The sequence below is a fragment of the Xenopus tropicalis genome, chromosome 1, assembly GCF_000004195.4.
Source record: "Xenopus tropicalis strain Nigerian chromosome 1, UCB_Xtro_10.0, whole genome shotgun sequence".
In the NCBI taxonomy this organism is placed as follows: Eukaryota; Metazoa; Chordata; class Amphibia; order Anura; family Pipidae; genus Xenopus; species Xenopus tropicalis.
Window position 1 is genome coordinate 196,501,184 of NC_030677.2, and position 144,179 is coordinate 196,645,362.

Sequence of the window (144,179 nt, forward strand, 5' to 3'; positions counted from 1 at the left end):
AAATACATTACTAGGTATAATAATTATAGAAAAGTACAGTAAATGATTTTTTGCAATAAAATATGGACTTTGCAGTGCTACTTATTCAAGTTTGTGTTTCCCCTAGAGTGACGCAGCCGCCAGTTTGCAGGGAAATGGTCATTTTTAATACAGTAATTTTACGAAAGTATTGGCATGTATGGCTAACATGGTGTGCGTTCATTTGCGCGACTATTTATATGCGGCTACAAGTGATGAAATGTTTCGCCAGGCATGGTTTCACAGCGAATTATTGGGCATGCGGCGAATTTTTCCGCAGCAAATTTTTTCATGCGTTTCGCAAAACAATCCGCCAATGGCAAAACGCATAAAAAAATTCGCCACGCGAAAATTCCCCACACGTCCAAAAATTGACACAGGCTTCAAAAAATAATAGTCGCAGATAACAATTTTTTTGCCCGCACAACATTTTTGCCGTTTCGTGGATCTTTCGAAAGATTTGCTAATTTTTCACTAAAGAAACCAGAACACATTTGCTCATCACTAGTGGCTACTATTTATAAGCATCTACTATTTATATGCTACCATTTATATGCTACCATTTATATGCTACTATTTATATACTACTATTTATATGCTACTATTTATATGTGGCTAATATTTATATACACTATTTATATGCGGCGACATTTTTTTATACACTATTTCTAAGCTACTTTTTATATCCGGCGACTAAACGAGAGCATTATTTAGCGCATGTACCGGCAAATACCGCATTGAAATAGTCATCGCGAGTTAAATAACGCATGCAATATCGTAAAATAGCGCAGGTATGCTTATAGTGAATCATGCGAAAAGTCGCGAAAATTAAGATGCGATAAAATTTTTACCGCTCGCTATAAATAGCCCATTTTGCTGAATAGTAAAACTTGCGTTAATTAGTACGTAGCGTATTTTCTGCCGAGTGTGATAACTCTAGCACTTCTTTTTTTTTCTTACTTATATTTTTATTGGTTTTTGGGGGGGTTTTTTGCAAATAAACATTTATACAGCACCTCTCTAGCACTCTCTGCTCTCCCAGGGCAAAATGTCGCCAGTTTTATGCTGCCGATTGTTGCGTGCGTAATGTCGCGACAATTAGCGCATGCGGTAAATAGTGTGCATGCGAAAAATACCACGCACGCTATTTATCGCGACAAAAATATCGCATGAAATACCGCACATAAAATAGCGCAAGTATGCTTATAGTGAATCATGCAAAAAGTTGTGAAAATTAAGACGCGATAAAATTTTTACCACACGCTATAAATAGCGCGCATTTTATCTCACTTTAGTCAATCGGCCCCAATATGTTATCCTGACTAAAAACAGTTAACATAGTTTTCAACTCCTTTAACCTAAACTCAATATCAAGCCTGAGACTAACTATGCTAAAAGCTGCAACATGCCAATTCCATAACTCCTCACCTAGGGCAGGTGGGGGGGATGCTGCTTGGCCCCTTGCTGTTCCCAAAGGCAAAAGGATCCTGCACTTCCTTTGTACATTATTTAAAGCCTAAGCCCTTCCCCTTCCTATTCTCCTTCCCACAACTACAAATTCATAATGGCCATCTCACTATCCAACCTCTTGGCCATATATGTCCCCCAGTCATGCTCCTTATGCTGTGCCAGTCCCAGGCTTGCTACACAGGCCACAGTTCTGGCAAAATCTCTGTCTGCTTAGCCTACAATTCAGCCAATTCATTACACTTCCATCAGTGGTACAAGAAACCGAATCACTGTTCTTTGGGCCCAGTTGTGTATGGCTCATAAGTATTCCCCTGGCTGCCCCAGCCCTTTGATAACCTCCAACATTCATGATTTGGGGAGTTGTTCAAGGAGATGACTGAAAGCCCTACTGGGGAGGTGGAGATGACTTGAGCCCTACTGGGGAGGTGGAGATGACTGAAAGCCCTACTGGGGAGGTGGAGATGACTGAAAGCCCTACTGGGAAGGTAGCCCTACTGGGGAGGTGGAGATGACTGAAAGCCCTACTGGGGAGGTGGAGATGACTGAAAGCCCTACTGGGGAGGTGGAGATGACTGAAAGCCCTACTGGGGAGGTAGCCCTACTGGGGAGGTGGAGATGACTGAAAGCCCTACTGGGGAGGTGGAAGGTCTACTTCTCTACATTCATCTCTCAAGCATAACTGTCATTTAGAAAAGGAATGTGATGTTATAAACAAACTAGTAAGGGCATAAGAAAGTTAACCATTGGGGTAAAGTTTAACTTGTCTTCTTATGATGGTTTTTATTTACAGAAATGCAGTTCTCACATTTACCCACCTTCATTACAAGAAACTGAGGGTAAATCATGCTTGCACGTGAAAGCAGCCAACCTTGTGTGCACCTAATGAGCTTGTGGGGCCTTAGCCCTCAAGCGAGCAGGGACAGTTTGCTTGTATGAACTTGTGTGACCTTAGACCTCAAGTGAGTAGGGGCAGTTTGCTTGTATGAGCTTGTGGAACCTTAGAACTCAAGCCAGTAGGGGCAGTTTGCGTTTATGAGCTTGTGGGACCTTAGACCTCAAGCCAATAGGGCAGTTTGCTTGTATGAGCTGGTGGAACCTTAGAACTCAAGCCAGTAGGGCAGTTTGCTTGTATGAGCTGGTGGGACCTTAGACCTCAACTCAGTAGGGGCAGTTTGCTTGTATGAGCTGGTGGGACCTTAGAACTCAAGCCAGTAGGGCAGTTTGCTTGTATGAGCTCGTGGGACCTTAGACCTCAACTCAGTAGGGGCAGTTTGCTTGTATGAGCTGGTGGGACCTTAGAACTCAAGCCAGTAGGGCAGTTTTCTTGTATGAGCTCGTGGGACCTTAGAACTCAAGCCAGTAGGGCAGTTTGCTTGTATGAGCTCGTGGGACCTTAGACCTCAAGTCAGTAGGGGCAGTTTGCTTGTACGAGCTTATGGGGCCTTAGACCCCAAGTCAGTAGGGGCAGTTTGCTTGTACGAGCTTATGGGGCCTTAGACCCCAAGTCAGTAGGGGCAGTTTGCTTATATGAGCTTATGAGACCTTATAGATAAAGCCAGTAGGGGTAATTTGCTTTTGTGAGCTTGTGGGACCTTAGACCTCAAGCCAGTATGGTTTAGATTTAGATGCTGTGTATAGGTGTTCTATATGTAATAGTGGTCAACTGCCCAGTAGAACAGTCAGAACACTTTTGCCTCTTTAAATGCAAGCCTATGGCTGTGAGTGGTCTGTGCCCCTGCCTGCCCTCACATCCGATGTTATATGTGAGCAATCAGACCGTCCGCACCAGGTTTAAAGAGGATTTATCTTCTAGTCACATTATTGTTATATTCATGCAGAGTCAGGTCTTTGCATGGCCGCCATGGCAGATCATCAATAATCAAAAAAAGCGCCTTGGGTCCTATGTTGTTATGCCAGAGGATACAATTAGATTTCCGAGCAGTGGGACCTGAAACTTTACCCAGTAGAAAAAAAATAAAACAAGAATTTGTGAATTGATATAAATTCCTCATTTGCCTGAATGGTGAAATTTCCATGGAACCCAGAGTGACAGTGAGGCAAAAGTGATTAGAGATGATTGGCATTTAATTGCCTGCAGAGACTGTTTGGCACTGAGTTGCTCGCTGGAGATATTGTTATATTTCTGCTTAATCACCAGAGCTTCATTATATTGCGCGCAGTCTAACGGAGGCTGTTATCCAAATTCCTTTTCCTGTGTTCCTTTTAAGCCTCAGATTCTTCAACGAGACATGTTTTTTTAAGGATCCCTGCCAACGAGCCACTTCGAGGAGGAATACAAATGAATTCTGGGGACACATTCACCAAGCGATGACATACTGTTTCACTGCACTCAATTGATAAAAAAAAAAAAGTGAAATGGATTGTGAGTAATTACAGGCCGCGCTGGTTTATTGCTTCCTGGAAAGGCACCCGCAGGGCTTTTGCTTATGTCACCCTTGGTGGGGTTTTTTTGGAAGAAATCTGATTTGAATGAGAGGGCTGAAACCAATAAATCAATGGGCTGTTACATTTTTTATAAGAAATGTTCTTAAATAATTAAACTGAGGTTAAATGAGAAATGTTTTATTGAAGGTGCCGTACCTGTCAGTCTTGTAGGGAGATGAGTGCCCCCGTCAGGGAGGCTGAGGATGGATGCAACCAAGGCGTGCACCAAGGATCATTTATAACCGCGAGTGCATATTTGAAGGCATTATACTGTACTATGGGTTTTTTACCCAGAATTCTACTTTTTCTCATAATTCCAGCATGGTTGCAACTTTCAAAGTCGGGGTTAAGCCATAATGAATCAGCACACAGTCATATTGGTGCAAGTCCACTGCGCCTATAGGACTTGGAGATGCCAGCACCTTTGCAGCGGTGGTAGATTTAGGGATCCCCTGGGTCTATAGGTGCTTTTATAGAATCCCAGGTGAAACACTTTCTTTGACGTTATTGACTATTAGTGATTTCGCGAAAAATTCGCGAAATGCAGAAAATGTTGTGCGGCAAAAAAAATTGTCGCCCGCAACTATTCTTTTGTCGCCCGTGGCTATTCTTTTGTTGCCCACAGCTATTATTTCGTCACGCGGCTATTATTTCGACGCACGGCTATTCTTTTGTCGCCTGCGGCTATTCTTTTGTCGCACGGCTATTCTTTTGTTGCACGGCTATTCTTTTGCCGCCCGCAGCTATTATTTCATCGCACGGCTATTATTTTGTCACCCGCGGCTATTATTTTGTCGCATGGCTATTCTTTTGTCACACGGCTATTCTTTTGTCGCCTGCGGCTATTATTTCGCCGCGCGGTTATTCTTTTGACGCCCGCGACTATTCTTTTTTGAGGCCGGCGACAATTTTTGGACGTGCGGCAAATTTTTTCATCCGTTTCGCAAAACAATCCGCCAATGGCGAAACGCTGAAATTCACTGCAAATCCATGCCTGGCGAAACATTTTGCCCATCAGTATTGACTATATATTTTCGAAGCAGCTTATAATTATGGCTCTTTGTATAGTACAAGCACTATTAATCTGATATTTTAATGTGTACCCTGCACAGACTGCACACTTATAGTGCCTACACTTACCTTCTCCTACAGCCCTATTCATTTTTATCCTAAATACAGTCCATTTGTTTGTAATAGGTGGTAATCTTCTCTGAAAATAGGTGGTAACCGTCTCTCAATAATGAGACAGCAGGTAGCTTTTTGGACAGTCCAAGGGGCACATTTACTAACCCACGAACGGGCCGAATGCGTCCGATTGCGTTTTTTTCGTAATGATCGGTATTTTGCGATTTTTTTCGGAAATTATCGCGACTTTTTCGTTACCAATACGATTTGCAAGTCTAAGGCCATTCATTGGCCAGCTGGCCATGATTAGAGCTGTCACTTCTCCCTCTGAAAAGAAAAAAGAAAATGTTTTGGTTGAAACATCAGCTAGACTATGTAAATCATCAAAGTTATTTTTCAATAGCATCTTTCAAAAGGTCTACTTTGGTTAGTAACCCTTCAGAGTTGTGGTCAGGATAAGCTTATAACCCTTGCTGGAGAGCAGCTGGCAAGCTCTCATCTTTCATTCACTTTTATATGTGTGCCTGGCTATCCAATATCCCTTTAGCAGTCCTATAGGTCAGATAGGGTCAGCCAATCAGGGCTGACTCTGCCCAATTTAAACCCAGCTCCCACCTCACCTTCTTTGCCTAAGCCTATTTTGCATAGTTCATTCTCCCTTTTCTCATACTCCTGTTCCTGCTCTTCTCCTAGTTCTGTTCCTTTTCTATTCCTGTCTAGTCCTTAGTCCGGTCCTGTTCCTGCTCAGTCCGTTTCACCCGCTCCTTCCCAAACCTGTCTACCTTGTTCCTGATCGTCAGCCTTTCCTTTACCGTACCTTGGTCACAATAATTAGTCTTGACCTGATGGACTCTCCACCCATCCCTCACACTTGCATTCGGAGAGCAGATGCAGCAATTCTAGGCAAATGTTTTGCCAATTTCAGTAGTAATCTCCACATCTTTCATAAACCACAAATACAGAACACATTCTCTATCTTGCTCTGGGCATAGCGTACTGGCCAGCAAGTGCCTCTATGCAATATAAGAGCACCTTGCTCTACCTAATGCTGTCCATACACATAGGTCCAGCCCTTGACCGCCAGTAGGTATATCATATTTCTACTAAACGCAGTTACAGTTATAGTTTCATTAATGCGTGCACCAGAAGGCTCTGTATCTGGGAAACCCAAATAAATGAAGGTGGCAATGGCTTACATTCCCTAAACTAGGATCACTAGAATGTTTGGGGTAGTAGACACTACTACTCTCAAGGCTGCCAAATGAATACCTCCCTTTTACATTATGCCATCAAGCTACTTGACATTCATTGGCAGATATTTATTTTCAACTTTTGCCATGGCACATTGACGATGAATGTCACTTGCAGGTTGATAATCATTCTGTGCAGCTTTTTACATCTGCTTGAAGGGTAAGCATGGATTATCATAGATTTCCTTTTTCAGATGTCAAGGTTACATGGCCTAGCCAAGGGCTCATTACTACAATTTTTACAGGGCTTTATGACAGAAATCAGATTTTACACTATTATTATACTTTAAGATGAGCTGAGTAGGTTTTAAATCATCACTATCAATTGATTTGCTTGTTTCCTGCAGGCACTGATTGCTGAGGTTTATGGGAAAGCAGGTACCACTTTATCTCCTGCTTAGACCTAAAGTTTGTTAGTTATTCATAGTAAAAAGGTTAATTTGCTTATTGCTGCACTATTCAGGCCCCCAGTTTGACAGTCCTGATCTAGAGGACCTAGAGATATCCTAATACAGGTATGGGATCCCTTATCCGGAAACCCATTATCCAGAAAGCTCCGAATTACAGAAAGCCTGTCTCCCATAGACTCCATTTTAATCAAATAATTCAGATTTTTAAAACAGATTTGCTTTTTCTCTGTAATAATAAAACAGTGCCTGTACTTGATCCCAACTAAGATATAATTACCCCTTATTGGGGGCAGAACAGCCCTATTGGGTTTATTTCATGGTTAAATGATTCCCTTTTCTCTGTAATAATAAAACAGTACCTGTACTTGATCCCAACTAAGATATAATTACCCGTTATTGGGGGCAGAACAGCCCTATTGGGTTTATTTCATGGTTAAATGATTCCATTTTCTCTGTAATAATAAAACAGTACCTGTACTTGATCCCAACTAAGATATAATTACCCCTTATTGGGGGCAGAACAGCCCTATTGGGTTTATTTCATGGTTAAATGATTCCCTTTTCTCTGTAATAATAAAACAGTACCTTGTAATTGATCCCAACTAAGATATAAATAATCCTTATTGGATGCAAAACAATCCTATTGGGTTTTAAATAATGTTTTATTGATTTTTTAGCAGACTTAAGGTATGGAGATCCAAATTACAGAAAGACCCCTTATCCAGAACACCCTTGGTCCCAAGCATTCTGGATAACGGGTCCCATACCTGTATATGACTACCAGAATTATATGGGGCAACCAGACCCACATATTGAGTGAAAAGGAAGCCAGGGATGTAATAGGTTAACAAACTAAGTATGAACCTCAGATTACTGGCTTGTACCTGTGTTTGTTGATATGTTTCAGAATTTTACACTACAGGTATGGGATCTGTTATCCAGGAGCTCGGGACCTGGGGTTTTGCAGATAAGGGGTCTTTCCGTAATTTGGATCTCCATACCTTAAGTCAGCTAAAAATCATAAACATTAAATAAACCCAATAGGACTGTTTCACCTACAATAAGGATTAATTATATCTTAGTTGGGATCAAGTACAGGTACTGTTTTATTATTACAGAGAAAAGGGAATCATTTAACCATGAAATAAACCCAATAGGACTGTTCTGCCCCCAATAAGGATTAATTATATCTTAGTTGGGATCAAGTACAGGTACTGTTTTATTATTACAGAGAAAAAGGAAATCATTTTTAAAAATTAGAATTATTTGCTTATAATGGGGTCTATGGGAGATGGCCTTTCCGTAATTCGGAAGATTCTGGATAATGGGTTTCCGGATAAGGGATCCCATACCTGTATAAAGATTTTATATATTATTTTTACCAACTATATTCTGTTCTAGATCTATTGACTGCAGTGCCATGATATTCTCTTCTTTACTTACTAAACTTGATGAACTTGTGAACACTGCACTATCACAGTGTATACAAAACAGAAATTTCCCCTATGGATAGATAGAAGGTGGGATATCCATGGATCTGTAGTCCCTTCTATAGCCCCTATAGTAAAAAAAACTATGTTCCTATACTTGTGTATGCCGTGAATACACAGTTCATTCAGTATCATCTGGAATGTACTTATTGATTTATAAGCCGTGAAACAATAGGCACTGAAGAAATGTATATAAACATGAAATATTTACTAGGGGGAATGTATCTGACTCTGTGGTTAATACATTAAATTCTATATGGATATTAAACTCTCTCTGTATAATTTATAATGAAATATATGTTCTTTGAATAACATTTCGCTGGTCGGCAGGAGTATAACTCACGCGGGAAGTGCTGAAATGGGAATATATTTCATTTGACAAGACAATAGTCCCGGAGAAAACCATTAAACTGGTATGGCATGAATATTTATTGCTAACAATTATTATTTTCGCCCAACATTTAAGCTAAAAATAAACAGAGCATTTTCATCATAAAAAATGGTAGAGAAAAATTGGTCTTTTTTTGAAATTTTTATTATTGCTTTGTTATTACAATAACTTGGGAGTAACACGTGGATATTTAGCAGTTTTAGAACCTCAGCACTCGCTCCAAGGTTAGAGAAGAACCTACAGCCCAAGTGCATTCATATTCTAATGCATGTTCCTAATGCACTGGGAGACCAACATTCATCCAAATGACAGCACTCTAATGTCTTGTAACACTTTAATCGCCTTTATCGGGGCACAAAGGAGCAATTATTTGAGCATGGAAGACTCATTATCAAGCCTGAGGAGCACTACTTATTAAAATACATACTCTGGTGGAAGCTTGAAGGCATCTTGTATAACCAGGTTGGCTTTCTGTCCAGGTTCCAGTTCTCTATGGGGAAGTCCAACATGGCAACTTTCTAACTGTATATAAATGTTGAGCCAAGTCGTGCTAAAACTCATTACTTGACCTTCAACGAAGCAAGGCACAAGATATTTCAAATTTCATAGGGTAAAATAGTGAAACATTAGGTGAATAGAAAGTTGATTTGCTAGCTGGTAATAGAATTACACTCCCCACAAGTCCTTGGTAGTTGAAGAAAGGGTTTGATTGAATGCTGCACTGAAAGATCCATTGGTTTATTGAGCAGCAACATGAACTTCCCACCAGAATTGCTAACATATGGCCAAGTCTACTTTCCCAGTGGTTTAGCTGGACCAACGAAACATCTCTAGTTCTTTCCATATCTGACTTCTTACTCAAGATCACCTCACTCAACAGTAGAAATTAGATCTCCGCAAGGCCAGACTTACACCCCTGGTAGAACTAAAATAGACCTACAACATGAGATTACTATCCAACCTTTAAAGGGGTGGTACACCTTTAAAGGAACAGTTCAGTGTAAAAATGAAACTGGGTAAAACAGACAGACAAAATAAAACATGTTTTCAATATAGTTAGTTAGGCAAAAATAAAGGCTGGAGTGGGGAGATGTCTAACATAATGGCCAGAACACTACTTCCTGCTTTCAGCTCTCTAACCTCTTAGTTAGTCAGTGACTTTATAGGGGGCCACATGGGACATAACTGTTCAGTTAGTTTGTGAGCACGCTGGTCAGATTCAAATGCAAACTAACTGAAAAGTTATGTCCCATGTGGCCCCCCATAAAGTCACTGACTAACTCGGAGTTTAGAGAGCTGAAAGCAGGAAGTAGTGTTCTGCTCACTCCAGCCTTTATAGATTACATTTTTGCCTAACTAACTATATGAAAACCAAAAAACGATTGCCCCGCGAGCCTACAATTTCGTAGTTGTCACTTTTTATTACTTCTCTTTCTATTCAGACCCACTCCTATTTATATTACAGTTTCTAATTTGAACCACCGTCTGGTTCCTAGGCAAATTTTCACCCTAGCAACCACGTAGGTTCTAAAAAGTTCAACTAATTTAAAGTTCAACAACCCCTTTCAATATTGTTCTTTTCTAGAATACATTATGGCACGTACTACAATCCAAATCTTCTGGGCCCTTTTGTGGCTGGGTTTGCTGGGTCCTTTTGGGTCATGCCCAGCATTCTTTACTTTGCTCTTCTCTATCTCCAGACATGAACATTTGTGTTACCCCCTCAAAATGTTACAATGTCAGCTTTCTGTATTTAACATGGAATCCATAGTCTGCCTCAGTTCCCCTTTGTTATGCTCCAGATACGCGTAATATGCAGACACAAAGATGCTTATCTACTTGAGCATTAACTGAAGGTTTTTTTTATTAGAATTCCGATCTCATTCGTGCCACCGTAGTTCATTCCGAGAGCACTGCGAGGGACTTATTCAAAGACCAAACCTTATTATTAGTCCAATTAGAGAGTTTAAATGCTTAGCAAAAGAATGGTTCTGACTACAGCAAATGCCAGCAGACAATTATACGACTCCGAGCATATTAAATGTACCGATAGCGCTGCGAGAACACACTTCTACATTTAGCTGGAGGCTCTCGAAAAGTAATTCTGTTGTGATGAAAGTCCTTAAATGCAATGAAGCATTAATTATCATAAATAGCATTAAGATTCATTAACTGTAGTGTGCTACGGAGTGGCCTGTACCATAACTCTCAGCAGGGGGAGTGGGACTGCACAGGGAAATATTAGATGATAAATGAAGCAGTCCAGTTTATTAAGTTCAAGTGCAGTCTAGACAGGCTTTCTCATTCAGAGAATAAGCTAAAGAAAGCCCTAGACCTATGGGTATTAATCAGAACTCCTGGTATTCCCTTTCTAAATCTGGAGCTGCTTGAAGTCTTTCCAGGATATAAATCCCTCCTGGACTTACTTTGTTCATAAGGTCTTGTTTACAAACTCAGAGCTGTGTAAAAAGGGCCGAATTCAGACACAAATTGCTACGGTTTTTCCATCCACAATGCAGCATTCATTTCCAGCATTGCAGCCTTATTGGGGGGCACTAATGCTGATTTGTGCAAAACAGAAGCAAATTAGCTCCCACTTTGGTAAATCAACAAATTGTGGCGGCCATTTTTCTTACTGTTTGTAAATGGTGTCACTTCCAGCACGTGCTATAGGGTCTGGACTGGGATTCAAAATAGGCCCTGGCATTGAAAGTATACAGAGGCCCAAACAGCCCCCCACCAGCCCAATAAATAGTGACTGTCTGTGGCATCTTACAGCAGCCCCTCTGGCATTTGCCAAAACCCATAGATTGCCAGTCTGGGCCTGGGTCCTGGCATTCCAAGTACACAGAGGCCCAAACAGCCCCCCCAGCCCAATAAATAGTGACTGTCTGTGGCACCTTACAGCAGCCCCTCTGGCATTTGCCTGAACCCACAGATTGCCAGTCCGAGCCTGCGTGCCTTTAGCACACCCACTGGAATTAGGCTAGGTTTTGTAAAGGGGTTGTTCACCTTTAAATTAAGTTTTAGTATGACATAGACATTGACATTCTGAAACAATTTGCAACTGGTTTTCATGTTTTTTTATTATTATTATTATTGTAGGGTCTTGTTTACCTTAGCAACCAGGCAGTGGTTTGAATGAGAGAATATGAAATAGGAATATGAATAGGAGAAGGCCTGAATAGAAAGATAGGGTAACAATAATAACAATGTAAGCTCACACAGCAGTAGTTTTTTGGCTGCCGGGGTCAGTGACCGAATTTGGAAGCTGGGAAGATGTAGAAGATGAAGGCAAATAATTAAAAAAAAAACTATAAAAAATGACGACCAGTTCAAAAGTTTCTATGAATAGGATATTTTATAACATAATAGAAGTTACCTTAAAGGTGAACCACTGCTTTAGTTTCAGGGTTTCCTTTCATCAGCAGGTTGAAAAGGATCACTGAGTAGGCAATATGGGGCGCACTCTTGTGTCCCTTAGTGCTCTGCACTTCCTCCACTGGTCTTTTGTAACTGACCCCCACGGGGTCGCATTTTCAGATAACGGGTACGTAGTGCCCTTCACACTTTGCACCCTTTCCAGCTTCAGCACCTGTGGGTAAAGATCCTTGCACTTCACAATTGAACTGTGCTCCCTATTCTGTCACCAACACGATTTATGCAGAAGATACCCTTCCTGAGGCCTTTTCTCGCATGGACGGCATAACTTTGCTGAGATATGCTGATGGCAGAGAGTTTACTCAATAAAACACTGCTTAATAATCAGGTGGTTCTTTAATCCAGGAATATTGCACAATACAAAGATTCTGGGGTTCAGAATGTCCAAAACAATCAACAGGTTCTATAGGTAAGAACTGGTAATTTTGCAGCTCTATCCAAACTGACTGAAACTGGATCTGAAACTAAGGAACAGCATGGGAGGGAACAAGCTAGTGGGCTGGACTAACAAACATTAAACAGCAGGGGAGTAAGGAATATACCAAAACACATATAATAACTGGCTGTAGTGACAGCACACTCCCCGTCTGGTATCTGTAGATACCACTATATAATTATAATTGCATATTATGCAACAACAAAATAATGTCCATATTAAAGATGACTTGTCCTTGGGACCTGAAAGACAAAATGAGAAAAGACACAAAATAAACATTAAACTTAATCTCTTCAAAAATCCTTTCAAGTGTCCATATCAGCTTGGCTTCTGTCATTGAAGTCATCGGAGATGTTCTTTCCAACACAAAACCACTCTTGGCTGTCCACAGGAGTCAGATGCCTTGAGGTAGGCAACTGCAGCTACGGCTTCGTTGGAAGCATCACAGAAGATGTGAATTTCTCTTTCTTTTATAAGGCTAGGGGAGCAAGAAAGATAGTTGCGTGGAATCTGAAGCTGCTTTAATGCCTTTAAGGAAAGCTTCCATTTTTCCCACTTGGGTTGTAAGTCCGCAGGCAGTGTAACATCCCAATCCACGCGATCTTCTGTAAGTTGTCTAAGTATAAGCTTCCCTTGAACAGTGATTGGCGCCACAAAGCCCAATGGGTCATACAGACTGTTTACGGTTGATAGCACTCCTCGTCTTGTGAATGGCCTTTCCTCTGTAGAGACCTGAAATGTGAAGGTGTCTTGATTTACATCCCAATGGAGACCAAGGCTTCTTTGGGTGGGCAGTAGGTCCTTAGTTAAGTCTAGATCCTTCAAATCTGATGCGTGATCCTTGGGATCGAAGGCTTTCATCAATTCACTATTATTGGATACAATCTTGTGCAGTCTTAAGTTGGCACTAGATAAAAGGTGCTGGGTTCTTTTCAACAAGTTGATAGCTTCCTTTGGTGTTGACAAAGACTTGAGGCAGTCATCGACATAAAAGTCTCTCTCTATGAACTGTCGAACATCATGACCAAATTCTGCCTCACCCTCCTTGGCTGTCCTTCTCAGGCCATAGGTAGCCACTGCAGGAGATGGGCTGTTTCCGAAGACGTGAACTCTCATTCGATATTCAATCACATCCTCATCAAGATCATTGTTGCGATGCCAAAGAAACCGAAGGTAGTTCCTGTGGTCTTCTCGGACGAGGAAGCAGTGGAACATCTGCTGAACATCAGCCATAAATGCAACACGTTCCTTCCTGAACCGAACTAACACTCCTATGAGACTGTTAGTCAGATATGGGCCTGTAAGCAGTATATTGTTTAGAGAAACGCCTTTAAACTGTGCGCTTGAATCAAAGACAACTCTGATCTGACCCGGTTTGCGTGGGTGATAGACTCCAAATGATGGGAGATACCAACGCTCCTCTCCTGTCTTCAAAGGGGGAGCTGGTTCTGCATGGTTGTTGTCTAGGATCTTCTTCATGAATGCGACAAAGTGTTCTCTCATAATAGGTTTGTTACCTAATGTCCTTTTGAGTGAATCAAACCTAGACTTGGCTTGAGCACTGTTGTTTGGAAGGACGACTCTTGGACTGCGGAAAGGCAGAGGGGCGGTCCAACTATTGGAATCATCCTTAACAAACTCCTTGTCCATAATTTTGATGAATTCTTTGTCTTCTATGGAAGGAGCTATTTTATTGTCATTGCAGGTAGTATGAAAGATTGCACCACCGAAGTTAGGAGATAGGGACTTGTAACAAATGTCCTCTTCTGATCCACATATGATCTGTAGGCTCGTGTTGGGTTTAGGCCTTATCTGATAATGACATGAGCACGATTTCCCAAAGAGCTCACCTCTGTCCTCCATCAGGTCTGTTTTGCAGGTATTCACTTTATAGGGTTTTCTAACCCTGTCTAAGCAAACTTCACCAATTAGAACCCAGCCCAACTCAAGCTTCTGGGCATAAGGGGCATCACTTGGTCCACTGGTTTGGTCTTGCACCTTGTGAACTCTTGGTATATCTCTCCCCAAGAGAATTAGAATTTCAGCACTCTCATCTAAGGGAGGTATCTTGTCTGCTATGCCCTTAAGATGTGGTTGATGACGTGCGGCATTTGGAGTGGGGATCTCTTCCCTGTTGTTTGGCAGTTGAGCACATTCAATAAGCACGGGGAGAGGTTTGTAGTCATCATTGTCAATAGGTGCTATCTGAAATCCACAAGCTGTTCTCCCTGATACACTCATTTGACCAGCACATGTACGTAAGGTGTAGGGATGAGCTTCACTTTGGATGTTGAAGCGCTTGAAGAACTTGGGACTTGCTAGTGACTTGTTGCTCTGGTCATCTAAGATAACGTACATTTTTACGGCCTTTTCTGGATGCCCAACGGGAGCGACCTTGACCAGACATATCTTAGCGCAAGATCTTCCGCACAATTCCTTGCCACAGACTTCAGTACACTTGGTGGACACAGGATTAGTCTGTTCCTCTGCACTCTCCCCGCCGTAATTCAGTGAGGGATTGTGGGAGTCACCATTGGAAGGAGCCTGCCTTGAGGGCCTTGAATGGTTGGCTGTCACATGTTTGTCACTGTTACATTCAGAACACTTAATGACGGCTTTACAGTTCTTGGCAAAATGCTTGCTGGACGCACAACACCTATAGCAAATGTTATGATCTTTCAAGAATGTCTTTCGCTCTTCAAAGGGCTTTTCTCTGAACACACGACACTTTCTTAGTGGATGTGGTTTGTTGTGGATAGGGCAGGATAGATTAGGATCAAGATCAGTAGGTTTCCCTTTCCTTAGTTCTGGAGTGGCTATTGGCTTACTGGAGGAAAACCCGGTCTTCCTGACAGAGACGGTTTTCCTGAGATCCTTGTGTCGTCTTGCTATATCCCACGTAGCAGGTTCTGCAGTAGAATGGCTTCGATCTGGAGGTAGGAAACTTGGGTCATTTTTGACTCTAGCCATTTTCCTGATGAATCCACAGAAAAAGGAAAAGGGAGGAAAGAGAACCTGATGAAGTGACTTGTACTCTGCACCTACCATATTCCATTTATCTTTAAGATATTGAGGCAGTTTTTCTGTGATCGGATACAATCCGTAAGCAGTGTCCAGGCAGCAGAGACCTGGAAGATGTGGGTCTAATTTTGCTGTTTCCAATTCAAGGAGAAAGTCACTTAGCTCTTGGAGCTTGCGGTTATCTTTGCTGGAAAAGCTTGGAAAGTTGTAGAATTTATTGAGCAACGTACGTTCGATGACTTCGGGACTGCCATAGTCTCGCTCTAGTCTTTCCCACACCTGAATAAGTCCCCTGGCTGGTGCCTCAATGTTAACAGACTTGAGCAATCGAGCTTGCTCTGATGATTTCGGACCAAGCCATTTGATTAACAAATCAAGTTCTCCCATAGGTTCGATGTCCAGGTTCTTTATTGCTGCCCTGAACGTGGCTCTCCAACTTCTATAGTGCTCTGGACGATCGTCGAATTCTGTGAGTCCAGTGTTGAGGAGCTTGCGTCGAATCATGTATTTGGCGAATTCTGACATATCAGTTCTTTCTGTTTTTATATCGGCTGTTACTTCTGGTACTTCAACCTTAGGAGCTGTAGCAAGCACACACAACTGGTGCGGAGGGGGAAAAGGTGTTGCAGATGGGTTTAGACCAGACAAAGATTTTGGTTTTGGAGAAGATGAAGGCTGCCTCGTGGAGAATCCAGGGGTAAGTTTTGTTTCCCCTTCATCTCTAAGGGTGTGTCCTGTAGCATAAGCTGGTTCACTAGATTCCTTGGTTTGGCAGGTGTGCGGGTTTGTTAATTCAGCTGTTTGAGCTTCTCTAGAGCAAAACACAGGATTTTCAGTTCGGTGCACTGGAGAACTGTATGCAGCGTCTTCAATTGTAGGGAAAGTCGTTTTTCTGACTTCTTGGTCTAAGACAAACTGTAAAGTTCTCATTACTGGGTCTGCTGGGGTTGTCAGACAAGGACGATACACTTCCGGCTCTTCTTCTTCAAAGGCTTTCTCTAGAACATTTAGTTTTGCGATGGCTGCTGCTTCCTCTCTTTCCTTCTGGAGGACTTCTAGCTGTGCCTTGAGCGCTGCTTCCCTTTTGATGCATTGAGCTTGGACCTTGGCTGCCTCAGCTTCTGCTCTGGCCCTTATTATCTGGCTGCTTAGCGACGATTTCTGTGAAACGGAATGCAGTGATCTAGATAGTCCTTTAGACCTTCTAGAGGAAGTGGAGGCCTTGGATGCATTATCCTGTAACTGTGCAATTCTGGTCTCCATCCTGGATGTTGCTTGCAGGAAAGTAATTTGTCTCTGTTGGTCAATGATAGTAAAAGCATTCAGCTCTTGTAATGCTTCTTCCATACGAGCATTGGACAAGAAGGAAGAATATTTCTCTGCAAGTCTTTTATAGTTATAATAAGCAGTCTTTAGTCTTATTAGTGCATCAGTAAGTTGCAGTCTAGTATTGCCTGCCTCATCAGCAATGGTTATGCAGTGATCTGTTTTATTCCATAAGTCAGACAGACCATCATTAATTTCATCCTTTTGTGCCTCATACGTTTCTATGCGTTTAACAGATGGTTTAATTCTGTGTTTAGTGGTCTGTTCTGGTTCTAGTATGTCAGCTGCTTCAGCAGTAACAGGTATAGGTTCCTCTCTTTCTGATGAGGGATCCATTTCTGACAAATTACTCAGTTTATTAGCAAGATGCTATGCAGCAGTTCAATGCAGGCTATAGTCCTGGCAGCTAAACAGTTAAGTTGATTGCAGAGTCAGATATTGGTAAACACACTCTATGCTCTATGTGTGATGCTGGATCTCAGACAGTGCTGTTCTTAATGTTGGTACAGTTCAACACACACTTGAAAAATCCTGGGATACACCAGATTGCAGACAGTAATGATCTTCACTATGCACCCAGATATCACAGTAATACACTTTGCTAGCAGATCAACTAATTGCTCACATTGCACACACAAGGCTGCTGGAGATAATAAACTTGATAGCAGATACACACTGCGCAATCCTGTAAATGCTGATTCTTCACTACACAATACAGTTCTCTGGAAGGTTCTGCTGTACTTACAGTTTGTAGTGTAGCAGGCACATGGCTTGAGGGATGTTTTAGTTACCTCAGAGTAGATTGTAGATGAGCTCACAAGTTTCTCCAGAGATTATAATCCGACTGCAGAGATTGGATTATGGATCTTGCTGGATGATACACAGTTCTTACTATTCTGTCACCAACACGATTTATGCAGAAGATACCCTTCCTGAGGCCTTTTCTCGCATGGACGGCATAACTTTGCTGAGATATGCTGATGGCAGAGAGTTTACTCAATAAAACACTGCTTAATAATCAGGTGGTTCTTTAATCCAGGAATATTGCACAATACAAAGATTCTGGGGTTCAGAATGTCCAAAACAATCAACAGGTTCTATAGGTAAGAACTGGTAATTTTGCAGCTCTATCCAAACTGACTGAAACTGGATCTGAAACTAAGGAACAGCATGGGAGGGAACAAGCTAGTGGGCTGGACTAACAAACATTAAACAGCAGGGGAGTAAGGAATATACCAAAACACATATAATAACTGGCTGTAGTGACAGCACACTCCCCCTTTGTGTATATCACTGCCTGTGTTTGGGGTGGCGTGTAGGTTCCCCCTCCCCAAAACCTACCTGTCCCCTAACTAGCACATCATTCAGATGCAAATGCCAGAGGGGCTGTAAGGTGCCACAGACAGTCACTATTTATTGGGCTGGGGGGGGGCTGTTTGTGCCTCTGGGTACTGGGAATGCCAGGGGGGCTGTAAGGTGCCACAGACAGTCACTATTTATTAGTCTGGGTGGCGCTGTTTGTGCCTCTGGGTACTGGGAATGCCAGGGGGGCTGTAAGGTGCCACAGACAGTCACTATTTATTAGGCTGGGGGGGGGCTGTTTGTGCCTCTGGGTACTGGGAATGCCAGGGGGGCTATAAGGTGCCACAGACAGTCACTATTTATTAGGCTGGGGGGGGCTGTTTGTGTCTCTTGGTACTGGGAATGCCAGGGGGGCTATAAGGTGCCACAGACAGTCACTATTTATTGGGCTGGGGGGCTGTTTGTGCCTCTGGGTACTGGGAATGCCAGAGGGGCTGCTGTAAGGTGCCACAGACAGTCACTATTTATTGGGCTACTGGGGGGCTGTTTGGGCTGTACTTGAAATGCCAGGGCCTATTTTGACTCCCAGACAAGGCCTGTGTTAAATGAGCACTAAGGGACAGAATTTTCCACTCTTTTATGTACTTTTTACTTGTGTCAAGGACATTAGTAAATAAATATTTTCCAGCTCGCTGGGGTGTATTACGTAGTACATTGCTCCATCTTGATGCTCTGTCTCTGCAGTGGGGCAGCACAGACCTCACAATTCCAGTAACCAGCTCCATGAGGGTCAGAGTTTGCCACATTGGTCTATAATAGATTGGCATATAATACATTCAGGTAACACAATTGGAGGATTTAAGGTGAATAAAGTACCCCCTGTTGTAAATTATCAGGATATTAAGTCACTGAGGGGTTCTGTGCCCATATAAAGGCACAAGGCTGCAGGCTGAGTTATACAGGGAACTCTGAGTATCACTCATGTATTATAAGGGAAAATGTACCCCCTACTGTAAATGATAAGGATATTAGAAGTCACTGAGGGGTTCTGTGCCCATATAAAGGCACAAGGCTGCAGGCTGAGTTATACAGGGAACTCTGAGTATCACTTATGTATTATAAGGGATAATGTACCCCCTACTGTAAATGATAAGGATATTAGGAGTCACTGAGGGGTTCTGTGCCCATATAAAGGCACAAGGCTGCAGGCTGAGTTATACAGGGAACTCTGAGTATCACTCATGTATTATAAGGGATAATGTACCCCCTACTGTAAATGATAAGGATATTAGAAGTCACTGAGGTGTTCTGTGCCCATATAAAGGCACAAGGCTGCAGGCTGAGTTATACAGGGAACTCTGAGTATCCCTTATGTATTATAAGGGATAATGTACCCCCTACTGTAAATGATAAGGATATTAGCAGTCACTGCAGGGTTCTGTGACCATATAAAGGCACTAGGCCAAAAAGAGGGACCATTGTATTTTTTATATTTTTTCTGGAAAATAGGAGAATACCAACTATGAGTTCTCGGTGTGTGTGACGCCCCTATAATCTAGCGCTGGTTGTGTCAGTGTAACCTTGTCTAGACAGAAGCTGAACTCCCAGTATCCATGAGAGCTAAAGTCAGGGAGGTTGGTTAAGTGATGGCAATGAGTGCTTTCCTGCAGACAAGCTCTTCTGTACCTCTACCTGTCTATTCTCAGCACTGCACAATAAAGAGCCGGCCTCATAAATAAAACATGGTGATATTCCAGCGACACCAAGGTGAGCAAAGGCCAACTAGCAGCCGCGCTCCCCTCTCTCCCTCACATATTCTTTTAAGGAAAATTAAATTCACTAGTCGTTTAAAGGACTAGTAACAGCATAAATGTAAAAGATTCATTTGGATTGATACACTACAGGTATGGAACCCATTATCCAGAAAGTTCCGAATTACAAGAAAACCATCTCTCATAGACTCCATTATAGACAAATGATTCTAATTTTTACAAATAGTTTCCTTTTTCTCTGTAATAATAAAACAGTACCTGTACTTGATCCCAACTAAGATATAATTACCCCTTATTGGGGGCAGAACAGCCCTATTGGGTTTATTTAATGGTTAAATGATTCCCTTTTCTCTGTAATAATAAAACAGTACCTGTACTTGATCCCAACTAAGATATAATTACCCCTTATTGGGGGCAGAACAGCCCTATTGGGTTTATTTCATGGTTAAATGATTCCCTTTTCTCTGTAATAATAAAACAGTACCTGTACTTGATCCCAACTAAGATATAATTACCCCTTATTGGGGGCAGAACAGCCATATTGGGTTTATTTAATGGTTAAATGATTCCCTTTTCTCTGTAATAATAAAACAGTTGATCCCAACTAAGATATAATTACCCCTTATTGGGGGCAGAACAGTCCTATTGGGTTTATTTAATGGTTAAATGATTCCCTTTTCTCTGTAATAATAAAACAGTACCTGTACTTGATCCCAACTAAGATATAATTACCCCTTATTGGGGGCAGAACAGTCTTATTGGGTTTATTTCATGGTTAAATGATTCCCTTTTCTCTGTAATAATAAAACAGTACCTGTACTTGATCCCAACTAAGATATAATTACCCCTTATTGGGGGCAGAACAGCCCTATTGGGTTTATTTAATGGTTAAATGATTCCCTTTTCTCTGTAATAATAAAACAGTACCTGTACTTGATCCCAACTTAGACATATTTATTCTTAATGGTTTTTCGGTAGACTCAAGGTTTGGAGATCCAAATTACAGAAAGATCCCTTATCCAGAAAACCCCAGGTCCCGAGCATTCTGTATAACAGGTCCTATACCTGTATTAATTTCCAGCCTATGTACGTACAGATATTTTCTTTGAAGCTCTGCTGCAGCCACGTTGCCTCTGTTGACTAAACAAAGCCCCACCCAGTCTGTTCCGCTCACTGGATATAATGCATACTGTACATAATGCATATTTATGGCCTACCCTCAAATGCTCTGCCAAACAGAACTACAGGTTATTTAAAGGAACAGTAACACTAAAAAATAAAAATGTTTTCAAATAATTAAAATATAATGTACTGTTGCCCTGCACTGGTAAAAGTTGTGTGTTTGCTTCAGAAAGACTACTGTAGTTAATAGAAATAGCTGTTGTGTAGCCATGGGGGCAGCCATTTTAATTGAAAAAAGGAGAAAAGGCACAGGTTACATAAAAAGATAACAGAATAACTGTGTAGAATACAATGGGAATCTATGCTACGTATCTGTTATCTGCTTAGTAACCTGTGCCTTTTCTCCTTTTTTCAATTTAAATGGCTGCCCCCATGGCTACACAGCAGGGTATTTATATAAATTGTAGTAGTGTTTATGAAACAAACACACAACTTTTACCAGTGCAGGGCAATAGTACATAATATATTAATTATTTTTTTACACTTTCATTTTTTGGTGTTACTGTTCCTTTAACATAACAATTCAAGATATAGGGCAGAGTAACTAAAAATACTTCTTTAACTTGTTGTGGGCATTAAAAATAGACCTGCACGTGTACCAGATGGGGGCACCATCAATTACACCTAAGAGGACAGGACACTTTGAGGACCTGGGCTTGATTTTGTCCCCTAATATCCTTCTCATGGTTAGTGATACACAAGGGAGCAGAGCTGCCTTAGGGATGGTGAAAACAGGGGGCCCACATACAGTGGGGCCCCAGAGAGCAGTGGGTGTAAGTGGGGGGGACTAGCATGTATAGAAACAAGAGCAAAATGGTAACTGTAATACTTTCAGTAAGTGTCAAGCTTGTGACCGGTAGTGTAATGTGACTCTTCTGGGCCTGCCAACAAAAAATTTTTTGGGGGCCCCTACCAAACCCATAATGACCTACATCCACAGTATCCTCAACCACTCTCCCCCCCACCAAAATTTGCACTGTGCACTGGCTCGTTGCCCATGGCTTGAGATAGCCAAGCAGTAAGAAGGGTGTTAATTGGACCATAGGGAAGACCCTGCCCCTTAACCAGGGCCCCTCTTTCCACCAGGTCATGGGGTCTGCTGTATGGTAGTTACGCCATTGCCTGTGTTCCTTCCATTGCTGTTGAAGTTCAACTCCCAGAAACCTCTGACAAAGTGACAAATTATGTGGCAAATTAACAACTGTGACTATATTGTGGCTTATGTGGATACAAGAGGCTGACAGACTTCACACCCAGACCTACTGGTGGTCCAGAAAGCAGAAAGGACCGGCCCAAGGCACAACTCCAATACACAGGGCTACCGAATACCTGAATAGTTGGACAGTGTTTGAGTTCAGGGTTCCCAGCATGGGCAACTTGAAGAAAAAAATGGTAAGGAAATTGCTAAGCACAGGGGATGCCCTGGTTTTACCCTACACAATAACCAGTTACCCTCATTCTCACATAAGGATGAAACCTCCCCATTAGGTTCTTATAGACTGTACCCAAACACATATCTATAGAGGTAGAAACATTGACCTCTGGGACATTGCTGGGTTCAAAGTGCACAACCAATAATGTGCACTGGAGGCTAACGTATATATCAACACATAGGGGTATATTTATCATGCTGTGTAAAAGTAAAACATTACCGGTGATGTTGCTCATAGCAGCCAATCAGATGCTTTGCTTTGGTTTTCTAACTGTTGAAATCTAATTGCTGATTGGTTGCCCTGGGCAACATCACCGGTAATGCTTCATTCCACTTTTTACACAACATGATAAATATACCCCTAAAGGGCAGATTAAGTCCCAATTTAGATCTTAATACATTAAAACTCACCCACGTTCAGCTCATTCCTAGGGGTTTTTAGAAGCGTATTTATAAACTTTCACCCATTGATAAATAGGTTTCTAAAAATCCCATAGGAATAAGTAAAACTTGGGTGAGTTCTTATGTATTAAGCGCTAAACTCATACTTTGATAATTCTGCCCCCAGGGGCGATTCTGGACATATCGCCGCCTCCTGGATGCCGCCCCCCCCCCGCTCCCCAGCGCTTACCTTCTGAGCGCAGGAGCGGGTCCGGGGGCGGTGAGATCGCTCTCTGCACTAGAAGAGCCGAATTTCCGGTTTAAAAACCGTAAATTCGGCTCTTAAAGTTCAATAAATAACTCCAAAGTGCCCTCTTCTTAAAGTTGCCAGGAGCGGCTTTTTGCCACCCCTGGTAACTGGGGCGCTTCTGCCGCCTGAGGCGAGTTTCTCAACTCGCCTAATGGCAGAAGCGCCCCTTTCTGCCCCTAATTGCAAAATGGCTGCTACTGGCAACTGCCCCGGCGCACTTTATCTCCTTTGTAAATCAAGTCCATTTCTGTACAGAGCTACAGCCTATGCCAGCGATATATAAATAAAGGCTAATTCTACACTGCAACAAGTGAGGATGATAAATACCCAGTGCTGTTACAATCACCGAATAAACAGTTAGGGTGAAGACACGCGGAGCTACTAGCAGCAGCTACTTGTCACGGCTACAGAAATTGACAATGTTGATCATTTACTGATAACTGTCTCTACGTGTGTTTTAGCAGAGGCAATTCTCAGTATTGTCTATGGCAGGGGATTTTCTGAAGTCTAGTATTCATGAAAAAGTAGCTGCTACTAGTAGCTCCGTGTGTCTTCACCCTTAAACTGGCCATACATACACCGATACTATCGTACAAAACCTCGTTTCGTATGATATTCGGTGCCTGTATGTCGACTCGGCGAGGCGACCGATATTGCAGGAGGCTGCTGATATCAGTCGACTTGCCGATCGGGCGAGTTGGAAGATTTTGACCGGGCACCATAGAAGGCGCCTGAACAAAATCTGCCGTCAGGGCTGAATCGGCAGAAGGAGGTAGAAATCCTATTGTTTCTACCTCCATATCTGATGATTCAGCCCTGAATGTCAGTGGAGGGTTGGAACGATCTTTTGTGTGACCGATGGCTTTAGGGTGAAGACATACAGAGCTACTAGTAGCAGCTACTTGTCACAGCTACTAAACACCAGAGAATCCCCTGCCATAGACAATACTGAGAATTGCCTCTGCTAAAACACACGTAGACCCAAATATCAGTAAATGATCAGCATTGTCAGTTTCTGTAGCTGTGACAAGTAGCTGCTACTAGTAGCTCCGTGTGTCTTCGCCCTTAGGGGCAGATTTAGCAAAATGTGAGTCTGCATCTTAATACATAAAAACTCACTCATGTTCTAGTTATTCCTATGGGATATTTAGATGCCTATCTATCAAATGGAGAATTCTAACATTCACCCACTGATAAATACTCTTCTAAAGATCCCACAGGAATGACTAGAACATGGGGAGTTTGTATTAATCTGCAGACTCACATTTAGATAACGAGTTGGACATGGGGGACACTGGGATTTAATGCCCCCTTTCATTCTTCAGGACAGCCCTGCCAGTTGTACAGCAGCATTTCAGCAATACCCCCCCCCCCTCCCATAGGTGCCACAAGGGGCAAGTAAAATGCTTATGTTTCCCTCCCCTTACAGAGCAGCCAGCACCCTTTCGTTTCCAGGTAGAAATGGACGGACGGAGGAATGTGCTTCCTGTGATGCCGACGGTGCGGCTCTGAGGCAGGGCAGTGCGACCAATTGCCAGTCGCTGCTGCCTTGGTGGGGGCAAAGGAATGGTTAAAGCGAGTCGGGGTGGGGGAGTAGCCGAGGCATCAGGCACATCCAGCACATTCCTGGGCGCACTGAGCTGCCAGCAGCATCTGATTAGCGGCACACACAGTATCGGCGGGGCGGCGGGCAGGGGCTGAGCTAAGGCGGCCGGAGGAGGAGGAGGAACAGCGGCAGCAGGGGAGGAAGGAGCAGCAGCAGCGACAGCGACTGACAGCCGCACATCCCAGCAGCCAGGGGCGATTAGCAGCACTGTGAGTAATGAGCCTCTTCTTCCCTCACTGGGGCACAGCTGCCTGAGTACTGCGCTACCGGGGGCAAATCTCTCACACACAGGGGCAAATGTCTCACACACACAGGGGCAAATCTCTCACACACAGGGGCAAATCTCTCACACACAGGGGCAAATGTCTCACACACACAGGGGCAAATCTCTCACACACAGGGGCAAATCTCTCACACACAGGGGCAAATCTCTCACACACAGGGGCAAATCTCTCACACACACAGGGGCAAATCTCTCACACACACAGGGGCAAATCTCTCACACACAGGGGCAAATCTCTCACACACAGGGGCAAATCTCTCACACACACAGGGGCAAATCTCTCACACACACAGGGGCAAATCTCTCACACACACAGGGGCAAATCTCTCACACACAGGGGCAGATCTCTCACACACAGGGGCAGATCTCTCACACACAGGGGCAAATCTCTCACACACACAGGGGCAAATCTCTCACACACACAGGGGCAGATCTCTCACACACACAGGGGCAAATCTCTCACACACACAGGGGCAAATCTCTCACACACACAGGGGCAAATCTCTTACACACAGGGGCAAGGAGCTGGCATGGAAAGGGTCTGGGGCAATGAGAAATGAGTGCAAGGGGGATTTAAAAAGAATTAGAGAGCTAGGGATACAGAGAGAGGCAGACAGGGAGAGACAGTGGCTAAGGTGTGGGTTGCACTACTCCCAAGGGGGTTACACTCATTCCAATGAATTAAAGGGGCCGCATATAATGTGTTTGTGCTTGGGGGGGGGACTCATATAAAAAGGTGAAGGGGTTAAAAGCTTTTGGGAGTCAGTGATTGGGATCTGACACTTGTGGACAGTCACAGGTTGCCTGCCCCAGAGGTAGGGACATTATAACTGAGACATTATGAGGGACATTATAACTGCTACCTCCTGGCAAGTCAGCAAAGTGGCTGTAACTCTATGGGCCCCATTGGCTCCTGGGTTCCTGTACAGCAATATTTGACCCAGAGTCACAAGTGGGTGTCATAGGGGCACTTACAGACAGCTGTGGCTGAGCGTTGTAGTCCAACCGTGGCTAAAGGGCCAGGGGTCAGACGTCCCTAAGGCAAAGTGTGAGTAAGAAACAGAAGGTGCAACTGTAGATGAGCAAGGGAGCCAGCCATTCATTCCCCTTCATTCAACCACTATTCTCCTCACCCAGGCACCTCTCTCTTCCTATCCCTCTCTCTTCCTATCCCTCTCTCTCTCTTCCTATCCCTCTCTCTTCCTATCCCTCTCTCTCTCTCTTCCTATCCCTCTCTCTCTCTCTTCCTATGCCTCTCTCTCTCTCTCTTCCTATCCCTCTCTCTCTCTCTCTTCCTATGCCTCTCTCTCTCTCTCTTCCTATCCCTCTCTCTTCCTATCCCTCTCTCTTCCTATCCCTCTCTCTTCTCTTCTTATCCCTCTCTCTTCTCTTCTTATCCCTCTCTCTTCCTATCCCTCTCTCTTCCTATCCCTCTCTCTTCCTATCCCTCTCTCTTCCTATCCCTCTCTCTTCTCTTCTTATCCCTCTCTCTTCTTATCCCTCTCTCTTCCTATCCCTCTCTCTTCCTATCCCTCTCTCTTCCTATCCCTCTCTCTTCTCTTCTTATCCCTCTCTCTTCTTATCCCTCTCTCTTCCTATCCCTCTCTCTTCCTATCCCTCTCTCTTCCTATCCCTCTCTCTTCTCTTCTTATCCCTCTCTCTTCTTATCCCTCTCTCTTCCTATCCCTCTCTCTTCCTATCCCTCTCTCTTCCTATCCCTCTCTCTTCTCTTCTTATCCCTCTCTCTTCTTATCCCTCTCTCTTCCTATCCCTCTCTCTTCCTATCCCTCTCTCTTCCTATCCCTCTCTCTTCCTATCCATCTCTCTTCTCTTCTTATCCCTCTCTCTTCTTATCCCTCTCTCTTCCTATCCCTCTCTCTTCCTATCCCCCTCTCTTCCTATCCCTCTCTCTTCCTATTCCCCTCTTTCTCTTTGTCTCTGCCAGTGCCTCTGTCTCTTTCTCCGTCGCTGTGCTGCAGTTGTTTGGTTACCATGACTCACTGGAAGGTTTAACATTGCTTCCAAAATAATCCCTTCTCCCATGATTTCCCACAAAGCTCCCTTTCCCTTCTCTCCTGTACTAATCCAGTCCCCCCCTGCATTCCTCTATAGCTCCGATCTAAAAATAAGGGGCCAGAGAGGAAGCAGTTATATAAGCTGTGGAGTCCGGCCGCAGCCCATACCATGCAGAACGGGGGGCACCCTGCACAGATCTGCCCTGTCTGGGCTGCTGCAAGTCATTTCCCCTTTGTTTGAATAGGGAAAGGAAATCCCTTAGTCTCACTCTGCACACAGAGGCATTTACTGGGAGGGGGGATAATATTCATTTTTAAAACCTTTTAGGCAGCGCATTCAGCTTATATAGTATGTTCTGATTCTATTACTAAATAGACATTGGATCCACACCCCCTTAGGCTATATTTGCCTTTTAATTGCCCAGTTTATTGGATAAACTCCTAATTAAAGGGAAAATGTACTCTGCTTCTTTCTTGCAAAAGGCTATGCATTTATTGTGCACATTGAATGCCCATTCTCTGCGTATTTGCCTTTGTACATACTGTATGAGAGCAGATGCCATACTGCTTTTCTAATAGTTATGCATGACCTGCTTGTGGCCACTAGGGGCGCTGTTGCTATTGATGCCTAGAGTGTAGCCATATAGCAAAACTTATTTAGCAATGCAATTATTTTTAGGAGAACCCATATACACAGTAAGCTACAGAGCTTTATTTAGGGACTCAAATAGAGGTGTCCCAGGGCCCTACATATAGTAGGGTAGGGTGTAGTAGATACAGTAGGGCAAGATGGAGGCATAGAGTAAGAGGTTGAAACTTTATATCAAAGGCAAGCTATTCCTGTATACTGTACTGTCTATAAATAGCAATATGGCAGCTCCTAACTGTACCCAATGAGCACAATAAGCTGTATTATTATCTCAGTATATTGCTTGGGAAAATACATGAAATGAAAGTTCCGGATTTATATATGAATTTATATGAGATTGTCACTGTAAAGTGCAGGTAAGTGAATGCCATTACAGAGGTTTGGTACAATGTATTTCGCTCAGTCGATCCAGAGTGAAGCAAATGTCACCAAGTGAAAGGGCAAATGGAGAGAGTTGGAGGAGGGATATGGATCAGAATGTGTCTTTTTCCCTGTGAATATTATGGGCTCAGCGTAGCTGCGTGGAATCCGAATGTAAATATCATTATCTCCCCTTACAAATGGGAAACAGACCTGGTCGCTTTGTTATTGCAGCTGAATACTGGGGGCAGGCTCTGTGTATAAATGGAGGCTTCTGTGGCAGGGGATTCCTGATCAGACTTTCTGGGTTTTGTGGCTGTTGTTCTGTCATATTGTTCTGATTGCATATTGGACTGGACTTGGTACTGTCCGTACATGCTATACTTAATTCACACATTCTTTTTGGTCACCTGCTGGTAAAATCTCTCCCCGAGTCCCATTGGGTTCCTGGCCCTTTGGCTTACGTCTGGCCCAGCTCTTGTTGGCACTGCACAGTGTTCCAGCCCAAAGGCTAGCACAAAGGTTTGGGGGTTATGCGGGTAGGCCGCAGGCGATTGTTGACCGTGGAGCAGAAGCCAGGTGACCCCACTTTTAAGGATGGTGGTTGTGATTTTGCAGTATGAGTGAAAGCTCTTCTACCTAGTGCTTGGGAAGAGTGTCCAGAATGTTGTTTGAAAGCCTGAGGTGAATACTTTCCCTTTAATAAACACCTTTTCTGCTTTATAGCCTGCCCCCCCCCTGCCCAGCAAGTGTATCTCCCTTACAGTTACAGTTACTACCTCACCCCATTAACACCGGCCACTAATTGAATCCACATCCTGCATGGCTAATTAGCAATTCATTTAGAAGTACTCTGCAGACTGAACTGATGTATGTGCAGCCATGCAGCCTGTATTGCTAACTAGCCATGGAGGTGGCAACCCTATCCCTACATGATAGTATGCAGCAGGCAGGGTCACTAGGGTCGGCAGATGAGGCACATGCCTAGGGCGGTTGGGGGGCACTAGGCACGTACCTCTGTTTCCTACCATTAGTCCATGCCCTTGTCCCCCGCTGCCAGCTTGTCTATTATTTTTCCAACCGCCCGAGTACCTTTTGGCTCACTCCTCTTTAACGTTAAGGCTGCGATCAGGGTACAAAGGACAATCCGGACAGGTAAGCGGGCCTGGATCCGTATGGCCCATGAAAGCCAGAGCCCACTGGGTTTTTTCCTGGTGTCCCGTGGGCCCAGTTCAGCCCTGGCCAAATTTTGATTTCCACTCCATCTTCAGAATGTATGTACAGTTATATATGTACAGAGATGAACACCAAAGACCGCTAGTAAAACCTTGAATATGTGTCACGCTAAAAACAGAGCTCTATTATATAAATTGTGCTCCATACAGGCCAAAGCATGCGAGAAATTACACATAAAACAACATCTTCACCAGTTCATGCCTAATGAAAAGCCGTATTTATGTGAGTAACATAAAGCTGCACGTTGTGCCCTTCGGGAAACCCAAGGTTTTTAGCTTAATGGGAAACCTCCAATCTGTGTTTTATATCATGATAAGGATTGAAAAGGCCTGAAATAATGGGTTTCTGTTCCATAGCCAAGCCAAAGGGCTGAAACCCAATAAATATCATTGTGAGTAGAGTTGGTGCCGCCACCGTGCCAGCACAGGATTCTTTTATATGCATAGCCCTGTGATACAGCTGCCTGGGGGCCCCCTGCTTAAGGGCATAACTTCAATGGAAGCAGACCCTGTGGCTGCTGAGGGGGAGAAAATATTGGTAGCCCAGAGGGGCACTGACTGATTATTTTGGTTTATATTTAGGGAAAAAAGCTGGAGTTTAGGGGGGGGGGGGCTATAATTATTTTGAAGTGGAGCACTGGCAACTTCTAGTTATGCCACTGCTGGTAATTCTAAAAAGGGGGTCAGTTGATTTATTTCTCATAATAATTTGATGTAGACACCACAGGTAGTGCTTGCCCCCAATAAATAAATGCAGACAGAGATTTAAAGAGCCAAAGTATATGAAGTACAGGGGTAAAAGGGACCATTTAATATTACCTTAGTACTTTCCATTGTGTCCTGCCAGTGCTTCCTAACTGACTGAAGGGAAATTAGGGGGCTGGATGGGGCCACCTATGTGCCTAACCCCAGCCGTCCCTCATGAATACAGCGCTGACACCCACATGGCGCACATGTTTATTTGGCACTGAGGCCTGTATATGGCACAACTGTATGTATAGTATATGGTGTAACTAAGTGCAGAGTACTGCAAAGGGTCTGTATCACCGCAAACTTTTAGTCTGATTTGGGGCATTTTTATATTCTTTTGTTTAGGTTTTTTATTACATAAGGCTGCTGTCAGGATGAGGATGAATTATGTCATTTGCCATTAGATCCCTTTAAATACTGTGTAAAGAACCTGTATAATAAGATGGATTAAGAAAGGGCACAATTCCATACCCAAAAGTTGCCTGATGCCAAAAAAAGGCTTTTTTGTATTTATGATGGATGAACACACTTTTTTGAGCAATGAACTGTTTGAGTGCCACTTATTTGTGTTATATACATATATCATATATATACTGTATATAAATGCCAGCAGACAAAAGCCAACGCACTACTTTCTGTCCCCTCTATGTGTGTGCCCTGGGAGGCTGAGGAAATCTTCCTTTATATCTAGTGCTTTGTAGGGACGCTCTTTTCACATTGCCCCTGTGTGAGCTACAAGCAGCTGCTTCTTGTCTTTCTAGTCATAGACAGGGTGGGGGTAAAAAACAAACAAAAGACCCTATAAAAATAATCATGTCTAAATTAGCTTTATGCCAGGGGTTGTCTTTTAAACTTTAAAAAGACAACCAAAATGTGTTGCTGTGCTTAACTGTCAGGACAGTCTGGCCTGGGCAATAGGTAGCTTTGGTTTGGTTTGATGTACTCAAAAAATTTGTATGGCCAAATGGGCTTGATGCAGTGTAGGACTGGAGACCGAAGGGCCCATTGGAAGGCCTGATTTCTAGGGCCCTGATGCCATCAACGACCCCCTCACTACCAATGCACCCCATCCCACCTATGCAACCCCCTCCTGCCGCACATATACCTACTACACAGACCCGGAGTGCCAGGGCCTCTGGGATTTCTCCTGGTGTCCCGGTAGTCCAGTCCAATGTTGGGCCCAATGAATGCCTCATATGGAAAGCAGGTGCATACCCATAAATTGCGGATTATATCTATGAACTGTTGACCAATAAAATGTTTCTGCCTGCCCAGTCAAAAGCTGTATCTGTCTTAATCAAAAATTTTATTTTATAGGGGCATATTTATCAAAATGTGAGATTATCGCTCACCACAAAAAATTCACCCACTTTCTATTCATTCCCAGGCGATTTTTATAGGCATGTTTATCAACGGGGGAAAGTTAGAGTTCGCCGTTTGGTAAACATGCTTCTAAAAATGCCATAGGGATTAACAGAAAGTGTGGTGAGCTCTAATCTCACATTTTGATAAAAGTGTTAACAAACTAGTTGCTTTTTCTTGTATTTTATCAAATAATAATGTTACAGATGTAAGAAGGTTGTACATTTCTCACATTAGCAGCGTGTATTTACAGACCATAACATAAATATAGGTGACCCCTATGAAATTTCACCTTGACTCTCCTGGGGGGTCTCGGCCCACCGGCTGACAGATAAGCGCTGATGTAAGGCTTTGAGTGCTAGTTAGCAGCAGGCTAATGCTTGACTCATCAATGAACGGTATCAACTGTTCTGAACAGACCTCGGCCCATCTGTGCATGTTTCCTTCAGTTTTTACTACTGCAGAGAACACCGGCTCTGCCTCCGTTATTGGCCGATTCTGTAAATTCTGGGAAAATAAATGAGATGTACGTGAATCTGATGATTTACATAGATAAACAGAATGTGTGTGTTCAGCTGCAGCAGTGAGCTGGGGGCCATTTGTGCCTGTTCTGCATGTAGCTGGGGGGTCTCGGCACCTCTCCCCTCTGTAGGGTGCCAGCTCTTTGGTTTGCGGAGAGCTGACCCATTCCTGGCGCTGCCGTATTACAGTATGCTTGTGAAGTGGAATCCACAAGGGATTGTGTGTGTGGTGATTTTCCCATGAGGCTGCATTTTATTTAGGGAGGTAAAGCACAGAGTGGTACTGATATATTTTATGGAAGATAAGAAGGGTTCTGAAAATAAATAAACTCTCCTTTCCCTCCCTCGTATCCCCGCAATATCTTTGTGTGCCAGCTCCCAGCATGGCACGATGGGTTGGATAGGGTTGCCAAGCCATGTATTGGACATATTTGTACAGCTTATTATGCCTAAAGTAACAGTAACTATTCCCTGAGAAACCAGGCCCTAAAGGGACGTTTACTGGCTGGGGGAACTTCTACTATTGAAAAGGTGGCAACCCTACTTGGGCATCCTTTAGTTTGAAGGTTATCAGACACACAAGTTGGTGGTTCCCTGTACTTACCTCCTGCTTAAGGCAGGCACAAGCTGTCAGGAACAAGGGCTGCTACAAATCACCAAGGGCCACTGGTCCTTCAGGGTTTGGCGAGGCCCAAGGAGGAGGCTGAGCTTGGACACAGGGATAACTTTATTAAAGCAGTATGCCTGAGTTGGCATACTGAGAGACTGGGTGTATCAAGGGCATGGTGATAATTTTATGTGTCTTATTTCATTGGAGCCCCATTGTACATATTGGCAGGGCCCTCCTCCTAAGGACCCAAGATAACCAATGGGTAAATAATTGTTGGCTCCTGTGGGGGAGATGGCTACTATGGGGGACATGATTCCTGGTAGCGGCCCTGGCTCCATGTATAATATGTGCAGGATGAATAGAAGTTCCAGTTCCATGTATACCATCTTTGCCCCGCCTGGCTGGCTGCTTTAGGAACTCATTGCCATTACCGTCCCGTGAATTAATATTCTCGTTGTAGTGTTAGAAAGCATACATTTATCAATGTGCTCATGGAAAATAGGGCAAACTGTTTTTTTTTTTTACTTGTTTTTCTTTTTTATATGAAGATTTATAAATCTTTTTGCCACTTCTCTCGGTGGGTGACAGCGCTTCCTGTAACTGCTTACACAGCTGCAAACTGTCTGTATACCTCAGTACTAAATGCCAGCCGCAGGAGGGCCCTGCTCCAACTGCCAAACCATCACCACCCTGGCACCTAATCACCTTTTTAGGTGTCTGAACCATTTGAAACATACAAATAGTTCTTGCAGTAAGCGCAGCCATTACTCTTGGTGTTGAGCCATAAGAGTAGTATAGAGTTAATACAGGCCTTGTGGTCTATAGAGGAATTGTGCTGCCAGCACGACCTGGAACACATACTGTTCCTTTAAAAGCATTTTGCATAAAACTGGTTCAGATGCAAATAGCATCTTGGCGCTTCCATCAGCAGAGAGGGAACTGGAATAAGCTTATTTCCATGAGCTGACAACCATGACACTGCGTCGCTGTGTAGCGAAACCACTTTAAAGCCGAAACATTCTATTGTTGCAGTTCACTTGCTGAGTCTTTTTTAGGGTCAGCTCATTCCGAGATCCCTATCCCTCACAAACAAATAGCAAATTAGAAAAGCAAGTTGTGTTCATTTATATGTTGATTTTTCTTTGCAAAACTGTGAAATTAAAGTGGAAGTTCATTTTTTAAATTCACATATACAGATTCACTGTTATCCAGAATGCTCGGGACCTGGGGTTTTCCGGATAAGGGTTCTTTGTGTAATTCGGATCTCCGCTAAAAAATTCATTTAAACAATAATTCAATCCAATTGTTTTGGTTCCAATAAGGGGTAATTATATCTTAGTTGGGATCAAGTACAGGTACTGTTTTATTATTACAGAGAAAAGGGAATCATTTAACCATTAAATAAACCCAATAGGGCTGTTCTGCCCCCAATAAGGGGTAATTATATCTTAGTTGGGATCAAGTACAGGTACTGTTTTATTATTACAGAGAAAAGGGAATCATTTAACCATGAAATAAACCCAATAGGGCTGTTCTGCCCCAATAAGGGGTAATTATATCTTAGTTGGAATCAAGTACAGGTACTGTTTTATTATTACAGAGAAAAGGGAATCATTTAACCATTAAATAAACCCAATAGGGCTGTTCTGCCCCAATAAGGGGTAATTATATCTTAGTTGGAATCAAGTACAGGTACTGTTTTATTATTACAGAGAAAAGGGAATCATTTAACCATTAAATAAACCCAATAGGGCTGTTCTGCCCCCAATAAGGGGTAATTATATCTTAGTTGGAATCAAGTACAGGTACTGTTTTATTATTACAGAGAAAAGGGAATCATTTAACCATTGGGTTTATTTCATGGTTAAATGATTCCCTTTTCTCTGTAATAATAAAACAGTACCTGTACTTGATCCCAACTAAGATATAATTACCCCTTATTGGGGCAGAACAGCCCTATTGGGTTTATTTAATGGTTAAATGATTCCCTTTTCTCTGTAATAATAAAACAGTACCTGTACTTGATCCCAACTAAGATATAATTACCCCTTATTGGGGGCAGAACAGTCCTATTGGGTTTAATTAATGTTTTATTGTTTTTTTTTAGTAGACTTAAGGTATGGAGATCCAAATTACGGAAATACCCCTTATCCGGAATACCCTTGGTTCCGAGCATTCTGGATAATGGGTCCTATACCTGTATCATGAACAGAACAGTCAGCAGCAAATCCTGGGAAAGCCCATAAGAAGCCCTCAAAGATGGAATATGTAGGCGGCCAACAACGCTGCCGCCCCATCGTCCCAGTCACATATCCGGAGACTGTAAGAACTCTGAAAACTTGTGAGAATGAACGTGGAGAACATGTAACACATTTCCATCTGGCAGCACAACTAGCAGTTAAAAAGGCAAAAAAAATCTATTAAAAATGGTGCTGCTGAATGCTAAATTATAGAGAGAAATGGCATTAATATGCTCTCTTGACTGATAAATAGGAACAATCAATGAGGGGAATGAACATCCTGCCCCAATTGTAGGTGTAATTGTAGCTCGTGTGTGAGCAGGCATTGCTTAAACACAGTCAAACCACATTCCGAAATATTTAGCAACTCATAACAAAGACTTTCCTATTCAGCCCCTGGCACAGGTGCCCCCCTGGGAGGCAATAATGAGCACTGCCATGCAAGCTTTATTTCACCTTATCTTTAGTATGTTATAGAATGTCCCAGTCTTAGCAACTTTTCAGCTGTGCTCCATTTTTTATTGTTTCAGAATTATTTTCCATCCTTTTCTGCCTCTGTCCAGCTTGCTATATGGTTGCTGGGGGGGTCATTGACCCAAACAACCAAAAAAAAACTATTGCTCTTTGAGGATACAATTGTATTATTATTATTACTTATCTTTCTGTTCAGGCCCTCTCCTATTCATCTTCCATTCTCTCATTCAAGCCAATGCCTGGTTGCTAGGGTAAATTGGACCCTAGCAACCTGATAGCTGCTGAGCAAAATGCAAAAAAAGTAATTTAAAAACCAAAACCACCAGAAATAAAAAAGGAAGACAAACTGCAAATAGTCTGAGAATATCCCTGTTTGCATCCTACTAAAAGTATCGGACCCCTTATCCAAAAACCCATTACCCAGAAAGTTCCGAATTACGGAAAGGCTATTTCCCATAGACTCCATTTTAATCAAATAATTCATATTTTTAAAAATGATTTCTTTTTCTCTGTAATAATAAAACAGTACCTGTACTTGATCCCAACTAAGATATAATTACCCCTTATTGGGGGCAGAACAGCCCTATTGGGTTTATTTCATGGTTAAATGATTCCCTTTTCTCTGTAATAATAAAACAGTACCTGTACTTGATCCCAACTAAGATATAATTACCCCTTATTGGGGGCAGAACAGCCCTATTGGGTTTATTTCATGGTTAAATGATTCCCTTTTCTCTGTAATAATAAAACATTACCTGTACTTGATCCCAACTAAGATATAATTACCCCTTATTGGGGGCAGAACAGCCCTATTGGGTTTATTTCATGGTTAAATGATTCCCTTTTCTCTGTAATAATAAAACAGTACCTGTACTTGATCCCAACTAAGATATAATTACCCCTTATTGGGGGCAGAACAGCCCTATTGGGTTTATTTAATGGTTAAATGATTTATAGCAGACTTAAGTCATGGAGATCCAAATTACGGAAAAATCCCTTATCCGGAAAACCCCAAGCATTCTGGATAACGGGTCCCATACCTGTATATGCAAAATGTATAACAAGATGAGAGCCCTCTTTACCACTTGTATCAGTTATTGGTTGCTTTGTATGTAATTCTGTATGCTTGGTGTATAAACCCATTTATTGTACAGCGCTGTGGCATATGTCGGCGCTTTCTATTGGCTGTTGCTCTATTTGGATATTGTAATGCACAGTTTTGCATTATATTGGTACTGTCCACTTGAAAGCTGTGGGTGCAGTCAAAGTACCGCCAGCACCGTGGCTGAACATTAAAGGGTTAATCACCTGATCTTTTTTATTATAGTTAATTTTGGAACGGAATTTGCGCAAGTACACGCATTATATATATGTTTGTTTTCTGTTTAAATCTTTTGGTTGTATGATATACAGTTTAATTTCCCAAGTCGGTTGCGGGGCATATAAATACACTGAGCCCCTGCCACCGGAGAACAGACCTACATGTGACGCCTCAGTGAAGGGAATAAAGATGTTTAATGAGACAAGTGAAGGGCTCTGTCGGATTTAACTCTTTTTAATTGAAATGAACGTGTCAGTAGTTGGATATTTGTTTTTACTGTACCAAAAGGAATGTGACAGTTCTCCAGTTCCTCGTTAAAATCGGTTTGGTTTTAGAAAGAGTACAAAATGGTTCATCCCGCTTTCTCATTTGCAAAAATAACACATTTACTTCTAGCTCAATGGTATCAGCTCTACCCACAGCTACTGGCATCAAGCACTCTTTCCTAACCTTGGGCTTGGGGGACCCGGATAAAGTGTGGGTTTAGTACTGTACTTTATTGTTGGGATAAGTTTTACTATGTTAGAGGGGATCATGGAGACTCTACCTGAACACCATGGGCTGATTCATAGGTAAATAATCTCCAAGCTGAACCAATCTTTCCACAACTGTCCCAAGTTGCTGACCCAAAACTGACTTACTATACGGGGGGGGGGGTATGGCCTGGTGTACTGAGCCCATGGCCAAACATATAGCAGTAAACAGGCATTCCAAAAAGTCCCATGATAGCAGACCATGAAAGTAAAAAGCAAATATATAGCAACGTATCTTTATTTAGTTTACATGTCCTTAGATAGCTGTTTTAAAGACATGTAAACTAAATTAGGATACTTTGCTATATAATTGGTTTAATCTGCTTTCCTTGGCTGTTGGTTTGGGGCTTTGCACACAAACCCAACATTTCTACTGTAGAATGTGCCATACACAGTGGCCCAAACCCCACATAGGAATGACCACCAGGGGGACACACAGGGGCCACTGGACTAGTGTTTAAGTATAGATTAGGAGGGAGCAGACTGGCAACGAGAAGGGAAGGATGCTTGCACGTAGAAAAAAGTTTATTAAGCCAACATAAAGTGAACAACAACCTTTGTATAGAACAGGCAGTGTAATAAAAGTAAGCAACTTACTGGCTCAGAAGGAATGGTTCAAGAACAGGCAAAAATACAAAGTAATCGGCAAGAAATTGGGTCCAGAATCAGGATCAAAGACCAAGGAACAGAGTGAGGGTCAGGGTGCCCAGCAAAGAGGGACAAAAGTCAGGGTGACCAGCAGGTACAGAGACCTAGGAACTGGCAATGGGAGGAGCCAGGTCAGGGTTTAAATAAGGGCTCTCTGCTGGGAGCTCACTAGGGATTGGCTACACCTGCCAATTAATGCAGAACAGCTGAGTGTACTTACCAGCACTAGGGAGAGCCCTAGGAACCTTAGAACAGGGTAAGCCTATACCTCCAACCTGCCTTAATAGGGTAGAGGTAAGGTGACTAGCTGCAATATACTAAGTCCCTGGTTCAAACCCAGCAAAGGAATGGACTGAGAGAAGATATTTTACTGTCTACTATCCAAAATTCTCAGCAGCTACTTCTTATTCTTAATATACAAAAATATAGACAGCAGTGGCGTATTGAGTTATATTCAGTTGCCATCAAAGGGAATTGTGGTCAGTTGCTCACCATGATTAGTTTCTATCAAACGGTCCAATACAGTGGTGTAACTAGAGTAGTACGGACCCTAGTGCACAATTTGCACCAGAGTCCCAACCTTGCTCCCTGTCTTCCCATTCCAGTAAAGTAGGGGCTACAGGTCTCTCTCTCTCAGTGCACTGGGTCCACCCATGGGCTTCAAACAGCTCCATTAATAGGTACGCCACTGGTTTTATGAGCAATAGCACTAAAATAATAAAACTATGGATAAATCTAAAGGGCTAATAATAATGAAGTCACAAGAGCAGGCACAGGTTGGTTGCGCATAATGACATCATTCATTAAAAGTATTTGTATTTGCGTACAATCACGCTTCTTGTATAGTTGCGACATTGGCACCCAAGTGGACAATGGACACATGGGTCTCTTTAATGTAGTGGTAATTCCAGGGTCCCTACAGCAGGTTGCATTAAAAGACGCCACAGAATTGCACCCAAAGAATCATTCTCAAATGGCATTTTCAGCATCAGAAGTGATTCAATCCCATCTCTGAAAATGTTGCCTGCACCTTGCGCCTGATTTTATAACACACACACAATTGCATTACTTTTGTTGCATCTGGTGCAACTTCCTTTGCAGCCTCAGTTACACTGAAATTATGGGGAAAACTGCATTGTGGAAAACATCATGGCATTTTGCATCTGAAATTCCAGTTTGCACACTGCATATGCAGTTGTAATATACCCTCTATGTCTGTAAATGATAGAATCCCCGCTAGATAGGTTTTAGTTTCCCTCAAAAAATAGACCAGCAATTCTGAGAGTGTCGAGTTTGATTAACCACAGCAGTGCATTCTCATGGGAGATTATTATGCACCCCCTTTCCAGAACCTTCCGAATGTAACACCAGGTTTGTTTCCAAGTATCCTGTGTGCCAAGAACAAAGACTGATTTTATGGTCAGTGCAGTTAACACACCCAGTGAAGGTTATAAACACAAGCTTGTATTTTGGAAGCAGCTCGGAAAAGAAGAATTTGTGCGTCAAAAATACTTGGGCACAACATTTCCTCAGGAATTTGCTGCAAAAAGAACTTTATGTGCCAAATTGCTTAGGAAGAAGGTTGTTAAGTAAAAATGCCCCCCTGATACTTATCTGAGTATTAATTGCAGATAGCTGGCTCTTTAAGACCTTATGGACCATCTTTATTTAAGGGCAATGAAAACCCAAGACACATTTGTCCCTTTACGTTGCCATAGGAGAAGATAATCCTTTCTAGAAGATGGCTGCAAGTCAGTAATTGAGCCAGGTACCAGATTGGCTTCCTACCCAGTAATGCATGTATTGTAGGAAACCAGCTGTTTTATTATATTGGTAGTAACAGTTAGAAAGGGTGGAAGGTGTTTAGAGGTTATCCTTGTTGTTATGGTGCCTCCTTAAGTATCTACCTGGAGGAAGAGTCTGGGAAGATCTGTAATGAGATCCAAACAATGAGAAGATAATAAAAGAACCAGCTCTAACAAATGAAAATAATGCCAGGCATTAGCCTGTTCCTTGCATACCAGCCAGCGTTTCAGATAATTAGGTGATGTTTTTGTATGTGTTTTTGATCCATGATGACCATAAAACCATTTTCACTGTCCAAAACTACTTGATATTTATCCTTTATATGCAAAATGAGAGAGGAAATTAGAAGTAATTTGTAAGTTCCATGACCTCTGTAATGGTATGCAGTCAGCAGTAATGCCTTTATATGGTTCCTAAAACTTCTTGGTAACTTCTAATAACTAGTCTAATAGTTATACTAGACATAGTGCTGGATCCAGAATAATTTAGGCACAAGTCCCTGCTTAGCTGATATTACAGTCTAAGTTGGGGTTGGGGATGGGGTTGAAATTAGTGGTCTAGTTGATATGGGAATCAAAATGGAATCTCTTCTTGCCTATTATAAAAATTGAACAGACTCAAACTTTCGACTGCCTTCCAAAGACTTTCTTCTTTGGGCACTGATTGACACAGATAAATGTAGCACCAGTTGTGTTCTACAGGGCTACCATTCTCTAAAATGTCATGTCAAATGGGATAATCTTGTAGACTTGTCTTTAAACCGAGGGCAAATAACCTTCCATCCAGATTCAGTCTCCTTAAATGTGTAGAGTGGAGGTTCCCATACTGGGGTGCTGACTTCAGGTGGCTTTAAGCTTTGGATGAAGACCAACCTCAGCGGCAATTAGAGTAGGGTTTGTGGTCAATCCATTTAGATGTTATGAGTATTCTTGGATCCGTAGGTGACCTATAATAGCATGACTATTACTGTAGTTTTTTTTCAATGTGTTTGTAACCTTATGATGGGGAAAGAGGGTTTTCAAACATCTGGTGGAATCAAAAGAGAACATGATCATTAAAAAAGTCTTCTCCTTAGTACGTTTGTATGATCTTGTAGTGATACAATTTACACAGCACTATGTAACAAATGTTTAAAGCTCACTCTCACAAATTTTATATTGTTACCGCATTCCAGTGTGTCTGCTATGTGACAGGCACATATAACATCAAACAAGCTTTATTTGTTGTAATGTTGATTGGTATTTTTGGCAAAAAACCCCCAGTGAGACTGAAGGTATGCTTTTTCCTGAAATATTCAAAAAATGCAAACATTCCTTTCAGAAAGAGGGTATTTCATGAAATCAATGGCATAATTACTTCTCCCAGTCATGGGTTTGCACTATGAAATGTGTTTCATGGATCCTGTACTTGATGTATAGGGAAAGTCCCACATGGATGTGTATGAATGTCCCTTTGTACAAGTGAATCCAACATCTAAATGCTCTATGCATTGGTTGACCTATTGCAGAAAAAGGCAGAATATGCTACAACTTTGGGGTTATTCGCTCAAATTCTTTATTTTGGCTTTAGAAAATAGATTCTGCATTGCTGCTGTGAGTGAAAAGGCCAGTGTTTGCTCTCTGCCAGCCAACACTAGCTCTTTTTTTAAATATAAGAGCAAGGGAAGGTCATGGGTACTATAGGGCTTTATGGGTTGTAATTAAGGTTGTGTCCCTTTACACTTCCTGAAAGAGATGACGTGGTAATACCACGCGTTCTACCACAAAATATTCAGCATTTTTATTTTGCTTGCCCTGTTGGCAGTCAGTATAAGTGAACAAGGTATCATTGCGGTCATGTAAGTGGAAATAACATCTGCATTGTCTGTTTGGCAGAGTTTAACATTATATGTAATGGTAGAATATCTGTTGAGAAGAAGAAGGTACAATAAAATGTACATGGCTTTGTATTGTAAAGCTTCTGCCTGTTGAATTTGGTTTAATGGGAATTAAAGTCTATGGCTCTATTATATTTCCTTAAAAGAAGCTTCTTTCCAAAGCACATGTATTATTCCGTCCTACTGTATATTATCCTTTCTCTTCTCCTCATCAAATCAACATAGTTAGCAGTCCTGCTTTCTAGTGTCTACAGCAGGAGCCAATCAGAAAGGAGTGCACTTGGCGCCTAAGGGTGACATCACTGCTGGGTGCCTTGTTCACAACTGGAGGGAGAGCATGGCCGCCAACCGTGCCGATTTCAGGTGAAATGGAGGCGGAGTTATCATATGAGGGAACAAGGTTTTATCTACTAAACATTAACAAATATAATACAGTTCTATGTGAAAATGTTCTGCACCCACAAGTTATAGGAAATATAAACCATATTCTGTATTATTTTTAACTGTAGCCTTTTAGAGACCCAGTGACCATTGGCTCATCTGAATACAATAAACAGTGTAGGCGAGCTTGTTATCTATACACACACCACACATATTAGGCTACTTCAGTGGTTCAGCCTGGTCCCTGAGCTGTCAACCAACCCCATGTCATGAGGGAGATAATGATCCACTCCAGGCTTTTTTTGAGACCTTATTTCATGTTATCATTTAGTGTGAAAAGGAATTCAGGCATATTCCAGAACCAGATCATTATCTCCCTCATAACATGGGATTGGCTGACAGCTCTGTGGTCCTACCCAATTCTTGTCTTCAAGCAATATTCATTTACGTCTCATCATCTCGGTGATGCACAAATAAAAATAGGTCTTGAGTTTCAGGTTTTTTTTATTTAAAAAAAAAAAAAAGATTAAAAAAATGTCTTTTAAAACATGATTAAGAATGAGTAATACATTTTTTGGATGCTAAGCTTAAACCCCAGCGAGTTGGGCAGGCTGGACCCAAGCCATTCTTACATTCTGTAGGCATATAGTCATGGAAAAAACGTATTGCAGAAGAAAAAATATTTAAAATAAATACTCAAAGCTTGACAATCCTAAGTCATACATATATGGGGTTAAATAAAGTATGGGGTAAATAATAATAATATAAGAAGCCAAGTTTGGCTGTACCAGCAATGTCAGACACATTATCGTTATAGTTAATGACAGATCGGGATCAAGTATTTTTTTGCTCAGGTGAAATATCTGTCTTAAAGCTGAAACTAACCTGCAATTGGCTTCTGATCAGCCTAGGAACCCAGTGCTTCATAATAATGGGAAATTGATCCAGTTCTTGTCTTCCTTCCCAGAATTCCTACTGTTTCCCCTGCTCAAGGCTGCTGCTATGAGATAGACCCGTCTAATTCTAGTAAGTTAGGTTGAGAAAAGACATTTGTCCATCAAGTTCAACCATAATGCCTATACATAACCTGCCTAACTACTAGTTGATCCAGAGGAAGGCAAAAACCCCATCTGAAGCCTCTCTAATTTGCCGCAGAGGGGAAAAAATTCCTTCCTGACTCCAAGATGGCAATCAGACCAGTCCCTGGATCAACTTGTACTGAGAGCTATCTCCCCTACCCCTGTATTCCCTCACTTGTACTGAGAGCTATCTCCCCTACCCCTGTATTCCCTCACTTGTACTGAGAGCTATCTCCCCTACCCCTGTATTCCCTCACTTGTACTGAGAGCTATCTCTCCTACCCCTGTATTCCCTCACTTGTACTGAGAGCTATCTCCCCTACCCCTGTATTCCCTCACTTGTACTGAGAGCTATCTCCCCATACCCCTGTATTCCCTCACTTGTACTGAGAGCTATCTCCCATACCCCTGTATTCCCTCACTTGTACTGAGAGCTATCCCCCCTACCCCTGTATTCCCTCACTTGTACTGAGAGCTATCTCCCCTACCCCTGTATTCCCTCACTTGTACTGAGAGCTATCCCCCCTACCCCTGTATTCCCTCACTTGTACTGAGAGCTATCTCCCATACCCCTGTATTCCCTCACTTGTACTGAGAGCTATCTCCCCTACCCCTGTATTCCCTCACTTGTACTGAGAGCTATCTCCCCTACCCCTGTATTCCCTCACTTGTACTAACAGCCATCTCCCATACCCCTGTATTCTCTCACTTGTACTGAGAGCTATCTCCCCTACCCCTGTATTCCCTCACTTGTACTGAGAGCTATCTCCCCTACCCCTGTATTCCCTCACTTGTACTGAGAGCTATCTCCCATAACCCTGTATTCCCTCACTTGTACTGAGAGCTATCTCCCCTACCCCTGTATTCCCTCACTTGCTAAGAATCCATCCAGCCCCTTCTTAAAGTTATATAATGTATCAGCCAGTACGACTGATTCTGGGAGAGAATTCCACAACTTCACAGCTCTCACAGTAACAAACCCTTTCTGAATATTTCAACGGAACCTCCTTTCTTCCAATTGGAATGGGGGCCCTCGTGTCCGTTGGAAGGACCTACTGGTAAATAAAGCATTAGAGTGGTTATTATATGATTACAATGTAATTAATATTTTATTACAATATGCTTAATTAGATGTAAACACCAGTTTACAAAAATGCTCGGCGAGCAAGCCTTTGGGTTAATGTATGTGTATTTGTGCCCATTTAGGCATTGCAGTATAAATAATAAATGGAATGTAAGATCAGCAGAGAAGTTGCCGGTGTGACTCCTGTATTTCAGCATTGTGTTTTTAAGAGCTGATGTGCCGTGTTCCATTTATATGCCCATCTTTCCTCGCTGTCTGCCAAGTTTATCATCTTTATTTGGAGCACTTAGTTGAATCAGACACTTGGAAAAAAAATATCTACTGCGCAGCTTAAAGAAATAAATATCCCAAGGGCGGCTACAAGTGGTGCCATTGTTTTACTGTTTGCTCAAAGGGGAAATATTTGTATAGAGTTTGTTTTATTACTCTATAAATAGTCAGTAAAGCATATTTACACAGGGTGTTCTATAGACAGAGCTTTATTTATATGGAAAATGTTGCAAGGATATTAAAATCCACTGAGACGTTTCATATCCATAAAAAGGCTCGAGGCCACATTTAGTTATTCATGTCCGGGATTGGTGAGTGCCACTCACCGGCAACAGTGTTTCCTCCTACTGTAAATGATAAGGATATTAGAAGTCACTGAGGGATTCTGTGCCCATATAAAGGCACAAGGCTACAGGCTGAGTTATACAGGGAACTCTGAGTATCACTCATGTATTATAAGGGATAATGTACCCCCTACTGTAAATGATAAGGATATTAGAAGTCACTGAGGGAATCTGTGACCATATAAAGGCACAAGGCTGCAGGCTGAGTTATACAGGGAACTCTGAGTATCACTCATGTATTATAAGGGATAATGTACCCCCTACTGTAAATGATAAGGATATTAGAAGTCACTGAGGGAATCTGTGACCATATAAAGGCACAAGGCTGCAGGCTGAGTTATACAGGGAACTCTGAGTATCACTCATGTATTATAAGGGATAATGTACCCCCTACTGTAAATGATAAGGATATTAGAAATCACTGAGGCAAGTGGCAATAATGGTATATAGGCAATGCAGATAGATAGATAGATAGATAGATGATAGATGCTCACAGTGAACTCCACTGACTTACCAAGTTTTTTGGACCAGATATAAAATGAAAGGGAACTGCTGCTTCATCAATGAGAAAGGCGCGGTTTCTTCTACATTCAACTTGTGTTTCCTGAACTTTCAGATCTCCATTTCCCTTCCATTTCCTATGAAATGTCATAGCCTGAGTTGACTTGCTCACTGTATCAGTGTTGGGATCACGCACTAGCGTGGGGCGTCAGGCAGCATGTACGTCAATGCTTTGTATTAAAAAAAGAATGAAATGTGGCTGTATGGGCAGCATTTTGGCCAGGTTCAGCCTTCAACAAAATGTCAGCATTATCTTTTCCATTATTATTATCCAATATTTATATAGCGCCAACACATTGGCCAGCTGACGGCTGCAAATTATACATCAGTCCCTGGCCTAGTGGAACTTACAATCTAAGGTCCCACAGTCACACGCTATGGTCGATAAAATCTTGGCATGTCTTTACTGGCCTAGAAACAGGACTAGTTTCAAGTTTACTGTCATATACAAATAACAATGAAGCATCATTACTGTAATGAAATTTTTTTGACCAGTGTTCCTCCCAACTTTACTAATGCTACTGATAAGCCGATTGTGTTGGGCCATTTGGGCTACCATCTGGCATGCCAGTCCAACCCAGCTGTACTGCCAGCATTGCACTAAACCTGAAACAGAATTGTGAGAAACTTGATTTTTAGCTCCAAACCTAGGTTGATAAACGTTACTGTGTTGGTCGTAAACCCTACTTGTGCCAAATCGGAGCCCCAGAGGTCTAAGCTTTAATTGTAGGGCCATACCTACAGAGCCACAGCAGTGATAAACTTTAATTGCAGTGCCAACTCTGATCCACAGTGGCACGGTGAAACCCAGAGGCAATACTACTTGGCCTGGCACCCTGCCTGCATCCCCCCATGCTTGCTTATCTTTCTCCCCCCTGCTCAGGGCACACTCCACTGTCATTGCAAACCACCCCCACCACTCGGCCGGCATGGAACCTTCCCTACCGCTTCTTGCTCATCACTGCCACTTTCAACATGTTCCAATCCCCAACTGTCACTCCACAGTCCCCCTATATGCCCCCGAGACACATTCCTCTACTGGCTACCCCTAGTTTTGGCCCGGGCAGAACCTGAGTTACCAGGTTGATACACCTTACACACCAAACGGGAAGCATATTTACCAATAAAGTTCTAAATTTCACAAGGGCAGTTGCCAATAGCAACCATTCAGTGCTTTGCTGTGAACAGTCAAGTTAGAAAAAAAAAGCAAAGATCTAATTGATTGCTATGGGTAAATAAATTGCAATTTAGCACTTACGTTAATAAACGACCTGCGTTTGTAATGTTTGGGAGCCTTACATTTACTTGTATTGAGCCAACTGTAACATAAGAAACAGTAAGGGGAAAATGAGCTCACTTGTTTTTCTGGCTTCTTTAGACATTGTTTTTTTATTATACAGTTTTGGAAGCTGTGCCATCTTTTGTTTCTTGAATATTAGGTCTAATTGGATTGAAACTGGGTAAGAAAATGCAATTTTCCCAGTATTCACACTCGCAGCAGCACTTATTAGTTGTATTATTACAGTTTATCAAGCCCCAGCATATTTTATAAAGAAATTAAAATATTAATAATTGAAATAAATGACAAAAACATATCATAAGCATTTGGGGCACTTACAAGCTCAGCATCCCTGCTGATTGGTTGATATGTGTTATTATACCTGCAACAACCTTTCTTTGCTTGCTAATTGTAGGGGTCATTCCATTGCAAGAATATTAGGGTGCTTTGTACACCTGACTTATTGCAGTGGTTAGGCCAGATACCTTGCAGCTCTAGTGTCCTGGGTTTGATTCCAGCCAGAGCACTATCTGCCAGAATGTTCTCCCCTTGTCTGTGTTGGTTTCCTCCAGGCATTCCCCTTTATTCCACGCTCCAAAAACACATAGTTGGCTCCTGATAAATTGACCCTACTGTGTGTGAATGGGATAGTAAGCTTCAGTAGGGCAGCAGTGGCATAACTAGATTTACACCCATGGTACAACGTACATACAAAGTGGGAAACTGTTAGCAGTAATTCATTGTGTTGTTAGATGTACATACAATAGACAGTGTGGATGAATAGACAAGGCTTCTGGCATATTGCAATGCAAGTGTTTTAGCTCTCTATAAGGCAATCAAAAGTGGCTTTGTTAGAGTATTGCGCATTGGTGGCAGCGTGGGTGCGCACAACATCCAATTCATTGGCATTTTAGATGCTTCTTTCCTCTTTGTTTATGGGATGGTGGAACCATAGTTTATAAAACTTGTGGGAATCAGATCAAGTCTTTGATAATATGTTATGTAGAAAATCACAACAATCTATTAAAAGCATCCTGTGGTCAGCAGTGTCAATCGCTCAGGGCTTCTATGTAAGTGATCAAAAGGAAATTCATTCTGTTTTGGCGTAATAGAACTGCCTTTTTATAAAAGAAAAAATGTTCAATTGAGTCAAATATAGGGGTTATTTATAAAGGCTATGGCATGTACAGTGGCCCAAACCCCACATAGGAATGACCACTAGGGGGCCAAAAGGGTCACAGGGGCCACTGGATTAGTGTTTAAGTATCGGTTAGGAGGGAGCAGACTGGCAAGGAGACGGGGAGGATGCACACAAAACAGTTAATTAAGCCAACATAAAGTGAACAACAACCTTTGTATAGAACAGGCAGGATAATAAAAGTAAACAACTTACAGGCTCAGAAGGAATGGTTCAAGAATAGGCAAAAATACAAGCAGAAACATAGTAACCAGCAAGGAATAGGGTCTGGAATCAGGATCAAAAACCAGTGTACAGGGCCAGGGTGCCCACCCAGCAAACAGGGACAATGGTCAGGGTACCCAGCAATCACGAACAAAGGTCAGGGTACCCAGCAATTAGGAATAACCATCAGAGTGCCCAGCAGGTACAGAGACCTAGGAACTGGCAATGGGAGGAGCCAGGTCAGGGTTTAAATAAGGGCTCTCTGCTGGGAGCTCACTAGGGATTGGCTACACCTGCCAATTAATGCAGAACAGAGTGTACTTACCAGCACTAGGGATAGCAGGGATAGCCATAGCAACCTCAGAACAGGGTAAGCCTATACCTCCGACCAGCCTTAGTAGGGAAGCGCTAAAGCAACCGGATGCAATATACTAGGTACCTGGTTCAAACTCAGCAAAGGAATGGACTGAGGGATATGTTACATTCTAGTTATGAAGTGGTAATTATCACTCAGTAAAACTTAAGGGTGTTTGGCTGCTCATAGCATTCAGACCAGTTCTGATAACTTAAGTATCAGGTTTGATAAATGGGTTAACTGGTCAAATCTTCACTGACAGTCCTATTTGACTGTTTGGAAACCTTCAGTATGTTAGCGACACTCCATGACTCTTTACCATAGCGATCACTTTGCTATACATTGACAAAATGAAAAACGTTGATGGAATTTTTAAATTCTTTCACTTTCTTTATTGAAAGGAATCATTTTCACCTGCATAAAAAAACCTTCCATTGTCATTTTGGTCATAAAAAAGGTTGAGATGACCAATCGAATTTGGGAAGAATATAATTTTTATAAATCATTGCTGCCCCGGGATTACATTTTTGTTGACTTTATTTGTCCATCTCAGTAAAGTTACTTGAAACTCCTGTGACTTGAATGAATCCTGAAGTTGGTATGTGCCAACACAATGGGTGCCCTTTTCTGCCTTCTTATCACCTGCTTTGCCACATTTCAGGTACAAAAAACTAGAAAAAAAACCTGGAGGCATTAGGGGTGATTTATCATGTATGGGGCAGGGTGCAAAGTCCATAAACCAGACCCAAGCCACCGTGATTATCGCACTTTATTCCCTGCTGCATGGGTGAGCGCCCAAAGGCAAATGTTTTTGTGCTTCATAATAGAGAACAAGTAACCACATTTCACCCATAAATACAACACTGTCTGCGTTTGGCAGCTTTTATTCATGAGGGGCAGGTGGAAGCGACACGTAGGCGTTACCTCTCCCTCCCCCTAACTTGCTCATTCGCATTCAGATTCCTAATTGGAACAAGATGTATAGTGCAGAACAAACTCGAACTGCTTGGAGAATGATTGCTCTAACACTTGCATCTGAGTCACTAAATGACCTCTATGGAGACTTGCATACGTTTTCAGAATTTAGGGCAGATTCAATTTGATGAGAAAAGCTTGTCTAACTGTTTATCACATAAAAACTCTATGGGAAAAACTTGGAACGGAATTAGGAGAAAAGTTTTTTCTCCTCAAATTGAATCTGGACACAAAGGACCCATAAGTTTTTACCTGATAAACCATAAAATAATGATTTCTTATGGAAATGAATCTGGCCCTTTGTGCCCATTTTAGCCCAGCATCTTTTCTTCTCTTGAAGTCACCTCCTGTGTGTTTTTTTGTGGCACACATTACATTATCTTATGGTTTGTCATGCTGTAACTACTACATATTAATATAGTTATTAAACTGCCATCCTTAAGAAGGGGCTAAAGGCTCCATTACAATAGGAAGCAGAAGGGCAAAGTGCTGAAATGGACACCAAATTGGCTAAGGAGCATACCATTACACCCACCAGCCTGCTCTCATCAATCACACTTAGGGGCACTAGATAACCCTGGAATTACCGGCAGCCTGGACCTGGTGGTAGTTTCATGGTTCCTTTAGCAGCTTGTATTTATTCCCATAGCTGACTAAAGGTAGCCATACACGGTAAGATCAGCTCGCTTGGCGAGCGGATATTCTGCTGATATCCCCACCAATGGGGGGGGCCTCATCAACGAGCCAATGCAGTCCCAGATCTGACTAAAAATCAAACCTGCGAGATTAATATCTCATCGGTAGTGCCCATACACAGGCTGATAAGCTGCCAGATTGGTCTAAGGGGCCGATATCGGCAGCTAGAATCGGCCTGTGTGTGGCCAACTTTACTCCAAGGGAACTGGGCACTAATGCTATTGTGTACAGTCCAAAGTTCGCTGCTATCGATGCAGTGGGTCAGGCCCTATCCAGTCACAAATGCAGATAGATGTGTACCCTTTCGCTCGGTGTGCAGAGTAGAAGTTAACTTGGATCTCTATTGGTGCATTTTGTTAAACTACTTAACAAGCAGCCATCATTTTGGAAAAAAATGCTGTGTTGTGCTGTGTTTTGCAATGTGCACATTGCACCGCATTCATCCATGAGCTGTTTTTGTGAAGTCTGGGAATGAAACCTATTCATCTTCAGTGGTTTTTCATTAAACAGCTGTTATTTCTGTACAAACTAACATATTAACTAACTCGCCTCTAACCTTTACCCACGTAAAAACCTTTGCTCAGTCAGAGATGTGTCTGTCGCCGAGGGTCTGCATATACTGAGAGGCTTCCACCAAGGTAAGGCATCGATCTTGTTCCTGAAATAGGAGGAAATGTTATATATTAGACCTTATGGCAATTTTATCACATGACGTGTTGGTGTAAACAGCAATTAATCAGCTGATGGTTGCAATGGATTTAATATCAGCTTTAGGCTGGTGGCACATGAAGTGCTTGCTATACATAAAGTGCTCACAGGCCTCACAGTACTAAAACTCCCATTACCCAGCAGGGGCAGGATCACATTTATAGTTCAGTGCAGGGCTGTGCAACGTTTTTCATGTAGCAGGACGACAGTTTGTCGTATGACATGTTAGAGGGCTGGTATATATTAAAATAATGACGTCACACAAAGCGGTTGATGAAACCTTTAGTAATAACCGATGTATGCCTACAGAAATGTAATGTTTAATGTGTAATTAATAGATTTTTCTTGCTTTCTTTTTACCCCCTGTACCCTTTACTAAACTGTTACAAATGCACAGAAATATACAATATACAAAAAGAAGTCTGTGGAGCCCTCAAGCAGATAAGGTCTGTCTGTAAAGGTTCTCATTCAGCCAGGTCATGGTATATCTGTAGTAATAAGTCAAATCAACTGGACTTGCTGTGTCTTCTTGAAGACATTTCACCAGTCATCTGAGGAAGCCAGTCGCATAACTAGCGAAACATCCAGCCAGTCCAGTTGATAGGTCTCCATTTGGGCAGCCCTTATCTAGTGCAATGATTAGTACTTAGGCACACCTTTTAGAGCATACAATTTTGCTAACAGGCAGCGCCTTACTGAGCGGCACCCAATGAGGTGATGAGTGAAGGGAGGGGGAGGAATAAGAAAACTCAAGCGCCGCTCCCTCAGCCGGCTGCTGCTCATAGTTACAGAAGTAGGGTAGGCAGAAGAGGTACTTACCTAGCAACCCCTGACCACTGTGCATTAGGCTTGTTCCTATAGTTCCAGCCCTGCTAACAGGTTTATAGCATTAGCAAAGGAAAGCTACGGACCCCAAACTATGGGCTGTACTTGTCATAATCAATGAAAAACCCAGTCTTGGAAGTTGTAGTAAGGTTGCAAACATAACCTTGCTTTCAGGAACAACTGTACAACTTCTTCAAAGATGTTTCAACTAACAAGAAGGTTGATTATTAATTATGACAATGTTGTACAGACAAGTCTCAGCGATGGCAGTGTGATGTTGTGTTGGCTAATTCACATAGTGGATTTCAGAAGGGCTTGAATAATATCTTGGACGCATAATATTTAAGGTCCTTAGTGTATTTTAGTGTGTGTGTGTGTGTATATAAATATATCCATGCACTGGCAGATCATTGAGAAGGATTGAACTTCATGGACTTGTTAAACTTTGAGTCTTTTTTTTCAACTCAAAGTAACTGTGTAACTATGTCTGACACCACAAATATGCCTTAGAGAGCAAAATACATCCTCTAGGAATCCCCGACCTTTCTTACTCATCAACCACAGGTTGGTGAGCCACACAAGCATGAAACAAGTTCTTTGAGGAAGCCAAATAAGGGCTCTGATTGGCTTCTATGTGATCCCATGTGGACTGCCAGAGAAGGAGGCTCTGTTTGGAGTAAAACTGTGTCTCTGGGCTTTCAGAACTTGCCTCCAAGCCAGAAATGGGCACCTAGTTTGAGGCCACTGGGAGCAACATCCAAGGGGTTGGGGAGAAACATGTTGTCCCTGAGCCACTGGTTGGGGATCACTGCTGTAGTGGGAAAGCTAGACTTTACAATGTAAGACATTTGTGTGTTTTTATGGATCCGTTGTACAAAGAAAAATATATATACTGTACTGTAACCATTCTGTATCAGATAGTTTGACCAGGCTAATATGCAGGGCTTGTTTGCAGACTTGCTGGGGCTTGACTGGAGTTGTAGTTCAGGATAATTGCCAGTAGTTCTACCAAGCATTACAGTCCCATTGTTTTTGCAATGACCTCTATGGAGAAAGCATTTTTGCAGGAAGATAATTATTACATCAGCGCTGATGTTTCACTTGGGGGAGGCCTGCTTGTTAAATACGATGTTTGCGCAGAGTCTCAGTGATATACGATTGGGAGCCACTGTTGTAAATGACTCTGGGGGATGATAGAACTGTGTGTTCATAACAGAAATGCTTTCTTGTCCTCTGTTTCTAAAATAAGTGTAGGGAAATCACTGACTATCCTTAACACATTCTAGACAGATGGCACGTGAAGTCATTTTGCCGGACTATAGTACCCTACATTGCATGACGTGCAGATCATTTAATCAGTACTAAAAACAAGCTGTTTGAACATAGTTTTATCCTGTTATATTGAGGCAATTGATCTCGTTGTAGCACAGACCAGAGAATAAAGCTGGCCATACACTATAAGATTTGTTTGTCCAGGCAGATCTTTCCATTAATATGCCCACCTAGGTTGGGGAGAGTAATTGCACAATTTTATTATATTTAATATTTGTATTTTTTTTTTTTTTTTTGTCTATGTAAAGTTGGGAGGAACACGGGTAAAAAAAATTTCATTAGAGTAATGATGCTTCATTGTTATTTGTATATGACAATAAACTTGAAACTCAAGGCTGATGCCACACGTGGCGTTTTTACGCTGCGTATTTTCTTATTCTCGGTGGCTGAATAACGCCCGATATCATCATCCATAGAAATAACTTGAAAAGACTCGAAGCAAACCACACAATGCGGAAATACGCTAGAAAACGCCTTACCACGGATTCTTCAAGCGTTTGCCGAAATACGCCAGTATTTGCACAGCAAGCTATTCCTATGTATACACAAAGGCAGCTGCCAGACCTAGCGGAAATACGCAGCGTTTTTTACTATTTCGCACTATTAGCACCATGAAAACGGGATTTGCTATGTCACCAGTACTAGGCTGAAAAACGCCATAGTCAGGGACTGTGTGGCTTGTGCGGCGTTTTGAGGCTGAGAAAATATGCAGTGTAAAAACGCCACGTGTGGCATCAGACTAATGTGATTGTTTGGCCCTTGGGTCAAATGCCAATCTGACAGGGTAATCAAACCTGCCCAGTCGATATCTGGCCAATTTTAGGACCTATATTGGTTGGGTAGGCCTGTCGGGGTTCCCGTACGTGAATTGGTGTTGAGGACCCAAATATGTTTAAATCTGCCTGGGTATGGCAACCTTAGTCCTGGAAGCGTAAATTCTACCGCTCCGATTAATTCCCTGATAGCTGGTACTGTTGGATTTATGATCTATGGAAGCCAAGCTGTTAAACTACATTGGTAATTGTAATGCTGCACATCCAGGAATATCATGATATCATGTGACATAATATGACACAACACAGTTTTATGGCATGTTATTTTTATTGATTTTCCCTAGAGGTAACACTTTGCACAAAGGAACCCAATTCTGCGGCGCTGTATGAATAGGGAGAAGCTTTTGTGTGTATTGCAATTTAATAGAATGTAGGGAGGTGGCTCTGTCCCCAGAACTGTATGTATGAAGCATAAAAACCTAGAGCTGGGCGGTATGACCAAAAATTTATATCACGGTATTTTTCAAAATTATATCGGTATCACGGTATTTGACGGTATATAAATAAAAAATAAATAATAAATATTGGCCATTCTGTCTTGTAAGACCAATATTTGGGTTTTCCTTAAACTTAGCACAAACCTGTATCTCTGCAGATACAGGTATAGGATCTATTATCTGAAATGCTTAGGACAAGATTTTTTTGGATAAGGAATCTCGCTAGGCCATGGCAATACAAGGCAACACAATAATGAGTATAAACATGGACTCCAAACATACCAGTTATGTTTAACACAGTTGGCCTGTGCCTCTGTCTCCCAGAACTCTGACAGAATGAGTAGAATCTCTAGACTCTGAGTCTCTCCTTTATTTCTCATCGTTACATTTGCCTGTGCAAGATGAGATAGAACCATTGATAGGATTAAGTTACTGTCAGGCCTGTAGAGTACAAGGGCTGGTGTGCAGTGGTGTGAGAATAAATAGGTAGTTGACCTTTAAGTTAACTATAGAATGTCCTATTCTCAGCTGCTTTTCAATTGGCCTCGTTTTTATTGTTTTTGAATGATTTGTTTTCCACTTCTGACACTTCCCAGGTTTCCACTAGGGGTCCCTGACCCTGGCAGCCAATAACTATTGCTCTGTGAGGCAACAACTGTATTGTTACCGTTACACTGTATTACTTATCATTCTATTTGGGGCCTCTCTTTTTGTCTTCCAGTCTCTCATTCAAACCACTGTCTGGTTGCTAGTATACATTGAACCACAGCAACCAGATAACTGGTGAGCTACTTAGTAAAAACCTAAACAACTCATAAGCCTTAACAAAATAAAGCCAAATTGCATATTGTTTTAGAATATCACCGTATGCATACACTTTGGGTGTGTTGGGTGCTTTGTTACTGGAAGAGCTATTTATTAAACAATAACTGACCCAAAAAGACTCGTATCAGTGACTTTAAATGACTGCCCACTTGGCTATCAGTGAAGGCTACAATGCACCCAAGGAGATTTTTACTGGGCAGTGAGGAAGGTCTCAGTATATGCCATTGCCAATGTTTGTGTGTCTCCACTATGCTAGGGTTTAGGGTTGTCTCTACAATTTATCTAGTACAGGTATGGGATCCCTTATCTGGAAACCCGTTATCTAGAAAGCTCCAAATTACGGAAAGCCTGTCTCCCATAGACTCCATCAAATAATTCAGAATTTTAAAACTGATTTCCTTTTTCTCTGTAATAATAAAACAGTACCTGTACTTGATCCCAACTAAGATATAATTACCCCTTATTGGGGGCAGAACAGCCCTATTGGGTTTATTTCATGGTTAAATGATTCCCTTTTCTCTGTAATAATAAAACAGTACCTGTACTTGATCCCAACTAAGATATAATTACCCCTTATTGGGGGCAGAACAGCCCTATTGGGTTTATTTCATGGTTAAATGATTCCCTTTTCTCTGTAATAATAAAACAGTACCTGTACTTGATCCCAACTAAGATATAATTACCCCTTATTGGGGGCAGAACAGTCCTATTGGGTTTATTTAATGGTTAAATGATTCCCTTTTCTCTGTAATAATAAAACAGTACCTGTACTTGATCCCAACTAAGATATAATTACCCCTTATTGGGGGCAGAACAGCCCTATTGGGTTTATTTCATGGTTAAATGATTCCCTTTTCTCTGTAATAATAAAACAGTACCTGTACTTGATCCCAACTAAGATATAATTACCCCTTATTGGGGGCAGAACAGCCCTATTGGGTTTATTTAATGGTTAAATGATTCCCTTTTCTCTGTAATAATAAAACAGTACCTGTACTTGATCCCAACTAAGATATACATAATCATTATTGGATACAAAAAAATCCTGTTTTGTTGATTTTTTAGTAGACTTAAGGTATGGAGATCCAAATTATGGAAAGACCCCTTATCCAGAATACCCTTGGTCCCAAGCATTCTGGATAATGGGTCCTATACCTGTAAGCAGATTCTATGGAAATTTGATGCATGTACCACACGTGTATTGTACTCTGGGAATTGTTTGTACACAATCTGCCCAACGTGAACACATAACATATAGATGAGCCAGTTTGTTGTGCCTGGCAGTGTTCCCTGTTAGCGGTTCTTTAGCCGTTCCCCAACTTGTGATACGTGGCAGTGAGCTCCTACATGACACTATCGATTGCCTAACTAATTTTCTAGGGAATCTGGAGCCACAACAACAATGAACGCGTATGCGTGTGCTTCTGAATGTTGCAAAATGCTTCTTGCATCATATTGGCAGCCGAGCTATACTTTCAGCCGGCGGTTCCTGTAAGCTCAATTACAGGGTAGGGAACATGTGGGGTTTTTTCCAGGCACAATGGATAATAATTACTGGAATTTATTAAAACTATTTTTTATTACGTGGCAAGAAAAGAAGCAACACAGAATGCTGCATGTTTCTGCCCCAAAATAATAAATGCTTAAAAGACATTTGGAGCGTCTTTGACTCTTAGCGCTGACACCGAGGTCTTTTAATTTGCTGTTAGTGATGTAGCAAATTGACCATAAATGTCATTTCCCAGCATAGAGCTACATAAAAATCACTTCACAAGCGCGTTTCAGGCACAATCCATATTTACTAGAATGCAGTAAGTGTTTTGCTCTGATTTATCAGTTCGGTAGGACCTGCTTGGAATATTAAAAAATGTGTCTAAAAGTCAGTGGTGGATCCGTGGCCTCTTGGGCCTGGAGCGAAGAAATAATGATGGGCCTATAAGGTGTCTTCTAAACAAAATGTTAGGTGCCGTTATTAATGTTAATAATACATTTTTACAGTATATGGAAAAGACATAATTGTCCTCTCCACTCATGCATTTGTATCTGATGTATAAAGAGAAAATGGCCGTTCATTTAGGTGCTGTAAAGCTGTCAGTGTAACAGTGATACAAAATCCGAATGACAGGGAAAAGATAGCAAAGGTAGCTGGGACTTCGGCCTTAGGGAGAATAGATTGCCGGGCTACCAAGGTGAATGCGAGGGGAGGGCTTTGAAGGACAGGAAAAGAATGATGAACTGAATTCAGAATTGGATAGGAAGCTAGCAGAGAGCCTGGGAGCAGAGAGAGGGGACTCGCAAGGATTCTAGCAGGACTATTTTGGTTAGACTGAATAATAGATAGTGTTAGGACATGAGAGGTAGAGCATATTGCAGGAGATAAACGGCACCTAAAGTAAGCAACAACTGAATTGTTCAGCTTTTGTACATCAGTCATAGAGTTTATGGAAATTGTTCCCTGTCACAGGAAATATATTGCCCTACGATCCTGTCCTTGTAAGTCCTTGGGGGGGGAGACTGGCCTCTAGTGAAAGCTGGCTAACCTATATTACTGCTGCCAACTGGGTCTCATGTTACCTGTTGAATGGTCTTGTTGGCCACTGGGTTCCAAAATTAATGTCTGAAGTGACACCCGTGTTACCATGTGTATGTGAGATGAATAAGTCTATATATATTTCATAACGACTAAGGGAAAACAAATGTCACTGAGTAAGAGATGAGATCACTCTTTGGTTACATGGTTCTGAGTATCATTTCCTTCTTGTTTTCTAGGTGTGAACATGACATTTTGCTGAGCAGTATTTGGTGTTCCCCTGCCATCTGTAAAGCTTGACTCTTATTTAATGATCGTGACATTGTGAGGCAGGCCTCCAGTCATGTCTACTGATGTAGAAACCAGCACCAGCACTGCCACCGAAGTACCACCACCACCAGCAGCAAAGCCACCGTCCAAGAAGGAAAAGAAAAAAGGTACCAGAAATGAAGAACATGCATTTATAAAGTTCAGACATATTCCATAATGCTGTATAATAATAGGGTTATATAGATTACATACAAATATTGACCAATACAAGAGATAAAAGAGCTCACTGTCTTGTGATATGAAACAGAAGGCATGGAATTGGCACCATCAGGAGTCAGCAAAGTAATACATTGGGCATTCAGCATTGCACTTAGCAGGTGGCTGTGACATATAGTCTATAACACTCAGATGTAAAAAGTGTTGGGGAGCCACACATGCATGAAAAAGGGGGTGCCAAATAAGAGCGGTGATTGGCTATTTGGTAGCCCCATGTGGCCTGCAGGAGGCTCTGCTTGGAGTAAAACTGTGTCTCTGGGCTTCCAAAACTTGTCTCCAAGCCAGAAATGTAAAAATGGCACCTACTTTGAGGCCACTGGAAGCAACATCAAATGGGGTGGTGAGCAACATGGTTGGGGATCACTGGTCTAAGGAGTCTATACTCTATAATGAAGAAATGCTAGGCTAGATGGGCATAAGCATCTCTAATAAAATGAGATTTAAGAGACTGTTTAAAGGCAGAGGGGTTGGAAGAAATTTAGATGGAATGTTGGAGAGAATTTCAGAGAAGTGGAGTATAGGTATTCTTGAAGTGAGGAGTAGGTCTATAGAAGAGTGTAGTAAGTGGTTTGGTGAGTTGTTGGAGATAATTTCAGAGATTTAGGTTGGAAAAGAGTTGTTTGTAATATACTATAGACTGGCAGAGTAGCATGGCAGAGGAAGAGCAGTTGCTGAGACGTTTGAGCCTGGCAGTGTATATTATGGACTAGAGTGATGGCAGTCTCTGGAGGAGAAGTCCAGTTCATAGACACTTAAGGGTATATTTATCATACTGTGTAAAAACTGTACAACATTACTGGCGATGTTGCTCATAGCAGCCAATCAGATGCTTTGTTTTTGCTGATGAAATCTAATTGTTGATTGGTTGCCCTGGGCAACATCACCGGTAATGCTTCACTCCACATTTTACACAGCATGATAAATATACCCCTTAGGGGCTTGCTTATTTTAATGTGGAACCCAACATCTCTGGTGATGTTGCCAATAGCAACCAATCAGCAATTAGATTTTAACGGTCACTTAGGGCTCTGGCACATGGGGAGACTAGTCGCCCGCGACAAATCTCCCTTGTTGCGGGTGATTAATCTCCTTGAAATGCCATCCCATCAGCGAGTATGTAAATCGCCGGTGGGATGGCATACGCGGCGAAGTTTCCTCTCAAGGCATTTTCGGGGAAATTGTGGCACTGCGTATGCCATCCCACCGGCGATTTACATTCTCTCCAGTTGGATGGCATTTTAGGGAGATTAGATGGCGACTAGTCTCCCGGTGTCCCAGAGCCCTTACAAGTTAGAAAACAAAAGCAAAGATTTGATTGGTTGCTATGGGCATGAGATGTTATTATACATGCTATAATAGATAAGATATGCCCCTTAAAGTCGAACCAGAGTTTTGATGGCATCTTGGAAGACAGATGATCGCATTTTGGAAATATTTTGTAGTAAATTATTTAAGCCTTTGATTGACATAGAAAATTGATTCCCATCATATCTTTATATTGCAGATGGGATTGGGTTGGGAAAGGACATGAAAAAACCAACCTTTTTTCTTCTTGTATCTCCGGGAATGTTTCACTAACTAATTAAACATGATGAATGGTGCCCAGCCTTTCTTTATAACTGGGATCCCCTACCCCCCCGTATTTCATATATTCTGAGTGGAGATAATGACTTTCTATAAAGCCATTTCCATGATAGGTGTTCTTTAAATGAAGCCATGAAATATTTCCAGCCAGCAACCTTTCTCTTTATGTTATTTATTGGCGCTTGTGTATTAAATCGTCGCGGCGTCAAAACAATCCGGAGATTTGAATATCCAGCCTCTGTGCGTTCTTCCTCGGTCGTCTGCCGTGAAAATGAGTTATTGAAATATGTGCACAATAGAAAAGCTGTAAATTCAGCAAAGTGTAATCATCTCACATTTCATGCTTGATAAGGACTTATGTGCCTGAAACACGGATTCCCGGGATTATCATTGGCTGATACAGTGCACGTATCTCTATGACTTGTCATGTTATTTCTATTCCCTACTCTGGTTCTTGCATACTCCTGAGTTTGTCATTCTCTGATGAGCTCTGAGCACGGGGGCTAATTTGTATTTGGGGTACGTCCCGATGTTGTCTGGAAAGCGTGCGCTGTAATCAGATTTCCTTTGTCAGAAAAGGAATCACAATAACTTGGTTTTGTCTCTTTGTCATAACAAAGGCAAACATTGTTCTAATCCCGGCTGCGTGCGTTTAGAGAGAGAAAGATGTTTTGGCATTCCAAACAGCTGCTGCTAAGATTGTTTTCATTCTTAAAGGCATATAATCTGTACCCAGTACTGCACTCTTTAAATGAGAAGGAAAGGTAATGCTGCACTGAGTCCTCTATCAAGAGAAACACAAGATTTATTGTCTCCTTTTTTGTAAACATGTTGTTCAGGTGTCTGACTTCCTCTCTCAGAAACATCCTTAATTCTCTGGGCCAGAGTCTGTGTAGTTCTCTCCTCTCTCCGCTCTCCTGCTCCCCCTTCCTTTAAGAATGCTAAGAACCCCCTCCCCCCCTAAGGAATGTGTGATCTGAGCTACAAACCCTAAAGCTGCAGCAGGAAGCTACTTAAAATAGCAGCTGCTGAAAAACCCAGTATCCTAGTTTTATAAATCTTAAGGGCTTGATTTGCTAGTAAATTAGAGAACAATCGTAGTGTACTAGAACAGAGAGTCACACCTCCTTTATAGCTGTAACCATAGTCCATTTACTCATAAAATAAAATAGAAAAACAAACCTTGCCCATAGCCTTCTATGAGATTCCACATCCCAGACCTGTTGTTGGTTTAGCTGGCTAATGAATCCTGAATGCTTGGGCAGTGCTAAATATAGATATTGATATTAATCGAAAGGATAAACCAGTTAGGGGGATTCCTACAAATTCCCAGCCAAATGAATTTTGAGTTAATTTGAAAAATGGACCCCTTAATAATAGTTACATATGGACACAATGACCATGACAATATACTGTATATCAGGGGTCCCTAACCTTTCTTACTCGTGAGCCACAGTCAAATGTAAAAAGACTTGGAGAGCAACACAAGCACCATAAAAGTTCATGGAGGTGCCAAATAAGGGCTGTGATTGGCTATTAGGGGCCTCTATGCACCCTATCAGCTCACAGGGGGCTTTATTTGGTAGGAAATCTTGTTTTTATTCAACCAAAACTTTGGTTTGGGGGCACTGAGAGCAACATCCAAGGGGTTGGTGAGTAACATGTTGCCCCGAGCCACTGGTTGGGGAACACTGCTGTATATCATCCAAATCACTGAGCTCTCATTGGTTTGTTTTAATGTTAAGTAATTCATATTTGTGATTTGGGTGATTTCTTAAAATTACTGTCTGATTTACAGTCTTATTTATAACATATGAAGAACCAAATAATACAAGTCTTTTCATTTCTCGGGACCAGAACTAGGGGGAGGCAGAAGAGGCACATGTTCTGGATCTGTGCGGCATCTGTTCTGGATCAGACGCGAGTCAGAGGGGTTAGACTAGGGATGGCCAGACTTTCTTCGGTCGCGATCAACCGGACCTATGCGGAATGCGAAAGTGCGGCGAGAATGCGTACGTACATGACTCAGCGTACATACGCATTCACGGAGCACTTCCACATCCCCGGCTTGACCGCGGTCCACCAGAAATCCACGGGTGATCGACTGGTGGACCACGATCGACGTATTGGCCACCCTTGGGTTAGACCAAGTCAAACCAAAGAGATGAGTGGCTGGTGGGGGGCAGGTATAGGTGTCAGACAGGGGCTTGCCCTAAGTGTCCTCAACCTTATGCCCAGCGATGCTGTTTGTGCTCCTTCTTTGTCTATGGACGATCTTGAGCTTTATTCAGCTTATGCAGGCAATATGGCATCTTTTACCCTTTAGTCCTATTTCACATAAAATAATTGCTCCCTTACACGTATGACTTTGGATTCATGAGAAATAAAAAACAGGGCAAAGGAGATATGATATCTTTTTACCTTTTCAAGCTTGTTCTGTTCAGAACTTTGATTTATTCTGCATTTTTTTTCCAGGACCAGAAAAAACAGATGAATTCCTTTTGGCCAGATTCAAGGGAGATGGGGTGAGATACAAAGCCAAACTAATTGGCATTGATGATGTCCCCGAAGCCAGAGGAGACAAAATGAGCCAAGACTCCATGATGAAGCTTAAGGTAAACTCTCTAGTAAATAACGGACCTCTGGTACCGCTCACTGTGCATGTTCTGTTCATTGCCGAGTAAAATTCTCTTTTGTAATTAACTTTCATCAAGACTTTTCTAGTCAGTGTGCAGTCTCTTTGATTAAATGTCTTCTACAAAGTGTCTAGCCCTTCAGGTGGAGCACTTTTCCCTGTATCTCTCAGAGAAATGAACATACTTTGGAAATAATTTAGTATACAGCTCCGGCCCCAATTGCACATTTACCAGCTGGAACTCTGTGAGTAGGTGATAATGACAAGAGAAATACGTGTTCCCGCAGATCCACCGCTAAAAACTTTAACTACAGTTTCACTTAAGCCTCTTTATGAATCTACAGAAAACGAAAAGTGGCAATACGTCGTACAAGTCCGTATGTGCCTAACTGCAAGTTTGACTCCTGCTCCGTTGTGCCGAAAACTTTTCGCTATATAAATCCCAATGTTTACACGTTTTCTCTGCCAAAATGAAATAGTCGCAGTTAAAAGTTTTTGTATTTTATTTTTAAACACCGTCAGATGTTCCGAAACTGCAGATTATGCAGAAATATTCATTCCATATATAAGTAAAAAAAATATCTTTCTTGGGCAGATCTGTTACTTAAAACGCACAAAACGACATTCTTTCCACAGCTTGTGATACTGCGTGTTTCTTTCCAAATGCGATTTGCATTTCATCTTTTTTTTTTTTAGGGGATGGCTGTGGCGGCTCGTTCTCAGGGACAACATAAACAGAGAATTTGGGTCAACATTTCACTTTCTGGAATAAAAATCATAGATGAGAAAACCGGAGTAAGTATTCCGATGTAATGTAATGCATAATATATCAGTTTTATGCAGAGCCTGAATAGCCTAAAAAGAAAATGTTTTATGCTTTTTCTGTCCTTAGGTAAAATAGCATCCTTAATAGTCCTAATAAGATGCTTTAGTGATCTGCCATATTAATTGCATATGGATGCGGTGGGTGTTCGGCAGTGCTGGCTTCAGCACATTTATTTTTGGGCACAGAGGAAGCAGATGAATTTTCTTAGAGAACTGTAACTCCGCTTGAAGATAAAGAAACCATTAATTATTCATTTGGCTTTATCTTCCATTTATTTAGCATGTAAGGCATAATTGTATATATAATGTATGGATATATTATCTTGCTTGCACAGAAAAATTATTTTCTGCATTTATACCAAGGGTAAATGGAAGGTGCAGATCTCTTGGGCGCCAGTAACATGGCCATGATAGCGGCTCAAATAGATTATACAGTTTTGGGTCATGTTTGTAGGGTTTCAGATATATGTTGGCTTTTTGCAGTCATTTCACTTGTTTGACTCAAGCTTATCTGAGCTTATCTGATCTGCATGTTTGGGCAGATCTTTGATTTGGCCACTGCCTCGGACAAAGACTTAAGGTGCCCATACACGGGCTAATTCTAGCTGCCGATATCGGTCCCTCAGACGGGCAGCTAATTGGCCCGTGTTTGGGCACTGCCTGAAATCGGGCTGATCTTGATCAGGCAGGTTAAAAAATCTAGTCGGATTGGGGACCGCATCGGCTTGTTGATGCGGTCCCCGGACCGACTTTGCCTTTTCCCGCCGTAATAATTTGATCGAATTAGCCTGGATTCTCCCGATATCGCCCACCCATAGTAGCACTTTGGCGGAATCGTACCGATATAATCTGAAACATAGTTTTGTACGATATCGCGTGTGGGCTCTAAATTATCGTCTCAATCATTTTCGTACCATGGCTATTGGTTGTTTAGTCAATTGGACTGGTTAGAAAATTTTGGTCAAATAATGATAAAATCGGCGCATGTTTTGTGTATCTGACAATATCCTCGGGGGACCTACAATGGAAATCACTTTGGTACGATTGGTGTCTGCCAACTGTTTCATGTTCACAACATCCTCCCATTTGTCATATTAGGGCTTTATCCTATAATTTCAGTCTGAATGTTAGTTTTAGATCGTTGCATTTAAACGTATGATTGATATTTGAACATATGTAAGAATTGGACTAAAATCTTAATGTGTACGGCCACCTTTAGCCATATTCTCTGCTGGAATTCTTTCAGCCAGCCACAATTTGGCCACTAGACTAACAGGTCAACTTGGAACTGCGGCAGTCCATGGGGATTTGCCAAAAATTGTGGGCTTGGCTTATTAAAAAGGCGCCATGACATCAGTACACGTGCATAGCAGCCCTTATGACATCACTGATAGCTGTGTATGCGCACAGGAACTTCCATAGTGCTGTTCCAAAGACAGGGCAATGGCATATATTGATGGGAGGCCAGGGGAGGAGGTCTAAAACTGGGTAACTAGTTGACAGCTATGCCCAGTGCCACATGTCACCAAGACAGGGAGGTTCTGAGGTTTCTCGGCCAGCAGAGAAATAAACCAGTGGAAAGTATGCCCCATGTTCCATCAGCCTTAGGAAAAAAGTGATTGCAATTATCTTGCTTTATTAGTTTTCACAGTCACATGTTGCAGAGATTTGTGTAAATTGCTGTAAAGCAATTGCACTTTTTCAAAATCAACAAATCTCAACAGGTTTTAGGTGTCAACTCACAAAAAAACCCTCTATTTCAAATATTAATAAATCAACTCCTAAGAGGAAGAATGATCCGTTTTCCCACTGCATTTTTATTCTTAAGAACTAGTTTATGTAAGCAGAAACCTGGGCACAGTCACACACAGGCGAAAAACACATTGTTCCATTCATTTTCAGTGAGGCTGTAAATCTATAATGTTTTTATAAACTGAGAAAAAAGTTGCTTGAGACACAAGGGTGGATTTCTCGTCCAGGCACCCAGAGGCTGCATCCTCCACCGCCCACCCCTGCCCCCTTAGGATTGTGTGCAATCCCTTCATCTTACACTGGGAGCACACTCGGATCTCCTGTGTGCATAGAACACAGTGCTACAGATGTGACCAAACTTCAGGTGTGGCTGGGCAACATGCCGCCCCTTCATCTGTGCTGCCCTAGGCATGGGCTTTTGTGGCCTTGCCACAGATCTGGGCCTGTTGAGACTATGCTCATTGACTTCTACAGAAATTTGGCAGCTTTAAGGTTTTCTCTTTGATAAATATCGACTATTCTAGGGTTCAAAAAAATCATCTGCATTCCTGAATTGAGAAAAAGACTCAAGCTTGTTGAATTTGGTTAAATCTACTCAACAAATTTGACATTTGAACGCAAGATCTGAAAGTGTATACTGTATGCTAAATTGATAAAATACATTTTATTACAAAAAAAGAAAAATGTCCCATGCTGCCAACTGATGGCTTATTGCTATGGCACTTTGGCCTTGGCTCCATCTGTAGTTGAACTTATTTTGAGAAACACTTTTTCAGTATGTGTATTCTAATGGGGTACCTTGATTTGGCCAGCCCCCCCTGCAAAAAGATCTTTGGTAAGGCCAATCCCCCACCTCTTCCAGCCACCCGCTTGCTGGATAGCCAGGATTGGACAGGGCCCTTGTGGGCCACTCCGGGCCAGAACTGATCCCTGCTGGGCACTCTGGGGCCACAGGTCCCCCGCTCCTGGCGCGCCAAAGTATGCGGCAAGGGCCCCGGGGGGACTATGGTGGGGGGGGTGCGGGGCCCCTGCGGTGGCAGCCCTGGTGGGCCCTGCACCCCCCAGTCTGACCCTGTTGATAGCTGCCCACTGCAAATAAGCAAGCAGATAGCAACGTTTAATTTTCATTGGGGATTGGGAAGGGTAAAATACTATACAGCAGTCTGGGGCCCCTCTGGCCCCTTTCCCACAACCATGGGGTCTGCTGTATGGTATTTACACCACTGGTGTATTCCTACCTGGGGCTTGCAAGTTTCCCTAGATGTAATAAATGAATTGTAGATGTTTCTATGGGTGTAATTTTGTTAAATAATTGTTGTTCCCAAGGCACAATCCAGATTCTTTCTAAGTAGGGTCAATGCAGTACATGGAGTTTGTGCCACTGAAAAATTCCATTACATAAAAAAAAAGGGAGAGTGAATGTTTCAGTTCACAAAACAGCTGGATACAAATAACGTAGCACTTGGCAAGCGTCTTCTCTGGCCGCCTGGAACGTGGCGTTCCAGTAAAGGAAACATAGCTCCGTGTTGTGACTGGACACTTTTGCCGTGAAAAGTTTACAAATTTTTTATGATTCACATCTGTTTAAATATTGTGTTAAGCAACGGAGTGAATTCGTGGGAGGTTCTCATTTGCAGGAGTGCAAAACAGTCTGTTTCTTCAGCTTTGTCTTGAGGGTAACAAGAAAACCGATTCATTGCCCTTATATCGCTACAGTGCGCAAGTTCTTCTGAATAGGAAATGTGAAATTGTTGTATCCACGTCTGTGCAATGTGTGTTGTTCTAATTTATATCGTTTAAGTTGATTGTACTTGAATACTACGGGTGTCTTTCAGCCCACCTGTACCCTTTTCAGGTCAGTACCCTGAGTACTTTCAACATGCTCTTCTAAACTTTTTTGGACTTTTGGAAAGACCGTAATGGTTTGGGCCTAGGCCCAAGCCATTGTGGTCTTTCCAAAAATCCAAACCTGGTGTTAGATTTCACAGATTTAGGGCACAGGCAGAGTTTTGGGCACAGGTTCTGCCCAATGGAGACATTCAGTTCTGTAGGGTCAGAACATACAGCTCACTGCCACCTTAGTGGCTCCAACCAGGTCCTCCTAAGACTTGAGAACCCTTCAGTTGCCATCCCCTTAGACCAGTGCACCACAGACTGGTCAGTTTTTCCGAGCTCATCATAATACAAAATCAGTTGAGTGGGGGACCTGAGCTTGTTTCCCTGCTACTAGATGCGCCCAGCCCCATTGCTCTTTTTACTCCCACCTAAGTGGTGACATCCCCTGACGCTTAGTATGGAGCTTTAAGTACTTTGGTCCTTTTCGCTATCAGTAGAAAGCTCCCTGGGCTTCACATAGCTGTTGTCATGGGGCTGGGATCACAGATAATTGGGACCTGAGGTGGCCCAGTTCAGCACAGCCCACGGGCCGGTGGTTGTGGACCCCTGCCTTACACAATCCAGGATTAAATTAATTAAACTGTCTATCTCTTAAATTACTGGACATTTTGTGTTTCATCAGATTTGGTTCTGCCTGTGGGTGGCCAAATCAGGCCCAGTCTGTATAGGAATGATCAATCGGACCTACAGTGACCTGTAAACAAGGGCTGCATCAACGCCCCAGTGCGCTCCTTGTCTGACAGGATTATCGAACCTGGCCGATTGATAGCTGCCTGATTTGCAGACAGATATTGGTCTGACCGGACCATTGGTGGGTCCAAATACACTGGACAATGAGTTGCCAACTGAAGAGACCAAGTCGTCAGGTTCTGTAAAAATATTTACAGACAATCAGCACTCGATAGATCCCCTTTAATGCTGAAAATATAATTTTTTTATTGATCACTTTTTGTTCAGCAGCTCTCCAGTTTGGAGTTTCAGCAGCTCTTTGGTTGATGGGGTCCAAATACCTTAGCAACCAGGGAGTAATTTAAATGAGAGACTGATATATGGATAGGAGAAAACTGTAGCCTCACAGAGGCTGCTGGGGTCAGTGACCCCCATTTTAAAGCTGGAAAGAGTCAGAAGAAGAAGGCAAATAATTCAAAAACGATCAGAATTGGCCATTCTATAACATACTGAAAGTTAGCTTATCTGTTTCTATTACTCAAGAGGAGTCCAAATCTTTATGAGCTGCTTTTTTTGCAGTTGAAGCTGACCCTGGATTACCATTCTCACATCAAATAAATATACTTTTATGATGCTAAACTGAAATCCAAACAGTCGGACACACTGAGTCTGCCGAGACCTCCTGCGCCTGTGAGGAATTCCACATATGTTACTCTCACTGCGGCACGGCCTATGGAGCTGGGGATGAAAGCGCCCTCCTTCCATTGCAAGTGATTTGCCTGTGCCCTGTGTCGGACTCTGGCGATGAAAAGATCTGTAGAAAGGTTATTGTACTGACCCTCCCTGGGGCCTGGAAGGAATTTTCCTTTTTGTTTTTTCTCAGCGGAGGCAACTTAGAAAGTGTTTTTAATTAGAATTTTGTTTTGCTTTCTTATGGATAGGGGATTTGGGAATGTGTTGGGCTTGATGGACTGGCAACTTTATTTTGTCATTATAAGAAGAGATCTCTTTGCCCCCAGAAGCCCAAAAGACAAAGTAAAACCCAAGGCGGTGGAAGATGGAGCATTTCTGTAGGTGTATTTGTGTTATTTATTCTCCAAGGCTGCCGTTATGGAACGGATTTCAAAACAGAGGAAACAATTGAATTCTGTTTCTGTTCATTTTTTGTGTCTATCTTTGAAGCATCCAAATTTCATTCAATATCATGGACCTATGTCCTATGTCCTGTCCTTTGTAAGTAAGGGATAATAACAATGAAAATAAAGTAGAATCGGTTTTAACATTGATATAAAAAATTACAGTCAAATGGTATCATTTTGGGGATTTTTAATTTGGATGGCTAAGACATAGCTGGAAAATTTTTATTATTTTATCCTCTCAACATTGTAGAATTTAGGTGACTTTTTCAGAGTAATACTTTCATATTTTATATTTTCAGCTGCAGGCTGTAAAGAGCCAGAATAGTATGGCTGCTAATTGTATGTATGTATGTATGTATTTATTTATAAAGCGCTACTTATGTACGCAGCGCTGTACAGTAGAATACATTAATACAAACAGGGGGTTATTAAGATAATAATAGATAAATACAAAGTATAACAATAAATACAAATAAATACAAGATACAGTTGCAATAAGTTAAGAGTCAAAGACACAAGAGGATGGAGGTCCCTGCCCCATAGAGCTTACAATCTAGATGACTTACAATCTAATCTTGGTATGAATTTAGTGGGTACACCCTCATTGCACCCCCACCTAATGGTTTACAATTATTAAGCTATCAGCACAACTTTCTTTTTTTCTAAAACATAGAAAATAAATAATGACAAAGAATAGACAATAGGTAAATATGAATTTCTCCTTTAGGGTGAAGACACACAGAGCTACTAGTAGCAGCTACTTGTCGTGGCTACTAAAACAGACAATGCTGATCATTTACTGATAACTGTCTCTACGTGTGTTTTAGCAGAGGCAATTCTCAGTATTGTCTATGGCAGGGGATTTTCTGGCGTTTAGTAGCTGTGACAAGTAGCTGCACCGTGTGTGTCTTCACCCTTAAGAGACTTGTAGATGCAAAAGCACCAATTTCATTATGCGGGGAAAGTTTTACCAACAGGGCAGCACCATCAGAAATAGATGGCTTGTGTCCTCTGAAATACAATGAAAGGACAATGAATACAAAAGCTTCTTTGAACAGCAATATCAGACAGGTCAGCAAGGATCAGAAGGCCCTTACACCGGCAGTCATCATTTTTCAGTGACACACACAGGAATTGCAGTGTTTTGAGTATCTCCAAACAATCCAGGTATTTATTGTGCCATTTAAATGTCAGCATTTAAGAAAATGATAAAATATAAAGATAGCAATGGGAATTAGATCCCACAAATTAAACATTTTTACTTGTGCTTAAAAACAATTCATCTTAAAAATATATGCCCTTTGGTGGAGGGTGATTTTTGTGTTTAGGGAGGCTAATTAAAGACATGGTCTACACAAATTCCTTCATAGTATCCCAGTTCATGTATTATACCCCAAAACACACATCAAAATAAATTCCATGTTAATAGCCTAGAACACATGGCAGGATAGCAACAATGTTAACTCTATATAAAATAACCCAGAACATATAGCACAAAACTTCCATGTTTGATACTCCAGAACACATGGAAGGATAAATACAGTTGCAATTCTATATAAAATACCCAGGAACAGATGGCAGGATATATACAGAACCAATTCCATGTATATGGGTGAAGACACACTGAGCTACTTAGTAGCAGCTATCATGGCTACTAAATGCCAAAAAAACCCTGCCATAGACAATACTGAGAATTGTCTGCTAAAACACATGTAGAGACAGTTATCAGTAAATGATCACCATTGTCTATTTTAGTAGACGTGACAAGTAGCTGCTACTAGTAGCTCTGTGTGTCTTCACCCTTATACATCTAGGAACACATGGCAGGATAAATACCGTTCCAATTCTATATAAAATACCCAGAACACATGGCAGGATAGCAACAATATCAACTCTATATAAAATAACCCAGAATATATAACACAATACTTCCATGTTTAATACCCCAGAACACATGGGAGGATAAATACAGTTCCAATTCTATATAAAATATCCAGGAACACATGTCAGGATAAATACCGTTCCAATTCTATATAAAATACCCCAGAACACATGTCAGGATAAATACCGTTCCAATTCTATATAAAATACCCAGGAATACATTGCAGGATAAATACCGTTCCAATTCTATATAAAATACCCAGGAATACATTGCAGGATATATACCGTTCCAATTCTATATAAAATACCCAGGAACACATGGCAGGATATATACAGAGCCAGTTCCATGTATAATACATCTAGGAACACATGGCAGGTTAAATAAAGTGTGAGTTCCAGGGATAATATTGTGTTGGTTTCCCCAAGCCTTTATTAAAACCCACCTATGTGACTATATTGGCATTCTAATTGAAATTCTCTCATTCTTTATGACTTGTATATTCTGTATTTCTATATTCTATAAAGCACAGCAAGACTGAAAGCTGTTGGATTTCCATTGTTTACATTGGTTGGTATTGCCAAACAAGGCCTTAAGGCATGGATGTCCTACCTAAAGGAAGAATGTGATCTTCCAGTGGGTCTTGAGCTGGTAACCAGTGAATCTGAAGAGCTATGTAAATGTCCACACTGCTCCATTACAGTACCCAGAGTTGTGTAGGGGGGTTGGCAGGCACCAATTCGTACCCCTTCAGATACGCTTCTGACACTGAGCCTGCATGGCTGATGCCAATTTAGGCCTGGCTTCTTTTATTCTTCTATAGGTTTATGGTTCCATGGTAGACTTTACATCAATGATTTCTCAGTGTTTTGTCTGCAGACGTCTAGACAGAAAAACTGGGTGAATGGTGCAACCTAAAATGTGTAGGCCCCGGTGGTTCTAGATACCGTATGCCATTGCTCTTGTACTACGGCACAAAGCATTTACAAATACGTGTTGTTGTTTTTTTAAGTTATAAAATGCTGATTATTTTTTGTTGGAAACAATTACACACGCACTGTTAAGCCTGATTATATTTTAAAAAAATGAATTGTGTTTGCAGTTTTATTAAATGAAATGTCTTGTCCTAGGTAATAGAGCATGAACATCCTGTTAATAAAATTTCATTCATTGCTCGAGACGTGACGGATAACCGCGCATTCGGATACGTTTGTGGAGCGGAAGGGCAGCACCAGTTTTTCGCAATAAAAACGGCCCAGCAGGTATGTCATGGGAGCCCTCGGCTGACTCAAGTTCTGTAAAGCTTTATTGACAGTATTTGAATACTTCATTGATTGGCCTACCCTTATCCCAGAATCATTATTACCAATCAATGCTCCCTGTCTTTAAAAATCTAAAATGTGGTAGAAATTCACTGAGCAGGTAGGTTCTAGGTGGCTGCAGGTTACTATTACAAAAGTCATGCCACAAGGGGGCACTGCAGTACCTACCTGCTCCAGTTATTAAAGAAAAGGGTCTACTCTAGGCTGAGTTTCATGGGGGTTTTTGCCTTACAAGGGAGGTGGTGGGACATTAAACGAGCTTGGGGGTTGTCACCGCTGACAATTAAGAAGCCTCATTTGATAGCTCACCTTATGATGGTCGGATAACTTGAGCTTGAGAATAAGGTGGCTACCTTTTCTGGAAAAAAATACCGGCCTTGCTAAATTTTTTATAATTTTTTTCAATTAGTAACATTGCCATCAAGCCTCATTTTCACCATCCAACCCTACTTGAGAATGAACTAAGCAGACCAATAAATAATGGTGTCTCCTTTCCCACAGGCTGAACCTTTGGTTGTCGATCTAAAAGATCTTTTCCAAGTTATCTATAACATAAAGAAAAGAGAGGATGAAGACAAGAAGAGGGTGAGTTTGGATTCACCTTTCTGCCTCAATCTAATTTATTGGCGCTTACCTGTAGCTAGCAGGTCTATACAAAGAAGCTTCCAGCCCAAGCAACCTGCAGAACAGGAATGTGTTTCCAGGCAGGAATGCTTGTGTTGGATTTGCCCAGCCAACCTTTGGTTTCTAAAATGAAAGCCTAGTTTAAATGGGAAATTGCCTGGATCCTGTCTTCATGGGTTACTCTTACACTTACAAATGACAGTACTGTGGAACTATGGCATGGAACAGTGTGTAGAATATATTCTTCTGCACACTATTAAATAACCCAATTGAAGCTGAGAGGAACACTGTCATCAGAAATAATGTCCCATAGAGAACTATGGGAAATGTCCTAGCTAATGTACATGAATCACAGCGTTTTCCCCATATCCTCTACAAAAAGGGCATATTAAATAATCAATGGTACGGCATTTAATATTGTGCTAAGAGAGATGATTATAATAACATTAGGGCTCATTCATTAATTACCAGCAAAGCTCAAAAAGGGGGTGCAATCCACCACGGCTTTTGCCCATTGTGCCCTGTCCTGCACAATGGAAAATTAGCACAGGTCAAAACCATCTTGTGAATACAGTGCTGCCTGCATTGTTAGTGCTGTATTCATAACACAAGTGTTTTTTTAAGGTGTGTTAAGGGGTGCAGTTTTGCTGCTTGTGCACTTGCATCCAGGGTGACAGCAAATTACACCGGTTAAGGGGGTAGAAATAGGAGCATGGCTTTGCATCCATTTAGCACTTGCATTCCTAAATAGAGATGTAGCGAACTGTTTGCCGGCGAACAAATTCACACGAACATCGGGTGTTCGGAAGTTCGCAAACTTTTCGCGTATGTTCGCAATTTGGGTTCGCATGGCGTTTTTCCGCTGCGTTTTTTCTCGGCCTAAAAACGCAGCACAAGACACAAATGGCGTTTTTCAGCAAATCCCGTTTCCATGGTGCTAATAGTGTGAAATAGCAAAAAACGCTGCGTATTTCCGCTAGGTCTGCCAGCTGCCTTTGCGGTTTTACACAACGCTGTGTCAACAAAGTATTTTTCAGAGACATTTTTGCCCTTGATCCCCCTCCTGCATGCCACTGTCCAGGTCGTGGCACCCTTTAAACAACGGCAAAATCAGTTTTCTGGGCAGAAATGGCTTTTCTAGGTTTTAAAGTTCCCCTTCCCATTGAAGTCTATGGGGTTCGCAAAGTTCGCGAATATTCACACTTTTTGGCGTAAGTTCGCAAACGCGTTCGCAAACTTTTTTTTTGAGGTTCGCTACATCCCTATTCCTAAATAAACCCCTTATTACTTTACTATTTTAGGGGGGGGGGGCACTTGAATTAGTGTTTCTTTGCATGCAAGCCTTTTCCTTTCTCCCAATACCATTACCCCCTGTTCACTATGAGTTCAACGTAGAGTTGCCACTTGTCTAGTTTTGAACCAGGCAGTCCATGCTTTGCATGCCAGATAGACCCGGAATTAAACCAATACCTATCTGCCACGTCAAAGCCCTACCACTGGCATCACCAGACCACCGCCCCCAGCCCTCAATATCCAGACCCAAAGAGGAAAAAAGGCCTCAAGTTCTTCTTGTCTATTGTTTAAAAATGATTTTATTTTTTATTTCTTGAGCTAAACAGGGGAAACAGGAAAACTGATACCTGTACACATTTGGTCCTGATAAGCCCCCCTGCATAATTGGCTGGTTTAGCTAAAAAATAAAAATACAAAAAAAAAATTGGTTTTCTTTGATTAGTTTGAAACAAGGCCGTTTCATTGAACGTGGGGGTGTATTGCCCCTTTATTATAATACACACTGAATTGTTTTATCGCAAGACAGGTTTTTAATAATTGTAATAATTCAGCACAATAGAAAATGTTTATTTTCCCCCAGCAGCAATTATAGAATTGTGCAGGATTATGAAGGAAATGGTGGCTTAGCATAAGTGACACAGCAAACTTGCAAATCCTTCTGTGCTGCAACGGGAACAGCAAGAGCACTAAGTGTTCCCAGTTGTCTAGATCTTTACCCATATGTCTGACATTTTTATATTAGATATAGAGAAGAGTAGTGAGTCTGAATACAATATAATATTCCTTATTCTAAAAATTCCTGGCTGGGTATCCATAGCAGTGCGTTTAAAGCAAATTCTCTGATTGCCCCCTAGTGGACACATTAATACTTGCCATGTGGAATTTGAACTATGGGCGTAATGTAATAAATGGTCCTTGTCTGTAACTTGGCTGGTAACCCATAGCAACCATTTAGCAGGTAGTACTTACTGGCCAGCTGTTTGAAAACAAACATGCTAGATGTAAATGTAAGATTCTCTATTATATTTACTGTCTCAAAGTAAATCTTTTTATTGTTTAACATGTGCCATTGAGCACCAGTGGAAACCAATTCTATTTAAGCATTTATTAAACAGTACTTGTATGTAGTTATGTATGTATAACTTTATTTATAAAGCGCCACAAGGGTACGCAGCGCTGTACAATCTTACAGAATACAAAATTACACACAGGGAGGACAAGTGATATAATAAATAAATACATATATATATATATCTATAAGTGCCATGTGGTATGAGACACAGTAGGAAGGAGGTCCCTGCCCCATAGAGCTTACATTCTGAGTACTTGATTTTGTATATGCATATTTGGATCTGTTTGCAGCTCGTTGGCTACTACAAAGTGTACACCAGGTCTAGTAACCAATAGCAATCAATTTTGGGTTGCCTCCTTACTCTGGGCAAGGGGCTGATGGTGACGTAACAGGGGGAGGGCAGTCACTTCTCATGGGGATGTTGTGGGTCAGTGACATCATGGGGAAGGTTATATAGTGTCCATCTGTGATTGGCTAATCACTGCGTCAAATCTCAGAGAGTTTTGATGGGGCTGTCAATCAACCTCAGGTCCACTATTACACAGGTTTTATATATTTTAATATATGTTCAGTGCTAAAGTATTTATAAACATATTTTCCATTAAGGTGCTTGATGGAATATGTCATTCACCTCCATTCATTTTATCAGCAATATTAATTTTTATTTTCCTTTTTATGTAGAGCGATGAAAGCAGTCAGCCTTTAGAGGTAAGATTATTATTATCCTTTATTCATACAGTGCCGCCCACAGTGCTTTGTGGGAGGAGTTAATTACACACACAAATAAACATTAGGGTCACAGGAGCCAATAAATCAGTTTGTTTTAGACTGTGTGATTGCTATAGAACTATCTGATCAACAATATTTGTATTTATCAAACTAATAAATCGAATAAATCTCAATCGTCACAGACTTGTTAACCTAGTGCTGGGCGGTATGACCAAAAATTTATATCACAGTATTTTTTTTATTATATCGGTATCACGGTATTTGACGGTATTTTTTTTTCCCCATGCATGATTAGGTGACCACCCCAAACACCCCCAACCCCAAACACCCCCCCATCCGCACCCCCCACCCCAAACACCCCCCCATCCCCTTCACATAAATATAACTTACTGGCCAGGCAGCTGCAGGCACCCCCGACAGCTCACAGAGCCTCCTGGCAATTTTTCTTACTATTTCCGGGTTGCGTGCGTGACGTCAGCGCGCACGTAACGTCAGCGCGCACAACCCGGAAATAGTAAGAAAAATTGCCAGGAGGCGCCCACACCGGTATGCCGGTAAGTTTAAAATTTTTATCATTTTTTTTTTTAAAAAACGGTGTTCAGTATATACCGGTATAGACTGTCTCCTGGGGGAATATTACGGTGAGCGCAGCTTCTATGGGCTTGTTAATGTGACGCCATTGTGTCTGCGCAGAATGTGTGACATCACGGAATGATCTCAGCAGGGAGTACTACTACTTGTGAAAATTTAAAAGCTATAGGGATACTAGGGGTGGCCGAGATTTTCAGGAGATTGCCGGTTAATCAGGGACACTTGACAGCTTCATGAGAGTAATTCAGATTAACCATCTAGGAATGCCTTTCCATGCTTCAATATGACCAATATTGATTAAAGTTTCAAAAAAATAATGTTTTCTCCACTGGAGAACATAGCTCACACTCCAGACGGGGTAAACAGTGGTGTTTTTTGAAGAATATCTCCCAATTTTGCACGGTGCCTTCCACATTGGGAACCCATTCTTGTTATGGGCAGCCATGCTGGGGCACTTGCATGTATCCACAGCATGAGGTGAGTACCCAATATACCTATGCCTGATGCCCAAGTTCCATGTCAGACGCGTGCAAATATTGTGTGAGCCAGGACAGCTGCTCATACACGTGCCCCAGCATGGCTGCTTACACTGGGAATGGGCTCCCAAAGTGGAAGGCACAGCAGACAATGTGGGGATATTATCCAGAAAGTATTTCCCCCATCCAAACGGTGGGCTCTGTTAGCTGCACCTCCAGTGGGGAAAACCATATTTTGGTGATAGGTGCCCTTTAATATCAATATTGATGAAACGCTGGGGGTGGGAGACGTATTTTATAGTGGTGAATGTGACGCTTTTTGCAGAAAAAATTGCGAAAACATGGGTACCCCGCGGCTTTTTTGACATCCTTTTTTGACGCAAATCGCGCATTTTTAGGGGTGAAATTTTGCTGAAGTTTCGTGAAACAATTCGCCAATGCCAAAATGCAGAATTTTGCTGTGAATCCATGCCTGGCGAAAAAACCCACTCACTAATATTTCAGTCGGGTTCCAACTGCGCTGCTGCTGCTAAATCACTGCTGCTTTATGATGCCTCTCAGTGTGTGCCATTCCAATCAATAGCACCTGCTTAACATACAGCCCTGCGCTGCACTTAATTGGCTGGCACTACCTGTAGGCAGTAGCCTACGAAATCTTTTCATTCATTTCCTAATTCTATATATAAATTAGCTGTGCATTCCCTTCCGTCTTTGCTAACCTTATTTATAGCAGGAACCTACAGCCTGGAAATGTTCTGCATTGTGCGCAGCAGGCAATTTGTACAGTTTACCCAAACGAGCCGTTAACGAATATTTTCTGCTCTGCAGAATGGCAGCGACGCCCTGCTCAACATTAACGAGGAAGTTGACAAACTAAAACTGGTAAGTGATCTAATTGTTTCCTGCTGATGAGTTTCGCCGTTTGCCCCGGCAGCCAATAAAAGGCGCAGGCTGAGCAATGAATGATCACTGCATGATCACTGAAGCGGCACCGGGACTAGAAATTAGAGCAAGAGGCGAGAAACGTGTAGCAATTATTTACGCCGCGCTGAAAGAGATGGGAGAATAATTGTAACATCCATCCTGACAAATGCCGCGGAATCGGTACAGTCCCTGTCAGAATGAAAGAGAATTTTAAACAGAAGCAGCCATTGGATCCAATAGAACTGGGACAGCTGAGATTTTAAACAAGCAGGTTCTCATTTAGAAAGCTGCCTTGTGGTGGTGGGCACAAAAGCACATGTAATTTGTATCTATAAAACAGGGTATAGGAAGTATTTATGTCCTGCTGATTAACGCTTAGCATTATAGGAAAACTATTCCCCCAAACACTGTAGGTCTCTATAAAAATATATTTCATAAACAACCCTGCTTTATCTAAATAAAGCAATTTCATAATAATAACTTTTTTAGTAGTATGTGCCATTGGGTAATCCTAAATACCCACACATACATGTAAGTAATTTGGAGCTTTGTGGATAACGGGTTTCCAGATAATGGATCCCATACCTGTGCATTGATATACAGGTAGAAGGGACTTGCATGATGCGGTAGAGGAAGATTGTACATAACATAACATGCATTACTTAGGTTATTAGGTTATTAGCAGAGCTATTACACATTCCTACAGTTTAGGAATAGGACTGCTTGTATCTGCAATGAACTAATATTAACTTACACTCCTTCTGTTCTTGGTCATGTTTTCCTTTAACTCTCCTCTCCCTTAATCTTTACTAAATCCGAATCTTTCCTTCCCTTGCTAGACCAAAAACAAAGCTTGTTAAGGCTGCAAATATGTGTCGGTAAGTCTAATAGTAGTGTAGTGCAATGGTGACTTAAATCTGAACCTATGGGCGCTCATAAGCCAGACTGATATCATTTCTGATAATATACATGCGGGTATGTGCAAGCTTCACGCTATCACTTGTCCATATTGATATTTAACTGAGAAACACTTAATGATGTCCCATTGCAAGTATGGAGTAGAGCTATGACAAAAGACATGGTCCTAAGTTCACATTATCATTAGTTACAAAGGATGGGGAGGGGGGGTTATAGGCCCTGCCTATATTATATGTGCAAAATATTATATAGTGATGATTAAATTATGGTGCCCCAGTGCTTATTGTACTACAACAATCATTTAAATGGTATAACTTGCCTTCCTAGAAGCCCAGAGCAAATCATTTTAGAATGCCAGCCCCTTACCTTTCCTGGCCTACTACTGGGAGCCAGCATAGTACAGTACCGTATATGCACAATAGGCCCCCATTGATTGCTCAAGCCCTGCACCCCATTATTCACTATAGCCCTTACACTTACAAAGGCTTGACCTCTCCCAGCCAGCGAATGTAGATTGACAGTTAATGCTTTGTATGGTTCATGTCACTATTGCACTAAGCACCCTAGTGACGCAAGGCTTAGGATGCCTTTCCAATATTGTGTTCCATCATTTTTAGTTATTTTTAGTAATGTTCCAAATTCGTTGTGATGGCTGCTCCATAAAGCCTGCAATTAGACTGCTTGCTGTCAGGAACCTTCTCATATTTGGCTGTAGCAGAACCTGCTTGAGCTTAAGTGTCTCTTTTACTTCATTACTGTGGATCATGCTTCTCACAGGGATCACCTAGACATTCTTTGGCTTTTTTATAAGCAAAAATTTCCATTCATTTATCCATCATACCCTTACCTTTCTGACCTAGCTCGGGGAGTTCTTAACCTTTTATTAAGTGTAAGAGTCAGCTTCACAAAGCCAAAGGAATTAGTTAGGAATTAATGATGCACCCTATTTAATGACTATTGGATAAGTACATTTCATTTTATCAAAGAGGGTAATGGAGACCCACCATAAACAGTGTGGAGTCCCAGTTTTGGGTCTTGACCAGTCAATTAACAATAACTGCCCTAGCTAATGTGATGGCAAACACTTGAAGCCCCATGGGGTGATCATGCAGCAGTTTAATGATATAATTGCTGAACACGAGACCCATATTGGAGATTAGATTTGATGGATTGAGGAAGACTCTGCCGCAGGGGCTTTACTCACTATGGAAGGCATAACTCATGCCGGTGGTATATGGGGGATTCCCTCAGTGCCACAGAAGTGTTGCCCCATTATCTTTCTGTAACTTTAAGACACTCCTTTGTGTCTTTGTGCCTTCAGCCTGCCAATGTGCCCCTTCCCTAGCCCTACAAAGGGGTGGCAGACCCTGGGTTTGGGATCCACTGGGTTAGCCAATGACCAAGCAACCCATAGCCTGGACACCAAAAAGATTACTTTATACATTTACGTAAAAATATATAATTCATAAATATAGTTTAAACAGAACTTTTGGTGTATAAAAACACCATAATATTTTATACAGGAATATGAGAATTCATTTGAATGTTTGGTTGCTAAAGCAGAGCGACTAGGGATGAGTGAATGTTTTTTCATGGTAAAACGTATGTTATTGCCAGTAGTACGAACTTTAGTGAATCTGTGCTGGAATTTCGCCCTTAGTTTTTTTTCCCTGAAATAAAACATTTTGTGTTGTGCTGGAAAGGAACACAAGAAAAAAACACCAATGGCGGCGTTAGAATTTTCACTAGAGAAAACACCACCAGCATTATAAGGATTTCTCCATGCATTGTTTCTTGCCCAATTGTTGAACCAAATACATGATGGGTTTTTTTAAGTAAAGCCAAAAAATCTCTTTGTGATGCTTTCCATGTTTCTGATCTTTATTTAAGAAGGTTTTCTTACTAAATATTCATAACTATTACTATTCATAACTATTACTAAAATGACTATTTTTGGCATTGTAGTTTCTTCATGCATGTTTTTTTCAAAGAATGATCAAATATAGCCCAAGATCACTTTTTATATTTCTTGATCAATGTGTTGCTCTGGTTTCTTTGTTTCTCTCTCAACTTTTACCTCTACTTTGTCTTACTCTTGCTCTCTTCCAGATTTGGAATGTGTAAATGGGATAAACAATGGGATATACTAATATAATATAATGGGATATACAATGAGATATATTAATATAATGGGATATACAATGGGATATACTAATATAATGGGATATACTAATATAATGGGATATACTAATATAATATAATGGGATATACAATGAGATATATTAATATAATGGGATATTTAATGGGATATACTAATATAATGGGATATACAATGGGATATACTAATACAGTGATGCCCAACCAATGGCTCAGGGGCAACATGTTGCTCACCAACCCCTTGGGTGTTGCTCTCAGTGCCCCCAAACCAGGGAGTTATTTTTGAATTCCTGACTTGGGGGCAAGTTTTGGTTGAATAAAAACAAGATTTCCTACCAAATAAAGCCCCCTGTAAGCTGATAGTGTGCATAGAGGCCCCTAATAGCCAATCACAGCCCTTATTTGGCTCCTCCATGAACTTTTATGATGCTTGTGTTGCTCCCCAAGTCTTTTTACATTTGACTGTGGCTCCCGAGTAAGAAAGGTTGGGGATCCCTGTACTAATATAATGGGATATACAATGGAATATACTAATATAATGGGATGTTATTTAAACAAGGTGTTGTGGGAATGGGATTCAGAGTGAGAAATATTTCGAGTAGCGCCACTGGTACTAGTTAATCTACTAATGGTGATAGCCATTTTTAATTACAGTGTATTCTTTGTCATAGGTTAGAGGGGATGGTAACCAGTCAAAATTTTATCAGAGTTCCCCTATATTGGCCCCTATACCCAACCACAGAGAAGAAATCCTCCCAGAATCACTCCAATCTGGAAAATGCAGATTTGTGCTGCGCTGTTGGCGGCCGCCAAGACAAATTGCTCGTCTTTCTGTCCTCTTCTCTCTGACAGAGATCATCAGGCACACTTCAAGGGAATATGATATTCTGCTGGTCATTGATCACTGCCAGAGAGCAGAGGATAATAAGAAAAGCAAGCTGCCGTAGGGAACACCAACCATGTAACTCTGCATTTTCAGTATCAGTGTGGGTAACAGAACCAGGGTTTCTTTGCTGGTGTAGAGAGGGCAGGGGGTGGCCATTACATACCATGTTACTTCTTAATAATACACAGTCCCTCCTAGGGATAATTAATTAATTGAATATTGTAATAAAATGGGCAAAGTTTGCTACAGGTTTATTAACAAATAGCAGCCAATCAGCAGGTCCCAGTAACTGGTCAGCTGTTCAAGAGCAAATACTTGTTTGGTGTCTATGGGTTACTAGATCTCACGTGGGTTACAAGCAGGAATAATGTTTAGCGCCAGTAAATATTTGTGCCTGTGATCAATGGCTTTGTAGTAATAAGCTCATATATCTTACTCAATGGCTAGTAACCCCCGGCAAGCAATCAGCAGCGAGAATTTCTGGCCCACTGCAGTTTTGACAAATGAAATCAGACATCTGATTGGTTGCTATGGGTTACTGGAATTGCACACACTTATATGTCACTAATTAAAGTGTTATCATTTCACTTATGGGTTTTAGCTCCCTCTCATACATTATCCTCTCCGGTGATGGGCAGGTTTGGTGTGATGGTGCTTATACAAGAGCAATGGAATCATAATGTTTAAGGAATCTATATATATATATATATATATGAGGATAGACCAGAGTATAAATTGTTTGTTTACACTATTAGATATATACGCATTTTGATCAGAGCAGCTTGAGTTCAAGGACAAGGAAAGCCACGTTATTGTGTGCAATTAGCACTGAAGTCATGGGAAAAATGGGAAAAAGCCCATATTTCTCACTTACATGGAGAAGTGTAAATCTTTTTGGGGGGACAACCAAATGCCAAGACAGATAAACTTGCTTGGCTTCATGTGTCCAATCCAATAGGGTCAAATGCTATATAGGCTTAACATTCCGTGTCATAGTCATTCTGAAAGGAATAACCCAACTCATTAAGGGGAGTACTGGTACTTACCAGTGATGTTGCCCATAGCAACCAATCAACAATTAGATTTAAGTTGGCCATACACGAGACCAATTCGGCAGCTTAACGGTGCATGTATGGGCACTACCGACGGGTCTGCCCGACCGATACCTGGCCTGAAATTGGGCAGATATCGATCAGGCAGGTTAAAAAAATTAGTCGGATCAGGGACCGCATCGGCTCGTTGATGCGGTCCCCGAACCGACTGCGCCTATTACCAGCGCTCTAATTCGTTTGTTTGGCCCCAGGGCCAAACGACTGAATTAGCCTAAATTCACACGATATCGCCCACCCATAGGTGGGGATATCAGGAGAAGATCCGCTCACTTGGCGAGGTCACATTAAGTGGATCTTAACGTGTATGGCCACCAATACAAGTGAGCAACAGCAAAGATCTGATTGGTTGCTATAGGCAACATCACCAGTGATGTTTGTCTCCACTGGTAATAAATACACCCCTATGTGTTTGCCATTCACGTCATGCATGTGTTAGGTATGTTGTACTGCTAAATGCATCTTGCTAAAATATTCCTTCTCTTTAAGGGTGTTGACCAGATGAATTTATTTGGTGATATGTCCACGCCCCCTGACCTCCACAGTCCCACAGTAAGTCATTTCTCTAACGAATCGAAATATCAGATTTATATAGTAGGATATATGCATCTATACATGGTGTCTTGCTGTTGGGATCTGCGCTGCCCTGGGATCTCCATGAATCATGAAAAGCAGTTAATGCATAAATCAATGGAAGCCTGTCCAGCAGATCCTTTTAAATTGTTTTATGAAGGAGAATCACAGTTTGGGGCAATATTAAACTGTATTACGTATTCTGTATGCGGCAGGGTTTGTTTGTAAGTGATCCATCACACCTTTGCTTGTGGTCTGTGCTGCATAGGGAATAAAATATTATGGTGAGTAGGAATTTGTATTTAATGGGAAATGGGATTGAAGACAACTTTGTTCCGAACCCGTATTCATACTTTATCACTTGCTGACATCATTATCTGTGACCTGCGCTGATATCATACACATCAATGATTGGACGGAATGAGGCAGCTAGGATCTTGACACTTAACAGCAATTAATAGTATTGTGGCTAAAATCAATCCTTGCCCTGTTTTACACATAACTCCCAGGCTTCAGTTGTTGACATGTAGTCCAAAGACATCTGGGGGTCTGCCAGTTACCCACCCCTACCCTACAACACTGGCATAGCAAAGCAAGAGTCACGTGGCACCGCCTGACAACACTATTAACCAGGGGCAGTGTGACTGATATTTCCCATTTTGTGCTAATTCCCTGAACCAGAAAATTATCCAGAGACAACAGTATAACATCCCAGTCATATTCTAAGGGCTAATGTACATTAGTGGCTTTATATAAACAAAGAAATACATGGGGCAAGGTTTAAAGCACAAATAATTCACCATGTTTTTGCCCTTTGCCCCAGGTGTAGCAGGTAAATGCATGGGCCCTAGGGGGCACAGATTTGACCCGTGATTGCTAGGTACTGGGTGCTTGGTTTATGTTTGTTGGACACTGAGATTGTTTGGGCTGGGCAATACATACCCAGCTACTGATTAACTCCCACGTGATTATTGGGAAGATCAGATTGTTTTGTTTCACAAGCAGTTTTGAAGGTTTCCCCTTCCAGAATTGCACAAAGTCATTCCCAGTTACCGGAGGGATTGTGCAAAGGACGATGATAACATTTGACTCTGTTTTGTAATTGTCCATCTGCCCTAAATATATCACAATGCAGAATCTATTAATATCAGTAAGCTTCCCTGTGAGACTGTAGTGGGTGCCTAAGCAACTTACTGCTCATAGTGCCCACTGCCCGCCCATGCCTCCATAGATGGCACCAGAGCTAGGTAAGTGGGGCTGGCAAAACTTTATCTTTATCTTGCACAGTTGTACACATGTGATCTTTGAGATTAAACTACAGGTTCAACGTTTGCTCCAGGTCTTGAACCCAATCAAATCTTTTCTTTTAAACAGCAGACCCGTGTGATTGGCTGCTGTGGATTTCCAAGCTGAACCAGACATTTGCTTTTGCTATTACCTTAATCCCATAAGAATTTTAATCTTCTCAAACATTTCTGAGCGGATTAAAGGAGAACAAATGCCTTTTAAAATTTCCTACAGAGGATTCCCTCCTGAAAACCACCCCAGTGGACCCCCAATACTGGCCCATTTGCCATAGCAGTTAGTAAAATACAGAGTACCACAGTGGGGTTGGTGGGCGCATATTGGGCACTTTACCAGTGGTCTTTCGCTAGGAGCATTCCGACTGCAGCAAATCTAAACTTGCCTTCAAATATACAAACGTATATACAGGTCCTTTTCAAAAAATTAGCATATTGTGATAAAGTTCATTATTTTCTGTAATGTACTGATAAACATTAGACTTTCATATATTTTAGATTCATTACACACAACTGAAGTAGTTCAAGCCTTTTCTTGTTTTAATATTGATGATTGTGGCATACAGCTCATGAAAACCCAAAATTCCTATCTCAAAAAATTAGCATATTTCATCCGCCCAATAAAAGAAAAGTGTTTTTAATACAAAAAAAGTCAACCTTCAAATAATTATGTTCAGTTATGCACTCAATACTTGGTCGGGAATCCTTTTGCAGAAATGACTGCTTCAATGTGGCGTGGCATGGAGGCAATCAGCCTGTGGCACTGCTCAGGTGTTATGGAGGCCCAGGATGCTTCAATAGCGGCCTTAAGCTCATCCAGAGTGTTGGGTCTTGTGTCTCTCAACTTTCTCTTCACAATATCCCACAGATTCTCTATGGGGTTCAGGTCAGGAGAGTTGGCAGGCCAATTGAGCACAGTAATACCATGGTCAGTAAACCATTTACCAGTGGTTTTGGCACTGTGAGCAGGTGCCAGGTCGTGCTGAAAAATGAAATCTTCATCTCCATAAAGCTTTTCAGCAGATGGAAGCATGAAGTGCTCCAAAATCTCCTGATAGCTAGCTGCATTGACCCTGCCCTTGATAAAACACAGTGGACCAACACCAGCAGCTGACATGGCACCCCAGACCATCACTGACTGTGGGTACTTGACACTGAACTTCAGGCATTTTGGCATTTCCCTCTCCCCAGTCTTCCTCCAGACTCTGGCACCTTGATTTCCGAATGACATACTTTGGACCACTGAGCAACAGTCCAGTGCTGCTTCTCTGTAGCCCAGGTCAGGCGCTTCTGCCGCTGTTTCTGGTTCAAAAGTGGCTTGACCTGGGGAATGCAGCACCTGTAGCCCATTTCCTGCACGCGCCTGTACACGGTGGCTCTGGATGTTTCTACTCCAGACTCAGTCCACTGCTTCCGCAGGTCCCCCAAGGTCAGGAATCGGTCCTTCTCCACAATCTTCCTCAGGGCCCAGTCACCTCTTCTCGTTGTGCAGCGTTTTCTGCCACACTTTTTCCTTCCCACAGACTTCCCACTGAGGTGCCTTGATACAGCACTCTGGGAACAGCCTATTTGTTCAGAAATTTCTTTTTGTGTCTTACCTTCTTGCTTGAGGGTGTCAATGATGGCCTTCTGGACAGCAGTCAGGTCGGCAGTCTTACCCATGATTGCGGTTTTGAGTAATGAACCAGGCTGGGAGTTTTTAAAAGCCTCAGGAATCTTTTGCAGGTTTTTAGAGTTAATTTGTTGATTCAGATGATTAGGTTAATAGCTCGTTTAGAGAACCTTTTCATGATATGCTAATTTTTTGAGATAGGAATTTTGGGTTTTCATGAGCTGTATGCCACAATCATCAATATTAAAACAAGAAAAGGCTTGAACTACTTCAGTTGTGTGTAATGAATCTAAAATATATGAAAGTCTAATGTTTATCAGTACATTACAGAAAATAATGAACTTTATCTCAATATGCTAATTTTTTGAAAAGGACCTGTATACTAGGAAAAGGGCATCAAGCAGAAGATTTTCTGTGCCAGTTCTACTATTCCAGTTCCATGACAAACAGGGCAGCACAGGTGGACTACGTTGCTGCAGTTCAGGTGGGAAGCCTCTGGAGGTGGTTTAGGCTTCTTTTGTCCTCCTTTATTTAAATCAAACACAGAACTACTCCAATCAATTCAACCATGTTTGCTTTCCATATCTTTCTCAAATCATATCAGTATTCAGCTTGTTAAATGTAAAAAGTCACATAGGCAGCCCCTAAATGTAGTTAAACAACAACTGGCCTGATGAGGATTCTGGGAGTTGTAGTTCATCCGCATCTGGGGGCGCAGCCAGTGTTTTGCCTTGCACATTCTTACCAGACAACAGCTCTAATCACTAATGATGTGTCTTATTTCTTTCTATACAAATAGGAAAGTAATGAAATCCTGTTAGTGGATCTAAACACTGAAATCGACACCAATCAAAATTGTGTAAAAGGAAATCCCTTCCTATCCAATGGCTTCATCAGTGCATGTTCTCCTCTTCCTCATCCACAACCACAGTCACCTTTCTCACCTGAGAAACCATTTTCTGCCAATCTCAGCTTCTTTCCTACTCCCAATCCAGATCCTTTTTGTGACGATCCTTTCACTGCCACAGATCAATCACCCTATTCTTCTCCACTTGATTCTTCGAAATTCATAAATCACCTCAAAGAAAACTTAAGCAGCTTAGAGAATGGTTCAGAAAAGAATGGCGTTCTGACAAATGATATTGAGTTTGGCCAGAAGTTTGACCAAATTTCTAACCATTCTGGTAAACAGGACGCAAAGTCAGATCATTGGCCTTTTAAGCCTAACCAGTCCCTCCCTAGAGCAAGGACTCACAATGGTGGACTGGAGCACAGACTCAATGGCCCCTTGATCAGCCCCCCACCAAATCCATTTGCTGAAGGCACAGCTAAGGGAGTCGATCTGCAAAATGGAATAAGAAGGAACTCAGACACCAATGTCAGTCACAAGCCAGACCCTGTTAATTCCCTTCCGTGTGATCCTATAGCAATAATCCCACCACCACAAAGTACCAAGCCTGGAAGAGGCAGGAGAAGTGCGAAGGTGATTTTTTTTTTTCTTCCTTCAGATCATGAATAGTCAAATTAAATGTTAACATTTTTTTGACAATGCCATAAAGCAGAAATGGTTTTGCCAGCATCTTCATATATTATGTATCCAGTTTCCAATTAACATTTTTTAATTCTATTATTTCATGCTGCCTTGTTAATCGTAATAGTGGTAAGTAGCGTTATTTGTCATCTTGTTTGTACTTTAAACCCTTCATTTGGTTTATAGTCATTAAGTCCCTGTACAGCCCTGCCCTAACGCATCTCCCATACAGTAGCCCAGTCATCCCCAACCAGTGGTTCGCGAGAAACATGTTGCTCCCCAACCCCTTGGATGTTGCTCCCAGTGGCCTCAGAGCAGGTGCTTATTTTTGAATTTCTGACTTGGAGGTAATATTTGGTTGCATAAAACCCAGTGTAAAGCCAAACAGAGCCTTCTATAGGCTGCCAGCCCACATAGGGGGCAACCAAATAGCCAATTATAGAGCTTATTTGCACCCCCAGGAACTTTTTTCATGCTTATGTTGCTCTCCAACACTTTTTCCATTTGAATGTGGCTCACGGGTATAAAAGGTTGGGGATCCCTGCAGTAGCCTTTTCCCTAATACATGTCAGCCAGATGTAGAACTATGCAGTGGGGTAGCTGTCCACCATATTTACCAGCTTCGATTCAATGTTCCAGGCTCCACCAATAAGGAGTATGCAACTGTAAGCCAACCCGGACCTAGATTCTAGAGGTCTGACCAGCAATGACTGCCTGTAATAACATAAATAGCCTACAACACATCAGAATTATCCTTTTTAATCTCATTATAACTATGTAAGACAGACAATTGTAATTAGATTTGAATGCCTCATGAGGCAATCACCATAAATGAAAGTAGTCCAAGTGGCAGAGATGCATGGGAGGTAATAATGATGGATGTAGGCGGCAGCTTGGGAGACAATGTCAGAACTGCCAAGACTGAAACTGCAAACTAAATCAAGAACACATTTTATATTCAACTGTTAACAGTGGATTAATCTATATAGGCAACATCCGATGATTTGTTTGGGTCAGACATCTTTCCATCAAATTCAGAGCCAGCGCCAGCTGTAGGTCCTACTGCTCAGCCAGCCCCAGCGCCAACAAACCCATTGGATCTGTTTAACACCTCAGGTCACTCATCTGCCACTGGAAGCCTTGGTAAGTAAATAAAACCATGAATATGATACTGTTCCGCTTATACAACAAATCTAGGTAGCTGTCACTCATCAAACAAGCAACGCATTTATCCAAAAAATGCCAAAAGATTAATTGGTTGAAGGAGTATTATGTAACAAGTTGTTGAATGTTGCTTGCCAATCAGTGCAGTTCTAGTACAGCACCTTGCTATTAGCCTGTCTATATCACAATGTTCAACTGAATGCTAAGCAAGCCCTGCTAGGAACCTTCACAATAAGCCATGAGTTCCAGGCTGGCTGATGTTTTTTGTTTTTCAGGAGCCCTGACAGTAAATTCATCTCATGCACAACAATGGAATACCCAGTCCTTAGTTTTTAATCAACCTTCTGCAACACTTCACACACCTGTGCTAGGTGTACAGCCTGGTTTTAGTCAGCCAAATGTTCTTGGATCAGCATCAATGACATCATGGAATCAACCACCAGGTTTAATAGCTTCCCCACCAATGCAGAATCCCTCGCTGTGGAATCAGCCTGTATCAATCCAGCCAAATGTTTGGCCCCAACAAGGAGGCTTAAATAACCCTTTCCAGGTCAATATGTTTGCACCAAGACCACCTGTATTACCATCAGCACTAACATCATCAGGTCCTGCTCTCACAAGTCCTCCTCAGCCACCACCCAGGCCAGCACCTCAAAAGGAGTCACCTAAGAAAGAAAGTGATGCCTTCACTGCTCTAGATCCTCTTGGTGAGAAAGAGAAGAAGAGCGTTAAAGACATGTTTAAAGACTATCAGTTGACAAAGCCGCCCGCCGTTCCTGCAAGGCGAGGAGAACATCAGCAAAACAGCAATTCCAGCTCTACTGGAGCTTTTAACAACTATTTTACTAACAAAGTAGGAATTCCCCAAGATAGTGCTGATCATGATGATTTTGACATCAATCAACTTTCATCTAGGATTAATGGTAAGGCCATCTTGAACAGTTAGGAATAAGCATTCCCATGATAGAGAAGGACGTTTTAAGGTGAAGAGACACAGAGCTACTAGTAGCAGCTACTTGTCGTGGCTACTAAAATAGACAATGATGATCATTTACTGATAATTGTCTCTATGTGTGTTTTAGCAGAGGCAATTCTCGGTATTTTCTATGGTAGGGTGTTTTCTGGTGTTAGTAGCCGTGACAAGTTGCTGCTACCATGTGTCTTCAGCGAAATAGTATCTTAAGGACACCAGGTTGCCTAACATTATCATATAAAGGGCCAGATTCAATTCAGTGAGAGAAAGGTTTATCATGTGAGAACTCATTAATGACATTAAATTCAAGGAGAAAAAACTTTTCTCTTAAGTTCAGTTTTGTTTTTTTTCTCATAGACTTCAGTTTTCACATGTTAAACTTTGAGATAAGTTTTTCCGAATTGAATCGCGTCTCAAATTGAATCTTGTCTATGAGTTTTTACGTGATAGGCCTTTGACTCACTGAACTGAATCTGGCCCATAGTATAAAAAACAGTAGTAGGGCCAAAAAAATACCTGTACATTGCTAGAAAGAAACATTTTTAAGTACCACTAAGCCAAGTTTCTTTATATGATGTAAATATATGTACAAATATATAAGAAATATGTTATTCGTATGTGACTTCATATACTTCCTCCTCTTGAAAATGCAACACTTGTCTTTGTCAGGACATTCGGTCACAGATGTCACAACTCATATTTCAATCTTTTAAACAACACAGGCACTTGTTCTATTCACCTGGAAACTTTGACCATCACTAAATGGCGGCTCAAGGGAAAAGATCTAAAGGGCAATATTTACTGATATATATATTCCAGTTTGGTGAGATTCTTTAATAGGTTACTTAACATAATATAAACTGTCTGTTGAGCCGCCATTTAGTGATGGGCTGTGTGCTCCCTTAGAGATCAGCTGACAGGAAGTAATGCAGCGCTAACTGTAACAGGAAGTAGTGTGGGAGTAAAAGGCAGAACTCTGTGCATTAATTGGCTGCTGTGACCCAACATGTAGTTGATTTGTGTGTACAGTGAATTGTATGATCCCAGGGGGCGGCCCTTCATTTTTTATTTAGAATTACCCAGTGGTAAAAAAGTACACTTTTATGAAAATGGTTTATTTAGATGAAGCAGAGTTTTACAAATGAGCTGTTTATGCAATATATGTTTATAGAGGCCTACATATACTGTAGTTTAGCAGTATAGTTTTCCTTTAATGCGTTGGAAGATTTATTTAAGGAGATAATATAAAGGCAACATATTTTTATAAATATTCCTATTTCATTTTTGAATGAATGCCAAATGACTTTCATATTCACTGAAACTGTACAGTTTGGCAAGATTGCCAGTAAATGTTACACTGTAAAGATATGGTACTAGGGGGCCAATTATTACAAATGTCTATGGGGCACATTTACTAATCCACGAATCCGAATCATGAATGGGAAAAAATCGTATTGGAAACAAAAATTTCGTAAGATCGCAAATATCACTAAAAAGGCTTACAAAAAAATCGTATTAGTCACGATAATATCGTATTGGCGATCCGAAAGTCACTAAATTTTCGCACCGAACAATTGTAAACAGCGGTAAAACCTTTCCGATTTTTTCGTGCAAACGTCCGAAAAAGTTGTGCGCCGTCCGAAAAAGTCGTGCGCCGGACGAAAAAGTCGTGCGCCGGATGAAAAAGTCATGCGCCGGACAAAAAAGTCGTGCGCCATACGAAAAAGTCATGCGGACGCCCGAAAAAAACGGCGTAAATACGCTCGTGCATTCGTGCTTTTGTAAATGTGCCCCTATGTGTTACTTTATATTTATAATATAAAATATATATATATAATATTATACCGCTCGGTCCGCACTCCCAATAAATGAACTAAAAGAATACAGGAGTGCGCATCATCAATTGGAATGTATATATATAATATAAAATATAATATATATATTATATTATTGTATTTGATGATTTTGTTTCCCGTTACAGACCCACCAAAGCCTGCCCCACGAATACAAACACTGCCAATGTCAAAGCCCGCTGAGGGGTTATTTGAAAATCCCTTTGGTTCAGATTCTTTCACTTCATTACAGAACTCTGTAAGTAGTTTGTTTGCATGCCACATTTACAATACAATGGCAAAAACATCTCAATATTATGTATATATAATTATTTTACCAAAAATGGAAGAAATATCTGTTGAATGGATTTGCTATGTAACAGGGTACTTACTCTGTAGCCCATTATAATGATAGCCGTCTGTTCTGGCTTCCAGCCTCCCTTTAGTTCCAGTGTGAGCAGAGCAGTAAGTGCCGGAGTCAGCAGACGTGTGTACATGAATCTTCTCTATTACACTATACAGAATACAGACAGAGACGCTTCTGGGCCACTATGTTAAATCAAAGGTTCAGCTTCACTGATTTGCAATGTCCCAGTGTCCCAGGCTGCGTTGTGCTAATTGCCTTGTGCTCGTCACAGTAATGTGATCCTGTTGATGATAAGAATTAAGCGCAGGGTATTAGAATTTACAAGCATAATATTGCTTTTTATATGCCTTTAGACCTGGTGGAATCAATAACTCAGATGCATCATTTGCTCTTTACAGAAAGCCACAGCACATCAGTTGACATCTTCTGATCCATTCGGGGATCCATTTGGGAATCCATTTGCTTAAGAAAGTTTCTGCTACATTTGTAAGTTAATGTCTGGAGTTTCTGTGATTATCCAGGGCATTGCTGTCCAACATCTGTGGTACCAAGGGGCACAATTCTTCTGGCCTACGTAGCAGAGGACCAATAATGCACCCACTTCAAACCACACCCATGTTATCACAATAGCTTTTAGGCCATATTCATATTAATGGTAGTAGCACAGCAAAACTCCAAATGGTTGGTAATCACTGCAGGTATATCCCCCATCACAGGCAGCATAGAGCAGGCAGAGTATGGCACACACAGGCAGAATAGGGAAGGCAGAGTATGGCACACACAGGCAGCATAGGGCAGACAGAGTATGGCACACACAGGCAGCATAGGGCAGGCAGAGTATGGCACACACAGGAAGCATAGGGAAGGCAGAGTATGGCACACACAGGCAGAATAGGGAAGGCAGAGTATGGCACACACAGGCAGCATAGGGCAGACAGAGTATGGCACACACAGGCAGCATAGGGCAGGCAGAGTATGGCACACACAGGAAGCATAGGGAAGGCAGAGTATGGCACACACAGGCAGAATAGGGAAGGCAGAGTATGGCACACACAGGCAGCATAGGGCAGACAGAGTATGGCACACACAGGCAGCATAGGGCAGGCAGAGTATGGCACACACAGGAAGCATAGGGAAGGCAGAGTATGGCACACACAGGCAGAATAGGGAAGGCAGAGTATGGCACACACAGGCAGAATAGGGAAGGCAGAGTATGGCACACACAGGCAGCATAGGGAAGGCAGAGTATGGCGCATAGGGCAGACAGAGTATGGCACACACAGGCAGCATAGGGCAGGCAGAGTATGGCACACACAGGCAGCATAGGGAAGGCAGAGTATGGCACACACAGGCAGCATAGGGCAGACAGAGAATGGCACACACAGGCAGCATAGATCAGGCAGAGTATGGCACACACAGGCAGCATAGGGCAGGCAGAGTATGGCACACACAGGCAGCATAGGGCAGACAGAGAATGGCACACACAGGCAGCATAGGGCAGGCAGAATTTGGAACACACAGGCAGCACAATCTGTCTGAACTGGTGGTTAGCATAATCTTTTTTTGTAATCTTTTAATGTTTTTCACTATTATTATTATTATCATTAAATAATAAAATATTCTCTCTATTACAGCCATGGACAAAACAACAAGCAAAAAATATACAGAAGATACTTGCCAGCCTCAATGAGACATCTCATCCTTTTCCAGTTTATTCATTGCCAAAAAACTTCCAAATAATTCCCACCGGATTCCACCTAATTAGGGACAGTTGTGGTTTATTAATTCCAAGGCTCCATGTCTGAAAAATTCAAGACAGCCCTTTCTGTTTTTAGTTTTTGTTCACATACATGAAATTACCATTTTATTCAATAACCACATTCACATTTCCACTTGCTGTGCGGAAAAAGTTCATGGCATTTTAGTGAGTAGCCAAGACATGCAAACAAATAGTATCCTCAACTATATACTAGTAGGAATGTCCAATGCAACATGGAATCCGAATTATGGCGGATTTTGGTGCAGAACTGCATAATCGAGCAGTTTCATCCCGAAATCCGCTCCATGTCTCAATAGCTACAGGGGCAGGCACATCAGGAAGTTTTTAGGACTGTAGTGTTTACTACAATTCCCCAAGTGAGAGCAGACAGAGACATATCATTTGAGTGTTGGAATTAGGATAATAAGAGTCTGAGGAGCGCTTTGCCATAAGCTCACCACCAAGTTACCAATACCATGTTTAAGAAAACTATTGATCTCTCAAAAGTCACACACATCTCATTAACATTATTAGGACAGTGAGGAGTTTGATTGAACACAAGCTAGTGTTGCCCCAAACATGATTGAGTTGATTTCCCACCTATAGCCCACTGTACCCTCGGGCCCCAGCTGGCCATGCCAACCATCTCTGATTATCTTTGATTCTGACCATAAGAAGACTGAATTACTTGTGTGCAGCTGGCATGTTCTTATGACCTGGAACATAATGGGACTGTCTCTAATAGGAAGAATGCATAAATACATTGAATATATTGTCACTTTTCCGTCATTTACAAGCAAAATAGTTTTTTTTCCACAATTAATTGGGATCCAAATGGTGTTAAAATAAATACCTCAACTGGGACGACTGGAACTGGAAAAGAACAGCAAAGTTATGTTTTTAACCAGGGCAATAACATCTTCCAAGAAAAAAAAGTTCTGTCCATAACATCTTATTGGCAGTGGTGTCACCAATAAAGAATTTGCTCACCACCCGACAGCCATTTTGGATTTTAGTGGATCTGAAACGTGTTTCAAATATACCTCCAGAACACTGGTTACTGTTACCATTATATCGTACTGGAGCAGTCTGATGGACCCTACATTAAATGAATGGGGAGCGCAAGTATCGCTTACGTCTGGATATTTACGGTCATTGGAGAACGCATCCAAAACTCTACGGCCACAAGTTGGTCTTCAAGATGGATCGGTTCAGCCATGACTATTGACAACACAAACTTCCTTCTAGCCCATTTTTTTGTAAAAGTTGATCTGGTATCAGCTATGAACTATGGGAACGATTCCCATGACACTACAATTAGTCGTGCCTCAATTATTTTCACTATGAACTCCAAGTGATCAGCTAGAAACGAATCATACACTATTTACACTTGATAAACTGAAAACTCTTTAATTTCAAAAGTGATTTTTTTTCCAATCAGGTGGAAACCTGTATACTTATGCTATCAATGCACTTTTTTACTTTGTAAAACCAACCAATCTATGAAGTTTTTAATGTGTATTTTTTTCTTCATCTGGATCTATGACAGACCCCTATAAACGTACATTATGCTTTTTGATGTCTGTATAAGCTCAGATCTGTTCCTGTGATGTATTCAATACATTTCAATATGCTACAGAATACACTATTAAAGTTCCATTGCCATTATTTTGCATTATGTTGATAATGAAGCTGCTTTGTACATTGAAGGCTTCTGTATATAGGAGATGTGGGTAGTGTAGGGAGCAACATTTGGGAGAGGAGACACTTTTCAGGATATGCCGCATAGACAGTGGTATATGGAAAGGTTTGCAGAAACCATCCTCCTTCCATTTTGAGGCTTTCAATAAAACATTACTTGTACATTGGAGACCATTATTAGTAGTAGTATAGGAGAAAACTGCACTGGCCGGGGTGTACGCAAGTAAACGTTCCTCTTCCACCTTCGGTCTTTGAGTGGAAGCCGGCTTTTTTGCTCAACCACCCATGTGTGGGCTCCGGGATCGCTGCGAAAGTTGAAAGAAGAAAGAGGATTACTTGCCTGCATTTGCCCCTGGCCGGTGCAGTTTTCTTCTAACAGGAGCACCAACCTGGGGTATCAGGTAAGTGATTACAATCACTGGGGGTGCCTAACATTTTTGGCCTTTCCTTCTCCTTTAATACGGGTCTAGGATCCATTATCCAGAATGCTTTCAAATAATTCTTCATTATTAATTGATTTGTTTTATTTGTCATTTTAAGACATAGAGGTTATTATTGATTATGTGCAGTGGGCTGACTGTTCTATGCTTTTTTACCCTCAATGAAGCGTTTTTTCCCAATGATTTCAGCGTAATTGCAGTCCGGTCTGAAATTGTACTTTGCACGCTACACTTGCAGCCATAAATGACCCCTCTGATTTGTTTCTGTTGGTGGGAGCTGCATCAAGAGGCCCAACTGTGTACAATTCAGAACAGGAGGCTGGAGGGACTAAGCCAAGTGCAACTAAATGTCCAACCCCTACCAGGGCCCCTCCTGCACTCAGGCAAGGTGAGAACCAGGGAGCGGCTAATTACCAAGGTTAGAAACCCCCCCCCCAAATTTCATTTTTTTAAATGTGCTCTCTACATTAGCAATGTGGCCCCCATGGACCCGCTCCGACATAAAAGAGGTAAGAGTGGTGTGGGCACTTCAGGATCCTAAAATAATATGATGCTTAATGTGAAGTCCGTAGTAGCCCTGTGTGCTACCCCTAGCCGCAGTAAAATGAATTGTGTGTTTATATTTCTCCATTGTTGTCTTTTCACATGAATTAAGGCCTGTGTCACATAACTCATTCATTCATCCATTCATCTGCTCTGTTTTTGCATTTAATCTCCTAATATTACTCCATTAACTCTGGGGGTATAGTTTTCTTTTAAGCACATTCTGTCCTGTAAGACATCATACATAGCAAGCTTGCTTTATCTGCAAGTTCAGATCAGTCAAACTCCACCCAAACACAAATAAAGCTTTTTGAAAAGTAAACATAACTTCAAGCAACTTTGCAATATACATCAGTTAAATAATATGCAGCCTTTTCAGGATTGTTCAATATTGTCCATCTCAAGGTCACAAGGGCATATCAGGGGAAGATTCTCTCGTTTTGCAAGGTAATGTAACACTTGTTTGGCTATGTTTAGGTAAAACCAGGCTAGTATTTAGGTGAGCATGGGTTACATGCGATTCCTTTTCTTAGGATGGGCCTTCGCTTAGGTGGAAGAGACCCGATCGGAGCTGAGGGTGTAGTTTAACTACAACTCACTATAGCTGTGTAGTGCAGGTGTAGTACATATAACCGCCAGTGAGGTTCTTGCTGTTTATCTATGATACAAGTTTTTGTCCAAGACACAGTTGCAAGCAGGGTTATCAAATACTCACAGACAGGCAGAGATAGATGTTAAGTAATAGTGCACTCTGATGCAGAACAGAGGGTACACATTGTTTTATCCCACCTCTTGGTAGAGTCTGGGCAGGGAAATACACCTTTCAGATCAATGCACCCTGTGGAGGTTGTCTGGGTAGATATCTGATCCTTCAGGTTGATAACCCCTACTATATGAGTATATGGGTGAGTAGGGATCAGGGTTTATTCTATTCCTGTTACTATCTCTACTCCGCAGCCCTACACTGAGGCAACATTGCCAAATAGGAGAAATACTCCCAGAACTAACTCTCCTTTGATGGGGCTATTAAGCTGCCCTTTCTTACTGATCTGGCTCACTACATTGAGACTCAAATATGATGTAACAGTAGTTACTTACTGTAAATGCATTTTATATTTTACCTCACAAAATCCTTCCCCACCTAGCATACCTACTTCCCAGGGCCACAACACCCCACCCTAAGTCACCTCAGTGGCTGTCCCCCAACTCAAGGGCTGGTATTAACTGTAAAGAAAAGTGGCAGCCCTACTGGTAACAGAGTGGGCAGGCAGAAAAGGCAACAAACATCATTTTTATCGATAAGGCTGGTAAAATACAGGCCAGGTGGAACCTGCAGGATCAGCGGGTTGGATGAGTTTGAGCCAAATAATAGCCCCCAATTTATGGTCAGGGATAGTAGGAGTAGGGTTGCCATTTTTCTAGTTTTGACGGGGACAGAACAGTTTTAATAAGGGCTGTCTGGGCCAACACTGCATGTCCAGATTTCCAAATTAGGAAAAAGGTTGTGTGTGGGGGAGGGGCCAGAAACTCCTAGAAATAAGATAAATCACCAACCATGTATGTAGGGACAGTGCCACTCCAGGGAGTCTCCTTGTTCATTGAAAAGCTACTGCTTCAGGTTTGTCCATTGTTTGAAAACACTACTCATCCAATGGTTAGTAAACATCCTGAAGGCTGGCTTGCCTCTAGCTATGCACCGTATGTACTCTAATCCCTACTGCTTGTAGTAAAGCTTTTGTCTTCTAATCTGCATGACCCCTGGCTCTGTATTTCCAGGAAATCTCATCACTTGTAGTAAAGCGGTTGTATTCTAAAGAGCCTTTGGCTGTATAATTACTATAAAGATAAGCCTGCCATTCATACTAAGGTGATTGTATCCCCAAGCGTATAGCCCCACTACTGCATTCCTAGGAGACAATGCTAAACAACGTAAACAAAGTAATTGTGTCATTGTCACTAGCACACAAAATGTTCCATTCTTGACTGAATTCCAAAAAATGATTTACCCAGTTTTAAAGTAGACCTGTCACCCAGACATAAAAAGCTGAATAATAAAAGTCCATTTCAAATTAAACATGAAACCCAAATTCCTTTTTATATTAACACATTCAAATCCATTAAAAATGCATTTAAAAATCACAGCTGTCAATCATATATTGCTTGCCCGCCTCTATGCCTTAAGGTCCCCATACACGGGCCGACTATAGCTGCCCCCTTATAGGTCCCTTGGACCGGTTCGGCAGCTAATCGGCCCGTGTATGGGGAGAGCAGATCGGCCTGGCCAACCGATATCTGGCCTGAAATTGGATCGGGGACCGCATCGGCTCGTTGATGCGGTCCCCGATCCGACTGCCCCATTGCCGCCCACATAATCCGATCGTTTGGCCCCAGGGCCAAATGATCGGATTATTTTTTTTTTTACCTAAATGCTCCCCGATATCGCCCACCTGTAGGTGGGGATATCGGGGGAAGATCCGCTCGCTTGGCGACATCGCCAAGCGAGCAGATCTCCTCGTGTATGGCCACCTTTAGGCCAGTGATCTCCAAACAGTGGCTCAGGGGCAACATGTTGCTCCCCAACCCCTTGGATGTTGCTCTCAGTGCCCCCAAACCAGGGAGTTATTTTTGAATTCCTGACTTGGGGGCAAGTTTTGGTTGAATAAAAACAAGATTTCCTAACAAATAAAGCCCCTGTAAGCTGATAGGGTGCATAGAAACCCTAATAGCCAATCACAGCCATTATTTGGCTCCTCCATGAACTTTTATGGTGCTTGTGTTGCTCTCCAAGTCTTTTTACATTTGACTGTGGCTCCCGAGTAAGAAAGGTTGGGGACCCCTGCCTTAAGCACTCACTTTCCCCCTACCTTAACACCCTCTAATTGTGTAGCCAGTGCATGGGCCTGGGCATCAGGTCCCCCATTCTGGCACATACACAAGATTTTGGGGTGATACCAAGCTTGCCTTAATAACTGCCCACAAAATGGCAGCTGCTGATTGAATATTTCCAAGACTGAAGGAAGCAAGATTTATATCATTTATATAGTATGTGAAGTTTATCGTAAGGTTAGTGGGCACCAAATGATTGCACATCTGGCAACAGCGGTCAGAAAATCGATCGGGCAGGTCTGAAAATTTTGGTCATTAGTAATGAAATTTTCCCATTTTCCAACTGCAGGACCAAGCAGGTAGTGTTCCTGGCTTCAACTAGACCAGATCGCTTGAAATGGTCGTTTGATATCAGGCTAATTGGATCATTTGGTCCTAGGGCCAAATTATCAAATTAAAACAGCGGGTATAGGTACAGTTGGATCGGGGACCGTATCACCAAGCCCATGCAGTCCCTGATCCAACAGAAAACTTAAACCTGCCCAATCAAGATCTGGCCAATTTCAGGCTAAATATCAGATGGGTAGGCCCGTCGGTGGTTCCCATAGATGGCAGATAAGCTGCCCAGTTGGTCTAAGGGACTGATATCGGCAGCTGAAATCAGCCTGTGTATGGGCACCTTAAGCTTGGTCCTACGATAACCATAAGATCTTATAAAATTCTTAACGTGTATGGCCAGCTTTAATTGGGTTAGTGAATCTGTAAATTAATATTATCTAGGGGCATGTTTATCTACGTGAAAAAAAATATCCCTCAAACCTTTACCCTTACAGTGTTACTCTTACAGATATTCAGGTATTTAGTATCTTTATTTCATGGGGGGAGCCTTGGAACCTGTTATGTGAAGAGAACTGTGAGTATTTGTACAAGGTTTCCCAGTTTCCATCCGATGCCGGTAAATGCAATCATCCATGGAACGGAATTTGCATAGATAAGATAGATAGATTAAAAGAAAGGCCATGAATGTTTGCCATGAACTCTTTGCTGACACAAAAAGAAAGCAACTACAGGGTGCTCCATCCCACCCACAGGTGACAAAATGCCTGGCATTGGGCCATAATATGATGCAAAACATTCCAAGTACACAGAGGCCCCCGACAGCCCCCCCCAGCCCAATAAATAGTGAGTGTCTATGGCATCTTACAGCAGCCCCTCTGGCATTTGCCAGAACCCACAAATTGCCAGTCCGGGCCTGCATTGCACTGTATGCCATAAACCATAGGAACCATTTTTTTTTTCTAAAAAGGCTCCAAATTTGTATTTTTTATCCTAAAGTGCCCCATTACGCTTATCATAGTTTAGCAAATCTTGTGCAAATATGTCTGTTTGTTTGACTTAAGGGGTCAAATTCTCAATCCACAGTTCATTTTGCAATGGAATAGCAAACATATTACCCATTTCAAAGCAGAAAATAATCTGCAGAGCAGAAATATACTCTCCCGACATCAGTTATAACACCTAAAAAAGTACATTTCATAGGAAGTTTTCTGGGGAGGAAGCATGGCCCATAGGAATGGTCTCCTAGGCTGTACAGAGGCTACTCGGACTCTGTATAACAATCTCTAGTCTTCTCATGTGCTGCATTAGCTCTCAGCCAATGGAAATAAAAATGATTATATAAAAAACTATTAACCCAGTAAGAACCCGCATTCCTACCTCGTTTCAGCTCCTGCATTGGAGAGATACGGGGTGGGGGGGCAGATTTTTTTGTTGCTTGGGGCCCAGGCATCATGTTACCCCCCCCCCGACTAACTCTATTCAGTTGTAGTTTCCTATCTGGCCAGTTCCATAAATGCTTTTTAGGTAAAGTTTGTGAAGGAAATACCATACCTGTAGTTAATGGGTTGGCTCAGTGGGTCACTTTTCATATCACAGGGCTTTTAAATATGTGCAATGGAGGCATTTTCTTATAAAAGGGGTCAGTGTTGGTCAGCCCCCAGGCATTAGCAGCTTGACAATGTAATCTCACTGTCTTTAGTTACACCACATCCTGTTTCCCTCTGTTAATGACTGACGAGGGACCCAGTATATATAGGGCTGCCAAAAGCAAAGCAAGTAATCTGCCCCAAAGCCTTCAGCAGGCAGAATGGACCACATACACCTAATACTGGCAATAACTACACTGTGTGCTTTTGTCTCCGGGGAGCCAAGGTATGTGCTATATATTATTCACAAAGAAAGATTAATGATGTTTTAGATTGTTAGCTCTTTTGGGTAGGGCTCATAAGTTATTTGTTGCTTTTGTATGAAAACCTATATGTTCAATGTGTACACCCATTTATTGTAGAGCACTACAGAACATGTTGGTGTTTGGGACCTGTTAGCCAGAATGCTTGGGACCTGGGGTTTTCCCGATAAGGGGTCTTTTCATAATTCAGATCTCCGTACCTTAAGTCTACTGAAAAATTATTCAACGTTAATTAAACCCAAGAGGATTGTTCTGCCCCCAATAAGGGGTAATTATATCTTAGTTGGGATCAAGTACCGGTACTGTTTTATTATTACAGAGAAAAGGGAATCATTTAACCATGAAATAAACCCAATAGGGCTGTTCTGCCCCCAATAAGGGGTAATTATATCTTAGTTGGGATCAAGTACAGGTACTGTTTTATTATTACAGAGAAAAGGGAATCATTTAACCATGAAATAAACCCAATAGGGTTGTTCTGCCCCAATAAGGGGTAATTATATCTTAGTTGGGATCAAGTACAGGTACTGTTTTATTATTACAGAGAAAAGGGAATCATTTAACCATGAAATAAACCCAATAGGGCTGTTCTGCCCCAATAAGGGGTAATTATATCTTAGTTGGGATCAAGTACAGGTACTGTTTTATTATTACAGAGAAAAGGGAATCATTTAACCATGAAATAAACCCAATAGGGCTGTTCTGCCCCAATAAGGGGTAATTATATCTTAGTTGGGATCAAGTACAGGTACTGTTTTATTATTACAGAGAAAAGGGAATCATTTAACCATGAAATAAACCCAATAGGGCTGTTCTGCCCCCAATAAGGGGTAATTATATCTTAGTTGGGATCAAGTACAGGTACTGTTTTATTATTACAGAAAGAAAGGAAATCATTTTTAAAAATATAAATTATTTGATTAAAGGGAAACTCCAACCGACTTTTTTAAAACATCATTTCATGCAACTTTCAATTAAAAATATGCTTTTTCATGATTTTGTAATGTAATAACTACCTAAGCCCCGCCCCCTGTTCCCCTGCTGATCTGGCTGACTATGTTAAGACTCAAATATGATGTAATAGTAGTCGCCTGCCCTCAGCCTGCCTCCTCCCAATCCCACAATTCCCTGCACGTGATGTCAATAAGGAAAGGAACATCACGGTGCAATGTATTGTGGGTTATGTAGTTCCTGCATGCTGTCTGTACGCTGTGGAGAAGTTGTAACAATTTGTAACATCAATGTTTTAGTCCCTCCTCCCCTGCCAGGATTTCAAATGATGCAGAAAGAGAAGAACTGTTTTGCAGCAGGATTTCAGCATATAAAAATGATATTTATTCCTACTTTTTGAAGGAACAGATAACAGTAATATGTATATTAAAGGTTTCTGTTCTGTGTGGGGCTCTTTAACAAATTTTGGTTCGGAAGCCAGAGTTCCCCTTTAAAATGGAGTCTATGGGAGATGTTTTTCTGTAATTTGGAGCTTTCTGTATAACAGATCTCATACCTGTATGGGATAATAGTTATAAATATACCATTTACCTGGTGACAATATTGAAATCACAAGGAATGATACTCATGATCATAGTCTTACAGGGAAGGTAGTGGCTGTTCTGTGCAAAACACAATTCAGATTTATTTTCCTAGAACTGTTAACTTATCTGTAGCCACCGATACTTACACCAAATTATACTTTGGTGATTTAGGAGTCACTGCGTTTGCCCTTTTTTTTGTGTCAGTCCAACAAGGATTTCATTAACGAGCTGTGAATATGAATTCATGTAATAATTATCATTCCATTCCATCCATTTAGCTGCCCTCGTACTCTTTCTGTATATTAATTATATGCCGTTAGAGCACAGGAGAACAAAACATCATAGTCATATTTTAGCTGGGTTTTACTGTATTACTATTGCTCTGTCAGGCTACAATTGTATTGTTATCTGTAGTAATAAGTCAAATCAACTGGACTTGCTGTGTTTATTCTTGAAGATGTTTAGCCCATTGTCCAACTGGCTTTCTCTGAGCTGAGAACTTTTTATTACTTACCTTTCTATTCAGCCCCCCCTCCTATTCATATTCTTGTCTTTCTTTCAAACCACTCCCTGGTTGCTAGGTTGAATTGGACCCTAGCAACCAGAAAGCTTCTGAAATTCCAAAATGGAGAGTTGCTGAACAAAATGTTAAATGAACAAAAAATAATTAATGAGGACCAGTTGTAAACTGTATTAAATTGTCTACTTCATACTAAAAGCTAATTTAATGAAAACCAACCCCTTTAACACAAGGCAATACCTTGCTAGCGCTGCTACTGACTGTCATTGTTTGCAACAGCTACTAAAAGGCACTCAGCTTGCAGTAAATCATATCAACCAATCAGCAGGTAGCATTACTGGTCACCTGTTTAAAAGCAAACTTCTATAAGTTCCTGCACCTGGGTTGTTCACCTGGGTTGTTCACTAGTTTTTTGTTCAGCAGTTCTCCAGTTTGGTATTTCAGCAGCTATTTGGTTGCTAGGGTCTCATATAGCCTAGCAACCATGCAGCAGTTCAAATGAGAGACCGGTATATGGATAGGAGGGAGTCTGAACAGAAGGAAAAGTACTCACACAGCAATTGTTTTGGCAGTCAAGGTCAGTGACCCCCATTTGAAATTTGAAAAGATGCAAAAGCAGAAGGCAAATCTTTCAAAAACTATAAAAAAATAAATAATGAAGAACAATTGCAAGGTTGCTTGGAATATAATGTTAAACCCTTTCAATACAAACATTTATAAAAGAGAGTTCAACCAGACTGTACAGTTTCCATTAACATATCTTCCATTTATAGCAACCAGACTGTACCATATCTTCCATTTATAGCAACCAGACTGTACCATATCTTCCATTTATAGCAACCAGACTGTACCATTAACATATCCTCCATTTATAGGGGTGACCTGCACTCTGGTGTTCCCTGGCTCCCCCCCCCCCCTCTCTTTAGCTTTAGCCAATTATTATCTGAACATTTGACATTATTTTGCCTTCTTTATTTAAACCAAGAACAAACTCTGATTTTGGGAAATCCATCAAGTCCAAGAGAAAATCCATGACAATATTTTGTCCACTTCATCTCAAGAAAAGCCCAAAAGTTTTTATTTGTTTTTTTTTTTCAGTTTTTCACAGACTCCCAAGCGGTTGCAGAGAGAAGTGAATGCCCCAGCCCCCATCGATTGCCAGCTGAGCTCTTGGGGCAGTTGGAGTCGGTGCGACCCTTGCACCAAACATAGGGTAAACATTTCTGTTTATTTGCTTATTTCTGTAAAAGAAAGTTTTCCCAATGTGAAAACTACGGGACCCCATAATGATTCCTCCTATTACAGACCTACCCTCACACATATATCTATGAAATGCCACTCAACATTGCTATGAACCATAAAATTATTTTGGTTCATGATTAATTAATTTTGTTATTTGAATGGAGCAACAATGGTAGTAGGAATTCAGGCTGGGCTTCCACAGATATAAAAATAGATGTCTATTGCCTCAGGAGGAATCTCAACTGTAGTAGAATTAGTGGATAGGGTTGATAGAGTTATTTATTAATATACAATATATAACCCTATTTTGGCTGTTATTTGGCTAATGTCCGGCTAGACCTTACAGAGCAAGGGTACATGTGACTGGATGGGCCTTCACTATTGGGAAGAAAGTACTTGAGGGACCTCCCCACTGCCAAATGAAGTAAGAATAAGAATGGGACGCTAGAGGTTCTTTGTAGTTAAATTTAACTTGATTTACTGTCCAAGACAACAGCAGATGTGCAGGGTGAATACTCACAGGAATGAGGTGGTACAGCAGAACATCATCAGTAGAATCCCAAGGGTTTCCACCTTAAATGGCCTGGATCCCTACTGCCGACTTGAATCAGGGAGTGGAGCTATACCTGAATTCCCTGTCGCTACTGTGGCCCCTTCACTAAGGCAGCAGAGCCTTGGGAATACAAATCCCACTAATTCTCCTGGTTGGAGCACACAGCTGTTCTTTATAAATAATCCTAAACTATCATGTTCCTAGAACATGCTCTCATAAATAGATAACCTACACACTGGCTTACCCTCATTAACAGGGTCCCTGCCTCTAGAGCTACAGCTGTCCTCTAGGGCTAAAGGCTTCTGGGCCTAGTTGGTCCAGGCTCCCTGGAAATATCCTAAATAGCCTATGATTTATTCCAGTGTGGCTGAAACACGTCAGGTGGTTTAAATGTTTTGATAGAGGATAAAGGACTTTGAACAATAATAATACGGTGTGTGAGCCGTCTACAAGAAAAAAGTGTGGATTTGTCTGGGCTTTTGCACAGGGACTAGGGGCATGGTGCACCCAAGTCATGTTATTTACGAGGTGAGCTTCAGTAAAGTCCAAGATCCAGGCTCCCTGGAACACAACCTTCTGCTGGTAAGAGGAAGGCCAAGGAGGAAGTGTCCACCCCCTGCCTGACACTATATTATAGTGTGCAGGAAGTGGTCATCCTATCTAAGGGCTATAACTTCACATATGCAAATAGCAAAAGTGGTAACATGTATTTCTGCATAGTAACAGCAAAACTAGGAAGTGGTAGAGAATAAGGCTATAACCCAGTGATCCCCAACTAGTTGCTCGAGAGCAACATGTTGCTCACCAACACATTGAATGTTGCTCCCAGTGGCCCCAAAGTAGGTGTTCATTTGTGAATTTGTGGCTTGGAGTCAAGTTTAAGTTGCATAAAAACCCAGTTTAATGCCAAAAAGAGCCTTTTGTAGGCTGCCAGTCCCAATAGGGGCTACCAAATAGCCAATTATAGCTCTTATTTGGCACCCCCAGAACTTTTTCCATGCTTGTGTTGCTCCCCAACACTTTTTCCATTTGAATGTGGCTCATGGGTATAAAAGGTTGGGGATCCCTGCTATAACCTAACCCTATGGGTCTCTACAAATATAATATAAAATAAAATAATTGAGAAATATGTCGTTATGGATGTACAGTGATACTGAAAGCATTGTTGATTAAATTTTGTTGAATTTGTCTTCAAATTATTCTTTCCCTTGTAGTATCGCTCTCGGAGTATTGAGCGCTTTGGACAGTATGGTGGGGCACCCTGTGTGAATACCCTGGGTGACATTCAGCGATGTATTCCTGAGGAGGACTGTATGGAACCACCAGTTTTCTGTGGAAATGATTTTGAGTGTGAATCAGGTAATTATAAGGGCAACTGGTGCAAGCAGAGCTTCTCAGCCCCAAGTCAGATTTGCAAAGATTTGCGGTTGTTATGTATCATTGGCTGAAATAGGTCCAATGTCACCCGATGGCTTATGCCACACAGGGAGAGTAGTGGCTGCTTGTAGCTGACCAAAAATATTTTTCTTTGCATAATATGTAGTATAATAAACTACATGCCCTATAGAAAGCAATAAAACCTTTATCTAGCCATCTACAGGTACTACTGTTCCTATTATCATAGCTCAGCCATGTTACATAGAGCTTTGCAGAGATTGCTGATGATTCACGGCCCAAGTAGATCATACTATGCAAGGTGCCTGTTAAGCTCATCTACACTACGGTTAATTTTATCTGTTGGTCTGATTTTACTATCACCTTCTTGGCATATATGGTACCTTTGGGGCCAATTTCTATTGGATCACAGTTCATCTGTCCAAACTGAATTATTGCTGCACCATATTTTACACTTTTTATTTACACTGCAGTCTCAGTCAGTTAGGTCAGCCTAGCTGCTGTCTGTGTGTCCATAACATGTACAATGGCTGGCATCCTACAGTACACAGTTCAAGTGCTGGGGTTTCTTCTGCACAGCCTGGATAAACAGCCAGCAGACATGGAATGACTGGGCAATACTAGGAGGAATACTGGGAGGAATTTTACATTAAAGCAGTATTAAAGGTGTAATGCGCATTGGAAGACTTCCCTGTCTGCCTACCTCTTGACACACTGACCCCCAGTTATGCCTGTACATATGAAACAGTAACTAACTATCTGTAGCTATCGGTAACTAACAGCAGTAACTAACTATCTTGCCCAAGCTGGCTCTATACTTACAATTCCAAGCTAATCTTTGCTACTGTGCAGATCTCTTGGTTATTGACTCCATGCTTGTATGTGACTTTGCCTTCCTACCTTCCTGCCGTGTACCCTGATCTCTTGCCTGACATTGTCTTAGTTCCTGTGTAACCTTTCTCTGCATCTTACTACTTCATCCATCCCCATAGGTTCCATGTGAGCCCACTCAGTGTTGGACTGGGATGCCAGGGGTCCACCAGAAAACCTTAGACCATATGCCCACTCTCATTTGTATTCCTCTCCTAGTCTCTTTTTTTACATACTATAATTTACTTTATTTTCATACAGAAAATAGGAATGACCATGAAATAGGCAAAGTAGTAAGAAATAAGAGGAGCCACTGACATCTGGTCCCACCGGTTATTTGCCTTGTTGGCCAGTCAGACACTGAGCCTGCAGTAGAAAATTCCATGGCCCCAAAAGGAAGTTGGTTATGTCCAGGCGCTGATGGACAGCAAAAAACTCACCTAAAGTAGCGTTGCAGTTTAGTAAGTCTTCCAACAGTTGGCATAATGGTTTCTTCTCTATATCTCCTGGTTTCTAGGAAGATGCATTAAGGCCAGGTTGCTGTGTAACGGGGATAATGACTGTGGAGATTACTCTGATGAAACCTGCGATGATAAAGATCCAAAGCCCCCCTGTCGTAACATGGAAATTGAACTGTCAGAAATTGCAAGAACTGCGGGAGATGGGTGGGTAAAAAAGATCTGTGCCAACCTTATAACCTTAAGTCTCTTCTTACACTGTGGGCATTGATATGATTGTGGGTAACTACGGGGGGGGGGGAGAGTGATAATCCCGTAAGAACCAACATTGGAGAGTTGGCTTCAGGGTCTCTGAGGATGGGCACTGACTGGAAGCCCTTAAGGGGGCTCTGATTTAGCCAATTGTTGGCTAATGTTTGTCATGTTTTGCTACCTGCTTTTGAAATTTTGAGAATTGTTATTCCATTTGCAACTTCTATATCATACTGGTCTATACCTCCAATTCTGCCCAAACCTTTTGCTTAATATATATATACAAGAACTGGTTTGTCCCTGAGGAAGAGCACAGTTAGTGCTCGAAACGTTGGACTTTTTTCTAATAAACCTCTTGTTTTTTTGCAAAGTCCTGGTGAGTGCGGTTCACTGTCTGTATACTATATATATATATATATATATATATATATATATATATATGTGTGTATATATATATATATATTTAAATACTTAATTACTAACCACACTACCACTGTGTGAAAATTTAAAAAATAAAATTTCCTATTAATATATAACATTTTTTTTTTCCCTTGTTAGTCTGAACATCCTGGGTATGAAACCAAAAAGAAATCCATTTGACAATGAATATTTTAATGGCATTTGCGATAGGGTGCGTGATGGCAAAACTTATTTCAGAAAGCCATGGAATGTGGCAGCTCTTGTTTATAAGGTGAGGCAATTAATAGATATAACAGATTTCTGTGTAATTATCTACAACTGTAATTCTAAAAGACTTTGAGAAAAATATAAACTAAGAAGGGACTGTGGGATAGCAGGTATAGTAGGGAGAGATGGTGCCTATAGTAACAGTGGGGGGATAATAGCCTCTGGGAAGGGACAGTGGCTGTGGGATAGCAGGTATAGTAGGGAGAGATGGTGCCTATAGTAGCAGTGGGGGGATAATAGCCTCTGGGAAGGGACTGGGGCTGTGGGATAGCAGGTATAGTAGGGAGAGATGGTGCCTATAGTAGCAGTGGGGGGATAATAGCCTCTGGGAAGGGACTGTGGCTGTGGGATAGCAGGTATAGTAGGGAGAGATGGTGCCTATAGTAGCAGTGGGATAATAGCCTCTGGGAAGGGACTGGGGCTGTGGGATAGCAGGTATAGTAAGGAGGGATGGTGCCTATAGTAGCAGTGGGGGGATAATAGCCTCTGGGAAGGGACTGGGGCTGTGGGATAGCAGGTATAGTAGGGAGAGATGGTGCCTATAGTAGCAGTGGGGGGATAATAGCCTCTGGGAAGGGACTGGGGCTGTGGGATAGCAGGTATAGTAGGGAGAGATGGTGCCTATAGTAGCAGTGGGGGGATAATAGCCTCTGGGAAGGGACTGGGGCTGTGGGATAGCAGGTATAGTAGGGAGAGATGGTGCCTATAGTAGCAGTGGAGGGATAATAGCCTCTGGGAAGGGACTGGGGCTGTGGGATAGCAGGTATAGTAGGGAGAGATGGTGCCTATAGTAGCAGTGGGGGGATAATAGCCTCTGGGAAGGGACTGGGGCTGTGGGACAGCAGGTATAGTAGGGAGAGATGGTGCCTATAGTAGCAGTGGGATAATAGCCTCTGGGAAGGGATTGGGGCTGTGGGATAGCAGGTATAGTAGGGAGAGATGGTGCCTATAGTAGCAGTGGGGGGATAATAGCCCCTGGGAAGGGATTGTGGCTGTGGGATAGCAGGTATAGTAGGGAGAGATGGTGCCTATAGTAGCAGTGGAGGGATAATAGCCTCTGGGAAGGGACTGGGGCTGTGGGATAGCAGGTATAGTAGGGAGAGATGGTGCCTATAGTAGCAGTGGGGGGATAATAGCCTCTGGGAAGGGATTGGGGCTGTGGGACAGCAGGTATAGTAGGGAGAGATGGTGCCTATAGTAGCAGTGGGGGGATAATAGCCTCTGGGAAGGGACTGGGGCTGTGGGATAGCAGGTATAGTAGGGAGAGATGGTGCCTATAGTAGCAGTGGGATAATAGCCTCTGGGAAGGGATTGTGGCTGTGGGATAGCAGGTATAGTAGGGAGAGATGGTGCCTATAGTAGCAGTGGGGGGATAATAGCCTCTGGGAAGGGATTGTGGCTGTGGGATAGCAGTTATAGTAGGGAGAGATGGTGCCTATAGTAGCAGTGGGGGGATAATAGCTTCTGGGAAGGGACTGGGGCTGTGGGATAGCAGGTATAGTAGGGAGAGATGGTGCCTATAGTAGCAGTGGGGGGATAATAGCCTCTGGGAAGGGACTGGGGCTGTGGGATAGCAGGTATAGTAGGGAGAGATGGTGCCTATAGTAGCAGTGGGGGGATAATAGCCTCTGGGAAGGGACTGGGGCTGTGGGATAGCAGGTATAGTAGGGAGAGATGGTGCCTATAGTAGCAGTGGGGGGATAATAGCCTCTGGGAAGGGACTGGGGCTGTGGGAAAGCAGGTATAGTAGGGAGAGATGGTGCCTATAGTAGCAGTGGGGGGATAATAGCCTCTGGGAAGGGACTGTGGCTGTGGGATAGCAGGTATAGTAGGGAGAGATGGTACCTATAGTAGCAGTGGGGGGATAATAGCCTCTGGGAAGGGACTGGGGCTGTGGGATAGCAGGTATAGTAGGGAGAGATGGTGCCTATAGTAGCAGTGGGGGGATAATAGCCTCTGGGAAGGGACTGGGGCTGTGGGATAGCAGGTATAGTAGGGAGAGATGGTGCCTATAGTAGCAGTGGGGGGATAATAGCCTCTGGGAAGGGACTGGGGCTGTGGGATAGCAGGTATAGTAGGGAGAGATGGTGCCTATAGTAGCAGTGGGATAATAGCCTCTGGGAAGGGACTGTGGCTGTGGGATAGCAGGTATAGTAGGGAGAGATGGTGCCTATAGCAGCAGTGGGATAATAGCCTCTGGGAAGGGACTGGGACTGTGGGATAGAAGGTATAGTAGGGAGAGATGGTGCCTATAGTAGCAGTGGGATAATAGCCTCTGGGAAGGGACTGTGGCTGTGGGATAGCAGGTATAGTAGGGAGAGATGGTGCCTATAGTAGCAGTGGGGGGATAATAGCCTCTGGGAAGGGACTGGGGCTGTGGGATAGCAGGTATAGTAGGGAGAGATGGTGCCTATAGTAGCAGTGGGGGGATAATAGCCTCTGGGAAGGGACTGGGGCTGTGGGATAGCAGGTATAGTAGGGAGAGTTGGTGCCTATAGTAGCAGTGGGGGGATAATAGCCTCTGGGAAGGGACTGGGGCTGTGGGATAGCAGGTATAGTAGGGAGAGATGGTGCCTATAGTAGCAGTGGGGATAATAGCCTCTGGGAAGGGACTGGGGCTGTGGGATAGCAGGTATAGTAGGGAGAGATGGTGCCTATAGTAGCAGTGGGGGGATAATAGCCTCTGGGAAGGGACTGTGGCTGTGGGATAGCAGGTATAGTAGGGAGAGATGGTGCCTATAGTAGCAGTGGGATAATAGCCTCTGGGAAGGGACTGGGGCTGTGGGATAGCAGGTATAGTAGGGAGAGATGGTGCCTATAGTAGCAGTGGGGGCATAATAGCCTCTGGGAGGGGGCAGTGGGGATAAGAGTCTCTGGAACTGTGGCATAACTACAGGGGATCATAGCAATAGCACTTACCATGTCTTGATTTAGAGGGTGCCACAAGCTACACTTCAATAAGACCACCATTTGGGCAGTTCTACTTTATAATATTATCAGACCCCCTGACAGTGGATTTTGCTCTTATATGTCTCTGACCCTCTGTATATTTTGGTTTCACAAAGCCCAATATATCTCCAAGAATCTAGCAAGAGACAGAGGGTACAAATCAATATTGGTGAGGTAGTTTAATTAATCAGTGAATTTATATTTATCTATACACTTTACTTCAGACCAGGGCTGATAAATCTTTTACAACCGAAACATATCATGACGCCAAATCAGTGATGTCAAAGATCATCGAAGGGCTCACAGTCAACGTAGATGCGTCCTTGTCGCTCAAAATCACCCCGACGGAGCAGAAAAACCTCACGGTAGGCGCTAGTGCGGGACTAGGATATTCCAAAAACAAGAGCGTCCAGAGACTCCGGCAGTACTCAGAAACCAAGGTACGGCTTATGCTTCTTCCACCTGGAATTCCAGCATATAAGACTATTTAGAAAAGATTGACTTTGTATTTTGATCTGGTTTTTTAACAAAATAACAAGATGATCTTTGATGGATAAAAATGTAAAATACATTACATAACCAACAGATAGTTTATATTATATTAAGTGGCCTATTAAAGAATCTCGCCAAACTGGAATATATATCAGTAAATATTGCCCTTTTACATCCTTTCCCCTGAGCCGCCATTAAGTGATGGGCTGTTTGCTCCTTCAGAGATCAGCTGACAGGAAATAATGCAGCTCTAACTGTAACAGGAAGTAGTGTGGGAGTAAAAGACAGAACTCTGTCCATTCATTGGCTGATGGGGCCTAGCATGTATGTGTGCCTTGGCTTGTTTGTGTGCACTGTGAATCCTATGATCCCAGGGGGCGGCCCTTAATTCTTAAAATGGCAGTTTCTATTTAGGATTACCCAATGGCACATACTACTAAAAAGTACATTATTATAAAATTGGTTTATTTAGATGAAGCAGGGTTTTACATATGAGCTGTTTATGCAATAAATGATTATAGAGACCTACATTGTTTGGGGGTATAGTTTTCCTTTAAGGTAAAACTGCCTCTTCTTTGGTCCTTTTCACCTGACCCTAACCTTCCTACTCCCAACCCGCGCCCAAACCGGCCTGCGGATCCACGTCTATTCATATGTCCATGCCCAACCCACCCAAACTCTGACATCATGAAGGGGGTGAGACAGCAAGTGGCGCCTACAAATAGACTCTACCAGGAGTGGAATGGGGCACAGTTTGGTCGTGGGCAGGGACAGCGGCAGGAAAAGCTCGGCCAAAACCCACTTGCAACCCAAATAGGTTGTGCGAGTCTTGTCCCAGACCTGCTCAACCCACAGGTTCCAGGCCAGCCCTCACATCACTAATCTACTGGTAAATAAAGCTTCCAGATTCCAGAGACATGGACCTATATATATATTTATACACTAGAGTGCTGTTCGGGAAGGTCTTTTCCACATAAATACATAAAATCTGAAACTTTAATGTGGCAATAAAAAACATCACTATTTATATTTTTGGGAAAACAATGCTAAATTGTAATGATGTGATGGCTACAAGCCTTTGCACCACTGGCAGAATGGATAATATATATTCATTGTTCTGTTTCTTTAGGATAAAACATATATGCGAGTGTCAGGGACTGTGCAACTGGCATCGTTTCAGATGAGAACTCGGGGTGCCATGCTTTCCCCTACCTTCATCGAGGACATCAAGAGTCTGCCCAGAGATTATGATAAAGCAGAATATTTTTCCATTTTGGAGATGTACGGCACGCATTATACAGTTTCTGGCACAGTGGGAGGAAAATACGACCTTGTCTATGTGTTAGATTCAATCGTCATGAAATCTCTAGGTACAGTATTTTAACATTTTCCTAAATGTAAAGAATATTTTAGAGAAACTAATATAAATAGCAACCATTAGCTGTAACTATTCGCTGCACTTCTCAAAAATAGGCATTGTATTTGAAAAATATGTATTATGTATTATTAGTTGTACAGGTATGGGACCTGTTATCCAGAATAACCTGGGGTTTTCCGGATAAGGGATATTTCCATAATTTGGATCTCCATACCTTAAGTCTGCTATAAATCATTTAACCATGAAATAAACTCAATAGGGCTGTTCTGCCCCCAATAAGGGGTAATTATATCTTAGTTGGGATCAAGTACAGGTACTGTTTTATTATTACAGAGAAAAGGGAATCATTTAACCATTAAATAAACCCAATAGGGCTGTTCTGCCCCCAATAAGGGGTAATTATATCTTAGTTGGGATCAAGTACAGGTACTGTTTTATTATTACAGAGAAAAGGGAATCATTTAACCATGAAATAAACCCAATAGGGCTGTTCTGCCCCCAATAAGGGGTAATTATATCTTAGTTGGGATCAAGTACAGGTACTGTTTTATTATTACAGAGAAAAGGGAATCATTTAACCATGAAATAAACCCAATAGGGCTGTTCTGCCCCCAATAAGGGGTAATTATATCTTAGTTGGGATCAAGTACAGGTACTGTTTTATTATTACAGAGAAAAGGGAATCATTTAACCATGAAATAAACCCAATAGGGCTGTTCTGCCCCCAATAAGGGGTAATTATATCTTAGTTGGGATCAAGTACAGGTACTGTTTTATTATTACAGAGAAAAGGGAATCATTTAAACATGAAATAAACCCAATAGGGCTGTTCTGCCCCCAATAAGGGGTAATTATATCTTAGTTGGGATCAAGTACAGGTACTGTTTTATTATTACAGAGAAAAGGGAATCATTTAACCATTAAATAAACCCAATAGGGCTGTTCTGCCCCCAATAAGGGGTAATTATATCTTAGTTGGGATCAAGTACAGGTACTGTTTTATTATTACAGAGAAAAGGGAATCATTTAACCATTAAATAAACCCAATAGGACTGTTCTGCCCCAATAAGGGGTAATTATATCTTAGTTGGGATCAAGTACAGGTACTGTTTTATTATTACAGAGAAAAGGGAATCATTTAACCATTAAATAAACCCAATAGGGCTGTTCTGCCCCCAATAAGGGGTAATTATATCTTAGTTGGGATCAAGTACAGGTACTGTTTTATTATTACAGTAGAGTCTATGAGAGACGGCCTTTCTGTAATTTGGAACTATCTGGATAATGGGTTTCTGGATAATGGATCCCATACCTGTATTTATTCTTTAATTCTTACAATTTTATAAATTAAAAGTATAATTTATAATTCATTTAATATATAATAAATTTACATACATATTTATTTACAGTCAGAAATACTATAGTAATTATGTATTTATACATTTTTATAAAGATAGGTAGATTAAGTTATATATGTATTTTTTTGTTATTAGTATTTATATTATCATTAGTATTTATTGTATAAAAATTCATACAATTTTATATTTATTATATACTGTATATACTCGAGTATAAGCCTAGTTTTTCGGCATCCAAAATGTGCTGAAAAAGTCACCCTCGGCTTATACTTGAGTCGGGTGCCATGGGTCCCTCCAGACTAGCACCCTCTCTCCTTTGTGTGCAAATTAGGCCCCCCACAACCAAACCCTCCAGTGCCTGTTGTTTTTGTAAACCCTCTTCTCCGCTTACAGAGCTAGTTTACTGTTTTTCTTTGAAATAAATATTTAAAAACATATACCCCACTGATGCTTCAATTAATGTAATTTTATTGGTATTTATTTTGATTATTGAAACTTAGCAGTAGAGGCTGCATTTCCCACCCTAGGCTTATACTCGAGTCAATACGTTTTTCCAGTTTTCTTAGGTAAAATTAGGTACCTCGGCTTATATTCGGATCAGCTTATACTCGAGTATATACGGTATATAAATAATTACATATATGATAAATTTATATATATATATATATATACAAAAAAAGAAGAAATGCCGCACTCACAGGTCTTAGTGTAAAAATAATTTTCTTTATTTTTACACTAAGACCTGTGAGTGCGGCATTTCTTCCTTTTTTGTATATACTTTCCTATATACTGCACCCAGGCAACATTGACTCTTACATGACGTGAGTGCCGGCTTTTCTTTACATATATATATATATATATAAGGGTTATGCTGTGAGAAATAAATCACCATTTTCTACTAGTAAGTCCCGTGAGTGCGGCATTTTTTCATTTATCTATACATTTTGGTTTTGGCAATACTGCACCCGGGCATTCAGTGTCCTGTTATACGAGAGTGCCGGCTTCCAAAAGACTATATATATATACACATATGTGTTTACAATCAAAATAATATAGTAATTAAGTAACCTTTTATATGTTTATATTTATAAATGTATGTATTAATGATGTAATTTAGTTTTATATATTTCATTCAATTTTCATTTTATGGTAAAACCTAAGAGCAAACTGATAGGGTGGACATACATGGTAATATTTTGCCAGGCAATTGTTTTTTGTTTTTTTTTGGGGGGGGGGCAGGTATGGCACCTTAAGGGCAGTTTTGATGGACCTCACTGCAGTCCTATCCAAACGGAAATCTCATTTGCTGATACAAATATATAAATGTGGCATTGGCCTATAGGAACAGAACAATGTTATTTTGACATCCATAAGCCCCTATAGATTGATTAGCTGCAATGAGTAAATGTAGCCTGTATATGGCCAAGAGATAGATAAAAGGATGACGATATCAATAAGAATAATAATTAATGTTACTTCCAATAAAAGAGTATTTGCCTGCAAAGGGGAAATCCTGAGAATGTGGCAATGACCATGTACTTGCATTGCTTAATCCTTGCGCTCTTTTCAGATATAACAACTGAAGATGTGACTGACTGCCTGAAACTTAACGCAGGGGCGAATATAGGGGGAACTGAAAATGGGGCAAAAGTCGATGTAAATCCAAACGTAAAAACCGACATATGTAACAAAGGTGGTGGTGAAACAGAAACAGAACGTAAGTGCTACTGGGGTTTGTTCTGATTGGTGGGGATTCCCGGGAAGAACATCACTGCATGTTTGCATTATTTTTTCAATTAGGGTTTAAGCTTGTAATTACTGCTGATAAACAAATATTTTGTCCAGTAAAGGTGCCCATACATCTTAAGATCCGCTCGCTTATCAATGTTGCCAAGCAAGCGGATCTTCTCCCGATATCCCCACCTACGGGTGGGCGATATCATGAGAATCCAGGCTAATGACGGGCATAGGCAAAGTCGGTCCGGGGGCCGCATCAACTAGCCGATGTGGTCAGGGTCGGACTGGGCCTGCCTCTAGTGGGCCCCGGGGGCCCAGACCCGACGCTTACCTGTGCCTCCCCCTGCCCGACCGCTCCTCCCCTGATGCGTTAAATGTACGCGCTCGGGGGAGGACATCGGGTGGGGGGCCCTGCGAGGGGGGTTAGGGGGGCCTCCCCCGAGTGTGTACATTTAACGCATCAGGGGAGGAGTGGTCGGGCAGGGGCCGGAGCCCCGGTGGGCCCTTCACCCCCCAGTCTGACCCTGGATGTGGTCCCCGATCCGGCTAGATTTTTAAACCTGCCCGATTTCAGGCCAGTCCCATTGGCAGTGCCCATACAGGCCTGATTAGCTGCCAAAACGGTCTAAGGGACCGATATCGGCATCTAGAATCGGCCCGTGTATGGGGACCTTAACAAAGAGTAGGCATAAGAGATTGTTTTGGCTTTAGGATTGTCTGTATGATTCCATTTTCATCCAGCCAGCCACACCCTTATGGGCTTGTTTATCAAGTTTTGAGTTTGTAAATTCGAGGGGTTTTTTGTAATCAATAAACTTGCATATTGAATGTTTATTTATTAATAAGGTAAAACTCATTTGAATAAAAAAACCCAGATACCTCCAATTTTCAAGTTTACAAAAATGCAAAAAACTCGAATTGAAAATATGCCTTGACTTTGCCCAGGACAACTCCCATTGACTATTATAATAACTCAAAAGCTTTTAGATGCTGAAGTTTTACATTCGAGTTTTCACTTGATAAATATCAGATATACAAGTTTTTGAACCATAATTCGAATTAGAGTGTTTTTTGTGCAAAACTGGAACATTAATAAATCACCCCTTAATGTCACTTTGCCCCTTAGACCCTAGGCCATGTGTAGCAGCCCTGCAGATGTTGTTGCCCTTTGGCTTTTGTTAGATGACAAAAAAAAAGACCAATAATACAGCTGCAGTTTTGAAACAGATAAAATGCTTCTTATAAAACTGATCCAACTCTGATAATACCTATGGGGTTCTATAAGTGTTGCCCTATCAAGCACTTAGGGGCATATTTATTATAGTGTGTAAGCCAACATCACTGGTGATGTTGCCCATAGCAACCAATCAGCTCTTTGCTTTTGTTTTCTATCTTGTAGGTGACCATTAAAATCTAATTGCTTATTGGTTTATAGGGGCAACATCACCAATGATGTTGGCTTACACACTATAATAAATATGCCCCTAAGTGTCACAAGTTCATCAGAAGTAGAAACATGATTATTGAGCTGTTTGGGTGGGTTATTAAGAATTATAATTGTATATGGAAAATTTAACAATAATAAAAGTCACCTAAGAGGTCCAGGGCCACAAGGCTGCAGGATGGGTGCATATTTTAAAGCCTTGGATCTCCTGGGTGGCTTCATAAAAACCCAAGAAACATAAAAGAACCGTTAACCCTAATATTTTACAAGGCAAATCGAAATTATTTGAATAAAGTCTTTTTCCTTTGCAGCTAGAAGAACCCAAAAGCCTGTAATTGAGAGCATCATCTCTTTTGTTGATGGAGGATCTGTAGAATATGTAACAGCTCTTGAAGAAAAACTCAATAAGAAAGAACCTGTGGCTGATGTTGATGATTACATTCAGTGGGCTTCATCTTTAAAAGATTCTCCTACAGTGATAAACAGCAAAGTAAGATCATTGATATAATTATAAGTTCTTGCATTTAAAGAGCTATATTGTAGGCTTTAATGTGTCAAACATGTCTAAAAGTAGCTTCTTCATGTTCAGAACAAGGGAACTTGAGCTTCCATAGAAGCAGTGGCAGATACCTACCAGTAGATGTGGGTCTGGGCTGCACTCTGGTGCATATTATATCCATTAAATAAATAGAAGTATATTAATTACCCAATACATTTATAGACATGGGAACAAATATGACCTAACATTTGGCACCCCCAGTGATTTAACCTTTACTTCTCCTTTAAAGTAGGAGTGGAAAATATGTAGTCCTCATTCTATTAGTAGATCTCAAGCAGGTGACTGGTAGGCAACAGCAACTCATTATTGTCCACAAACAGTGCCATTGGTTCCCCCTTCTTGGTAACTCCCCATTCCAATTTTTAAAATAATGGCTTGAGAACTAGGTGGTGTTCATTTCAATGAACCTTGGCCTGACAGCTGGGTGTAATATCAGATATGAAAGAGGCTAATGCTGATGCTGAGAATTATATAAGGGGCATTAGGCTTTCTTTATGGCAGAATTTTTCCTACAGGGGGTGCAGAGGTGGAGACGCCACACAGAGTCAAACAACTCAGTCGTTTTTCATAGTGATGTAGTTGCATAGAGGGAGTCATAAATAAACATAAACTGGTTGTAGCTGGTGATATGGATACTTGAATAACAGTTAATGGGGCCCAGTCACCAAGGTTGCTCTGCGGTCCATAAGCAACTAAATTCTTTATCTCAACAAGGAACACTCTGACTTTGTGTCTTTGTCAGTGCCCCTATTAGCAATTGTTTTTATCTCTTACAGTCCAATCCTATTATTTCTCTTATTCCCACCGACATAAAAGATGCCTACATAAAGACACGGAATCTGGAAAGAGCCATTGAAGAATACCTTGACGAGCACAGTGTCTGCAAGTGCCAACCTTGTCAAAATGGAGGGAAGGTCATGGTGATTGATGGAGAGTGTATTTGTAAATGCACCCTACATTATGAAGGCGTGGCGTGCCAGAATATAAAATCTGATTTGTTTTCAAGTGAGTAATATATTTATAATTATGTAACCCTTTCTTGGCTCTAACCAAGCCAACAGCACGGCTAGATAGGTTTAGAGCATGGGGTACACGTGACTCAATCCTTCAGGATGGGCCTTCGCTATGAGGAAGTGACCAAACGGAACTATGGTGTAGTGCAACTACAACTCACTGTAGCTGTGTGCGGTGCAAAGTAACAAACGGGCACCAGAAGGTTCTTGCAGTTGAACAATAGAAATGGTAAATTGTCAGAGATAATCATTGTGCAGGGTTATAGCAATATACTCACACAGAGCAGATATCAGGTAATTGCACAGAAGGTAGAAAATGATGGTGTCCAGCCATATAGCCCACCTCAGCCGAGGGTGGGGAAGGTAAGGACCATCAACCAGCACAGCCTCCCTGCGGAGAGTAGCCTGGCCCAGTATCTGTATCCTCAGGGTGTCCCTTAGCAGCCAAGGATCCCTCACAGCCAACTATGGATCAGGGATAGGAACTGGCCTGATACCTGCGTCTTAACCATGTCCTGCTCTAAGGCAACAATGCCTGTAGGGAAGAGTACTTCCAGCAAATTTCCTGGTTGGAGCCTAAACTGCTCTTTCTAACTAATCTCACTTTCCTAGAAAGTGCTCTTATAAATTATCCTGATACTTACTATTCCTCATTCACGGGGTCCCGGTTCCCAGACTTCACTAGAGTAGATGCAGCCTCTAGGGTACTCACTTTACTGGGCCCTGTTGATCCCAGGCTCAGTGAACTCCCACCTGGGTCAGCAGATGCAGCCAAAGAGGAAGACCCACCCCCCTGCTAAGTACTATATCAGAGTGCCAAGGGAGTGGTCTCCCTGTAAACCAATAAGACATGTTTGCAAAACTCTAAATTGATACATGGGTCTTTGCCCAGTAACAGCACAAACCAAGGAAATTGCAGGGCTTAAAACCATAGGGACATGTTAACCCTATGGGTCCCTACAGTTATGTTACATGTTATTCAGCAACTAGTTTAATCCTGTCGGGTAGGTTCACTTAACCCTCTTGGGGGCCATTGAGTTTGGAGTTGGGTCAGGTGACTCTTGTCTGGAGCACATTAATATCAAAAGACTTTCCTCTTCTGATATTTTGCCCCGACTGTCAAGCCGGTTGGCAAAACTGGCCAGCAGGTAAGAACCATACAAAAATAATGTAAATGTCAAAAATTGCAGCGTTATAATATCGCACAGATATCGCTCATAATCCTGTGAGCAGGAAGGCGTTATGGATACCATCCCTTAGAAGCCTGAGGGCAACAATACAGTATAGAAATATAACTGATGTTCATCTAAACTGTAGCCTGGCCCTACTGAGGGTTTAGACATTTGCCTCATTTCTGGTGAGGTTTAGCATTCTATAACAATCCAGCTAGTGATTTCTGCTTTGTTTAACCTGATCCTAACTGCCACTAAGGTGAATACAAAGTAAAAATGCCTTTCTTGTCCACAGCGCCAAAACAACCCATTGATGGTGGATGGGGATGCTGGACCATCTCATCTAATTGCGTTGATGGAGAAATGATTGCGACCCGCAAATGCGACAACCCTGTTCCACAAGAGGGTGGAAAACCATGTCACGGGCAACAGACCAAAAAAATCCCATGTGAAAAATAAGAAAGAAGAGCTATAACTGGTCCCCCATTACCCCAATGAACTTTAATAGGGGCAGATAAAGAATCACAAATAACATTCGGAATCTGTCCTACCCCAGTGACGGTGTGTGATACATCATTCTGAACATAGGGTTCCCACTTGTTGCCTTTGAGACAAGAATTTCATTACAAATAAAGAAAGACAAAAATATTGGCAATTTTTTTAATATAATGTAATAATGATGGAACATTGTGGAGAGAGGCGGTTCCCACACACAATAGGGAATGTATAAGCCTCATTATACCACCAACAAATGTCATATCTTTGTGTATTGTGTGTGTCAGCTTGTACTGTCCAAATGAATGACTCTTGTTAAAAGCATTTAGATAAAGATTCAACAATTCATAAAATGTGTTAAAGGTATAGGACCCGTTATTCAGAATGCCCAGGACCAAGGGTATTCCGGATAAGGGGTCTTTCTGTAATTTGGATCTCCATACCTAAAAGGGGAAGGAAAGGCTAAGTCACTTGGGGGTGCTAAAATGTTAAGCACCCCCAAGTGACTTGAATCGCTTACCTTGTACCCAAGGCTGGTGCCCCTGTTAGGAGAAAACAGCCCCAGCCCGGGGTACCTGTAGCGAGCGCTTCCTCCTTCCTTTCGCTGAGACTCCAAGTCCGACACATGCGCAGTAGAGTGAAAAAGCCGACTTCTCTGTTAAAGTTCCACTATTCACTCTACTGCGCATGCGCGCGCAGCGAGGGAGGAAGTAGGAAGCGCTCGCTGCTACCCCGGGCTGGGGCTGTTTTCTCCAAATAGGGGCACCAGCCCAGGGTACAAGGTAAGCGATTCAAGTCACTTGGGGGGGCCTAACATTTTGGCACCCCCAAGTGACTTAGATTTTCCTTCTCCTTTAAGGGGCAGATTTACTAATCCACGAATGGACCGAAAGCATTTTTTCGTAATGATCGGTATTTTTGCGACTTTTTCGTCGCCGTCGCAACTTTTTCGTGTGTCCCGCAATTTTTTCGTCGCCGTTATGACTTTATCGTATATTTTCCACTACTTTTTTGTCGCCGTCGCGAAAAAATCGGATTGTTTTTCCACTGTTTACAATTGCTCAATATGAAAAAATTGCGACGGCGATGAAAAAGTCGCGCAAAATATGATAAAGTTGTGACGGCGATGGAAAAAACGCGCAAAATACGAAAAAACCGCGACAGTGACAAAAAAGTCACAAAATTTTAGTTTTCAATCCGATTTTTTCCCATTCGGGATTCGGATTCGCGGATTAGTAAATGTGCCCCTGTGTCTACTTAAAAATCAATAAAACAGTTATTAAACCCAATAGGGCTGTTCTGCCCCCAATAAGGGGTAATTATATCTTAGTTGGGATCAAGTACAGGTACTGTTTTATTATTACAGAGAAAAGGGAATCATTTAACCATTAAATAAACCCAATAGGGCTGTTCTGCCCCAATAAGGGCTAATTATATCTTAGTTGGGATCAAGTACAGGTACTGTTTTATTATTACAGAGAAAAGGGAATCATTTAACCATTAAATAAACCCAATAGGACTGTTCTGCCCCAATAAGGGGTAATTATATCTTAGTTGGGATCAAGTACAGGTACTGTTTTATTATTACAGAGAAAAGGGGACCATTTAACCATGAAACAAACCCAATAGGACTGTTCTGCCCCAATAAGGGGTAATTATATCTTAGTTGGGATCAAGTACAGGTACTGTTTTATTATTACAGAGAAAAGGGAATCATTTAACCATGAAACAAACCCAATAGGACTGTTCTGCCCCAATAAGGGGTAATTATATCTTAGTTGGGATCAAGTACAGGTACTGTTTTATTATTACAGAGAAAAGGGAATCATTTAACCATGAAATAAACCCAATAGGGCTGTTCTGCCCCCAATAAGGGGTAATTATATCTTAGTTGGGATCAAGTACAGGTACTGTTTTATTATTACAGAGAAAAGGGAATCATTTAACCATTAAATAAACCCAATAGGGCTGTTCTGCCCCAATAAGGGCTAATTATATCTTAGTTGGGATCAAGTACAGGTACTGTTTTATTATTACAGAGAAAAGGGAATCATTTAACCATTAAATAAACCCAATAGGGCTGTTCTGCCCCAATAAGGGCTAATTATATCTTAGTTGGGATCAAGTACAGGTACTGTTTTATTATTACAGAGAAAAGGGAATCATTTAACCATTAAATAAACCCAATAGGGCTGTTCTGCCCCCAATAAGGGGTAATTATATCTTAGTTGGGATCAAGTACAGGTACTGTTTTATTATTACAGAGAAAAGGGAATCATTTAACCATTAAATAAACCCAATAGGGCTGTTCTGCCCCAATAAGGGCTAATTATATCTTAGTTGGGATCAAGTACAGGTACTGTTTTATTATTACAGAGAAAAGGGAATCATTTAACCATTAAATAAACCCAATAGGACTGTTCTGCCCCCAATAAGGGGTAATTATATCTTAGTTGGGATCAAGTACACGTACTGTTTTATTATTACAGAGAAAAGGGAATCATTTAACCATGAAACAAACCCAATAGGACTGTTCTGCCCCAATAAGGGGTAATTATATCTTAGTTGGGATCAAGTACAGGTACTGTTTTATTATTACAGAGAAAAGGGAATCATTTAACCATGAAACAAACCCAATAGGGCTGTTCTGCCCCCAATAAGGGGTAATTATATCTTAGTTGGGATCAAGTACAGGTACTGTTTTATTATTATAGAGAAAAGGGAATCATTTAACCATGAAATAAACCCAATAGGGCTGTTCTGCCCCCAATAAGGGGTAATTATATCTTAGTTGGGATCAAGTACAGGTACTGTTTTATTATTACAGAGAAAAGGGAATCATTTAACCATGAAATAAACCCAATAGGGCTTTTTTGTCCCCAATAAGGGGTAATTATATCTTAGTTGGGATCAAGTACAGGTACTGGTTTATTATTACAGAGAAAAGGGAATCATTTAACCATGAAATAAACCCAATAGGGCTGTTCTGCCCCCAATAAGGGGTAATTATATCTTAGTTGGGATCAAGTACAGGTACTGTTTTATTATTACAGAGAAAAGGGAATCATTTAACCATTAAATAAACCCAATAGGGCTGTTCTGCCCCCAATAAGGGGTAATTATATCTTAGTTGGGATCAAGTACAGGTATTGTTTTATTATTACAGGGAAAAGTGAATCATTTAACCATTAAATAAACCCAATAGGATTGTTCTGCCCCCAATAAGGGGTAATTATATCTTAGTTGGGATCAAGTACAGGTATTGTTTTATTATTATAGGGAAAAGTGAATCATTTAACCATTAAATAAACCCAATAGGATTGTTCTGCCCCCAATAACACACAACAAATATCAGTGTATTTGATGTCTAAAGATGAATATCAAGGCTTCACACATCACACAAATATCTGTATATAAAGAATAAAGGAACAATAAGAACAAATAAATCAGATTCCTTAATTTATGAACTTGTATATCAAGGATAATGCAAACGGGGGCAGCAGAGATCACAAATATCTCAAACATTACTAATGGGATGAATATAAACGACAGAAGTATCACTAGAAAAAGATATTATAATATACCACACGCAAAACTAGACCCCCCTTCAAAGAGGACCTGTCACACACACATAAAAATACTTTAGAAATTAAATATAAAACCCAAATTCAGTTTTTTTTATTAAATGACCCATACCTGTTATAAATTATTTTAAAAAACTGAGCTGTCAATCAGATATTGCCTGCCCCGCCTCTATGCCTCAAGTATAGCTATACCACCCAGCAAAAAGCCTATGGATATAAAAGCACATACATTTCAAAGGACCAAGGATACCTTTGTCAAGGAGAATTCTAGTATATACCATTTCAATCCCTATATATATATATATATATATATATAAAATAGAAAGAGTGCCGCACACATAGGGACTTGATACAAAAGAAAAAGTGGTTTTATTGAAAAAATTCCAACGTTTCGAGCACAATCTGTGCTCTTCCTCAGGGACAAACCAACAGACCATATCCCAACACCCACAGTGTGGTGGGGGTATTTACTGTGGGTGTTGGGATATAGTCTGTTGGTTATCAAGTCCCTGTGTGTGTGGCACTCTTTCTATTATATTTTTGTTTTTGACCTGCACCAAGGGCATTTGGACTTGTATAGGGTGTGCTCCTCCCTGTATACTATATATATATATATATTGCTTACTTACATTTTCTCCAAGAAGCGTGCAGATATTCTACCAATAATGTTTTTACAAGATACTTTTTTTAGCCTACTAAGGGGTTTTAAAATAAATTACAAATGAAGTGCACCCAACATTAGCTTCCCTCACCCTACTGTGCTAGCCTTAAAAGACAAATTTCTTTCCCCCTGGACTGTAAATAAACTTACCTAGGTATTCTACTGACGGCCAGTTATAAGGACTGGGCTTCTATCAATTACCATGCTATCATTAAGGAAATTAGAACCAATATTAATGTTTGGACTAAAATGCCCTTATCATGGTTTGGCAGAGTCAATACTCTCAAAATGAATATTTTGCCAAGGCTCCTATTTATCTTTCAAACTATCCCACTAAATCCACCTCCAGACGTCTTCCCCATGCTGAACAACTGGCAAGTTTGTATGGAACAATGAACAGTCACGCATCAAACCATTCTCCGCTGCTCCAAAACAGAAGGTGGTCTGGGGTTACCAACACACGGGACTCACTAAAGTATAAATCCAAGCTAATGGCAGAACCCTCACTACTGACTCCCCTAACTAACAATCTTGCTTTCCTGCCTGGACTACAAAAAGGCTATTTTACTAACTGGCAACAGGGTACAATACTACACATTTTTCACATCACAAGCAACACCTCTCCTCTCCAAGCCTACCACATTTTACGAAGTGGGAAAAAGCTCTAAATGAGCACTTCACAGAACAAGAACTAGAAGGAATAACACTCAAATCATTTACTGGGCAAAGGAGCTGCAGAATAGTGGAAAACAATGATAAAATCATTACAGGATGGTATAACACACCAGCTAAACGAAGCAAAATTTACCCAGGAACATGGGGCAGTTGCTGGCGGTGCGGGCTGTAACCAGGCCCCCTAATGCATATACCATAGCTCCAAATATTCAAAAAATTGAAAGAAGGACAAAAAGATTTGGCGCGTGCAGCGCGGCAACATTTTTGACCATGCCAACTGTTGTGCCCATGCCCCAATTACCACACCCCATTTTTTTTTTCAAAAAATACTCCTTTTATATAGTTGAAATGGTGGGTTCAGATGCAAAATGTGCTATACCCTCATACTGTACTACCTAAGGAAAACACTATAGCAACTACTACATATAAAATACAAATATAGAGATAAGGCAGTCAGTTATAACTATGTACCAGTTTGGCCCCCCCATACACAGTGCCCCAAATGGCCAAATAGACAGTACCCCCCATTCACAGTGCCCCCATAGACAGTATCCCCCATACACACTGCCCCCCATAGAAAGTGCCCCCAATTTCCTCCATAGACAGTACCCTCCATAGAAAGTGCCCCCATAGACAGTACCCCTAGAAAGCATCCCCAATTGACCCCATAGACAGTGCCCCCAATGGCCCCATAGAAAGTGCCCCCATATACAGTATCCCCCATAGAAAGCACCCCCAATTGACCCCATAGACAGTGCCCCCAATTGCCCCATAGACAGTAGCCCCCATACACAGTACCCCCATAAACAATGCCCCAATAGAAAGTGCCCTCATAGACAGTACCCCCCATACACAGTGCCCCCATAGACAGTATCCCCCATACACACTGCCCCCCATAGAAAGTGCCCCCAATTTCCTCCATAGACAGTACCCTCCATAGAAAGTGCCCCCATAGACAGTACCCCTAGAAAGCATCCCCAATTGACCCTATAGACAGTGCCCCCAATGGCCCCATAGAAAGTGCCCCCATATACAGTATCCCCCATAGAAAGCACCCCCAATTGACCCCATAGACAGTGCCCCCAATTGCCCCATAGACAGTAGCCCCCATACACAGTACCCCCATAAACAATGCCCCAATAGAAAGTGCCCTCATAGACAGTACCCCCCATACACAGTGCCCCCATAGACAGTGCCCTAATTGCCCCCATAGACAGTGCCCCCATAGACACTCCTTCTTCTTCTGCGGCTCCTGCTCCTTATGCGGCTCCTTGTGTGGTGGCGACAGGCCCTCTTATAAGGTTGCGCCCCGTGGGTACGTGTGACGTCAATACGCAAGCGAGCGGATCTTAACGTGTATGGCCACCTTTAGAGCGGGGAGTTTAAGTGGACTTGTAGCTTTAGGATGTACAGAAGCTGATGATACTCAGGGTGGGGAAATAATAAGAGCTGACGTGTACACTAGACTTGGTAGGGTTCTTAATGCTTTTGAATATTGATGAGCGAATCTGTCCCGCTTCGCTTCATGGAAAAATTTGCAAATCTTTCGCAAAACGTCGAAAATGTTACACGTCAAAAAAAATTTGTCACCTGCGACTATTCTTTTGATGTGCGACTATTTATTTTGACGCGTGACTATTCTTTTGACACCCGCAACTATTTATTTTGACCTGAAACTATTACTTTGATGCCTGCGACTTTTTATTTTGATGCGAGAGTATTCTTTTGAATAGAGACGTGTGGCGAATTTTTCTGCAGCAAATTTTTTCATCCGTTTCACAAAACAATCTGCCAATGGCGAAATGTGGAAATTCGCCATGAATCCATGCCTGGCGAAACATTTCGCCCATCACTACTTTTGAAATAGGGGAAAAAGGACGACTAATGGGGTCAGTGGGTTTTGTCTCAGGTATGTAATCCCCATACATGGGCTGTTACCCAAAAGACTAAGATTATAAAGATAGACAGAATACAGTCACTTGTAGGTGCTCTGAATGCTGTGAGATCCACTATTCCGGCTCTACTGGACAAAGCCATATTGGCCATAAACCCTGGTAACTTTGTCCAGTTAGGGCTTGATGGTGGCAACATACTCAATTCAGTTTTTTAACCGAAACACTATGGGGCACATTTACTAACCCACGAATCCGATTCCGAATTGGAAAAATTCCGATTAGAAAACGAACATTTTGCAATTTTTTCGTATTTTTTGCGATTTTTTCGTCGCCGTTACTTTTTTTTTATAGAAAAATAGAATTACATTTTTTATAAATTACATGGAAAAATAGAATAAATTATATTATTTCAAATTTTTATTAGAAAAATAGAATTATTTCGAAATTATATAAAAAAATAGAAGTATATTATTTTAAAAAGTTTTATAGAAAAATAGAATTACATTTTTTTACAAATTATATACAAAAATAGAATTACATTTTTTACAAATTATATAGAAAAATAGAATTAAATTTTTTTACAAATTATATAGAAAAATAGAATTAAATTTTTTACAAATTATATAGAAAAATAGAATTAAATTTTTTTTCAAATTATATAGAAAAATAGAATTAAATTTTTTACAAATTATATAGAAAAATAAAATAAAATTTTTTTACAAATTGTATAGAAAAACAGAATTAAATTTTTTACAAATTATATAAAAAAATAGAATTACATTTTCTTACAAATTTTTTTACAAAATAGTAAAAAAATAAATAAATATAAACATTTATATAAAAATATAATCATCTTCATAGAAATGAAGACATTTGGCTTTGAACGTGTCTTCTTCCTCCGAGAAGATCGGGTCATCGTTAGTCAGCTGGGGATCTCTGAATTAGGAGGGAGAGGAGAGTTAAAGAGAAAATACAACCTCCGCAGGACACCAAGATAACTCCAACAAGCTGTTTCCCAAGACCCCTTATGCTAAGTGTATAATGCACCCCCTCCCTCCCTCCCTTTGTTCCATTTTTTCTTTTTATTTTTATAAAGGCAAACTCCTTACCTGGACTAAAGAATTCACAGGAACCCGGTTTTCAAGGCAGAAGAGCAGGACAATTCAACTGTTCTAATGCCTCTTCCAATGGGGTCCTGTGGGGTTGTGGGACACCAGCGCCCGGTAAGCGAAGGCGTACTAACTCCACTCGCTCTGGAACACTTATTTGAGGAGTGAATGGCGCCTGTATTTCTTGGCTCAGAAGGGCGTCCCAGTTAAATCCCTGTAAAACAGCAGGAATACTTTATTAGCACTATTTCGTTCTATTTATCTGTTATTTAACATATACAAATTCTATCCAATTCCAAGTGATACTGTATCTGCCCTGTGAAAGTGCGCAAGAGCTCACACAGGGAATAGAACTCGTGGATCTAAAAAGACCCCCCTGTTAATGGCTGCCACTTAGGAGGAGTAAAATATTCACATACCCTGAATAAAGAGCTTTCCATGACTTCTTTAGCGTCTGTTTTATGTGACCCGAGGCGAAGTTTGGCATCTTTTTTCAGCAGCTGCAAAGAGAAAAATGTATCATATTGAGGAGCATAAAGCAAACTCATGTAGGCAGGCGGGTGTGCCAGAAACCGGTACCGTATAGGCAGTGTGGGAGAAAAAATTGTACAAAAAGAAATTGCTCAATGAGAAACATTTGGCATTTTTGGAGTGCGCAGTAAAAAATAAAGCCCCAAAGTTTATAAATGGAAGTGCCAATGTGAGCAAGATTACATTAACATTAGGGGGCAGTAAATGATCCCTGGACAGGGTTGGACTGGGCTACCGGGACACCGGGAAAATACCCGGTGGGCCCCAGTGATCCAGGCCCGACCCTATTGCCGCTTCATCTGACCTCCGATGTCCTCCCCTGACGCGTTTCACATGTGCGCGTTCAGGGAAGGACGTCGGACAGGGGGCCCCTGCGGGGGAAGGGGGGTTAGAGGTGAACGGCAGGGGCCCCTGTGGGGGACGTGGTAGCCCCGGTGGGCCCTGCACCCCCCAGTCCGACCCTGTCCCTGGATTAAACATTCAAACAGCAGGCTGCAAAATCCCAACAGGTACTTACCCCTTGTAATGTGACCTTGACACTTAAAAGCAGATCTGGAGGAATTTTCGGCTCTGTATGTATAATTTGGGCCGTCAGGAGCTGCTTGTCTGTTTCGTCGAAAGGAAACTACAAACAGAAAAAAATATTTGGTTTAAAAGCATGAAACAAAAAAATGGCAACAATATCAGTAATGGGGTACGGTCCTGTAATGCTGCACTTTATACATGAAGCTGTAGGCTCAGTCACCATTAAACCCAACCCCAACATGATGAGCAATGTAAATGGTTAGACTTAAGTACAGGAATAGGACCCGTTATCCAGAATGCTTGGGACCAAGGGTATTCCGGATAAGGGGTCATTCTGTAATTTGGATTTCTATACCTCAAGTCTACTAAAGAATCAATAAAACATTAATTAAACCCTATGGGATTGTTTTGCATCAAAAAAGGATTATTTATATTTTAGTTGGGATCAAGTACAGGTACTGTTTTATTATTACAGAGAAAAAGGAATCATTTAACCATTAAATAAACCCAATAGGGCTGTTCTGCCCCCAATAAGGGGTAATTATATCTTAGTTGGGATCAAGTACAGGTACTGTTTTATTATTATAGAGAAAAGGGAATCATTTAACCATGAAATAAACCCAATAGGGCTGTTCTGCCCCCAACAAGGGGTAATTATATCTTAGTTGGGATCAAGTACAGGTACTGTTTTATTTTTACAGAGAAAAGGGAATCATTTAACCATTAAATAAACCCAATAAGGCTGTTCTGCACCAATTAGGTGTAATTTTATCTTAGTTGGGATCAAGTACAGGTACTGTTTTATTATTACAGAGAAAAGGGAATCATTTAACCATGAAATAAACCCAATAGGGCTGTTCTGCCCCCAATAAGGGGTAATTATATCTTAGTTGGGATCAAGTACAGGTACTGTTTTACTATTAAAGAGAAAAGGGGAATCATTTAACCATTAAATAAACCCAATAGGGCTGTTCTGCCCTAATAAGGGGTAATTATATCTTAGTTGGGATCAAGTACAGGTACTGTTTTATTATTAAAGAGAAAAGGGAATCATTTAACCATTAAATAAACCCAATAGGGCTGTTCTGCCCCAATAAGGGGTAATTATATCTTAGTTGGGATCAAGTACAGGTACTGTTTTATTATTACAGAGAAAAGGGAATCATTTAACCATGAAATAAACCCAATAGGGCTGTTCTGCTCCCAATAAGGGGTAATGATATCTTAGTTGGGATCAAGTACAAGTACTGTTTTATTATTACAGAGAAAAGGGAATCATTTAATCATTAAATAAACCCAATAGGGCTGTTCTGCTCCCAATAAGGGGTAATGATATCTTAGTTGGGATCAAGTACAGGTACTGTTTTATTATTACAGAGAAAAAGGAAATCAGTTTTAAAATTCTGAATTATTTGATTATAATGGAGTCTATGGGAGCTGGGCATTCTTTAATTCGGAGCTTTCTCGATAACAGGTTTTCGGATAAGGGATCCCATACCTGTACTGGGAGTGGATGGGGTTCAGCTACACAGAGGGGATACTATAATGGGGCTTATACAGATAAGTCCACCTTTCATCCAGGTTGGACGCTAAATGTAATAAATGTAAAAAAATGTTGCAGTAACTGAGCTCCTATTATGTTCAGGCCAAGCAGTGATTCCCTGATTCAGTTAATAAATGGGCACTTACCTCGCCAATAGCCATTCTGTACAGGATCACTCCAAGAGCCCACCAGTCCACCGATCTGGTGTAGTTTAACTCAGTGAAAATTTCTGGAGCCTTATATGGTACAGTTCCACAGTTGCCCCAGATCTCGTCCCTGTAGCCAATTCCTTGAATACAAACAGAAACATTTCATTAGTAGATTTGTTGAGATTAAAAGATCATTTATCTAATATAAAGATTAACTTGAAACCTGAACTATTGGTTTTATAAAAAATGAGGAACGTCACCGCCATGTTGGCGTGAAACAAAGAATCTGAGGGCAGGCTCTCATTAGTGAATTTGTATCTGCATGGTGACTGGAGTCTTTATGCGGCTTTAAACATGACTGTAACAATACTAATAATGCTGGATAATATACTCCTGCATTATCCATCTAGTGGGGCCACTATGCTGCGGACCCTGAGAAAGTGCCTACAATATAATGAACTCTATTAAGTATGAACATAAAGTTCTAATATGAACCCGTATATCCAATGTCATTGTACGCAGCCATCTTACCTTCTATGCTAAGACCAAAGTCTGCTATTTTGGCATATCCTCGGCCATCCAGAAGGATGTTTTCTGGCTTTAAATCTCTGTATTGAGAGAACAGACACTGTTAGCCGGCCCAATTACCATATCAGACATTTCTAGGACTAAAGGAAATGCTCCACTTACCTATGAACAATCTTGTTTTCATGTAGGAACTTCAGCCCGAGGACAATGCAGGAGGAGAAGAACCTACAAGGGTCAAAAAGAGAAAAGTCACCTTTTTATGAATGCAATATTGAGTATTTATCTATACGGGTAAAAACCGGTAGCAATTGTTGGGCCTAGGCCCTCACTAAGCCTTTGCTTTGTTTCATGGTAATGAAAGCACAACCATGGCAATAACATGTTCCTATATGCCCTCGCTTGATAAAGGGAAAGAAGCAACCGCCCATGTTCACTGTATTGATTGGACAGTAATTACAATACTATTTATGTGCAGTGTTATGGCTACTATAAGGCTATCACTTGTGTGACCCTCTATAAAAGCCCAGTAGTACTTACGTAGTTCTCTCCAGTGATATGGCACCTTGTTTCAGTTGGGACTCCAAGTCCCCTCCCTCAGCGTAATCCATAGCGAAGCAGATATGTTGTCTGGTTACGAAGGAGGAGAATAAACCGACAACAAAAGGATTCTGCTTTTGCTTTGCCATAAGAAGGATGCGCTGCTCCAGAAGAATGCTGCAAAATAAAGCCATGAAACGTTTATAGAAGAAAATGACATAGGTGGGACATCTGCACCATGAATGTAGTGAATGTAACGCCCATTTATACTAATGGCACTATAACACGTATACAAGTGCAAGCACAGAATATAGTGGCACCATCACCCACCCTGTGCCCAAATACACTAATCAGGCCCTTTGGTTGGTTCTAAGGTTTAGGGTGAAATCATTTCACTTTGACCAATGGGAGGTACTTGTTGCATATTTATAATTAGCCAATCCTACTAAATCCCTATAGTAATAATTAATTAGGGGCATAACTATCAATATCCCAACAACTTATCAATCAGTGGATTTTTTTTAATACAATTGTGGTTTTTTCCTTGTGTATTTATAAACAATCATCAGTTCTGAAGATCAGATCCCTACTGACTCAATTGCGTCATGGCAGTCGTTAGAAAGAATGGTTTTCTATGCAAAGTGTTGTTTTTTTATGATACATCTCAACAAGTAAAAGGATAAATTGTGATTATGAAAATCACCTCAGGGTGGCAGATTTACAATTTAAGTTTAAATAAATCTTTTAAAAATAAGCCAATGGCACTTTATGAGAGAATGTTATATCAATAATGGAATCTGTATATCTTCTGGAACAGATATAAAACATCTGCCTGTAGGAATGTTCCAGACTATACACACAAATACTTATTGTTTGCGGTTTCCCCATTTAACTGACCTTCTATATTTAAATATAGTTTTGACTGCAGCCTTTGGTTGAGTCTTGATGGCTACAATTCTCCTGGTTTCTCTGTGTTGTGCCCGATATACCTGAAATAAGAGAGAGACCCCCATTATTATGCCTTTGTTCCAATAACCCCCCACCCCATATCTAGGGGACCAGTAACTCACCTGGCCAAAAGCACCAGCACCCAGTTCATATTGTAGTTTGAAATCAGCCATAGTTGTCTGATTCCTGAGAGAAAACAAGAATGAAATATAATCTCAGTTACTTTATGGTTGACCTGTGTGTGTCAGGCAAACCAGAAGATAGAAAGATAGAACAAATATTTATTACATCTTAGATACAGGCCCGCATCTATTTTCTTAATGCATGTGCCCCTGACGAAGGCCCCTCCCTGTGAGGATGAAACGCGTTGGGTTTTTGTATCTAAGATGTAATAAAGGCTTTTCTATTTTACCATAACAACCTCAGTATCAAAATAGAAACCCAATATCCTACCTTGCGTCCACCTTTACGTGGTTTAGTGCCCTATCAATCTCTCTGATTATTTCACAGTAACAATTTCTAGCCTAGAGAAGGAGATGAAACACCATTAATTCAGTCTCACTTGGGCTAATGATACCATACAGTGTAGTCTAATCTTACGTATATCTCTATAAAGCATATTATGTGCCATAATCATTCTTATAGTATATTATTTTACTGCATTTATACACAATACCCTATAAACCCAAATCTAACAAAATCTCACCAGTTCCAGCTTAGAAGGAGATAAACTCTTATCAGAGAAGTAATCACTTGCATCAGTATATTTGGAACTTGGAGCAGTGAACTCGGAATGCGGATCAGTATAGTGATCACTTGCACTAGCATAATGAGAACTTGGATCAGTGTAGTAATTCAGTGGTTCCACACAGCTTAAATATAAGCTCGCAGATTTCTCATCCTTTGCGGGAACATTCTGAGCAATATCCTCCACGTCAGGAATCACTTCAACATTCTGCGGCATCTCTTCATCATCCTTCTCTCTCTTTGGAATCAAAGTATTTCCAAAATCTGAGGAAGGATCACGAGGAATACTTGGAGACTCTGGAAAGATTAAAAATATAAAATTATTTTTTAAAAAGTCACCTTTTTAGTCATATGGGGGTCTCTGTGGGTTTATTGGGCATATATGTCCTTGGTTCTGTACCTGTAAGGATCTCAATTGGTTTCTCCTTCAGTAGCTCCTTTTCCTCGAGGATCATCTCTGTGTTGCTTACTTCCTGCACAATTTCTGAACATTTCTATAGAAAGCCAAATGATAAACTCATGATTAAAAGGCAAAGAATGAATCAGAAACTGATGCTGAAAATTCAGGAGATATTTCTCTGCCAGGAAAGTCAAGGCCGTAGCATTGTTAGTACTAAAGCCGCCCCAATGAGACAGGGGAGCTTGCATTGCACTGAATGTTACTTGCCTGTAGCACCAGCACCTTTTTGTGTAATATATACAAATGCTAGCGCAGCGCATAAAATAAAGCCCTGTTTTACTGTGCCCAGTGGGCAGAGGTCATGGGCAGGGGCGGGAAGGCAAGATTTTTTAGGGGTGGCAACTAGTTACGCCACTGCCCTTAAAGTGATACTGACACAAAAAAATGACTTTGTAAATTATGAATCTACATAAAAAGTAACCTATAGGTCATGTTGATCATTTTTCCCTGGTAGGGCTGCTTATGTAAGTAATTGTCACTTGAAGTTCCTAAACCCGACTGTTTTGCCAACCTAACTGTCCCTTCTCAGCCTGTCAGTTATAGCTTCTAATGCTAACAGCCTACTGCTGCACAAATATGGCAGCCCCCTCATAGAGGAACATGGGGGATCAGATAGGGAATGTAAAAGTATCAGGAAATACTTTTGTAGCAAAATTATAAAGCTCCTGCAAAGACAGTGTTATGATAGAAATAAAAAAAAAGTTTCATTTCTGGTGTCAGTGTCTCTTTAAGCCAAATATATTAGGGGCGGTGCTTCAGGCAGAACATTTACAATACAATAACTAATCTCAAAATCCTGTGGCCTAAATGAAACACCTTAAAACAGGATACAAATGTACAAATACTATATTGGTCAAAAAGGGGAGAAGAGCCTAAATATGCAGAATATGCTCCACCTTCTCCACTAGGTTGGACGCACATTTAAGAAGCACTACAGCCTATAGTAACCCAACATAGCTGAGAGAACATTCTTTCCATGTGCTGCTGAGAGAGAACATGAACCAACAGCCAGTGACACTCAAGCCTAAACTCAGAGAGAGATGGTGGAACGTTCCACCTTACCTTCTTTTTACATTGACAGAGGTTCCTAATTGATTTGCAGAGGCGTCGAAGTATTCCTTTCTTCGCGCTTGCTTCTATAGTGGAAAATATAGATTAAAATACATTGAGATGATACAGAAACAAATACAATCACTTTCTAATACTGCCTGGCTGCTCTGATTGGTTAATCAGGAGGCCAAGCCGAGCAGTAGACCTATGAAATCAGGAGAATGTGGAAGAAGTCTATAGACTTTTCACCATAGGAGGAGGACTAGATCCTTAAATAATCATGTGTGAGGGAGGGCATTTATATGGAGTGCTAATGGTTTCTCCTGCTTTAGTACAAGTAGAGGTTGGTCTCTAGGTTTTAGGGATATTTGCCAAATTGGTAAATGACTGAATGCTGTTACATGATCCCCCATAAGCACCCCCTTCAGTTCTACCAACTTGTTCCCCATTGCTATAATATAACCTTGGGTTCCATATTACTTGTGCATATAAGAAGGCTGTGTGTTTCGTTAACCCTGTGAGCTGCGACTAAGGACAAAACAACAAAGTAACGCAGCCGATCCCTCAAATTCAAATACCTGCAGGTTTTTCAGCTTTCAGGTTCGAAGCAGATGAGATGTCTGTCTCTGTCTTTTGCAGAGGAATAGAAAAGACACTTCTGCTTTTAGGTTCCTGTGGGGGGGAAAGATTTTCACAAACACCATTAAAAAAATAAAACCTCCAAATATAAATATATAGATAAATACACATATAGCCTTAAAAACAGAGCTCAGTGATGTCAGCGGGTATAATTATTGCTTGTTGATGTCACTTATGGCTAGGGTTGCCACCTTAACCCTTTAATATCAGTCACATATTGAACCCACATCCTGCATGCCTAATAAGCAATTAAGTTAGATACATGCTGCATGGCTACATATAAATCAGTTCAGTCTGCAGCATGCATCTAAATGAATTGCTAATTAGCCATGCATGATGTCGTATCAATATGTGACTGGTATTTTATAAGGGGTGAGGTGACAACCCTACTTGTGGCACAGGCACAGGACTCATTGAAACCCATATGTTATAATAATATAATGATAAATAAATAATGCACCCCCCTAACATTGTCTAATATACATGAGCAGCTCCTCCCAGTCAGTCCCAGTCCTTCCCAACTCATCCCAGTGAGTCCCAGTCCTTCCCAACTCATCCCAGTCAGTCCCAGTCCTTCCCAACTCATCCCAGTCAGTCCCAGTCCTTCCCAACTCATCCCAGTCAGTCCCAGTCCTTCCCAACTCATCCCAGTAAGTCCCGGTCCATACCACTAAAGTCAATACCAGAGGAAGACATTAGGGCCTTACCTTATTATTAAGTTTAAAAAAGTTGGTAAATATTTTTTGCATTCGGTCACCCATGCTGCAGCTCCTGTAACAGAAAATAGAGATTTTATTTGAGTTTATGCTAAAATAGAAAGGAACCAGAGATTATTGTTAATTCTATGCAATTGTGTGTTTATTTTTAATTGTCAGTGCATCATTCCTATCAGTCCCTGCCCCATGGAGCTTTCAATCTAAATACAAGAACATACAGGCATGGGACCTGTTATCCAGAATGCTTAGGGCCTGAGGATTTAGATTTGGATCTCCATACCTTAAGTCTGCTAAAAAAATAATTAAAACATGAAATAAACCCAATAGGAGGTAATAATATCTTAGTTGGGATCAAGTACAGGTACTGTTTTATTATTACAGAGAAAAGGGAATCATTTAACCATGAAATAAACCCAATAGGGCTGTTCTGCCCCCAATAAGGGGTAATTATATCTTAGTTGGGATCAAGTACAGGTACTGTTTTATTATTACAGAGAAAAGGGAATCATTTAAACATTAAATAAACCCAATAGGGCTGTTCTGCCCCCAATAAGGGGTAATTATATCTTAGTTGGGATCAAGTACAGGTACTGTTTTATTATTACAGAGAAAAGGGAACCATTTAACCCAATAGGGCTGTTCTGCCGCCAATAAGGGGTAATTATAGCTTACTTTCTGGATAACAGGTTTCTCTATAAGGGATCCTATACCTGTACTAACTTTTACACTTATACACTTATGTCTCTGATTTATCCCACAGACTATAAACTCCTACATCACTTTGTGGCACTGAAAAACCCATTACTATATTATATATATATATATATATATATATATATATATAAAAGTTGCCACCCTGTCAAAATAGTTCCAGTCTTGTCAAATAAATCGCTGTTGCCTAACAAAAAAGTCACAGTTGTGTTCTAAAAGTGTCAGTTGCATCAAGAAAAAAGTTGTGGTTGTGTCAAAACAATTTGTGTAAAAAAAATCCTGCAGCAGCCGCGTTACATAGATTTTTCGCTTTTTTTCCTGAACTATTCAGCAGTTTCGCTAATTTTTACCCAATGAAATGGGGCAGATTGGCTCATCACTAGAAACCCATTACCCATAAAGCCCCAAATTCCGTGTTTGCCACATTGGAATCTCTATAGTTACACAGACGGCCCATTCCAGGCCTACAGCCCCAGGCTCACACCCTATTCCCTCTATATATCTGAATGAAAAAACCAATTGGCTGACTTACAGATATGGAGCCGAGCGAGGATGCGCTGAAGCAATTCGATGGTAAAGGCTTAAAGCCTAAAGGTGTTAAAGTGGCTTTAAGGAGGCAAAAACAGCTGATTAGGAGAGAGCAGCTCCCAGGGGATCTGCCCTGCAACCCAACCAGCTCAGCTCTGACACTTGCTTGGCAGGGAAGCTGCACAAACTTTGCTGCCCATTGTGACATCACAATGTTCTGTTTGTTTGTTATGATGCAGCCTGAAAGGTTATTACAGGGCGTATTGTTCTGCTGCTCAGCTCGTATTCATACAGATAGGGACTGAGCTCACCTGGAACCCTATTGGCCAAATCATTTTACTGCTCTTTCTGCTCTTAGGGGCAAATTAGCATTAAGGTCATGTGACATCGAAAAAGTTACAGTCACATAAAAAAAGTTGCGGCAAATAAATTGCAGTTTTGTCAAAAAAAGTCGCAGTCAAATAAATTGTGGTCAGTTAACCCTAGGGTTGCTGAATTTCAGTTGAGCTAAAAGCCTGTTAATAGCAGTTTAAAAGAGCAAATATATATTAAAAAAAACTTATATAAATACAAAATTAATGCAAATTGCAAATGTGCTCAATAAAACTCCGGGAATGTTTCCAGCAACTTATTGTTTAAATTAATCTTTAAAGGACCGGACTGGGATTCAAATTAGGTGCAAGCATTCCCAGTACCCAGAGGCACAAACAGCCCCCCCCAGCCCAATAAATAGTGACTGTCTCTGGCACCTTTCAGCCCCCCTGGTATTCCTAGTACCCAGAGGAATAAACAGCCCGCCCCAGCCCAAAAAATAGTGACTGTCCGTGGCACCTTACAGCCCCCCTGGCATTCCCAGAACCAAGAGGAACAAAAAGCCCCCCCAGCCCAATAAATAGTGACTGTCTCTGGCACCTTACAGCCCCCCTGGCATTGCCAGTACCCAGAGGCACAAACAGCCCCCAAAGCCCAATAAATAGTGCCTTTCTGTGGCACCTTACAGACCACCTGGCATTCCCAGTACCCAGAGGCACAAACAGCCCCCCCACCCAAATAAATAGTGACTGTCTGTGGAACCTTATAGTCCCCCTGGCATTCCCAGTACTAAGAGGCGCAAACAGCCCCCCCCCAGCCCAATAAATAGTGACTGTCTGTGGCACCTTACAGCCCCCCTGGCATTCCCAGTACCCAGAGGAAAAAACAGACACCCCCAGACCAATAAATAGTGACTGTCTGTGGCACCTTAAAGCCCCCCTGGCATTCCCAGTACCAAGAGGCACAAACAGCCCCCCCCATCCCAATAAATAGTGACTGTCTGTGGCACCTTACAGCCCCCCTGGCATTCCCAGTACAAAGAGGCACAAACAGCCCCCCCCAGCCCAATAAATAGTGACTGTGTCTGGCACCTTACAGCCCCCCTGGTATTCCTAGTACCCAGAGGAACAAACAGCCCCCCCCCAGCCCAACAAATAGTTACTGTCCGTGGCACCTTACAGCCCTCCTGGCATTCCCAGTACCCAGAGGCACAAACAGCCCCCCCCAGCCTAATAAATAGTGACTGTCTATGGCACCTTACAGCCCCCCTGGAATTCCCAATACCCAGAGGAACAAACAGCCCCCCCCAGCCCAATAAATAGTGACTGTCTGTGGCACCTTACAGCCCCCCTGGCATTCCCAGTACCCAGAGGCACAAACAGACCCCCCCAGCCCAATAAATAGTGACTGTCTGTGGCACCTTACAGCCCCCCTGGAATTCCCAATACCCAGAGGAACAAACAGCCCCCCCCCAGCCCAATAAATAGTGACTGTCTAAAGCACCTTAAAGCCCCCCTGGCATTCCCAGTACCCAGAGGCACAAACAGCGCCCCCCCAGCCCAATAAATAATGACTGTCTATGGCACCTTAAAGCCCCCCTGGCATTCCCAGTACCCAGAGGAACAAACAGCGCCACCCAGCCTAATAAATAGTGACTGTCTGTGGCACCTTACAGCCCCCCTGGCATTCCCAGTACCCAGAGGCACAAACAGACCCCCCCAGCCTAATAAATAGTGACTGTCTATGGCACCTTAAAGCCCCCCTGGCATTCCCAGTACCCAAAGGCACAAACAGCCCCCTCAGCCAAAAAAAAAGTGCCTTTCTCTGGCACCTTACAGACCACCTGGCATTCCCAGTACCAAGAGAAAAAACAGCCCCCCCCTAGCTCAATAAATAGTGACTGTCTGTTGCACCTTACAGCCCCCCTGGCATTCCCAGTACCAAGAGGCACAAACAGCCCCCCCACAGCCCAATAAATAGTGCCTGTCTATGGCACCTTACAGCCCCCCTGGAATTCCCAATACCCAGAGGAACAAACAGCCCCCCCAGCCCAAAAAATAATGACTGTCTATGGCACCTTACAGCCCCCCTGGCATTCCCAGTACCCAGAGGCACAAAAAGCCCCCCCAGCCCAATAAATAGTGACTGTCTGTGGCACCTTACAGCCCCCTGGCATTCCCAGTACCCAGAGGCACAAAAAGCCCCCCCAGCCCAATAAATAGTGACTGTCTGTGGCACCTTACAGACCCCCTGGCATTCCCAGTACCCACAGGCACAAAAAGCTCCCCCAGAACAAAAAATAGTGCCTTTCTGTGGCACCTTACAGACCCCCTGGCATTCCCAGTACCTACAGAAAAAACAGCCCCCTCCCAGCTCAATAAATAGTGACTGTCTGTTGCACCTTACAGCCCCCCTGGCATTCCCAGTACCCACAGCCACAAACAGCTCTCCAGCCCAATAAATAGTGACTGTCTGTGGCACCTTACAGCCCCCCTGGCATTCCCAGTACCCAGAGGAAAAAACAGCCCCCCCCCCATGCTCAATAAATAGTGACTGTCTGTTGCACCTTACAGCCCCCCTGGCATTCCCAGTACCCAGAGGAACAAACAGCCCCCCCAGCCCAATAAATAATGACTGTCTATGGCACCTTAAAGCCCCCCTGGCATTCCCAGTACCCAGAGGAACAAACAGCCCCCCCAGCCCAATAAATAGTGACTGTCTGTGGCACCTTACAGCCCCCCTGGCATTCCCAGTACTAAGAGTCGCAAACAGCCCCCCCAGCCCAATAAATAGTGACTGTATGTGGCACCTTACAGCCCCCCTGGCATTCCCAGTACCAAGAGGCGCAAACAGCCCCCCTCAGCCCAATAAATACTGACTGTCTCTGGCACCTTACAGCCCCCCTTGTATTCCTAGTACCCAGAGGAACAAACAGCCCCCCCCAACCCAACAAAAAAAAGTGACTGTCTGTGGCACCTTACAGCCCCCCTGCCATTCCCAGTACCAAGAGGCGCAAACAGCCCCCCCCCAGCCCAATAAATAGTGACTGTCTCTGGCACCTTACAGCCCCCCCTGGTATTCCTAGTACCCAGAGGAACAAACAGCCCCCCCCAGCCCAACAAACAGTGACTGTCCGTGGCACCTTACAGCCCCCCTGGCATTCCCAGAACCCAGAGGAACAAAAAGCCCCCCCAGCCCAATAAATAGTGACTGTCTCTGGCACCATACAGCCCCCCTGGCATTCCCAGTACCCAGAGGAACAAAGAGCACCCTCCAGCCTAATAAATAGTGACTGTCTATGGCACCTTACAGCCCCCCTGGAATTCCCAATACCCAGAGGAACAAACAGCCCCCCCCTCCAGCCCAATAAATAGTGACTGTCTGTGGCACCTTACAGCCCCCCTGGCATTCCCAGTACCAAGAGGCACAAACAGACCCCCCCAGCCCAATAAATAGTGACTGTCTCTGGCACCTTAAAGCCCCCCTGGCATTCCCAGTACCCACAGGCACAAACAGCCCCCCCAGCCCAATAAATAGTGCCTTTCTGTGGCACCTTACAGACCCCCTGGCATTCCCAGTACCCAGAGGAAAGAACAGCCCCCCCAGCCCAATAAATAGTGACTGTCTGTGGCACCTTAAAGCCCCTGTGATATTCCCAGTACCCTCAGGCACAAACAGCCCCCTCAGCCCAAAAAAAAGTGCCTTTCTGTGGCACCTTAAAGACCACCTGGCATTCCCAGTACTAAGAGGCGCAAACAGCCCCCCCAGCCCAATAAATAGTGACTGTCTGTGGCACCGTACAGCCCCCCTGGCATTCCCAGTACTAAGAGGCGCAAACAGCCCCCCCAGCCCAATAAATAGTGACTGTCTGTGGCACCTTACAGCCCCCCTGGCATTCCCAGTACCAAGAGGCGCAAACAGCCCCCCTCAGCCCAATAAATACTGACTGTCTGTGGCACCTTACAGCCCCCCTGGTATTCCTAGTACCCAGAGGAACAAACAGCCCCCCCCAACCCAACAAACAGTGACTGTCCGTGGCACCTTACAGCCCCCCTGGCATTCCCAGTACCAAGAGGCGCAAACACCCCCCCCCCCCAGCCCAATAAATAGTGACTGTCTCTGGCACCTTACAGCCCCCCTGGTATTCCTAGTACCCAGAGGAACAAACAGCCCCCCCAGCCCAACAAACAGTGACTGTCCGTGGCACCTTACAGCCCCCCTGGCATTCCCAGAACCCAGAGGAACAAAAAGCCCCCCCAGCCCAATAAATAGTGCCTGTCTCTGGCACCATACAGCCCCCCTGGCATTCCCAGTACCAAGAGGCACAAACAGCCCCCCCAGCCAAATAAAAAGTGACTGTCTATGGCACCTTACAGCCCCCTGGAATTCCCAGTACCCAGAGGAACAAACAGCCCCCCCAGCCCAACAAACAGTGACTGTCCGTGGCACCTTACAGCCCCCCTGGCATTCCCAGAACCCAGAGGAACAAAAAGCCCCCCCAGCCCAATAAATACTGCCTTTCTGTGGCACGTAACAGCCCCCCTGGCATTCCCAGTACCCAGAGGAACAAAGAGCCCCCCCCAGCCCAATAAATAGTGACTGTCTGTGGCATCTTAAATCCCCCCTGCCATTCCCAGGACGCAGAGGCAAAAACAGCCCCCCCAGGCAAAAAAATAGTGACTGTCTGTGGCACCTGACAAACCCCCTGGATTTCCCAGTACCCAGAGGCACAAACAGCCCCTCCCCCAGCCCAATAAATAGTGCCTGTCTGTGGCACCCTATAGCCCCCCTGGAATTCCCAGTACCCAGAGACACAAACAGCCCCCCAGCCCAATAAATAGTGACTGTCTATGGCACCTTAAAGCCCCCCTGGCATTCCCAGTACCCAGAGGAAAAAAAAAGCCCCCCCCAGCCCAATA

General features: G+C 41.9%; 3 protein-coding genes across 6 annotated transcripts; 2 read left to right on the top strand and 1 right to left on the bottom strand.

Moving 5' to 3' along the window:
* Positions 1-24,850: 24,850 nt before the first annotated feature.
* On the top strand, positions 24,851-95,213 carry dab2 (Dab, mitogen-responsive phosphoprotein, homolog 2). 4 transcript variants are annotated; one of them, XM_002938892.5, is made up of 15 exons: positions 24,851-25,017; positions 57,647-57,844; positions 62,013-62,152; positions 62,869-62,967; positions 71,463-71,594; positions 72,156-72,239; positions 75,325-75,351; positions 77,268-77,321; positions 82,923-82,985; positions 86,719-87,402; positions 88,440-88,593; positions 88,890-89,537; positions 91,569-91,678; positions 92,185-92,272; positions 93,421-95,213. In XM_002938892.5, exons 2-14 carry the CDS (start codon positions 57,751-57,753, stop codon positions 92,251-92,253), a joined length of 2,358 nt encoding a protein of 785 aa, XP_002938938.2. In that variant the 5' UTR covers positions 24,851-25,017; positions 57,647-57,750; the 3' UTR covers positions 92,254-92,272; positions 93,421-95,213. The 4 variants fall into 4 exon arrangements, with proteins under 4 accessions (XP_002938938.2, XP_012823268.1, XP_004910500.1 ...); XM_012967814.3 differs by lacking the exon at positions 92,185-92,272; XM_004910443.4 differs by lacking the exon at positions 86,719-87,402.
* Positions 95,214-101,157: 5,944 nt separating this feature from the next.
* c9 (complement component 9) lies at positions 101,158-121,565 on the top strand. The gene is made up of 11 exons (XM_004910445.4): positions 101,158-101,266; positions 104,457-104,571; positions 106,368-106,512; positions 107,936-108,083; positions 108,687-108,819; positions 111,989-112,204; positions 113,386-113,626; positions 116,563-116,709; positions 118,485-118,663; positions 119,509-119,737; positions 121,213-121,565. The coding sequence occupies exons 1-11, from the start codon at positions 101,202-101,204 to the stop codon at positions 121,374-121,376; spliced, it is 1,782 nt and encodes a 593-aa protein (XP_004910502.2). The 5' UTR covers positions 101,158-101,201; the 3' UTR covers positions 121,377-121,565.
* Positions 121,566-129,063: 7,498 nt separating this feature from the next.
* On the bottom strand, positions 129,064-137,194 carry LOC108645636 (serine/threonine-protein kinase N1-like). The gene is made up of 15 exons (XM_031894413.1): positions 136,933-137,194; positions 136,367-136,440; positions 135,245-135,338; positions 134,804-135,141; positions 134,551-134,621; positions 134,220-134,283; positions 134,047-134,138; positions 133,150-133,326; positions 132,775-132,837; positions 132,616-132,692; positions 132,082-132,224; positions 130,385-130,492; positions 129,756-129,836; positions 129,337-129,550; positions 129,064-129,163 (listed from the first exon to the last, which is right to left on the bottom strand). The coding sequence occupies exons 1-14, from the start codon at positions 137,102-137,104 to the stop codon at positions 129,368-129,370; spliced, it is 1,737 nt and encodes a 578-aa protein (XP_031750273.1). The 5' UTR covers positions 137,105-137,194; the 3' UTR covers positions 129,064-129,163; positions 129,337-129,367.
* Between the last annotated feature and the right edge of the window lie 6,985 nt (positions 137,195-144,179).

What these genes read in the sequence shown, in the direction of transcription:
- c9 (XM_004910445.4), top strand. Translation starts at nt 101,202, where the DNA reads ATGGACCACATACACCTAATACTGGCAATAACTACACTGTGTGCTTTT. An exon ending in GCAAGAACTGCGGGAGATGG is followed by an intron (nt 108,084 to 108,686) that starts GTGGGTAAAAAA and finishes TTCCCTTGTTAG; the next exon opens with TCTGAACATCCTGGGTATGA. An exon ending in TGGCAGCTCTTGTTTATAAG is followed by an intron (nt 108,820 to 111,988) that starts GTGAGGCAATTA and finishes ACTTTACTTCAG; the next exon opens with ACCAGGGCTGATAAATCTTT.
- LOC108645636 (XM_031894413.1), bottom strand. Translation starts at nt 137,104, where the DNA reads ATGTGTATTTATCTATATATTTATATTTGGAGGTTTTATTTTTTTAAT. An exon ending in GAAAACAAGATTGTTCATAG is followed by an intron (nt 132,693 to 132,774) that starts GTAAGTGGAGCA and finishes CTCTCAATACAG; the next exon opens with AGATTTAAAGCCAGAAAACA. An exon ending in ACAGAATGGCTATTGGCGAG is followed by an intron (nt 130,493 to 132,081) that starts GTAAGTGCCCAT and finishes TTCTGTTTGTAG; the next exon opens with TTTCCTTTCGACGAAACAGA.
- dab2 (XM_012967814.3), top strand. Translation starts at nt 57,751, where the DNA reads ATGTCTACTGATGTAGAAACCAGCACCAGCACTGCCACCGAAGTACCA. An exon ending in CAATAAAAACGGCCCAGCAG is followed by an intron (nt 71,595 to 72,155) that starts GTATGTCATGGG and finishes CCTTTCCCACAG; the next exon opens with GCTGAACCTTTGGTTGTCGA. An exon ending in CTGACCTCCACAGTCCCACA is followed by an intron (nt 82,986 to 86,718) that starts GTAAGTCATTTC and finishes CTATACAAATAG; the next exon opens with GAAAGTAATGAAATCCTGTT.